Consider the following 144,179-nt stretch of genomic DNA (forward strand, 5'->3'; position numbering starts at 1 on the left):
GTAGCAAGATCATGATGAACATAAAGAAAACACTGTCAGGTTCAATTCTGCTCTATATTTGGGGTTTGGGAAAAAAAGCCAACAAAACAGGGCACCAAAACCAATGGAAAGATTTATGGCTGGTTTGTTTTTCAGCTTCAACAAAAATGGTTAAGGAAAATGAGAATGCAAACACTCCTGGAGGGGTGACCAGGACTCACACTACAGCTCTGTGTTGGTGCAGAGGTTCCCCAGCCATGGGATGAGATCCTCCTGGAATGCAGACCACTGCAAAGTCTACGTGACCCAGGACAGGTTCAGCAGCTATGGCTTCCTCTGGCATTACCTCTCTTTCCCTCCCCAAAAATTAGGTCTATAGGCACCTGTCTGAAAAAAATGTCTTAAAAAAGCTGCTTGGCTAGCAGCCACCTTCTCCTCTGGGAGAAACAAGGGAGAAGGGAGGGGAAGCTTTTACAGTGAAATTTAAGCATGAGATTTGAGTGCTTGTTAATAACAACCAACCCAGCTGTAGCCCTGCAGCTGTGAGCCCACTGTGCAGGCAGCACCACCCATAATATGTGACCTCCAAGCAAGCCCCCAGAAAGCAGCATGGTCTGCTGGGGACAGCCACTGGTGACAACAGCCCAGGGTTTGCAGCAGCAAAATGTTTCTCTCATCAGCAGATACTGGTATGTTAAACCTGACAGTCACAGTGTTTATGAGAGGCAAAGTGGTGAGGAGAACAACACTCCAGTGCTTTGGAGATCACACTCAGCCTCCTTAAGCGTTTTTCTCTGTAAAAATAGTGACTGATCACTGGGGTTGCATAAGTGGGTCAAGCTATATTATTCAAGTCCAATTTTAATGAGCTGAGCCCTTGCAGTCAGTCAGTCAGTCCATGGCCATCCTGTAATCAGGCATGGTTATTTTAAAAGCCGACTGCTCTGGTGGCGCAGAGGCGGACATCAATTCAGCCACTGTACCTTTCCCAGTCCCTGCCAAGCATCCCAAGGTGGGCCAGGGATGCACTAATTAAAAGAAAATACAGCAGCCTCCAAACCCAGGATGCTACAAAAAAGACATTAAGGAATCCACTCCATAACCGTAAGTGAGCAATTTAAAAGATAAATTCAGAGTCCTAGGGCGGAGAGAGCCAAATGTTCCTTTTCCTGTCATCAAATGTTATTTACTCTAATGTGTAAACAATGAACAGAAGCCTTTTTTCCCCTCCCGAACTGTGTAAATTACTGTTTAAAAGACTTTTCCAGTGCTGCTGATCAAGTCCATGCACAGAGCTAAAATACAGCCCACCACACTGCGGCCTTTATTCCTCTTAATACCTGACGCCCTTCTTCAGTGAAATCCACAAACTAGACTTCTTGTTATTTGTCAAAGAGAGCCTTTTGTCCTCTCAGCACGCACCATCAATCTGATCCTTTAAAGATTGCATGCACTAGTCAATTCACCACCCTGAAAGTGTATTCAGAAGAGCTTAGCAAGAGCAGTAAATAAGGTGTTTTGCTCAAGCTGTTAATTATATCCAGGACAGGCTGGGAAATTCTTCACGATAATCGTCAATATTGAGTGCTTGAAAAATAGCTGCTCGGGATACTCTCCTGCAATTATCACCAATGTATGTGAATGAGAATCATGTATGCCAACAATCACCCCATTACTTGACAAATCAAGACATTAAAAATCAGCTCAGTGAGATGCAATTTTGCTTGTCTGGCTCATCCTTCACATATTATGGTGAGCAGCCTGGAAATAATAACAATGAAGAATATGATCTGTTGTGTTACCACTCTGAAGGTCACTTGAAAGCGGTTATTTCATGCAACACTGCCAATAGAATGTGTTTATATTCTGTTGCAGACTCAACAATATCAAGGCTATCATATTTTGGATGGTGTTTTAATGCCAGCGAAGAGGGCTTCATTTTATAGTAGAAGCACCTTAAAAACGTGACAAAAACTCAGTGACCTCTGATTTTCTTCTTGAACATTCTGCATTTTTTAAGGTTATACATGCTGATCTCTTTTAAGCCAACAGAAAAACTCTCTGACTTTCACAGGTGACCTCTTTCCACTTTTTTAGGATACCCTGAGGTACCCTAGGTATTTGTACTACATAGTGCTTCTCTGAAATATTAATTGTTTTGTTATATCTAGTCTTACATCTGATTCTGTGCATTAACTTGTGAATAAACTAGTGCCTGTCGCAGGATGGAGTTTTCGGGAAGATCACAAAATAATGTGAAACTAGCATGACAATCCTGGTATTTTCTATATACTGCAGTTCAGGACAATTTATTTGGCTGCAGTTCAGAGCATTCAGAAAATGTTTTTATGATTGCTCTGATTACAACAATTCACACTATATCATTTAATCATCCACCAGGTCCTACAACTTGGCTCCAAGCCTGCTGTAACTTTTCTGTAAGTTTGCTCAACCCAAGTAGTGCTCAAAACTGTCACTGCAGCAGAGTTAAACTCCCATGGCAGATTTCTTGGCCTGGCTGCAGACAGGCTGCTTTAGAGGCACAAAGGACAAGGGCTGGGAAGGTAGAAAAGGGGCTCAACAGGAGCAGGTGATGGCTGTGACAGGACTATAGGAAAGGTTGAGGCTGACCAAGGTAACTGAGGGAGCTGCACAACCCCTCCAGAGACAAATATGCTGGATGTTCCCAGCAAGGAAAGCCACATACCAAAGAGAAGAAAATAGGCTGTTGTGGTTGGGTTGAGGGCCTCCTGTGGAAAACCCAAGGGGGGATTTAGTCTGCCTGTCAAGGATACAAAATTTTGACACTATTGCCAGTGGTTTAGGCAAGTCTAGGTTGCAGTGGAAAGGGGCCACTATGATATCTATGATAACCACCTGAAGGGTGTAGTAAGTAGCCTGTTTAAAGCCTTATGTCAGTTAATTTTGTGTCTATTCAATATTCCTTTTGTAGTAGACCTAATTGGCCATTATTAAGGACTTGCCAACGAGAGCAATCTGGGGAGCAGGCCACCCCAAGCAGAGCTACTGCCAGACGTCTGAGTCAAAGACAGGACTTGTCTAAGCTCTCATCTCCATTGGTACTAAATGCCCACAGGAACTTTCCACAGAGCTGGAGGAAGTTCAGGCATCTTGTAACCCAGCTCCTTTCCTGGTGCATCTTAAAATGAAGGTCATGAATCCTAAATCCTTTACTTGAGCCCTTAATCGGTAATGCCATTATAATGACAAAACAGGCTTAGGAAGGTGAGAAAGCAAACTATGGAAAAAAGATTTCCCTACAGGCTTAATTTCAGCTTGATCTCCTTCATTACAAAATTTTTGCTTGGTAATCTCTCTTATTTGGAGCATTATCTTCCATATAGTTCTTAAGTTAATTCATTATGTCTGAGATTTGCTGAATAATCTACTCCACTTAATAGTTTTTAAGATTTACAAACAGAATACCCTACTGAATTTCATTTGGCAGAACAGTTAATGCATGTGGGATGAATTTCCCTTTCTTTAAACTATATCTGAAGCAAGATAGTAGTTGAGGAACTGTAGGAAAACAATATTTAGGTCTAATCTACATGGTGAAATGACCAACAGATTGCACGATTCCATGATAGCTCCCTAGGTACACATTGTGTTCTGAAATAGAAGGGAATTTATGCTGGAATAATTACTCCACTTTGAGTCTAAAATTTAGTAGAAGAGGTCAAATATTCAGGGCTAGATACTCCTCATTGTTCTTGTATTTCTTATGGTCTCTAAGGATTTGGATAGGGGGAATTTCTTCCTATAACAATTATATGGAATTACCTTGTATAAATAGCAGTTAATCGGTTAGGGCTTTGCAAGCCAAAGAAAGGTTAAGCTCTCTTTCATAAAAACTTCAGCAAGATGCAAAAGGAATGAATATGCATCCCCTGGTGACTGCCTGCTGCTGTCTGCTTGCTTCCTAAATGTAGTCACATGGTTGCCTGCAAGATCCTCTCAGAATGTTTAGAAATATTTTGGTCAGGGGAATGGAAGGACAGAAGATTTTTTAGTAACTCCCACAGGAAACAGTGGGGTGGGCTGTGTGTGGCTACAGCTTTCTGCTCCAGAATAAATCGGCCCAAAGTGCACAAGACATTCTTATCTGATGAAGAATTGGAAGCAGGATTGTACGTTACGATGTTGGAAGGACCGTTGGATTTCAGTTTTGTTCTTCACGGGATAGTCAAAGGGCTTTTATCTCTAGTTGCATTGGTTCCTCCAAATTAGAAGACCCTCTTGCCCTATTTTAGCAACTCTCTTCAAGCTGGAAGGTGCATGGGGGGGTGGGGCTGGTCTCTATGGTGTGACTTGGTGTGTTCCTATGGAACAGCAGGCTTTGTGTGAAGTAGCCTGGTCCTATCCTGACACCAAGGGTGGGATCATCTCGGCGGACAGAAGATACAAGCAGATATGTCTGTATTTGGTCCCCTGAATCTTATTCCAGGGCCTACAACATGGGCTATTGGCATAATGATGATGTTCTGCTCTCCTCCCACTGTCTCATGTTCCTCATGATGTCTGTCCCTGAGAGTAACATGTGTTGCAAAATAGAGCTGCAACAAAAGGCAGGGTAAAGCCTCCAGGTAGATACTTCCCCTTATTGGACAAACAATGCAGTTTGAAAAAGCAGACAAGCTTTCAGGTAGGCAAGACATTTTGCAGGCTTGATAGAGAAGCAGCGAATTTCAAAGCTAAATAGGGATTGTGAACAAATGCGCTGAGTGTAATCAGATATTTTTCAGAGGATTGGAAAGGAGACTGTTGGAACCTGTGAAGTAGCCTTAATTTTAGCAGGAAAAGAGAGACAGTCTCCTCATTTATGCCTATGGGACAGGGAGACTTCAGTGAGGAGAGGAAGGTTATGAAATGTTGTAAAAGCAGTATCTTCACCAAATCCATGGTGTTCGATACCCAGTGAAGTTATAAATCTCTATTCCCAGGCTTAGCAGGAAGTGGGACTTGAGGTCAGAACGAGTCTGCAACGAATGAAGAGCAGAGATCTAGAAACAATTGTGAGCACCAGCAGAAGCTTGTGCAAAAAAGGAAATTTAAATTAAATGACTTTTAAATCAGTTTTGTCTGGAAGCTCTTTATGGTAGGAACGCTCGCTGAAATACATTCCTTCTGTTAGAAAGGGCTCTGTGGGAACCAACTTTTTACATTTCAAAGGACAGTTGATGATTCAAAAATTATTTCTTTTTAGGAATGGAACATGAAAAGATGACAAAAAGAATAAACTATTTAGAAGACAATTTGAAAAGAGAAAAATAATGCTTCTGGTCAGATTCCTTTTTGGGAAAAAATGAAAATACCATGTTTTTCTAGGACTTAGAACATTTGCAAAATTCTTAATACAAAATAGAAAAGTTGCTTTGAAACAGAAAATCAAATTTCATCTCAAAAAGGCTGAATAGGGATGCTTTTGACTGATGGCTTCTGATCAATTTTTTTGAAAATAACTTCCATGGAAAAAACCAAAGTTTTCCAAAAAAAAATTTTGTCTTAATGGAACCAGCATTTTCCAGCTGGGAGACATTTCACTGTGGAACCAGATTAGCTCATGAAATTTAAATCTCAGCATCGTGATTGACAGTGGCTGGTCGGAGAGCAGGCGTGAGGGTCCTGGGCACAGCCTCACTGACTGCCGCTGTCAGCTGCCTCTGGTCGCAGAGCACGGAGCAGTTATAAATACACACAGAGATGCCTGAAGCCCACCCCACCACCTGCCTGCCACGGGCTCTGCCCCTGTGCCAGGCAGCACAGTTGCCAGAGCTCAGAAGCGCAGACAAGTGTGACCAAAACTCCATGGATGAATTAAATTATCTCCACAGCTGGCGCAGGGAAAAGCCGCATGCCGCGCACGGGTGCGTTACATCCCAGCCACGGCCCTGGGCTGCTCCCGGCACTCACCGTGGCTCCGAGGAACATGCAGCCCTGAGACAAGCAGCGCTTGTGCCCGGAGCAGGCAGAGGCAAAACGGCAGCAGAGGCTCCAGACGAGTGCGTTGGAGCGACGGCGATAACCGGCCAGAGAGCTTTACTCCAGCTGTCATGGTGAAACACAGCGCTCGGCTTGCCGCTGTCATTTTTTGTAAGGCCCCTTTTTATATTTAGCCTTTTTAAACGCATCAGTTAATTAATGGCCAATAAAAACAAGCGACAACTACCGCTGGGCCAAGCAATTCAGCAGCTGAGTGGTTTTCAAGTTTCTCTCCATGTATTTTTGCTGATTAGCGTAAGTGAATCATCTGTTCTGGCTTAATTATTCAATCAGTATAGCCTTCCAATCATTCCCTAATTTCTGGGAATTTGTTGATTATTTTTAAGGATTACAGGAATGCGCTCTTCTGTAGGTTGCTCCTGCCCTGGATTTTTAGATATACAATAGTTGCTCTTAATGAAGTGTAATCAGTCACTCAAGTCATGCAGTATTTGTCCTACCCCTACTTTAGAGAGATGGCACTCAGCTATGAAATACATAGATATATGTTTGATGGAAATAATATTTCTCTGAAACAACATTTGAAAACACAATCTTTGAATCTCTTGAAATTTGCAGGAAGGAGCTGAATCTGACATTACTATACCATAAAAATATCGTGATGTTGCACAATCAACTACTTTGGTTTCCTTTCTCTTTCACCCTTCTCCCAGCATTTCTGCTGCCATTTGAGACCACATCCAAGAGCCTCTCATTCTGTCTTGATCTTTGTGTTTTGTACTTTAGTTTGAGATACAAGAAAAAGGAGAGGGGAGCATTCAGTAAACCAATTTTCACCACTTCATACACGAAGAGCTCATGGAGGACATGAATAAGGACAGCTTCTGTTCCCTGAGCCATAGACAGCAGGAATTTGGGACAGTACATGTGAGAAACTGCCTTCATAGTTTCCACTTTCACTGAGGAACTGTGGATTGCACTAGCAGGGACAGGGTGGTGAGGTACAGGGAGCCTTGGTCAGGGCATGTATGGGTCAAGCCTGCTGTATGTCTTACAATTGCCAGTTGAGTTACAGAATGAAAACATCACCAAACCTTCTGCTGTTGATTTAGCACCCTTCTCACCATCATCACAACTGAGTAAAACCTTCTGGAGCTGGCTGGCTGGTCCCCTTTTCCCTCTGATAAATCAAGGCAAACAAGTGCCAAAATGAAACACTAAACCAGACCTTGAAATATTGGAAAATCCCCCTGATAAGTCTACCTCACTGCTGTTTTTCAGTGAATGGAGGGCCTTGCCTGCTCTTATTTTTCCATAATGTACATTGTGGGGGAGGCAGGGAGGGGATGTAAAACAAAATTGCAGCAAATGCAGCTTTTCCCTGGTGACAGCTGGAGCAGTACTGGGCCCGCACAAGAGGGGACCAGCACTGGGAAAATATCTCTGAGCTACCAATAATCCATTTCTTAGCCTTAGTGCTGCCTGGAATCTGCTGCTACTTATTGAGAACTGGAGAGGTGCTTAAGTAAACAGAACAATAACAGTCAGGCTTTAGGGGGCATGATTGCTATGAGTGTCCTCCTGCATTCAGAGATCAGAGAAGTTACTGCCTTGAAAAGTCCTAGAAACCCTTTGTTGCTGCCTGTCCCAAGGAGAAGATTCCCAGCCTATATCCATCACAGCCTTCTCAGTCCCAGACTGCCTTTATGGTCAGTCAGACATGCTGCAGCCTGGTCGGCATTCTGGCACACACTCAGTGCATTGGTATTTTACACAGCTGATAAAAAATATTTATACTCCAAAGACTTTTGGCCATATCCAGTCTCCTTGCTGGTCATGGTGAATCTTTCACAACTTACTGTCTGGCAGCAACTTGTAAAATTATGTTTTCATTGCCAAGCTCCTTGACATCAGAGTAGTGCATTTAACCTTTTTAGACCTTTTTATAGGACCATTATGGTGAAATAAGTGACAGGGTAACATTCTGATTAAAAAAAGATGAAACATCTAGGTGATGCTGCAACTGATTAGCAGAATTTTGCAAATATCTCACTAAAGTGTTCAAATTGAGCGTATAAAAGATAAAACCCAGCATCATGGTATCAAAGTATGTTTGAAAGCATCATGGAACTCACTAATGTGGTATCTGCTTTCCCACTGCACAGCTCTCAGTGTTAGCCTCGGCTTTGGACTCACGTTATCCATCTAATGTAGCATCTGACTCTGTGTGGTCCTGAACTCTTGTAACCCCGGAGGCTCAGGCCCGCAGAGATTGGAGTGATAAGACGAGGCTGAGCTCACATGCCTTCGGAGAGCAAGGCAGGAAGAAATGCGAGCTCCCTTCCAGGCGGGCCTGCTTGTCCTCCTCTGCTAGGGGGAAAAGTGAGAGGCAGTATTCAGTCACTCACTTGGACAGAGTTCAAGTATTTCTGCTGGGAAATAAACCCACAGCATTGTTGAAAGGTGCAAGACTGCCTGTTACCTCAACAGCTGGGCCAGGCCAGCTGAACTGGAGCTCTTGCAGTACAGTGTAGTTAGTGATCTGTCTAGCTAAACAAAATTTCACTGCTAATCTTCTTGACCTCAGATGTCTTGCCTTTCTTAATCCCAGCTTAAAACACACCTTTCTACCCAGCCCTGGAAGAAAGCACAATGGAAGCCAAGACACAAGGGAAGCCTCCTAAGCTGTGACTGCCCATGGAGAAAACAAGTTAAGTTTACTTCTTGCAGGAAAATTGTCAGTACAATTTAGGAGAAAGTTCTTGTTTCCAAATCTTTGAGATGCATCTCTATTGCCATCATATTGTCTCTGGCTGTTGCACAGTGGAATGGACTGTTTTTCTCAGCAACTTTGGCCATAACCTACCTGCACTGCAAGGGCCAAATATGTAGAAGGATCCCCCTGCTTTCTGGGTGTGGTACAAGTGAAGTCTCTAAGGATCTGAGTCTTTGTTACAGAAGTCTCCAAGGTTGTTTTAGCATCCTGCAGGGCTTTTATGGCTTCTGGTATCAGGAGGCTGGAGCAGATGTCCTTATGCTTGCTTCAGGTCCAAGTAGCTTACCACAGCTGCTGGCAGTAGCATGAAGTGGCCACAGCTTCCCTCCAAGCTCTCCATTTCTCATTGATTTCTAGAAATGGAAAGAATGAATGGTCAAGTCATTTTCAGAAAACAGACATTTGCTTAGGACTTGATGAGTGATGAAAGACGGGGAGGAGGGGCTGCGGGGGAGGCTGAGTGGCTCTGGTTTTGCCACACTGACCCCATTGCATCCCGGGTTTGGTGTAGCTGTTCTTCAGGGGTAAACCCCAATGTGAGGGTAGGGGTAGAGGGAGGGCAGTGCCAGACTGGGAGCCAGGTTGTATCCAGGAGAGGTAAGGAATGAGAAATGAGGGTCTCACTTGCCTTCAGCCTACTGCCATCCAGCTGACTTTCACAACATCTGCTTCACCCTGCTCTGCAATGGGGAACTGTCTGGCCCAGGTTGTGCAAACCCTGGTCGCACAGCCCCAGCACAAACAGGTCACGAACATCCCTGGGGCTGTCCCAAACCCAGATTGCTCAAGTGGTGGTGGCTCTACTTCCAGATGCTTCAACCAGCCTGAGAAAGACACAAGATGTCTAAATATAGTAAAACAGCTGGATGCTTTTTCCTTCCTTGATTTCTTTCACACATCACAGCAGGAGTTTAGGCCAGAGGTAGAAAGCAACATGTCCATTCCCCCCACCTGGACACCCCTCAGCACTTGGCTGTGATGGAAAAATCTAGCTTGGCAGAGGGTGCCATCATTTAGCTTGTTTGTATATGACATTTGTGAAGGTGATTTTCACATCCATAGGTGATGCAAGAATTCTCCCTTCCTATGGCTCCAGGAATTCATACCTAAGGTCAAAGAGAATGAAAAGAAAAAAAAAAAAAAAAGTCAAACCACACACACACAGGCAAAATAAACACCAGTGTTAAAGTCTTACAAAGGCACATACAGACAGACTTGATACTCAGAACCAAGCTCAGAAGATGGACACAGGTAGATTTCCCAAGTTGACAGAGTACTAAAAGATCAAATTATTAGGTGTCAACACACGTGGTGCAGAGGATGGTACCAATTCTTCTGGAGATGGACAAGCTGGTGCAACAGGCCCATCTTTGGGTTTGTGATGCTGGTCTCCTCAGCAGACTCTATGCACAGGGCTACTCAGTATCCCTGCATGGACTTCACCCTTTCTCTAGGACAACCTGTACAGAATTCGTCTTTGAATGCTGGAATTTCTGGGCGAGTTGGTTAAGGAGGGAAGGTAATGTGAAAACTGTAGTTTGTGTGCTGAATTGCCTCCATCATATGGAGCCAGCTCCTTTGGGTGTAAGTCACATCAGAAATATTGCAAGGGTGGACTCCAAATATTGCAGTGCTGGAAAAAAAGAAAGCAGGGATGGAAATGAAGACAAAACAAGCACATGAACATAACAAAAAACCAAACCAAACCAAACCAAAAAAACCCAAACAAAAACCCCGACGATGACAACAACAGCAAATTAAAGTTTAAGCAAATAAACAAACAAACCTCCCCATATCTATTTGGGGTGTACATGTCATCAGAAAGACTATGTAAATGTTAAGTGATTCAGGGAAATTGAAATTTCCCTAAATTTGCTAATATTTATTGGTTGTGGTCGTTGCTGGAACACTTCAAACCTGGATACTCAGTGCTGCAGACCTCATAGCACCCATGTTTTTTGCTGTTGGACAACAAGCTTGTAACTCTGACCCTCAGTGCCTGTGGAGGCACCCTCTTCCCCTGAATGGCACTGCAGGTCCTCTTGTATTTTTTGCCCTTCCATCACTCATAGGGGGTCAAGGAGTTGGATGACTCCATAGGCTTCTCTGAGAAGAGACAAATTCCCAACAGGATGGAGGGCAGAGTGGGGGTAAGACTTAACATAGCACTGCATCTTTACCATGAGGAGAAGTGTGATACAAGGCCAAGGAGGCAGGGATGCAATTTTCCCCATATACAGCCCAAATAGCTTCAGGGATCTGAACTGTATGAAGTCAGCATTTCAGGGCACTAAAGAGGCTTCTCAGGTGGTGAGGCTGTGCTCTATGGGATTCATATGGGACCTGAGGTGTCCTCGTGTTAAAAAATTAATTAGCTGATAACAGTTTGGGTCCTGATGCATCTGGCAGGTGCCTAGTTTGGGCTGGCTCATGCACGCTGTCACTGATGTACATGGCAGCCAAGAGCATTAGCCCACAGAGCAATATCTGTGAGGTCTGGCTTGATAGCATAAGAGGGTTTTGCAGGATGATACAAGTTTAGTGGTGGATCAGGAGGTCTGAACTTGCAGGCTGAAGAGGCTGTGCTGTCTGTCATGAGAGTGGGCATGGGTGGGGAGGTAGCGCCTAACCCAAAAACATGCTCCCTCCTGGTGCGTGTCTGTCATCAGCAGTAAGAAGGCTGTGGGGGTGCCACCGCCCTATCATCCCAGCAGCTCTGTCACTCTGTTACTTTGGGCCACATTTGCATGGAGGCTGGGGTGGGGAGGTGATGGGGAGAGAAGGGAGGGAGCCCAGCCTGCATCCCCAGCGCCGCAGTGCAGTTGGAGCCCAGCACTACTTGTGCTCCCTGTCCCTGCTCAGCCACAGCGGGAGCTCGTCCCCAGGGCACCGTCTGCAGTGTGTGCTGGAATACGGTCACTGCTGCTGGTCTCTGAGATGTGTCTTACTCTTCCAGTTAGCATTTGCTGCTGGCACACTCATATTTGAACCAGAACAGCCCCACAAACAGATCATAAAACTTTTTTCCCAGCCCAGAAGCTGATCTGTCTTTGCTAAATGAACTGCTGTAACCTCAGTGTTACCCTGGAGAGAATTCCTCTGTATTTTGCCTTGCAAATAATTCACATGGGTTGACACAAAGTTCTAATACGAGTACAGTATGCAGCATTCAGTACAGTATGTGGTTCCTTGCAAAGCACTATTGCATGTACAAATCTGGGATCAATTATTTTCATTGAAATAAGAGAAGCCACATGATGAGTAAATCCCGAAGTATCACATTTTATTCCCACACTTGGTGGATATATGCAATGAAATACACTGCAAAAGAACATTTTAAAAGCATCCTTTAATGTCAAACCTACTAACCTCTTATTTTGTCTCAGGAAAAAGAATTATGGTAGATAATAATGCCCCTCCCGCAGCTCACAATGCCTAAACTTTAGAGGTAAAAAGAGATCTCCCTGCAGAACAAACCTCAGTCCCAAAGAGTTACTTTGTTGCTGCCATTTTTCTTGCTTCATATTCCAGTCAAAGCTACAGGCTCCAGCCAAAGTGATGTCTCTGTCATGCCAAGCACAGTGAGCACCCAGACTGGAAAATAAACCCTACCCCTCCAAATCGTTATCCTAAAATGATGGTGACATGGATTTCTGGCACTGTGCCTGTTCCAAGAAAAGGGGTGTCAGCACCAGGGGGACACTCATCCTTGCAAACAGCCCACTGCCATGCAGAGGCTTTCATTTACAGTACCATGAACCCACCTCCATCTCGTCTCTCCCAGAAAGGAATGTGTTCCCATGCCCATGACGCTCGGCACCATCCCACTTCCTAGAGACAGGGGTCAGGGAGCCCCCTCCTGCCCCTGGTCCAGGGGGATCCTGCCCGGCCACACAGGATTTTCTGAGGACCCCCTCTGCCCTGAGCTAGACGTGCAAGGCACAGGCCACAGGTGCCATCAAAAGTCCCAACCTTTCCTCTCTTTACAGGTTGTCAGGCTGAGTGATCCAGGGTGTATTTTTGAAGCATTAAAGCCATAAGAGGGTTAAAGTGATAAAGGATTTGGATAGGATTTAAGTATGTTTAAGACTTTGAATAGGATCAAGCTGTGTGCAAGGCACCAGCAGCCTGTGCAGGCACATGATCTTATCTCTGCTGCCCTCATTATTATAACCCTCTTCATGCTGATAGTGTTATAATAAGTGTAATATGAATAAACAGAAAGTAATATCACTCCATCAGGAAACAAGTCCTCTGTTTTATCGTATCCATGGCACCTATTAACACCTCTATCCCAGGAACTCACTGAGATGTGTGTTCATACACCAAAGCACAGTTTTCACTTCTGACTTCACACTCCTCACAAGAAATGTCATTCTTTCCCAAACAGTTCCAAAACCTGGGAACTATCCTGTTTTTTACAGCTGGGACTCTGAGATCCTATGGACCAGCACTTGAAAAAATATGACTAATCCGCTAATCTGCTCCCATGAAAAAATTTAAGATGTAAAATCCCACTTAGCAGCTGGCTCTCTGACTCTGGGTAGCTCTAGAGCTGGCCACATTTTGAGTGTTAAGCAACGAGTCAGACAAAGCCAAGATGGGATCTAGAAACTCCACTTCTACCACAACTTGGTGGTGAGAAGTTGGCAAGCGGCCTTGGACTGATTTTACAGACCAAAGGATGGGCAGACATCTTCTATTCCCTGCCTGCTCTGAGCTGAAAGCATCTTCTCCTGCAGTGCTGCAACCACCTTGACTACCTTTTGGGCAGGGTTGTGCTCTTCTCAGTTGAAACTGTCCCACTTTCCAGACACTGAAGGGGCATAGGACAGGTGAGGGTGGCTCCAAGCACATGGCTGAGGCACAGTTCAAAGGAAAAGTATCCTGGATACTTGTGCTCAAGTACTAAAAATAATATACCTTAGGGAGACAATTTACCTGCAGTCTTACTGCTCCTGACAAGATCTGCTCATGAGAACCATTTTTCTTCTGTCTCCCCCTTAGCTAGATCTCCACCTGAGATGCATATATGAGATGTCTTGCTCTTTCATCTTCTTGTTGTGTTCCACAGGACCATGAGATGCTCAGCTGTCTCCAGAGATGTGATCCTGTGCACCTTTCAGCATGTTTACAAATACAGATACAGTAAAATGCTTGTAGTCAGGGCTACTGTGTTTTGAAACAGAGACCCAAATAAATACAAATCCTAGCACGGTGGAAAAGCTAATGCTTACGGTGGCAAGGAGAGGCCAAGAAAGCTCCATAATCAGCTAGAGGAAAGAGGACATGGATCCTCTTAATTTCATGCCTAGGGAGAGGACAGAAAAGCCACTGGTGTTGTCATAGCATCGTAGAATCATTTAGAATCGAAAAGATCTTCAAGATCGTTCAGTCCATTAACCCAGCACTGCCAAGTCCACCACTAAACCATGTCCCTCAGTGTCCCATTTACACATTTTTAAAATATGTCCAGGGACAGTGACTCCACCACTTCCCTGGGCAGCCTGTGCCAGTGCTTGACAACCCTAATATCCAATCTAAAACTCCTCTGGAACAACTTGAGGCTGTGTCCTCTTGCCAGGGAACAGCCGCAGTAAGGCATGGCAGGCAGGATGCTCTCATTTACAGATAGGGTCTCTGTCCTTCTAGGAATTTGTATTTGACTGCCTTGGCTGGGTCCAGGGACATTGCCTAAGAAATGAACAAACAAATACCCTCAAAGGGGTTGGCTATCTACAGGGCTATAGTCTTGTTCTTCAGTTCTGGAGTTCTGTGGCTGTTCATCCAAAGGATAAGAGACACAGGTCATATCCTCACTGTGATTTACATTTGGCTTCAAATCAGCTCCTCTCCTTTTAATTCTCCTCAGCCATCTCTTTTGCAAGAGCCCTCAGAAGCATACTTCTCTCACTTAAATATTTATCAATAAAGAATAACTATTCAACATTTAAACATTAACTGAGATGAGGACAGAAAATCCATAGGATGTGTAAACTGGCAGCTGGGGACCAGGGTCTGCTTCAGTGATAACTGAAATATTATATATTCAGTAAATTACTCCAGAAATAGACACCAGGATCAGTAACTGAAAGTATTTCCCAGTTGGTGGTTGCCACATTGCTCAAGGAAACAGCCAAGGCAGGTTCAAATTTTTCCAGGCAGACAGAAGTAGTAAACCTGGAGAAGCCCAAAGTTCTCTGGAGTATGAATAGAAAAGGAAGTATCAGCTTCTTGTAACTATTAGAAATGCACTAATTTCTTCATTTTGCTAAATGGTACCAAACACGGGACTGCTGAAACACTCTCATGAACTGATGGAGTTTAATGGTTTGATCTGACTTTAGTTTGCTTTACTGGGTCAGACCCAGTGGCCTGAATCTGTGAAGAGCACTGGCTTTTTCAGTGACTACCAGTCCACAAAAATCTGTCTGTTCTGCTATAATCACCTCACAGGTGTATCTACAAGGAGCTAACAAGTGCATTTCTGGCTGCTGGCCTATGGACTGGTGTGTGATGAGCTCTGTGAGTGAGAGCTTCAGAGACAGCAGGCAGCACCATCACACTGCAGCTGTAATTCCCACATGTGCAGGGCTTGCTCCAAAACCTCTTACAATAAATGGAAAAGATTGCACCCTATTTACTTGGCACAGAAGGGAGGTTTGAGGCAGAGCAGTGAAGTGACTGCATACCAAAGTGAGCTGATGTGAAAATTGCAGGAAACTAGCCAATTACTTGCTGTCCTGTCAATATGAGGGATGATTATACTTTACATCTAGTTCACTAGTTGCACTGAGCCTCACTTCATTTAAGGTAATTAGTTTCTTATTATAAAGCAGAATTCAGGTATTACGGAGAAAATCCCCATCACCCGGCTTGCAGCAAGGGAATGAATTCCTGATTCTCCCAGCATACCTCAAGCCTGACCTCAGCCATGCATGGAGCCTTCACGAAGCAGAATTGCAGGCTTTCAAGCACACTTTCCTGACAGAGCATTAGACTTTCCCAGACCCAAGGATGGCTCCAGTAGTGCCCAGCTGGCAGGAGGAGTGCCCCAGGATGCTTTGGTCCATCTGCATCCCTGTCCCTGCGCAGCACACTGCAGCCATCCCCTGGGGATGGTGAATTTCAGTAGACCCATGCAAAATCATGGCTAAAGTTCCTGAGTGATGGTGATGAAATCAGCTTTCATAGACTCTGGGCACCTTATAGCCCAGTGGATTTCTTGTCCCAGCCACATTGCTGGAGAAATGTCCCTGGTGTTTGCTGAGACAAATTTTCACTGGGTCAATGGCACAAAAGCCAGGTGTCTGGTGAAGAGAGTGGAAAATTTAAAGCATGGTGCTGCGTGCCCAGCCCTCCAGTGTAGTGTTAGCACAGCAGGGCAATGTGATGCCTTGCAATGATGGTGACCATGCCATGGGCAAACAAATGGGGTTCTCCAGGAGGTGGCTATCCTGCACCCATGCTGCATGAAATGCACAGAGGGTTTAGGCAATGGGAGTGTGTGTGGATTTTACCTACATTTGTTCACCATGCTGATGACCTCATTCTCTTACACTGCACGGCTGGGCAGGATCTCAGTATGCATTTGACTGATCCACTGAAGTGCAGGGAGATTTTGTCTTTGATCTCAATGGTATCACAAAGTGTGAGCTGTGCAAGTGTTTGTGCTCATCAGGGAGATGAGCAGGTGAATCCTTGGTTGTTTGTATGGCTGAAGATATACGGCAAAGATTCCTCTTAGCTAATGGATACACGCTGCTGGGTTTTTCAGTAAGCACTTCTGATTTTAGGAACAGCTGCTGTACCACCTTCTGCTCTAGCAGATAAATAACTCTTGTTTCCTAAGGTTAATACATAATCTTAGAAAATTTACAGGCATATGTGTGTGTCTCCTATCCCCATAATGTGTGAATCCAGTGGTTTAATTCTTCCTTTTTGATGAGAATTATCATGAAGGAAGCTGATGGCTGATAAACTCATTCTTGTCTGGACATTAGAGAATCCACACAGGCAAGCAGTGCTGGCAGAAATGTTCCATACACATCTGCTCAGAGAGGTCTGGTTTAGCTTCTGCTCTGCCTGGTTAGTGCCGTAGATATGTGAGATGGTCCAGGCTATTTCCTCCCTCTCTCTGGGCAGCCATTTTCAATTTGAGAAGATAATTTAAAAGTAATGAATCTCAAAGTGATCTCAAGCCCTGACTGTTTGTTGGGGTGAGTTTTTTGTCTTTTGCTCTGTGTAAGAGCTTTCTCTGTAACGCTACGTTACTGATGAAAACACTGCTGAAGACTTAGCAATTTAGACATCCCATTTAGCAAGAGAGATGTGTGTACTCAAACAGGGCCAGCTCCCAAATGTTTTAGCTTTCCCCCCCTTCAGTTGTGAAATGAGAGCCTCAGTCTTTTCTGAAGGTTGGCAAACAGCCCATGTCCAAAGAGCACCACATCAGCTATTTACCTGCATCGCCCAGCGCACGTGACAGTGAGCAGGGCCCAAGGGCCAGCCCCCAAGGGACCCTGTGACGTGCCAATGGCCCTGGGGGAGCAAGGCCGGGCTGCTTGCTTACCTTGGGCTCATAGAACAGGGAAAGCTCATGGCAGTGGAGGTTCCCACTTTATGGCAATTCAGCTGGGCTCCCTGTGAGCCATAAAAGAGACAGACAAACTGCCTTTCGCCAACTTGGTGCCTGAAAAATGACAAAGCAAGTCTACTCCAGAAGCTCTGTAGGACAAATTATGTGTGTTAGACCCTGGTACTGGCTTGGAGAGAAAGGGCAGGATGGAGCTGTGGACCAGGCTCACCAGTGGTGTGAGAACCAGTTCAATCAGCTTCTGCTGCTTGGCTAATGGTGTGCTTTCCACATGGCAGCTCTTAAAAATAAACAAGGGCACATGAAGGTATGATAAACTGGCTGGACTTCAACCAGTTCAAGATACTGTCTGTTTACATCACTTGGTGGGGGCGACTGGCCATGAAAATGTTGCTAATACCAGAAATCCAGAATACAGAAACTCTACCCATCTATCTTCTGTGGTCTGAAGGACAAAATGAAATTGGGTTGGTTTTCTTCCTTGATCTCTGAACCAGTGTGTTTGCTCCATGTTATTCTTCTGGTCTCTTAAATGATCAGAATAGGCACTCTTAAAACTATATAAAGCAAGTCCCCACTTTGCCATGATGTTGTCATCTCTAGCATTCGTTGCTATCTATTCATTAAGGTACATCCTCTTAATAAAAACATCCAAGAAACCAGCCTTTGTTTGCTGATTATACATTCAGGGATTCCAGATTTATAGTGTTCATTTACCTTAATTGAAGCTTATGACGAGTACAAATTTTCTGCTGAAAGAAAAAGACAAAAGAGCAGAATGGTATAGGACAGCATTCATGTAGAGATAAAGCGATGATTGTGTCATTTGTTTTGGAGGGTATGTTTGCTATTAAGCTGAAGTCAAAAGTAAGGTACATTGATTTACAGGAAATAGCTCACTTACACACATATTAGACATTTACAAACCCTACTTCAGAAGCCCCTGAATACTGATAAGCCTTTGTGATTTCAGCCAGGTATGTCATCAATAACATCAGTGTCTGTTTATAAACATTTTTTTTCCCTGATTCAGGTAGTCAAAGTTCAGGAAAATATTTGTCTTTGGTCTCTGCAAATGAATGGCTTGAAATTCAGTGACATTGTCCTCTTCAAAGGGAACCAAAGGAACCCAGTCCTGTTTCCTAGAAGAGCCTCAGAGGAGCAGGGGAGCCAATGTGATTTCCATAGAAGTGGCACCCTTCTTTCTGTTTTTGTCATTTAATGGAAAAAATAATTGTTTCCTCTTATTGTGCCTTGGCATCTTGGAAGCTTTGCAAAATGTTTTTTTGACCTCCTGGATTACTTGTGGAAGAGTTATATGTATGACTTGAAAGAATGCACTAGTAGATAAAATACCTTCCTATAATTAAGGCAAAAAATTTGGACCTGGCTAGTCCCTGTCTAATTGCTGGCACTGGGACCTTTTTCCCGAAATGGATTTGGCTCCGTTTGAAGGCCCTGATTTAGCAAATAATTTAAACACATGCTGCTGTAAAGCGGATGTGCTTAAGAGTTGCTGCAGTGCAACCCTCCATGGATGGGGGTTTGCTCATCTTCCTGTGTGTAACACTGCAGAAAAAAATCTGGCTCTTTTTCTGTCTTGTGCACTGGGAGAAAAAACTTCAGCAAGCAGGTGGTGTCCCCTGTTACATTTCAACACAGAGAATACAGGGTAGTAGTACTTGGCACCAAGGCAAAATGCAAGTAAATATCATGTGGTGCATCTATCTGTTACTCTAAAGCAAACATTAGGAAGTGAATAGTCTAAATAATTATGCCCAAGAGGGCAGAGCATGGGCCACATCGATAGGGGCTTCGTCCGCTCAGAGGCAGCCGCTGGTGCTGCGGGGTTTCCTTCAGAGCTGGCTACCCTCCATCCATCCCTGCACGGGGTGGTGGCCCAGAAATACCCATTTTCTCCATTTTTACCATTGGCTTTGTAAGCAGCATGGGAACACTTCTCACACTGGGGACAGGATGCTAACTTACTTGCTCTGCTGAGCTTCCACACCTGATTCCCACCCTGCTGTACTGTGCTCTCCTTCCAGCCTCTGGTGAAGCAAAGTTATTCCCCTCTGCACCCATCCCCCTTGCGCCATCCTGAAGAGATTTGGCTGACACCAGCACGAAAACCAGCAGAACCAGTGGTAACCAGTAGCTCTTCTGCTTTGCCTTGGGACGGCTTTTGTGCCAGCTAATGCTCTAGAGATGTGACTCCTCTTCAGTGCTGTGGTTATGCTGGAGCTTCTCCTGACAGTGGGATCTCATCCTGACATGGAGGAAAATGTCAGACTAGGGTCAACACGGGGCTTCAAGAGCACCTGAACCACTAACTGAAAAAACCCGAGTTGCTCTGTGTGCCCAGCAGCTCTAGCATTGTTGGGGGGTATTTCTCTGAAGTCGTCATCCTGCTGTTTTTGTCACTACAAACTCTGAGATGGACACAGGCATCGATGCATGATAGTTTCTCCAGATAGCCCTCCTCACGATGGGCATGAAAGGAGCAGAGGGCTGCCAGGGGGTCTGGCAGCAATGCACAGGGCACAGACCCCCTTGGGTCACCTGCTCACAGCCACGCTGCTCTGGCACCAGTCTGTCTCCTGCCAGAGCAACACTTGCAAGTGAATGAAACCAGACAGCATCAACTGCAGCAGCTGAGGATCTCTTCTGAATGCCCATGAGCTGTGAGCTGGGCTTTCCCCCTAAGCCTGAGTGCTTCTGTGCCTAAGCTTTTCATCTTACATCACTGAATCGTGTGTATTTTCGTTACCCATATTGGTGCCTTATTCTCCTTGAGTGGCACAAGCTATTTCCCTCTTACTGCCCAAAAGAAGGGGTGGCGGAAGGAGGGGAGGAAGAGAAAGCAGGGGAGAATTTGTTGTCTCTTAGTTTGCCCTCCTGGCAATCAATCAGCAGCAATTCCTTTTAGATAATAACACACAAATATGTTTGTGCAGCTCAGCTACTGCTCTGCCTCTGAGAGAATCTGCTGGGACCAAGCTTGAAATCAGTGAGTTAATGAGCTGAAAGCACAAAGGAGAAGGGGGAGAGGAGAGAGGGAGGGAGGGGGGAGAGGGACAGAGGGAAATAAATCTGAAGATCTAGTTCCTGCTCGAGCTCCGCTGGGAGTTAGGAGCTCACCTAAGCTGTACTTACAGCATCCCAGCTCTAGAGCCGCAAACGGGAGGATCCGCGGTAGCAGCACAGCTGCTTTGTGAGAGCAGGCAAGGCTGAGAAAGCAGGGAAATCATTCGCAGTACCTGCTGTAGCCACATCCTGCCGAGGTCTGCCTCAGGTCTGCCTTTCCCCACAGCCTTTCCCTGCCTCTTCAGACCATCGTTTTGGGTTTAAGTGCCTCACTGAAGTGCCGTGCTAAACAGATGTGACTGTGCATATATACATATATATATATATACACACATACACCCTCCAGGATGCAATGCAGCCTTTGACATGCAGTTTTGTGCCCAGTCACATCTCTGTCGTGAACAGACCAGTTTTGTGACATTAAAGGTTTGCAAAATGTTAGCACAGGGTCCCAGCCATGATGGTCCCTTGTAAAATGAGGACAGCTCCCCGGGAGGCACGGAGGCATCACCTGGGTGCAAGCCCTGCTGTCCGTGTCTCGCTTTTGTGTAAGGTGTACCCACCCGGTTTTGGAGATCATCTCCCCCATTTTGCAGGCAGCACAAAAGGAACACAGAGTTTGTTGCTTTCTCAGCTTCATAACAGAGCCATCCAGTTCTAAAATTATCAAAGTGAAATGGAGGCTTGCTTAATGTGTGTGTGGGTGTTAATGGAGACAGAACCGCTCTTATAACTGCCTTAAAAGCTATTTTATAAAATAGTTTCATTGTCAGGGGCTTTAAACATACAGGATTAATATCTTAACTGACTGTGCCTCATTTTGTATTATCTCAAGGACAAATTTATAAGATGATACACACTATTTAGTCTTTATAATGCTTGCATCTGTAGCTGCCATGCTTTGGGAGAATTTTACCATCATTGCTACTTATAGAAACATATTAACTTGCCATAAACAACTAAAAATAAATTAATCACATTCACAAATGTGTTAAGGAGTTAGCTACTATATATAAACTGACAAAAGCAACCTGAAATCTATATGAAATGAGGCAAATATTGCTTAGAGATATTAAGTAACACGTATAAATCAGATTAATTTAAAGCATCATTGAAACTACTAATGATATTTTGACTTGTAACATAAGGTTGTGTATTATATCAAAATTCTTCTACTGAAAATGTTTAGATTTTAAAAAATGTTACAATTATTTTATGGATTTTCTATTTCTTGAAATTTCATTTTAAGAATTTGAATTGTATTATTAGGACAGCTGTCCATTTTAATAGATAACCTCGATGTGTTAAGAAGGAAAAGTAAAAAATGCTGATTATAGAATGCCTTAAACCACAGTATTTTTCAGAAATGTTTCATGCCCGGTAATTTTCTATGCATATCATAGGAATTCCTTGGCTTCTCTAAGCAGAGTTCTCACTGGGATGCTTGAGGGAAAAGAGACCTTTTCTATGAACGGACAGAGAAAGCTGTCAGCTTGTTTAGTCTTACAAATCAAAGACAGACAGTAGATATGTTTTTTGCCTGTGAATATATTAGAGTAAAATTCTGAAAAGCTCTTTCATCGAGTGGGAAATATTGGCATAGAAATAAATATGAGCATGTTAAGAAGATAAGAATTGACAGACCTGTGCAGCCCAGAGATCCTGTTTCTGATGCAGTGACACTTACCTAAGGAAGAGTACAAAAATGTATCCATTCCAAGCTATCCCCAAAACCCCTCAAACATTTTGAAATAGTATGGAAATCAAGAAGGATACCACAAAGCTCTGGGATTAAAGAGGGAATGTGATGCCCCAATTTTCTCAGAAAGGAGAGGTAAGCTATCCTTGTCTTCATAGCTCACTGCAGCACCAGACACATCTCTCCTCTACTTTTTCTTGGCAGCAGTTCTCCAGAGCCTCGAAGGGAAGAGCAGGCTCTTTTCTGGTCTGAAAGAGCTGGATGGTTGTACAGAAAATGCATCAACATTCCTGACAGTAGGAGGTGAGCAAAGAGGGAGGAAGAGGCACTCTGCAGCAGGACTGATGCACACCCTGTGTTTTATTAGCTGGGGTCACTGGATTACCCTCTGAAGGCTCTCTCTGATCCATAGTGCTGGACCTAGGCACTGGCTCCATCTCTAAGGAGAAAAGGCACGAATTTACTCATCATTGCAATGCATATGCTGGGCACTTGAAATAAACTGCCTTTGAGGTTATGGGTGAAACTGAAAGAGCCTGTTGTGGCAGACGGCATTCCTGTCACCAGTGTCCTCTGGAAGACACTTGGATAACGTGGCTGGGGAGGACTGTATAAACCTTGAAGACACTGGAGAGGAGATCTGCTGGGAAATACGGTGTCAGTAGAAGGCATGCCTTTGCTGCAGACACAGCTCCTCATTTCAATGCCTTGGTCACCTTTCTTGCACACTCATGCCTCTGTGACACAGACCCTGCTCCATCACTGCTGCCTTCTGACTTCTTGGAGAATGGCCTCCAAAACAATTTTCGCTACTTAAGTTTGGACACCAAAAAGGGGTAGCTGAATCATGAGTGTAGATGAACACTCCATGAGAAAGAGACACACCTCCAGGAACTGGGGTTAATTTGGGAGATTTGTTCTTCTCTTTCTTGACTATTGGGATGTTAAGGCAATTACACCCCTAATTTACAAGCTGCTGTGTTAATTGTAATGAGGATAATGTAAGATAAAAGATGTTATCAGCTATTTGTCAGCATTTGCCATCTTTTATAGCTGAAATGGCTTCAGCCACACAATGACTAATGTTCCAGGCTGCTCTAAAGACTGGCTTGCCGCGGGCCTGCTTAGACCTCCTGTTGCCACACTGCCCCCTCCCTTCCCTTCACTTTGGGTAAGGGCTTAGCCCCACTGAGCAAGCTGTTTAGTCTGTTAGTTCTCTTTTGGACCCCAGTCCCATCCCTATAAATGAGCATCATTACATTGCTGGAAATTACTTCCAAATGCAGAATTTTTGTATTGAAGTTGTCTCAGATTTGAATTCCTTTTTTTCTTTTTATTACCATGATGGTTTTGTTGTACCAAGAGTGCTTTGCAAAGTAGCTTTTAGGTGACCACAACCCTTCATGGCTGAAGCTCTCAACCATTTGAAGATAGTGATAGACTTAACTTCACAACTTATAGCTAAAACATCTCATTGGAAAAATCCACATTGTCTGAATGATACAAAAAGAGCAAAGAAGAAGAAGAAGAAGAAGAGGAAGAAGAAGGGGAAGAGGAAGAGAATTGTACACCTTTTTATAGTTATGCCTTCTAAATGGTCTTCAAACTTCTGTCTTTCACCTCTTCGTTTATATGTATTGATGTTGTCTAAGCCTTGCTTTGAGCTCACGGACTTACTTTACAGACTGCACCAATCCTCCACTCCTCTAGTTGGGGGAAATCTGCTCATACACAGAAGACACAGAAATCTGAGCTTTTATTGAAGGACAAGGCAAGAGATTTAAAAGGTAAGCAAGGAATTGGCAGACTAAGGATAGTTGAGGTTAGACACTGATAGCAGCAATAGCCACCCTCGTCTAAAAATACCTTGTAAGATTACGTTGAGCCTGAGGCCTCTGTGTGAGAGTTATTGTCATATGAAAACAATGTCTGTGACTTTCAAGGCAAGTGTACTTGTTGTTTTGCAAAAACCTTCATCTGAAGAACTTTTCTATCTTCTCCTGTTGCCTCACACTCTTAACTCCCATCATGTTTTTGTTCTTCCCACTGTTTAATGTTTATCTTCCTTTGCAAAAATAGAAGTCAGATGGGAAACCATCTTTTCTGGGCATTCCCACAGTGCATATTTGCATTTTTGAGCAGTATCTCAACAGCACAGTGCTCTTCAGATAATCTGAAATCACAGGGGTTACACAGGTAGCAATCACAATGCTATGCACAACTGTGGCTGACTATCCCAGCAAGAATCAACAGTGCAGATACAAAAGAGACTGACTGAAAGTGCTAAGGCTAGCTAGCAACTTTACCCCAACAAATATGTGCAGTCCTGGCTCCCACAAACTGCAGGTTAAAGGTCAGTCACAGAGTCACAGAATCATAGAATGGACTGAGTTGGAAGTGACCTTAAAGATCATTTAGTTCCAAGCCCCCTGCCATAGGTTCCATCCAAACCTGGTCTTGAACACCTCCAGGGATGGGACACCCAAAATTTCACGGAGCAAACTGTTCCAATGCTCACCGCCCTCACAGTAAAGAATTTTTTCCTAATACCTAAACCTACTCTCTTTCAGTTTGAAACCATTCCCCCTTGTTCTGTCACTAAATGCTCTTCCTTTCTTGTAAGGTCCCTCCACGTACTGAAAGGTCACAATTAGGTCCCCCCAAAATCTTCTTTTTCCCAGGCTAATCAACCCCAATTCTCTCAGCCCTCTCCATAGGAGAGGTGCTCCATTCTTCTAATCATCATGGCCCTCCTCTGGACTTGCTCCAACAGGTCCATGTCCTCCCTGTGCTGGGGACCCCACAGCTGGATGCAGCACTGCAGGTGGGGTCTCAGAGTGGAGCGGAGGAGCAGAATCCCCTCCCTCACCCTGCTGCCCACGCTGCTTGGGATGCAGCCCAGGACACGTTTGGCTTTCTGGGCTGTGAGTGCCCATGGCTGGGTCATGTCCAGCCTCTCACCCACCAGCACCCCCAAGTCCTTCTGGGCAGGGCTGCTCTCCATCTGTTCATCCCCCAGCCTGTGTAGATGCTGGAGGTTGCCCCAACCCACGTGCAGCACCTTGCACTTGGCCTTGTTGAACCTCATGAGGTTCCCATGGGGCCTCTTCTTGAGCTTGTCCAAATCCCTCTGGATGGCATCCTGTCCTTCAGTGTGTCAGCTTTACCGGTCAGCTTGGTGTCACCTGCAAATGTGTGAGGGTGCACTCAATAGTGACATCCTGGGGTGGGGATCTCTTTCTCTGTTGTCCAACCACAGTGCATTTCAGGCCATATTTTACAATCTTGGGTAAAATGAGAGGGTGTCATCAGTTTCCAAGAAAATCTTTAATCTGAAAATGTTTCGAAAGTTTCAGAAGACTATCATAATCTGACACTTCTTTTCATTTTTCATTTTTTTAAATTTATCCTCAGACATTACGTGAAAAGGTGATAAAAGTGCCTCCCCTCCCCTTGCTGAAATGAAAGGTATCCAGTTTCTCCAGTGCTGAAGTTCTGACAGGTCAAATAGTAAGAAAAAAGGATTTGAGGAGGTTTTGTTTGTTTGTTTGTCTGATTTTTTTTCCTGCCCGCATGAGGGCTGGGACTGCATTTAAAAAGACACCATCCACTTTAGACAATAGAAATGCTCCAGAAGGAGCCACTGGTGAAGGGACTTGTTGCTGGGACCAGTCTGGCTCTTAAGTATGTGGGTCTTAAGTAACACAGGCAGATGGAAGATTTCTGTAGGAGAGAAAGATGCTGGCACAAGCATCTGCCACAAAACAGGAGTCAAGTGTCCTGTTTGTACAACCTCTGGCTTGTGTCCAGCCTTTAACCTCCCAAATTCCCGCAGATTCGGTGTGCAGAGATCAGCAGTGCCTGGCTCTGGCTGAGCCTTGGACAGCTTTTTGGACAACTTTGCTCAGCACCACTGATGCCAGCAAAAATCCCTGCCTCAAGGTTTTAAAATGGAACCACTCTTTCCCGGTGTCTCATTTTTGATAAATTAGAGCTAAGCAAGCAGCCGCCAAAACAGATTTAAAGGAGTCCCAATATAAACAGGAACATTTTGCTGCTGTTTTCACTTGGCTGGACCAAACACAGCTGCCTGTTGCACTGGGTAAATAGGGACCAGGGCAGTATTACACTTCAGCTCTTTATCAGGGTTCAAGGCAAACCTTTCCCTCCTTTTTTTCCTATGTTGTGCATATTTTGGAGTTCTTTTTATAAGTCAATTTTATTTTAAGCTTCAGTTTGGGTTTCTGGAAGATGGACGAGCTGAAGCTGATTGTGAAATTACTCCCCAGCAAAAGGTAAACAGGAATCATGCAGAAATGCTGACAATGGGAAGAGGTTTACACACAAAATCTGTTATTTAAAAGATTATCCATTGGTTACTAATTATATACTTATATGTTTTAACGTCTGTGTGTTGCAAATAAACTGGAGTTGCAAATTTGCCATCCTGAACCAGATCTAAAGTTGAGATGACTCCCCTCCTGCTTACAGTTGTCTGGGAGGAGGGCCAAGCAGGGTGGTCAGGATTTCACAAAGGGGAGTGGTAAGAGGTCCACCTTCACACAAGGCCCCCAGCCCCACTATGGGTTGGAGATTTTCTAAACATGGAGTGTGTTATGTCTTGCACAATGTTTATTCACCATGATGAACTTCTGATATTCACCTTGCATGTGCTCAGTGGTGTTTTAAATCTTGTTGAGATGCTGGGTGAGGCCACCTCTGTGCTTCCCACAGCTTGATTATACATAACAGGAAAACGCTTCTCTCGCTCACTTATGATTTTCCCACCTTATAATATCAGTGGATGTATTTACTGGATTTCCATACTCTGACATTACAGCACATCCTTTCAAAGGAAAAAGTGCTTATAGAATAGCATTAAATGCTCAGTTAAATCAATTTTCTCAGGCACTAGATACAAAGGGATGGTCTCTGGCTGTAACTGCTCCCAGTTTGGGTAGACAAGGTTAAAGACCATGGGCAACAAATATTATTTTTAAAAATTACAGATTGAGCCTCTCCATGCATGTCAGCTGCTCGAGTCCCATTATCCTCTCTCTGTTCCTTCCCAGGATTCAAGCCAGTATGTCTGTGTCTCTCTAGTACCAGAGAGCCCCCACCTGAACCCAGCACTTCAGGTATGGTGTCACCAGTGCTGAGGAGAGAAAGGTCACCTGCCTCATCCTGCTGGGAATACTTTGTTCTAATACAGCATGGGATAGCATTGGCCTTTTTGCCCCAAGGACACACTGTTGACTCGTGCTCAGCTTGGTGTCCATCAGGATCCCCAGGTCCTTTTCTGTCATGCTTCTTTCCAGTTGGTCAGCTTCAAGCTCGTACTGGTGCAGGACTTTGCATTTCCTTTTTGAACTGGATGTTCCTGCCAGCCCATTTCTACAGTCCTCTGGACAGCAGCACAGTCCTCTGTGTATCAGCCACTCCTCCCTGCTTTGTATTTTCTGCACTCCAGGGGCAGAAATTCAACATCAAAGGAGGTGAGCAGCCCTTACCAGCTTGTACAGGAAGGCTGGGTAAAACCAGAAACTGGCTTTAATCACAAAGTATCCTTTTGGTGCAACAAACTTTCTCTTTAACACACCGCAAATCTATTTCTTAACAGTTTGCAGGAGCACCACATATTTCCTTTCTGGATTATTTTCATTATCACTGCAACCCACAATGAGTTGCAGCAGGGCAAAACTACAAATCAGTTTTTCCTCTCTTGCAATTTTTATCTCACAAGGTAGCTTGGTGTAGAAGAAGACCCGTTTGCCCCTGGCATTTGCTGGAGTGAGGCTGCAGTCTCTGACCATCACATCTTCCCTCTGCCTCCTCCTGCTGAGCATCCCAGTGTCTCAGTCTCACCTGAGCCCTCTGAAATTTTCCTAACTCCTATTAACTCTGCCAGCCTCTGAACATTCATCCACCCCAAAAGGCCATGCTCCTGCTCTTCTTTCTTCCCTCTACGTGGTGCTATTCTAGTTAATGATCTCTAGCAATAAACAGGAAAGGCAGCAGAGTGCAGGAAATTCCCTCCCAGATCAGATCAGTGTCTGTATGTCCTGGCTCTCTGGGGACAGCACACAAGTCTTGGTGCCAACCAAGACCCACTGTCCTTGTAGTGCCCTACACAGCAATTGTAGGATTATGGAGGTTAGAGGGTACATCCTGGGTTCTTTTCTTTAGGATCTGTTTATCAACCTGTTGTTCATGATGTTTTTCTCCGGTCCCTTTGCATCTGGTGGTCCAGATGCAAACAACCTCCAGTGGAAACAAGTCCCCAAATTTCTCTAATTGCCATGTAAAATTTTTTCTTGCTACTCTCTGTTATAAATTCATTCATATTTCACTGAGTGCCCACGCTTCTGCTATTGATGGATCAGGTGAACAATAGCTTTTTATTCCCCTTACTATCATCTTTGTGTTTTGTAAGCTTCTGTCATATCTTTCCTCAGCCTTCTCTTCTCCAAATTGAGGCGATCTGGCCTTTTCAGTTTCTCTTTATAAGCAGTTTGCTCCATTCTCCTCATCCTTTTAATTGCCATTCCCTGTATCTTTTTTCATTCTACTGTATCCTCCTTCAGATGTGGAGAACACACACATTCAGCTGCATGAGATCCAAGGGTGCACCAAGGTTTTACAGCATGGCAGTTTCCACCAGTGTGAGACGTAGGCTCTACCTATTAAAAACAAAACAACCAACCAAAAGAAAATAAAGATCCCCACCAAAACAAGTACAGAAAGCCTGAGAAGGTCATTAATTTTCTAAAATATCTGTAAGTAAAAGCAATACTGAAGAAGAAATAGAAGAGCCACTGAAAAGTGAATTTACAGCCTAGTGAGCACAGGAAGAACATGGTGCTTAGAGCAATTAGAGATTTGATATTGAGGCCTTAGGGAATGCACTACCTGCTACAGTGCCATGTGGTAAAGAAATCCCAGGCAGCTCCGGGGGCAAGGAGCCAAGAGATAGGTAACAGGAGAAAGGGCTTGAGCAACTGCAGGATGCAGGAAGAGAGGGAAATTAACTCAAAACCTTCTCTTCTAGGTTTCATGGCTGTTAAAAGAAGCAAACAAACAAATCAAACAAACAAACAACAAAAAAAAAAAAAAACCAAAAAAACCCCAGAAACAAAAACAAACCAAGGGAAAGGCTAAAAAATTAATCCCCTTTTTTAGAGAATACTCCTTAATGGTCTTCAAAATAACGAACTTAGAGGAAAACCCACCCTGAACCTGATTTTTCACAGTGAAAAGTAACTGATTGGAAGTAGTAAAAACAGACTCAGATTTTGTAACAACAAATTCAGATTACCACAGGGTAAATTCCTAGTGCAAATGCCTATGATTTTATGAAAGCAATCCAATTAGTCACTAGTGACTAGGACTAAGGATTAAAATCAACCACTATGGGAGAAGGCTAAAAGATACAATCTGCAGTTTGTGACAGAAGATGATGCTCCTGGAAAAAAAGCACAAAGGCAATGAGACTTTACAAGGGAAGTGAGGTAAAAGAGGGAAACTGCATTAGCAACAAAAGAAGGGAGTCAAAGTGACAAGATAAAGAGAGTCAGGTAATTCTGATATAGAAAAGATAAGGGCAGAAGAATAGAAGAAAATAGGAAAAGGGTGTATAATATAAAACAAATCTTCAGTTATTAGGTAGAAGATCTTAAGGATTTATAGGACAACCTAGGCAAGAGTAAATATCTGTGCCATCTCTACTCCCATTTCCCGTTTCTGCTCCCCATGACTAGCTTCACAACGTCTTTGTAGGATGAACCAGCAGTATCAGGAGCTGGAAAAAGCCAGTTCTGCCTCTACTGTACAAGAAATAGTTATTTAGCCATCAGATACAGCTCTCAGTGAAAACTTTAATCTTGCTAGGTAGAAAATGAAGAAGTAATTTCTTTCAATAAACATGAACAGCAGCAAAAATGTAAGCAAGGCCTTAAAGCTGCAATTACTTTGGGTCACGTCCTAGGCAGGGCTAGAACTGTGATCCTGTAGGTGTTTATAACCCTGGGATTGTCCTCCACAGGCACATATACGTGTTTTAGTCCCAAGCTACCATCTGAAGAACTTGATGCTAGGCTGTTTTTTCTGGCTTTAAGACCACTCTTAGTATTTAAGTATACAACTATTCTTACCACTTTACTACCTCGTAATCTTTGCTAAACGGTGTTTCAGATGAGGGCAGAGATCTGGCATCCATCTACAACACTGCTGGAGAGGCAGAGTAAGAAGGGGAGGTAAGCATATTTAATCTCCTGCTGCAAGAAGATGCAAGGGGATACCCAAGGGGGGGGCAAGCAGAGCCTCCTCCTTGCCATCCTTCTGCAGCTTATAGCCGGATAACAGGGCACAAAGAGAGTGGAAAGATTCAGATTGGACTGCCAGCATGAGGGTAATAAAATATCTGCTTATTCAGAGCTGTGGTTTTGGATGTGAATATGCAGCAGAGAACACACACAAGTGTGTTCAGGCTCCTCCCACCCCGCCGGGGCCGGTGCCTATTCCTGACTCCAGTCGGGTGTCCACACCCAGAACGGGGGAACGGAAGCACAGAGATTAAGTGGGTTCCCCACCAGTGGTGACAACCACGAAAGAAACCCAGATTTCCTGCTTTGCTCTGCAAACCTCTCCTCTGCTTGTCCCCCTGCTCCAAGCAAACAGCTCCACACCACAAGCAAACAGTGGCATCAGGACTGCTGGGGCTCAGGCAGGGCAATTTCCATCTGTTCTTCTCACTTCCCTTTCTCTTCCCACGGAGCTCGCTGACTTCTAGTGCCGGTGCCAAAAGCAGAAAGGGTCCCACTGGCAGAGTTCCAGAGTCCCTCCACCTTCTGCACAGGGACAAGGGACAGGCACAGGCCCACCTGTCTCCATCACCTGCAGGCTGTATCATACAGCCTATGGCACTGCAGACGGGAACAAGGATCGTGCCAGCTGTGTAGCTTGGAGGCTTACGGAAAGGTGACTCTGGTGTTTTCTAAATGAAGGGGGATTTGTTTGTTTGTGCCTGGCATGTGAACATCTGTAACACACTGTATTGATGTTTCTGACACAGATGGGCCTGTCTGAACTGTTATTACCTGAAACCTGAAAAGCCTTTATTCTTGCCTGTCATTTCTAACTCGTGGCAGGATCCTTCACTCCGGAATGATGATTAGCTCCCCATTAATTCCTCCTCTCTGTTTCATTGCTCAGTGAGTACCCTCTGATCTTGCTGCTCACTCCCCCTCCCCACCTCTCTGAAACCGTGGAAGAAGAAGTGCCCCCCTATCTGCAGAAATACCTTTCCCTCCTTCCCTGTGTCCCTGCAGCCTCTGCACAGTCCCAGTCCCCATTGCCCAGGCCACAACCACCTCCTTTATCTGAGCTTGCCAGACTTTCCTCTGACTTTTCACTCTGCCATGAAGGTCTAGAGCAGCTTCCTGTCTTATTTTCTGGGCCACTTGTATCTTAATTTCTGCCTCAAGTAATCTCTGCCTCTGGTGAGCATTTTCCATGTCATGTCTTTCTGCAAACCCTATCTTTCCTTGCTCCTGTCCCTCACACTTCCTCTGATCCTACTGAATGTCTTCTTTACTGACTTGTGATTTTAGGGTTTCCTGTTCTCAGGAGCTGGGATCTACAGGCAACATGATACAATCTGCCAAACCAACTTGCTTTTGACCTTCTGATTAAAATATTTAAGTCAACCCTTGCTCTGTTGCACTCAAAGTGTACACTGCACATGTTGTTTTCTCCTACTTTCTTTCTCTGTCGCACTTTTTGGACCAAAACCTGCTTGTGATCATTGCTGCAGTTAAGACTTTTCACAAGGAATCAGTCACAGGCAACGTATTTAGCAGCTTGACTCTAAAATAACAATGTGTATATAGGAGAGTCATAAAGAAGTTGCAAATGTTCTCTATTATGTCTTGAAACTAGAAAGAATGGGCTTCGTATAAAAATGTGGATCTAAATTCACAGCACTGAATGTATTTCCATTTTGCATAGCAGAAACCAGGACAAAAAGTGAAGATTAAGCTTTATATATATGGACTATTAAAAAGTATGTTTTATAAAACAGATAAATGGAAAATAACTGTACCTGAGGATTTCCATGTTCTGTGCTCTTATAACACCAAGCAGCATCAATATCCAAGTTACACAATTTATTATTTAATTAGTCTCTTTTTCCTTTTAGGAGGGGATCAAAAATGCAGTGAACAGATTAGTTTTAACTGAGGTTAATGGGAGATTCTCTGAAAGTGTAAACACTGGCCAGTATACATATATAAAATTTTGCTTGTATTTTTAACACACCAAAATGCAGAAAGAAAGATTTTTTTTCCCACTGTTTTGTTAAAAACTCAATCTGCCAGCAGCTTTCTCTATGGAGAGAGCTGGATTGGGAGTTTTCTTCTAAGCACATTTGTTGGATTCAGCAATTGACCAGAACAATGTTATTTCTCTGTCTCCAGTTGCACCCAGAAAAAACTCAGATGTGATGGTACACTCTTAGAGGTTATTCCAAGATTGTGCCTCTGCTGAGAGACCAAACCTCAAACGAGCTGCAGCCTTTCACACGCCTGTGGGATGGAAGTCACAAGAACATAACGTATGCACATGTCCCCTTCCTTTGAATTCACCTGCTGAATTTGAAATATATACATGCAATAGGATTACTTGTATGCTGAACTGTGTGCATAAGTTTCTACAGCTTTGGGAACTCAATGGAAAAATAAACTATGAAAAAATCAGGTAGTCCCATGCTTCCCCTTCTGCCACTCCACCCACTTCAGTCACTTGCAACAGAGCTCTGAGCCAATTCTGGTTTCCACTTAGATAACACTTGTAGCAACATTTCTAGACCAAGAACATCATGACTACAGAAAATACACCCAGGGTAAGTGTACTTGGGAAGCGAAAAACTTTCTGCTTCTGTAAATCTCAGTACCCAAACAGCACATTTTAAATCCACTGCATTTCTGCAACCATAAAATCAGCAAAATCAATCTCAGAAATGCTGGTGCTCGTCCATTCTCTTTTCTCAGAAGCGTGCACTTACCTGGTAAGAAAATATGACTTCAGGGGATGGGAGAAATGATGCCTACTAAATCATGTAAAGTCATCTCTATTCAGGAATTTGGGGTTTGCACTGGCTGTTGAGCTTTTCAGATGGAGGAGACAGATGTATTTAGAGGGTCTCAGCCTCATTTTTGCTGTACAAAGTCACGTTGCTGTGGCTGCAGTCACTGTAAGCACCTGTTGAATGAGGAGCATGGAGCAGCAGGCTGCTCATGAGCTGGGCTCCAGGCTGGCACTTGCAGAGCTTAGGTCTCATGACATCCCAGACATGCTGAGAATGATATTGCTCAAAAACATCTGGGAAAGGTTGCAGCCTACACATTCTGTCCAGACAAACACAGACAGGAGTGTGTCTATGTACCTGGCTGGTTAAGTGCCCATCAAATTATTTTGCTTCTGCTGCGACTGTGGCATTTAAGAGTATTTCAGGCCATACTGGGATCTCTAGTTACTTAAAGCTATGCCAACCCAAACAAACCCAGTTTCCAGTTTGCAGATAGCTGTCTCCAAACTGGTGACCACTGTGGTGTCTGTGGGGGGAGATAAGCAATTCCACAGCACAGTTAATCTCTTCTGAAGCAATTTTCTTGACCTGATCAGAAGAGCGTTGCTCTGAGCACCAAGTCCTGTGCTCAGGCCTTTGGGCCTCAGGCACCTATTGGACTTCAGGTTAAGTACATGGTTACATTCCCATGAAGTCACTTGGTCTTAATCATATGCTGAAGAGCTTTGCAGAGTTGATCCAAAGTTTAATCATGTAGCAGGTGTTTGGAGGTAACTGCAAAGGCTTGCAATAGAGAGGTAGGAAAAAAATCAATTGCTCTCCACATAACACCCTTACATTATTTATCCCCCTAATTAATTTACAAATCTACCTGACAGGTGCAATTTTTATTTTCAGCTGTTTCACTTGTGATCTCTTTAGCTGTTTTCTTTCCTAAAGTTAGCCTGAGTAAATATTTGACTTTGTCCCCTAAGTCACTGCATACCGTTGTGTAACCTAATAAAACCTTTTATTTCATTAGCACCAGTTTATCTAATGTTCCGGACTAATTGAGAGTGGATTTCCAAGAAGAAAAAGGAAGAACATGTTCACAACCGCAGGCACCTCCTCACCTGTTTATGAAAGACAAGACAGACTCTGCAGGACAGAAAAAATACCAGTAAAAAATACCACCTCTCACCTTTCTGCAATTTTCTCAGCCCATATCAATTCCCTGAAGGAAAAGTAAAAAAACACATCAGTCAGTGTTTACATAAAAATGTAAGCTTTAAAGTAAGGTCACTATTTTCCCCTGCCCAGTAGGGATTACTGGAACAGATTCTGCACTTCCCTGTGTGGAGATTGCCTCCCTCCCTGGGCTCTGCTTTTGCAATCATGGGGGTGGGAAGTATCACAAAGGTGGATGTCCTCCTTATGCTGGGGGCCCCAGGGCTGGACACAGTGCTCCAGGTGGGATTTCACAAGAGCAGATTAGAGGGGCAGAATCAACTCCCTCACCCTCCTGGCCATGCTGCTTTTGATGCAGCTCTGGGTGTGGTTGGCAGTTTTCAGTCCTTTTGTCATTCTGGATGTAGAAACATAAAACTCAAAGGACTTTCTAAACTGATCCCATTTAATTAGAAAGCTGACAGTTTTTTATCACTACTGTGATATTCCTGAGGGCTGCCACGAAGGCCTGGGGAAGGGGATCCATAGAAATTCGTGTATTTTATACAATAACCGAATGGTGCATGAGCGTGTTCAAGTAGAAATTATTACTGAAACCAAAGAGAGCACAGCAAGGATACAACTTCCTCAGATTCAGAGCCCTTTCCCCATCAAAGTGCTGGCAAGCCGATCTTGGCAGTTGCTTGGGTCACTGTCCTGGAAGCCCATGGGGTACATCAGCTCTGCCTTGCAGTGTTAGCAGGGCTGCTGTAAGAAGACACCCAGTGTGTTCTGCTGATGTGGACTGGAGCACCAGAGCTAAGGCACAGGTTTCTCTCTGAGCTACAGGTGGGAATGGATCTTCACAGGGATAAAAGTTTGTTGTCCCCACAGTATTTAGGTATGAGGCAGCAAGGCCACCTGATCCAAAGGTAGAAGTGTTGGACTTGCCACTCAGATTTCTGACTGAATGGCTGTTGAGGGAGGTTTTATTTCGCCTACATGAATCAAGTAGCTTGTCTGGTAATTTGCCCGTTATTTCTTTTCAGCTGAGAAGGAGATGGACAGCCCTATCCCAAGCTATGAGTTGTACTCCAGACAGTGGTAACAGAGGCAGCAGAGGACTGTCCTTTGTATAGAGGGACAAGTCTCTCCTGCTGAAGTAGGCAGGTGCCCTCAGAGCAAGGTGGGGAAGGGTTGGAGAGGGCAGATCTGCTCTACAGTCTCTCCAGTGGAGGCCTGGGAGCTGGAAGTGTGACCAAGGCTTCTTCTCACCTCTGTGTCCAGAAGATTTGAGGTCCTTTGAAACCACTGGATGCAGTAATTCTTGATCAAAAATGTTGCACTTGGACAGTTTCTACAACGGAGGGTACAAGGATAATCAAGAAACTGGGATGATCATGCAAAATTGCTACAGACAAGGACAAGACCACTAAGGATTTCCCCATAACTTGGTCCTTCTGAGGAGCATTTTCTGAGACATTTCTAAGGGAGAAGACCTCCAAGAGTTTAGCCAGTCTTTTAAGTGTTATCCTCAGAAAATCATTCATAAATTCCTATTAAAAGTTCATGAGGCTGCCAGGCTACAAACAAGGACATCAAAAACACTAAGGAAAAAAAGAAAAAATTATGATAATAAAATATATGCCCTCTTCTGACTCTTACCCACTTCTGACTTTCTGATCTTTCAAGGTCAACTGCAGATCCAAAGAATGATCTCATGTCCTGCCTCTACAGCCTAGCACTGCTGCCAGGACCCCTCTCAGAGCCAAGACTCAACTGAGCTTCAGCCCCGTGCTCTGCCCCAGTAGAACTTGCCCTCACCCAGTGAAAGGCATGTGGCTGGCCAGGGACCAGCACAGGACGCACCCAGACAGCTCTATTTTCTTCCCTTTTCACTTTCTCTGTGACTCCTGGAATGTGTTTGCACATGGTGGAAAAAATGCAGAGAGCAGGGAGAAGCAGCCAGGAATGTCACCCTCCCTGCCGGCGCTCAGCTCTGGGGTTGGTAGCTTGTGCCAGCATTGGTAGCCAAAAAAGCTGGAGGAGACCCGGATGCCTGGAGCAGGTGAAACACCCAGAAATGAGATGAATTTTTGGGGTAATCCTCTATTTTTTTTAATTAAAAAAGGGAAATGTATCATCTGCACAAACTCAGTTAACACAGGCTTGCAGTGAGAGGCAAAATCCATTTTGATCAGAAAACTGGCTTGCAATGAGTACCAAGTATTTCACAAACTTTCAAACCTACCTTTTCCTCCCCTTTTTCATTAATGGGCATCTTTTATCCTGTCCTAAGCAACAGCAACAAGACTAATTAGTTTAACAAGTATAACAAATGGTTTTATTGACAAAAAAAGAACCCTTTGAAATATACATTACATTCACAGAGGATTAAATTACACCCTATTATCCATTTTCCATAAAATAAAGATTACTTTGATAAATCACAACTAATGTTATCTTTGGCTGATAAGAACTCTGTACTTATTTGTGTGGCTTCTATAAATAGTGTGTTCTGATTCTTTTTCCTCCCTAAAATAGTCAATGATACAGTCTGCCAGGCATTTTCCTGTAATTTGACAATACCACATCTGTGAACGAGGCAGCAAGTGAAAGCTTCATTATCTGAATATGAAACATGCAACAGTCTCTTTCTTTTCCGTCAGCTCCTCTGCAGTAATCTATCAAACACCTTTCAGCCATATCTTGCTCCATCAAGGTTTCCTTGCTGCTAAAGCAAGGTAGTCAAAACAAACTTCTCTTGTAAGGAGCAAAGCCTTTGTGGTTCACCTTTCCATTGTATGCAAAGTCTGTGTGATGACTGTAGCATGAGGGAGTCGGACCCTCATTTAGGCCATAAGATATGTACAGTTATGTACAAAAGTGTGTATTTTCAGGCGTAAAGGGTTCCTTTGTACTTTGTCTTTCCTCAGCTTTGCACCAGAGGATTCTGCAGATTGCTGGAGATCTACCGGCACCATCTCCGGGCAGATGAACAGTTGGTTGAGGACCAAGCCAGAACCAATGTCTTGTGTTTACTTCACACCTGCACTACCTCTGCACAAAGTGGCTCTTGACTAAAGGATAGAGATAGTTAGGATATTGGAAAAAGATCTTTGTGTGCCAAGAGGTTCACCCACCTTTTGAGCATTCGGTAATGACGTACACCAGGCATGGACGTCCCCACTGGATCACAGCTCGGCCGCCCCGCTGGACAGCCAACACCCAGCTCAGCACAGCAGCACAGGAGCACCTTTAAAAAACCTCCAAGGAGTTTGATTCTGAAAAACTGAAGTTGGTTTCCTACTGTGTAGTGCGCCACCAAAGAGACCTACCCCCATACCCCTCAGGACAAATATCCAAGTTCAAATTAAATTCATTTCCCATTTTTTGAAATTCTTTCAAGACACACATTTGCTCTGAGTTCAACCACTGCTTTGTGTTCATTGGGTGACTCAACGCATCTCATTTTACTCTAAATATTCAAGGATTAGAATTTGCGTAGCAGTTGCTGGATTGGCCAGAAATTAAGTTTGCGAAGTTCTTGAGACTGGTGGGCAAAAGATGTAGCAGTTCTGGAAATCTTTAACAAGTAAATTCAATATGTTGAGTTATATGATTTTTGAGAATTCTCTGAACTACTCACACATAACATCAACGCACCATCCATTTGCAGCATCTAACCCTACCCAGGCCGTTTTGGATGGGTGCCCTCATCATAAGCAAATGTTTCTTTTCCTGCATTTTCCCTCAGAAGCAGGTGGCAGTGGATTTCAAATAAAACCACACCCATGTCTGTGTTCCTTTCTGGAGGGTGTGTTTTGCTCATGGAAATATGTCTGACCTCTTTGTTTAATTTTCAAAATTTTATAAGCGTCCCACCCCCTGGGTTGCCCGCAAAGTGACTCAGCAAGCCAAGCAAAGGGATCAAAGAACAGATAGTTTTTTATACAAATGGAAAAGTTTAGCAGTTCTGAAAGTATTTTCCCTCAACACTTATTTCAAAACATTAATAAAAATAATTACAGCAGAGTCTAACAGACAAAATGCAGGGCTAGAGCCATAAATCTTAGAGAACAGGGAGGAGCACTCTGAAATGCTGCAAAACAAATAGATTATCACCTTTCCAAATCTCTGCAAGCTTCTCTTTTCCTGTAATACAAAACAAAAAATTACCAAGGCTGGGTTGCTGCTTGCTTGCTGTAATTAAAACAACTTTTATATTGTATTTCCTCAGTGGTGTGCACATTTATAAAGCAGGAAGGAGAAAATTGTACATGTAGGAGTGAACACATAGGAATTGCCACCAGCGCAGATGAACCACTTTGGGTCCAACCCAAGCCCAACTCTGTATCTTGCTGCTCACTGGATATTCTGTGGGTCAAAAAGTCCTGGGAACCTGATTCTGTTTCAGGGACTCGTATTGGAACCAAAGATAAGGTTCTGATGTAACAAATGGAGGAAGATCCAGACCTTGGAGGCCTCAGAGACCCCTTATGTACATGCCACAGGGCTAAACTCCTCCTTGCTTATTCCATCTCCTGCCTCCCATATTTTGCACTGATTTATGCACAGCTGCTAAATTCAAAAGAGAAGAAACAGACCTGCCCCATCTCATACTACACAACAGTCAGAAGGCTGGGTGCTCGCCAGGAAGATGGGGTATGTCGATTCCAAACTCCTTTGGCCCAGAACCCAGCTCTCCCACTTCCCAGGAAAGTGCTCTTTGTACCAGACAACACATCTGTTCTCAGAACAGGGCTGTCAGGGTGTCACACACAGGGAGTGCTGCCTACTACGGGCAGTGTGCAAACCCCTCTCTTTTCCCACCTGCCCCAGTCGCTGCCCAGCACAAGAGGGGGGAGTTGCTCTCTCCAGGAAAAGCCACGTCCCTCCAGGAAAAGTGGTAACGAGCAACACCAGAATAGCTGACTGACTCAGCCCAGCCATGGGAGCATCTCTTCAGGCATGGGATGCTCAAGACAAACATGCAGTAACTGGTGGTCTGAAAATGGGCCAGGTACTGACACCCGGAGAGATTTCATTTACTGCAATGCTTATGGATCCTCCAGCTAATCAGAGGACTGCAGCTTCAAGGTTCCTAGAGTGGAAATAATGGGAATTCATAAAATAAAAGGGTCAGAAATGCCAAGATGGAAAAGGCAGGTCATAATCTAATCATGCTTTCCTTTCTACTCCTAGGAAGACAATCAAGAGGAAATAACAACATGGAAGACAGAGTCAGTAAATCAAATGGTTTTATTGATGTCCTTTCTTATTGTGACCATTGGTCATCAACTTTAATTCACAGACCAAAATTAGCAATTGACTTTAATTTTCCTAAATTACAACTTCTATTGCTTTTGCATTTTTACCAAGAGAAGACAAAATCATGAGTAAGTCTCTACGTGGAATCAAAGATAGGAAGTAACTTCTGACTAGTCCTCATGCAAACTACTGAATTTGGAGACTGAGGTTGAGTGTTATTTCAGGAAAAAGTTCACTCTTATGAGTAGTCTCATCTCAAGCTAACTTATAGTCCTTTCACAACTGATGTAATTTTCATATATTAGATAATAATTACAGGCATATTAAGCAATATTAACATTATTAAACAAGGAACAGCCGCCTGAATGTATACTATGGCAGTGCAAAATCTGAGTAATATTAAGAGCCTTACCTGGTAATTTTCCATTAGAGCTTTTTTCAGCTTCTAGAATTTTTTGTCTTACAGGTCTAGGGATTTTAAACAGAATAAATCTAACATTCATATTTACAGAAAGATTTATGCCTGGACCTAGAACTCCAGGGACACTTACACTTTCTATACCAACAAATTACTCCCATTTGGAAAAGGAGCTATTGCTTTATTGTGGCATTACCACAGAAGCTGCTTTCTGAGCGCACTGAATGCATTTTGTGCAATGAGTTTTCCAAGAGGCTAAAACGTATTGCTGCTGCTCTTTATGTCTTGCTCTTCTGCAAGCATACACTAAACTGCAGACTTGGCTGCCACCAAGTATATGTGCACTGTTACTACTAATAAAAGTAAAATGAGTTATTCAATATGAATGACTGCTCATCTCCCCCTTGATGTACATAAAATAAGCCACATATAATGTGAGAGTAAACTCAGGTGACTGTAATAACTCCGTGGCACTCCTACAGTAACAAAGAGAAGAAAAAAAGTGAAATGCTTCCAACAAAACAGTTCGCTTAAATTATCCTTTCAAAACAAACAAACAAAACCCTAGTCACAAATCCATTTTACTAACTTTTTGTTTCCTAAGGTTTCTCTTGAACAACACTTTCCTAAAAAATAACTATGTTTAAGGAATTTGCAGAAAATTATCACAAGGCCCAACAGAGAACAAGTGTCATAGTAAGCCATGAGTGAAGCCCCCTTTATTTTCCTCTTTTCCTGGAAGCAGAAGTCTCCCAAATCATAACTCTATATTATCAGGGCTTCTACACAGGGAACCTTCAGCTTGCACCAACGGAGGAGAGAAATGAAAGCTTCACTTATGGCTTTCTATGCATCAGACTGGGACATTGATGCACTCCAGCTCTCCCACATAAATCCCAAGTCATGCAAACCATGGAAATCTCTTGGTGGATTATGAACTGAATGAATACTTGTACTGAAGCAGATGGACCTTTTCTGTACATAAAACCAAGCAAAACAAAAATCAGGTACATGTGAGGGAGGAATGGCCATACTGCTGTGCAAACCACTTTGCTAACCTACATTGTTACTGGTCCCAGCCTTAGGAGATCAGCAAATTTCAAGTGATACAAAGATTCCTACTGGAAACAACTGCACTAAACCAAAATCCTTCCAGTAAAACAGAATTATAAAAATAACTTAAAGCATTAAGTTCCAGGTTATGTACAAGCATGTAGTTCAAACAATTATTTTTCTGACAGAAAACACCAGATAATAGATTGCAAAAAAACCACACAAATTTTGCCTCAAAGATTTAATCAACAGGCTTTGCAAGAGCATCAAGTATTCTGAAATGATTTATGAGCTGCAAAAGTGATGCATGAGTCATTCAAAGTGTATCAGTTGTATTAAAATTTCAGTTATCAGTGTTTACTGATGGCAGGCTGAGAAAAAGAGTGAGAGAACAGACTATAGAGCAAATAAAAATATTGGTGAGGTCGTAAGAGACACTGGTTAAGCCTGCAGCTGAAAGGATTATGTACAGCAAGGAAAAAAGCTTTTCTCCTTTTTCAAAGAGATTGCACATTGTCAAGGTCCATTTCCATCAGAGAAAAACATTAAAATAATTTTCAATCTATATTCTATTTTCTGACCTATTGAAAGTATTCAAAGACACGGGAAAGACTAGACTTCTGCCAAGCAGATTAAAGAAAACTGCATTCCTACATATTTTAACTATGCAATTACACATCCAAATTCAAAGCAGAAAAATAATTCAATGCAAATACTCAAGAAATACAGAATTATGGATTCTGATAAATCTGGGGGATGCAGGACTATGAAAGGAGTGCCTGAACTTGATGAGGAGATCTGTGTAGGATGGTTTCTGGATCCTTGTATTCATTTGAAGGATCCATCACAGCTGCATATAACTCGCTGTAAGCTCTGCAGACCAGTTCTGTTGACTGTTTTATTATCTGCTCTCTAAAAACCAAACCAAAACAACACAATTTGAAAATTTTAGGGAATATAACTGTACTACATACAAGGAATTAAAGATATACATTAAAAATACACATTAAAAATCAGTCTTAGTTACACTAAAAAGCCTTATACTTCAACTGTGAAAACAGATCAAAGTTTAAAAAAAAAAAGGCTTCTTTCTCTCGCTGTATCACACACAGACAAACTCACATATATGACCTGATACCCAAGACAGGAGCTTCTTTATTTCTACAATCAAGCAAAAAATAATAGAAGGATTTAATTTGTGTACATTAGTTTCCCACCTGCGCTCCCCTGTATCTTTTAAAAGACTGATAAACTTAGTGATCTACCTTCTACCTCCAGTGGATTCTCACTGTCCTTTGTAAATACACACTTTTTTTTTTCCGACTAGCAAATATATTCTATTTGCTATATCTTGACAGCACCTGATTCCATAATCAGACAAAAACTAGTGATAGTGGTCAGAGATTTAAAACACCACAATGCTATGAAGTCTGTGTCCTGTTTTTTTCTGGAGATAAATGAGTAACAATGCACACAGACCGAACGCTAAATTTAACTGGAAAGTTTAAAAATTTTTTAAGACAATCTAGTAATTTTATTTTACATTACTCATTGAATCAGTTTAATCATCATGGTGATGGTGTTTACAGTTGCAGATGCGTTTTTATCTATTAGAAACAGCAGTTACAACTATTTTACAGCCAAATCCATGCAAGAGGAACTCCAGCAGAAGCTGAGGAAACCAAGGTAACCACAAACCCAGATTCAGCCCTGCTGTAATATGCAGCAGAGAAACAAAGAAAACAAAACTGCATCCACTAAAATCACGGCTGAATTCACAGACTGTTGGGAATTGACAAGTTAATGAAATTTCAAAGATCAAATACAAAAATCTTTGTCTTTACAGGAAACATTAAGGAACAGAAGATATGAGAAAGCAGATTAGAAGACCAAATCTGCATTTTATTCTGACACACAGTACCCAGTTTTTTCATATACAGCATCAACTGCCAGTATTACTAGGTTATTAGAATACCTGAAAAAAAGACTGCCCTTATAATGGCAAATCCAAACCCTCTATTATAAGGGAAATATATTCAGAGTGTTCAGGTAAGAAAACTGTCTCTGACCTCAGCCTGGGATCACTAAGCTAGTGCAACATGATGATTTTTAATGAAAGCATTACACACTGAATTTGTGTAAAACTACTGAACCAAATGCATAAATAAAAAAGTTTGTTAAAATATTCAGAGGACTGAACAGCATCACATGTGTTGTTCAATCAAATAATGTCAGTGTCATTAATCAGTACATTAGGATTTCAGTTGCCATAACAACATGATACATTTATCACTAACACAAATGGCAGCACTTGCTAAAAATAGTAATTCCAGCATTCAGTTTCTGTGATCCAACACGAATGAAAAGAGCTTTTCAAGACCAACAACCATATGAATACATAGCTTAAGACTTTTTAAATGAGTGAAGGAATTTGAAAGACAAAAGCATGCACTGGTAACGTTGGAAGGAATGTTCTTCACAATTGCAGAGGTTAAATGATATTGCCAATGAGTATGTAATACACTGGTCCTTTATCAAAAGCATGTGGTCTGATTCTGAGAACCAAAGACCTAATTTCAAGGAATATATCTTCAAAATTGAAAATTCCAACTACTACAGCCAGAGACTAAAATTATAGCACTGGTTAAATGTTTTGCTTCAATTTTGAGAAAATTTTGAATTTTCAAGGCTTATTTACCATTGAAAATATTGACTATCAAGACAGTGATTCTACAAGCATCTCTGTAAATGGGTATTTTAACTTTAGAAGGATTTCTTGGGTTTAAAGCTATGTGTTTGAAGGCTAATGGGTTAACTTATTTGTTTATTTTTGTTTTAACTGAGCAGAATCTGACCTATAGCACTGATTATAGCAGGTTAATAAACTTCTGCATGTTAACTGAGCTGTAGCAGCTATAGCCATCACCTTCACACAACGCTTCCCTCTTACCTCTCAACTGTCCACTGCTGCAAGGTAATATGAATTTGGTTTAAAATGTGCTGAGAGGTTTAAAAAGCTTATCAATGGGATAAAGCTAAGACTGCCTACATCACCTTGGGTCACCTGACAGAAGGAATGATTTAGTTCAAGTAATTTCACAGTGACAGAGTCTTTATGGTAGCACGGCGTCTACCTCTTAAAATTGCCTCTGTGCTAGCAATGAAAAGTTGAGGCTTTCAAAATACCTTTACTGTTATTATGGTTTTAAAATAGACCTACATTCAAAAAATATATCAAGAGCTAAAATACAGATTTAATGCCTTGACACTGAGAAGCAGAAGCTGTGATGTTTCACTGACATTACTGGTCAAGCTACCCTGTTTGATCTGCACAGAGAGTAGAGCTCCACCACAACAGGGTCAGCTCTGCCAGCTGAGCTGTGGGAATGGTAAATCTGGCAGACACCCCCAAAGCCAGCTGAAAAGCACCAGCATTCCCAGCCATGCTCCACCTGTATGGTGTAACACTAGAAGTCTTTGGATAAGGAGAACCTGAGAAATGAAGGATGAGAACCCGGCAGCTGGACTAGCTGATCACTGTAGGTCCCTTCCAACTGAACTGTTCTATTTGATTCCCAACAGTAATTATTTTTCCCTTGACATATGTCATTTTGTAAATGCAAGATGCTGTAGTACAATCCCACCGAGGAGAAGTGCTAGTAATGAATATACTATTGCATTATGTAAAATGTGATGTGCTTGTCTTAGTTTCTGGTATATTCTGTAACCTGCATTCTTTGCAAAAGTGTGAAAAATAATGTCAAGGAAAGTTTTTGATCAGCCCAACATATAATTGTCTAAGTACTACAGAAAATCTTCATGTGGTTCACACTTAATTGGAAAGAAATTCGTGGCACTTTCCCTAGCTTTAGGGTTCAGTTATATCCAAAAAACAAGGTAAGAGATAAATAATAAAGTTCTGACTTTCATACTTCAAAGAAGAAATCTCTTAAAAAAAATATATTAGGTGAAAAGTAAAATAATCTCAGCACAATATTCAATGAGAAAGAATGCCAATATTCTACAGTAGAAGACAACAAAGGTGAAAATTCTAGAACTGACGAAGCAGTGGGGATAAAAGAAATCTTGAGAATTATGTATTTCACCTGTCTTTGACAAGCTTACAAAATAGTTCTAAAACAATATACAACTAAGTTGACAAAAAATGCTGACACAGCAGAACATGTTCAAAATAGATTAATGTAATTCATTTTGATGGTGCCTCATAAATCAAGAGTAACTACTTCAGAAAGTTACAGAATTACATACTCCTCACTGCTTGTTCAAAAGAGGAGAGTCAGAACAAAACTGAACTGTGACCTAAAGGACAACGCAAATATCATCACAGCTGATAACTTGAATTCTCATAATGATTCACTAAAACTTATCATATTCATCTTTGTGAGCATTATTCAGGTATAATAGAAATTCAGAGGTAAGGTACTTACTTCACAGTGGCACTCAGAAGGAAATTCAGCTGGGACATTAACAGACTATCTGGAGCAGACAGATAGCGATCAAACTGAGCCTACGAGAATATGAGATCAACATATTAACACCTTGCTGTTCTGCAAAAATAGGTAAAATCACAAATTTCTGAAAACACTTCTGATTACATTAAAAGACAGAACTTAATAATCCAAAACAAATGTCTGATTTCAGCACCTCTGCCTCCAAAATTTTGTTCCTGACTCTGAGGAATATGAGTGGAGGGCAAATAATGAGAATCCAGCTTTTATAATTATCCATCTAAGCTTCCTATCCAGCTGGTGCAGGTACTTATACATCACTGAAGATCACACTGAGTCTGTTCAATGCAGAGGGAATATAAGACAGCTCTGGAGAGATATCTACTCTGTCCAAGTTAGACATGTTGCCTGATTCTTTTTGCATGTTTCTTTTTACTTTTTGGCAGGGAGTCATTGCTTATGTTAAGAAAAACAAAGAGCAAATCACCCACTTCAGGCTTCTTGAACTGCTTCTAAGAGTACTTCTCCTCTCCCACAGAATATAGTGATAAAACGAGTAGTGCTTTGATTCTAAGAAGAAACATTACTCCTGTCTTCAACAATTGATCAGAAATATTGTGGCTGCCCCATCCCTGGCAGTGTTCAAGGCCAGGCTGGATAGGAGTTTGAGCAACCTGGTCTAGAGGAAAGTGTCCCTGCTCATGGCGGGAAGGCTGGAAGAAGATGGTCCTTAAGGTCCATTCCAACTCAAACCATTCTGTGACTCTGTGGTCAAATGGGTGACTACTGAGAAGATGAAACCAGGTCTTCTCACAGGTGAAAACACAAGGAATATTGAACACATATTACACTAAGGACCATTTTGATTAGATAATGAGAAGAAAAATTCTCATCAGGAATGTCATCAAACATTGAACAGATTATCCAAAAAAACGGTATAATCTCCATCCTTGGAATTATTCACTAAGACAAGGCCCTAAGTAAGTTTATCCAATGATGGCAACCTTCCTATTCATTCATTCACTAAATGAATATATTCTCAAGCTGGTAAATCCTAAAATCCACATCCCTCCACCATATAAAACATAGGCAAAAATGAATAGTGAAGTCACAGCTCTCACAAATTAACTTTTTTTGGTTTTCTGCCCTTGTTTGGAAAGCAAGGGAGCTTTTGCTGCGAGGGGTATGGACCTAGTAAGCATCGCATTTGCAAGCGCATATGAACAGCTTAAAAGGCTGGGACCTGGAAAACTTTCAAGCATAAATGGGAGGCAGTGAATTTGCCTGCAAGTACTCCCCCTGGTTTAAATCCTGAGAAGCCAATAGATTAGGCTGATAGATTGGATTTATGTGGGTTTGATTTCAGCATACTTGGTTCCATTCTGGTTAAAGTGTGTTCACAGAAGCAGACGTTAAGTAAAGTAATGAACAAAATAAAACAGTTGGATTCTTCTCTTAACTATTCAAGGGAAATTATTATGTACTACTATAGATAACAGACTTGCATACATGTAATTCAAGGAGAAGGTCCCCAAGCTGCAGCCTTTAAATTCATTGTTAATCTACAAGACTATGATAAACAGAAGATATTTTAAATGCAAAATTCCTAAGTTTTAATAAGAACACATGCTGATCTCAGTAAACCACTGAGTGCTCTGTGCCAGAGCTCTGTTCATCCAACCAGCCTGGGAACTGCTGGTTTAAAACGTGAACAGAAAAAAATATGCTACACTACCATAATTGGGATGCATTCTACATACAAGTTTTTTAAAAACCCTTTTAAAATCCCCTTTTTCTCCATGGGTGTGTACATATACTGCTGTATGAGCAGGCCTTTACAGTTAAACTTTTAGAATAAAGCTAAACTCAGCTAAGCAAGAAGAATGACAGATTATATATTATTGCCTACTGAACTGTGATATTGCTATCTCTATGCAAAATAGCCTTCACACACTCTAAGAAAAAATACCAGCTGATAATTTGCTTTAAAATATATTGTAGCTTTCAACTTAAAAAAACGTAACTGTGACATACACCCAGAATTGAACTTCTGAGTAAAACTGAACCATTTGCATAAAATCAAAGCCTTAGGACAAAGATTATAAATGATGGCAGAACCTATATTTCAAAGCATAGAGGCAAAAAAAGAAACTTTGGTGACTAAAACTAATTAGAGCTAAGTATTTGCTTTTAGCAATTTAAGATGACTCATGGGACAGCATTCTTGTAAGTAAAGTTCTGCTTCTCAAGGCTTAGAAACTAATATTCTATTAGTACCCCTTCAGAAATAATTTATGTATTTATTACTTCAAGTGGTCAAATTACTACAAATGAAGAAAATATTCCCAGACATGTAATTCAGCTATTCTTAAAGAGTAGGACAGATTAGATTAATATCTTCTACTACAGATGAGTATCTTCTAATCACATAATTAACAGTATTCTTTACCATGTCACAGCATCACCACCATAATATGAAAGTTAAAAATGCTTACCATTGCAACCTTCAGGGACACGGAATCCATACTTGACAAATTTGAAAGAGGACCCTAAGAATCAGTAATCAAACAGAGGGATAAAAAAAGGTCATACTAGCATATAGAAAAAGATAAATAATAAAGTCTGTAATCAGTTCAGTAGTTACTTTTTTTTCGGTCCTGCTACAGGATCTTAAGTGTTTGTAAACTGTATAACCATTTCAGTACTAAAGTGCTGTTAACAGTTCATTTGTATTCTACCACTCCCTCAAATGAAAAGCTGAGAATATGGAATTCTTAATATGTCCTTTCAAATCCTTTTTTTCCTTCTTCACTATTAAATAAAGCCAAAACTAGCCTTCTACAAGGTCTAGAATAAAAACTGAACTGCAAACTGGCTACATCCCCTTGGCATTCCAGACTTAAGAGACAACAATGTTGCTCTATCTGTTCTTGGACTGTGAAGAATTCAGACCTGTTTCCCAGTAAGCCTTCTGTGCTGGTATGGCAATACCATGCACAAATGCTGCTTAGACCCATAGAAAATTCTGCGACATCACCTCTGCAGCCAGGCAGCTGCACAGACAGAAATGAAAATTGCTACATTCCATTAACAACCTGCCCTAGACACTTGAAATTGATTTTAAAACAGGAGATAGGCTCATGAATAGAAAACTAAGTTGAGTTATTAACCAGATTATTTATACATTTATTTATTCATCTTTACACTTAAAAGTCTGTTGCGTTTGGGCACTTTATGCAAAATTATTAGCTGAAGAAACAACATAAAGCTCTCCAATAGAGTTCGCTTCCTCCAGAAAACACTGTTTTTCACTTCTACAAAAGATCACAAAAGGACACAGGCACAGCTGAAGGGAAGAAGGGCTGTATTAACACCTACCACATTGCAACTGTGCTTCACAAGAAAGGGAGAGCGTGAGCTCTGAATTCCAGTTTTCAGCTCCTCTAAGAAATCTCAAGTTTTCACTTTGAGAATCTCACTGTCTTGGTACTAGAATAGCTACAGCAACAAGTAAGGACGAAAGAAGAAACTCTCTCAAACTACTACTAAACTCATCTGCCAGTTTTCCACTAAAGAAAAAAGCAGCAATTACCAAATGCATGCAGCTATCTATGGACTCCATGCGGGTGCTACCGGAAGCAATGAAGAAGATGAATGCTGTGTACATACACAGCAGGTCTAGTATGTTCTAGGCACCATGGAAGTGCTGGTATGCACCAGACAAGCAGTACAGGACTGCTGCACACCAACCCTGCTAGGCCTGCTGAACACACAGTGCAGGGGGAATCTGTAGTTGCAAGCTGCCTTTGTCTAATAGTCCTGGTCCCATGTGAAAAACCAACAGACATTACTGAATCTTTGCTTTCAGAGGGAGCCTAATTTGCAAAAACATTAGTGCCAAAATTCTACTAGTTGGCAAGTGTGTGGTACCCCCTCAACACTTAAATTCTGTAAGCTCACCTGCTCTGGCTTGTGCTGCTGCAGAGCGTTATAAATGTAACTCAGACCAGCTCTCGTTAGCACGTAGGAAGCTTGCTCATTTATGAGTGTATCTAAATGAGCTTCAATCTGAAATGTTAAGCATAAGGTATTTATAAAGAGTGTGTGAGAATATTAAATGTAACGAGTTCTGGGGTTAAAAGGTCTAGAAACACAAGAAGAAAAAAACACAAATAAGGAGAGTGATCAACAAACAAGGAAATATTACAAATATGTACAGCATAATTATTTTATCCATTCACATTTTTCATATTACAAGGAACCAATAATAAAAATGCAGAGAGTTCTTTCAGGTCTGACTAATAAAAGAACCTATTTTTTTTGTATTTGTAAATACAACACCACCAAAAATGAAGATTATAGCCTTGATCTTAAAAATTCCTACATAATTTTATTTTGCTATAATTCTTTGAAAATGTGTGATAAAAATCATTCACCACTTACTGAAAATACTGACAATAACATGGCAGTTTTACAATAAACAGGAGACAGTCTTTTGTAAGGAAAATAAACTAAATCATACTCAGAATTGATTTTAAATTCAATACTGATAAACATGCATTTGAAAAAAGTTAACTGAAAGAACAATAGACAATGAAATTACAGTTATCCATTTTGTTTTAATTATCTTCATACAAAAAAAGTTGTAAGAGTATTTTACATTCTTAATATAATCTTCACTTTGCAGGAAAACCTAATCCCTTAATCCAGTCACAGCAGCAGCAACCAGTTTTCAGTTTGAGCAGTCTCAGAAAGGCATTTGGGTATATATGCACTATTACTTCATTTTTACAGATAACTACCTAACTTTTTTTTTCTTCCAATCCTAAAGAAAAGAAAAAAAATTGCAACACATAAAAGTCTCCTAAAATGTAAGACTTTTTCTGATACATAAAGAGTTCATCTTTTTGCTTCCTATAACTGTTTAGAAGAACACACTTTCCTTTTTAAATCAGGAGGGAAATCTTAATATTTCAATTTGGAGTTTTTAACTCTCTTAGTGAATTCTTTTTCTATGAAAAATGTTTCTCGCAATAAATATGCCATTCTAACTCCACTTGAATAACCTACTTATGTATAATCTTAAAGGGTTTTTTTTCAGTCTGTTCCTGCATTTGTAAAATGTTTGAAGAAAGTAAATGGTATTAAATGTGTAAGCTTCAGCTCTACTGCTTTTCTGAAGAGTAAATCAATTGCAGCATTTCCTATGAAAGGAACTCTGATAATAGAAATTAGAAATACCTCAGACAGTTTGGTGAGGTTGTCTGTTTGTTTCAGAGCTAAAAGGTGCTAGAAATTCTGATTAGGAGCAGAAAGTGAAAAATGGCTCACAGACAATCCTTGCTGATCCCTTAAAATAAGAAGCTGTGACCTTTTTCAAGTCCCCCAGCTCCAAAAGCTCTCCTGAGATACATTGCAGGCATATTCATGAAGTAAAATATAAATGGGAAGTGCCCAAGTTTTTGTAAGTCAACCGTTTCTGAATTTTCACTTCCATTTCAAAATTGTACCACATATGAATTACTAGCCTGGGATGTGAGGGGAAACCAAACAAATGAGAAAAGACAGGCAGAAAGCAGGACTGAAGCTGTAACTTCAACTACACTATATTCTAGTACAAAATAGATGATGATCTAGTGCTAATTATATGATGGAATACAGTCAGCCATTTGACTGAGCTTTCAATTTCCATTTGCTTCTTCTCATAGTTTGCAGATAAATATTAGAATGATTAGGATGATGAAAATGTTCACTGATCTGGGTTTATCTGCAACTGAACGAAACAAACCCAAGTATTTTAATCATTTTTTGTCTGTTTAAAATGAAAGATGCTATCTGCTTATGGTCTCCAACAAGAAGCCCTCTTATCCCATCTTCCCGATTTTGATAATGTTGGCTTTGGGTTGATTTTAAGATAAATATGTGCACATCACAACTTACAGTGTGCAAAAATCAGTAAAAAGTTCATTTTCTTTCGGGGCTGCTAAAGCTTACCTGAAACTGCAACATTTCTAGACGTTTGTCAGTGAATTCAAAGAGCGCCAAAGTAGTCCTCATCGTGTAAAGTGAATTTACCATGAAGGTTGCCATATCAGCTGTGCCCAAATTACTAGCAGACACAGTACACATCTGCAACAACGGATCTAGCACACAAGACAGAACCTAAAATAGCAAACAGAGAAGAGGGAGGAGAGGAAGGAAATCATGTCACACGAGGCTTCTAACCTCATTCTGTCTCTATCACGTATTTATTCCCCAAAGCACAATAAAGAGGAATGAGAGTTTCCAACTGTGAAAGCAGTTTTCTACTGGATTTGTCAGCAGGTGATCACCTACCACAGTGATGGGTAAAGTATAAAAACCTGAGAAGAACAGATTCCAGCCTAGCAGGAGGAAGAATAACCCAGATTAGATAATTGGTAATTGTGCAATCTTGAGGGTGTGTTTACTTAATGGAGTAGTAATTGGATAACAGAATTTAGATACTGTGTTAAGAGTAGCACTCCATACTCAACTGTAATTATCCATTTTGTTAGTCACCCTCTTGTTCACATTACAAACTCGGGTTTGATAGAGAGCTCCAAAATGGGAGACAAAAAGATTAATGTTCCATCTATCTTTTGTGCACTGAAACTAACTTACACATTCTTTTTTTGCCCCTCTCCCTCCTCTTCACACACATAAAGCAGACAAACATTCTTGTACCTGCACAAAGTCAGCCTGACGGGCATCCAGTGGAATAACAGATGAGTCATGAGATGCCAGAACCTCCCGTAGCAAGTTAAGTGTCTGATTTAGAGCAGAGCTTGGGCCAAGATCAGGAGGTGGGAGCTCAACCTGAAGAACAAGATTATCTGTTTGTGGGGTTTTTTATTAATTTCATTTACAGCAAACACCATACAGTCTGTTAGCACAAATGCAACCAGCTAATAACAAAATTACATGCAGGCATGCAGAGAACAACTTTAATCTGACACTGGAGAAATCTAGCACATTTCAGACAATAACTGCCTGCAACTTTCAGCATAACCATCTCATTCAGTGCAAAATAAGCAACTGAACATTGAATTTCTCCTTTCATTCAGACTATGCCTATTTTACCATCTGGAGAGTCCCAAACATTACCGGTTTTGGTACTGGAAAAAAGTACATTTACTAGATTAGGTGCCAAAGAATAGCCACCTTGTTGGCACCACTGAGTTCACTTTGAGCAGGACCTCCTGTAAACACTTCAGAATCTAGTGCATGCAGAGCTCTGGGAAATGAGAGCCTTACTGCAGCAGTTCATGACAAGGCTGCACAGCCCACAATGCTAAGTCTGAGAGCTGTAGTCACAAATGCAACAGTTTTAATCTCCAGCAATCTTGTACTTCAATTGCCAGTACACAAATGAACTGGACACAAGCTAACTCAAGTAAACCTACATGAACTGCAATGAGACTGCACAAACTGAAATGCAGGCTTATGCCAAAGGTAAGAAGCTGGTAATGTAGATGTTTAAAAAACAAAGGAGGAAATTTTGTGTATATTAGAGAAAAAAAATGTAGTTTCCACATCAAATTATGAAAACTGGATCCTCTGAAATGGACTGAAATTCTGTGCTATTTTTAACCCAGGCTCACATACTCTATTTAGCCCTTTCTTTGTAACAGGCAAATACTCATTAAACACTTTATAAAATGTTTATAGAAAAATCTAGCACTTCTTTTTCCCAACACACATTTCTTAGGTTCCACTCCACGCACAGCTTCATCTTTTTGTCTCCAATGCTGCCTCAAACTGTCTTCCTGTTGCCTCCAAACCCTTACTACAACCTCATTTCCTTCTGCCAAAAATCTACTTCCCACCTTCCTCTCTTCTGCCCATCCAAGGGCAAAGACAGATGTGGCTGGATCGTGTGGGAGTCAGGAGACCCTCAGCAATACACAGTAAGTTAAGACTTAAAGGCATAATGTCTCCAGAAGGAGGTAGGGAGCAGTAAGTTTGGATGGGACCGGCCCATGTGTCTCAGTCAGGGTACCTGGCCACAGCAGAGCAATGCAGCATGCACTTCTGCAGTGCCCTTAAGACTCCAGCTCAAAAGAAAAGGCAGCAGCTTTGGGTGGCTCCAAGTCATGGGCAACATGTTCCATAGCTTCCCAAATGAGAAATACTGATAAATAGCATAGTAATAAGGATGTCTGAATCTTTAAGATAAAAAAAAATAAAAATCCAAGGGGCACAGGCTGATGGCCAAAGAAACCAAGGAGAGCACAACAAACATATCCAGAGCATAACATTACAGAGCTTTCTGGAAATGAATCTATACCTGATGAACATGCCAGCAAAGAAAGAAAAAAACCCATCTCTCCCTCTTTGAAACCAGGCCGAACTTTCATACTTCGTGTTTCGAAACATTTGAGATACCATACATGGCCCCGCACTGTTACCAAGACAGATTTAATGAAAACCTTTTTCATCCTTCTGAATATAAAGTGTTCCTCTATTCTCACTTTCCAAGAGAGAGTATACTGAACTCAAGCAACTAAGGGAAAACTAAATCTAATAGGTTCAGAGAAAAGTTGTTCAGCCCACGTGGTCTTGAAAGCATGAAACAAACATTCTAGCGATGAAGTAACAGAAATTCGAAAAGAGGCACTGAGTGCTGATCAGTAGTAAAGTTTACTGGTGTTTACAGCACTGAATGACTTTCTTCTTGTTTCTTGTTATTATTAGGCGTATTGATTGTGTCCTGAACACACTGTTCTCAGACTTGAACTGAACCATGTTCAGGGATATTTTGGGGTTACTTTGAGACTAGAGTTTGATGGAGTTTTTACTTCCAGCACACACACAGATCATGGCAATGACAACTTCAGGCTGCTTTGCACAGAATTTTTGTCTCCTGAAGTAGCTAGTGCTCAGAAGCTCTTAAATTAGCTTCATCTTGCACTTAGTCTGTTCCTTTACAGTCCACTGTCTCCTAGTAAGAGCAACGGAAGAAGAAAATATGGCAAGGAAAAAAGATTTAGATCACTAGATTTTATTTGGGTTATTCTGAAATTCCTGACTATTGCAATAGAGACAAAATTATCAGTAAGTGGAACGAGAATCAAAGTAGTGCTATATTAATTTGGAAAATTCAAACTTTTGACACATGAATACAAAGTGAGGGCTTTTTTTTTCAGAATTGGAAAAGAAAATTTAAAAACACACACTTGAAATTTATAGAGGAACCTAGAGACTCCAACTCATGAACAATAATCACTATTCTAATAAAAAAATAATTGATTCCCTGAATGTTTTACATGCACTAAGAGATCATTATAATTGATCCTATTTCCAGAAAAATAGGTTTCAAATACATGCTGAGCTCTACTTTTGAAGTACCTCTTTCAGATGCAAGCTAGACAGCAGCTAACTAAAACATCATTAGGGAAGTTCTGCAGCAGTGAGTTCAACTGCATTAAAACATACTCTATCACAGTATTAAGTATCTAACTGGTTTTAACTACCAGTTCAGTCATACAGAAATGATGTCAAACAGTTCTTCAGCCCTTCAAAAAAACCCAAGAAACTACCCATTTTTAAAATCCAATATATAAAATTGAAATGAATTATGAAATGGATACTGAAAGCTGTACATAAGCTTTAGTACAAAAAGTTTTTTCTTCTTTTCTGCGTAATTATCAGTGGGGAACAGATACTAAGCCAGCAATCTCCCTCCAAACATATAATCTAGAGCAAGTTTCTCTGTCTACGACAGCAAGTAGCTCAAAGGATGTTTTATAGAATTTTACAAACAGCAAAGGAAAACACAGAAAAAACAAAAGGCAGTATCAACAATCAAGAAGCATGTACATGTATGCTGTTTCCCTTTCTCATTTACAAAAAAGGTTACATTTTAAAAAAGGGCAGATTTTCTTCTGAAAATACTGTACAGTCGATCAGAACTTTATATACTATGCTACTTGAACATTAGACAGTTAACAGTTACAATGTTCATGAAGGGAATGGAATACCTCCTACACAAGGAGAGGCTGTGTTCTTCCTGGAGAAGGCTCAGGGGGGCTGTTATAAATATGTGAAGTGAGGGATGAAGACAGAGACAGACTCTTCTCAGTGGTGTCCAGTAACAGGTCAAGAGGCAATGGGCACAGATTAAGGCACAAGAAAACAATTTTAACTGTGAGGTTAGTCAAGCACTGGAGACAGTTGCACAGTGAGGTTTTGGAGTCTCTGTCCTTGGTGGCATTGAAACCCCAGCTGGAGCAAGTCCTGGGCAACCTACTCTAGCTGACACTGTATCATGAGCAAGATGGTTGGACTAGATGGTTTCTAGAGTTTCCTGCTGAACTCATCCATTCTTTAATTCCGTGATACTACTACCAAATAAAACAAGATGGTAATTTAAAACACAGAATTCCACAGAGAAAGCCCTACTTATGAGTAACAAATGGAAGGCTAGTGGCTTTTATAAGAACCTAATCAGCTTTAAATATAGCCTCTTAAAAACCCCCACCGGCAGGGGCCAGATCCAAAGTACTACAGAGTGGAACCTTGTAAAAATGTTACGAATTTTTTATGCTGTCAATTAACACTGAGCAGCATCAACTGAAGAAGCCCATTCTCCTCAGATGAGACAATATTCACCAGCACTCCAAGGAACCTGAGTGCATGTCTACCAGAGAAGCTGTTTCAAGATTTTCTGGTCCTATTAGGATCCTACAGCGGTCAACAAAGTAGAATGCCTAACGGCATGCTTATCTTTTCAGCTATCAAGTTCGTCTTGGAAGAAAAGATAACTAGTTTTGCTTTGTTCCCATGGATCCATCTAAAAGCACAACAGCATTCAGATCACGACAACAATAATCAGTCTTATTCAATCTGCCCCACATCTGATTTCCCAGAAACCTAATAGGTTTCATTCTGGCAGGAATCAAATTATGCAGGACAAGTTTACAATTATTCCCATGCAACATTTTAATATCTCTCTTACAGACAAACTTAAAATAAAATGCAATCACAGCATTTAATTTGCATACATCTACTCTAAAAAGAACAGCATTAAGGAATAATAATCCCAAAACTTAATTTGGGATACTCTACTAATAGTCTTCTAACAGCTCAGACAGCAGATGACTGGAGTTTGGCGCAATCTTTCTCTAGTGCCCTTATGATAACTCTCATACCATTTTATTAAATGTTCACAATTATTCTTTCCTTTAATAATTGTTCTGGAACACTAGTGAAGCCAGAGGAAGGACATGTGGGTTTGAAAATTCCCACTCTCCTAATTTAACAGCTGGTCCAATAAAACATGCTGACATCTAACACACTTGTTAAATGCCTCACCAATGCACTCATGATATTAAACAACTTCCATATTGAGATGGCTGAAAGAGCAGTCCATCCACTCTGGTCCATTAAGTACTTTGAACTTTACTCCCAGTTTCATTGGAACCGTTTCTGCTGTTCTGACAATTATTTTCATTCACTATTTTCTCCTGGATTTATAATCACCTGTAAAATGGTCATCTGTAACGGGCAGACAATGAGTGACACAAGCAGAATCCTGAATTCCTAAATATTTGATTTTTAAGCACACAGTGAAAAGAAACATGTAAAAGGATGCATAAGGATTGTAACAATAATTCTGATCCACTTTACTAGCACGATTGGTAGACCCATGGCTGGGTCCAAAAAAGCTAAAAAGCAACAAATACAAACACATTTTTTTCAGCATAAGGACACCAATCCTGGTCAACAAGCATTGGTTCAACCAAGAACCAGAACACATCAATTCCTACCAGAGCTAGAAAGTGCTGGCAAGACTGCCCAACACTGCCTCTGAAGGGTAAGAGCCAACAAGGCAAAGGAGAGACAGTGTCTGCAGTAAGAACTGATGCACCAAACCTTCAGTGACACAGGAGGTGGCTGGTGATGCACAGCTTCTGTAGGATGACAACATTGAGCCCTACAGCAGCCCAAGAATCTCAAAGTCATGAATGGCATTTTAAACCCTAAAAACAAACTGGCTTTGCAACAACTCTGCTACCAAGCTTCTTGACAGGTTTCAAGAAGTGTCAGAGCCAAAGAGACTCCCTGGTGTACTGCATTTCTTTGATAACAATGGACTTGCTTTCCAGCAGTCTGCTGAACATTTCTGTCACTTGGATTTCAGCTCAAACAGAGCTACCTGAGAAGTCTAAGTGAGAACACCATAAAAAAAGCTTTCTCAGAACAAACAGCTTGAAGTTGAGAGCTGCTGACTATTTTACAACCAGGATGCTTGAGGTTTTCTTATGTAATGAAAAAAAAGTTCAGAGCAAAGTGCTTCTGGGCAAAGCAGTAAGTATTCTGAAGTAACCAGGGATTTCCCTCTATCATTTACACCGATGGCTTGACAACCAAGAGGGAAAATCCTGATCTAAGACTGCCTAAAAGCTTCCATACACCTCCACACTTGTGACACTCCTTATGTAATGTGGGACTCTTCTCAAAAATAGATATGAAGAGGAAGCTATTTTCTTGTCCTAGAAAGAACAGCCTGAAGTCTCAGTTTCCCATTGTGCCTTCAAAATTAAATCCCAGGCAGAGTGAAGACAATGCTCAACTCAGGATAATCAATAATCTAGGGAATGAAATTGTCTATGGTGATGAGGACATCAAATTACCATCCTGTCATTTGTCTACATCCCAAGGATGGGATCTTGAGGAGTTAGCGTATTTAATGAAACCTGCTTTGTCTAAAATATGTTCCCAACTAGCTATATTTAAGTGAAAGATTTGCTTAAATCATATTCTGGTCTATCAACTACTACATAGAATGTAGATATTAAAAAAGCAAATTATCAGCAACAAGAGATGATACTGAGGAAGTGACGATCATTAAAACTGTCGACCTGACAGGCCATTCACCACTTTCCAATAATCTAAACAGAAGAGGCATTTAAATCTATAGAAATAAAAGTATTTTTACTTAAGAACATCCATTTGCATTTTAATCGATTTCCAAAGTTATTCAAATTGCCTTAAGAATCATATTTTAATCAAAGTATTGGACAGTTGATATTCTTTGAAACAGGCTTATCAATGCCTTAAGATGCATAATCTAAACTGAAATAAGAAACCACTATTTCCAGATTGTTCAAGTGAAAAGTAATTTACTAAATTTCCCAGTGAATATTCTCTATCTGCACAACAGGAACAGCGATGAAGCCTTTGCAATTGCCTATGTAAGCACAAAGGGTCCATCTTCCAGGGGTTTAATCTTCTCTGAAAATAAAAAAAAAATCTGGAAGCAGTTGCAGTGCATACATAGCTGGCAAAAAGCTGGTAAAAAGGCTGGGATGTGAAGAAAATCCTACTATTACATATACACAGTTTTGGTCTGAACGCACATTAAAAAAAAGGATGGTAAAAAGCAACCTTCAGTTTCTTCAAAATGTAAATGCATTGTGGCATTCACTACTAAATTTACAAAGACAAATGAAAAGGCATAAAACCTGCTTATCTGTATACTAACACGCAAAAAACTAAGTAACAAGAGAATTAAATTTATGATTAAAAAAAGGTCTTTATCGGATGGAAACTAATGTCTCTCTGAGGGTAATCAGCCTATAAATTTTGTAGTTTTTTATGAAGCAAAACTAATTTCAGTCATGAAGAGATAAGACATCATTCTATCAATTCAGTAATCCACTCACAAAGGGTAATAATATAAGGTGCTACAGAGGACTACCTAAAACTCAGTTACAAAAACTACACATTAGAACAGTAAGATTTCTTCTCAGATATAGAGTTATCTCACTGTTAACTCCTGAAGCAGATTAATAAATAATTGTGGGAGCCTTTGTTACCCATACATCTAACAGTCCTCTAAATCTCTTAAAGCTTTTGACCTCAATTATATTCTGAGGAAAGAGCTTCATAGGGCACATAGACAATGTAATATTGTCAACGTTTCAGACTTAATTTATAAATGTGTTTATGAGAAAGAGCAATATTATGATCTTTTCCCATTACATAGTAGGCTCGGTATGCCATTCATTACTTGTAATAAAACACCACTGAAGGTGGCAGCGCAATCACTGCCTTCATTTAAGGCCAGTAAAAGAAAATTTGACTACTTTATAAAACAATGACAGCATCAAGAACTGGTTACATCCAGACTGGGGGCTGAGGGAAGGGGAACTAAGGGGGCAAAGAGAACTACACAACCTTCCCATAATGACAATAGAAAGAACACACACTATGAACTAGGGGACCATAATTCCTTTATCATTCTTCTTCTGAATTCTACACATTTCCAAACTGAAAACAGTGTATCACCCAAAACAAAACTGCAAAGACAGTGAGTTACAACTGATTTTCCTGTGAGTAGGGAAATCATGATGGATCCTGTTTGAGTACAGATGTAATACCCAACAGGATAAATAAACAGAAAAGAAATGAATACAGAGATGTTTTCAAGCCAAGAAAATGTCTTTCCTTGAGCACTTTGTAAGCAAAGAGCAGTCATACATTTTTGCTAAGGTACATCACTGATTTCTTTTCACGTTAGGAAAACGTACACAGATATTTCATTTTAGCTTACATACTAGTAAATAAAACGTTTTTTTGGCAAAATTAACGTTGTCCTTGCCCGTTGCATGTTTGAGGAACTCAGCTTTAGCTGATCCTTGAAGAAGCATTAATAGCAAAGGAACTATTATTGATACGACACCGCATTCAAATGGAAGTACCCCACAGGAACAATGCATTAAGTGAACTTCAGAAGTATAGACTGTGTGTGGTAGCAGCTAAGGAGCAACCCAGTGAACAAACGAAACCACTGAAATGAATCACTGGGATATCTGGGAGAGAACAGGAGGAACACCTGCTTCTTTGAGAAAGGCATTCCCCAGCCCCTGCAGAAAGACAGGAAATTAGGTCCAGACAGGCTGTGCTGAATGAGACAACTCATTCAGGACCACAGAACAATACTGACAAAACTCAGAAAACCTGACTGAGTGGCCAGCAAATTATAAGTCTTTGCACAAAGAATAGTTTCTGGAAAATAACATATTTTTTCAGGGAGGCTTTTTTTTTTTGGTGAAGGTTAAATAATTTAGAAATGCATTTACAAATGTTACAGCAATGTTCATGCGGTAAAACTATTTTTATAATAGACAGAAAAGCCCGAATTTTGTTTTTACTTAGCTTACCATTTTGGGATATACATTGCAACTTCAAAAAAGGAACGATGCACAATTAACTACTGATCTGATGATGCATTAATACAAACTATACAGCTCAATTGCCTGACTTTGCTCTATTACACTTAAGAAAATTTCCTATTTTGTTGCTTCTTGTAGATTTTAAAAATATGTAAACTGCTCTGCAGAAAAATACTGCTAACAGCAGGATTTTAGCCATGTATCCACAAACCTCCCACTATGAATAGAATAAAAATATAAACAGCAAGTTTGTAATGTAGGTCCATAACTAAAATACAGAAAACACAAGACTTCAGCTTCAGGAAAAGCTGACATATAAAACAGCTATTTACCTGGTAGTCTTACTAGACAAAGGGAAAAAGAAACATGTCTTGAAACATGAAAGCTGTACAATTTTGAAACAAACCTTGTCCATTAGTTTACTTGCGTGAAGACTCAGGCTATTAAAGAATATTTTCTTGCTCAACAAATGCATTTCTTCTATTGTTGTCAACAGTGTGGCTGCACTGTTTCCTACAATACCACTGAAAGCAAAATTAAGATTATTTAACAAATCTAAAGGGGGAACAACATGCTAGTCAGATATTTAAATATCATTTCAAATAAGATTATTTTCAAAGTTGAAAATTTATAGCAAACAATTACAGGGAACAGTTCTCCATAATGGCTGAGCGATAAGTTGACTGTAAGAACAAGCACCATCAAGTATTTCATTAAGCAGATATTAAATACAGGCTATCAAACTTGCACCAACTTTTTTGTAGAGTACTGGGTTTTTGCTTTATTATGCTATAAATCTACTTCTGTTATAGAAAAGAAATTATGTAACAAAAAGAGTTAACAATATTCTATCATACTGCCTGCTAGGGATAGCATTACCTCTCTCCTTTCTTCACTGGGATACTAGGCATCTCCAAAAATGTAAGAATTCATGCCTTGCTGTTCCAAGGGTTAAACTATCACTCAGCACAGACACCACATGCCCCTTAAATGGCACTACAGGACCATGCTCCTCTCACAGATACATCCTCCCTCTGTCTATAGGAATTGCACTTTTAAGCTACAAACTGGCAGTGAAAATTCATTGTGTCATAACAGGACTAAACCTGTATCTCGATTTTCAGATTGTAATCTTGCATTTAAGAGATCATTTCTCAAACTGCTTTTTCCCTTCATTAGTGAGGTGCACCTTCTCTATACAAAGGAAACTACTCAGCTGGTAGAAGGTACTTCAGTGGTCTTTAAACATTGTGTTGTTAACAGGACAGAGACCAACAGATAAGACTGACTAAGACTTTCCATTTTAACATCACATTTTCAATTGCATCAAGCTTTATAACCACAGGGAAAATCTAACTTTGGAGACAGAAAAATGACACCAAAATCTTTTAGGATTTTTGGACAATAAAATTAGGAATAGCTCTTATATGTGTTCTACTATAGACCTGCCATCACAATTGAGGATTTTAAATAAGGTGGGAGGTGCCCAAGAACCACTTATCCCAGTCTGCCTGACATCTAAAATATTTTAGACGGAGAAGCTCAAGTAGTAATATTAATGTTTCCAATTCTCAGCAGTTCAGTCCAGGGCTGTGGAGGAAGATTTTTCTGCTGCTGCTCTTTCTAACCAACATGAACTACAACATATGCCACAATATATAAATTATATATAAATTAGCAGCTCTGGCTTCTCTTCAGTTCCTTTATTCCTGGTGGCATCTGGAAGCTTGGAAGGTGATCAGTGCATCTTCAACACTGAGATATGGAAGTGCATAATTAGGAAAAAAAAGTTATCAAAAAGTTATCAAAACACAATTGTTCAAACAAAACAAAAACAAACAAACAAACAAAAAAAACCCAGAAGTAATTTCCTTTAATAACATTTCCTCAAAGGGAACTTGACTTTGTTATCTTAAATGCTTTGTAGAGTTTTTCTGTATACTATTTGAATGTACACAGAACAATAAAGAAATAGTTATTGTGGCAAATTGATGCTATACTCCAAAGCAGTTTTGATATGAACTGAGGAATGGCAATGGGTAAATGGTTTCTGCTTGTTATCACATGTGTTTCTTCCTGATGTTATAGTGCAGAGCAACAACTAAGCAACAGAAGTACTCTTCTTAGCAGATTGTTACATATACAACTAGGGAAAAAAGGCATTTTTAACATACCTTGTCATTTTGCATACCTGATTGTATGGTGGTAGAACTTGAGCAAATTAGAAATCTTGTACAGTAAAACTGCTCCTGGCTCAGCAACAATCACCTGCTCAATTCTAACCTGCACCATGAACAAATACAAACATCCTTCAGGTCATAAATTTCGAAAGCCAGCCTCCTATGACTTTATATGCAATGTATCTCTGATTTTTAAAAAATAAATTCAACCAGAAATAAATTTTAAAAAGAGAACGTCCAGTTAACTACAACGTTCCAATTGAACCAAAGTGCTTCTGGGCTGCCAAGCATCTGGGCAGAAAACATGAAGGTATATGTATTCTTAAAAAAAGAAAAACTACAAACCCAAAAAGCTTTCCAAAAATCCTACAGTCCCTACAGACTTCTGCTGTTATTGGAAACTTAAAAATAATGAGATCATTTGATGGATTAATACTGGTACATACCAGAATCCTCCCCAGCACTGAATAGCAAGAACAGCTGCAATGCTGCAGAATCACACATCTACAGCAGTAGATTTCTAGCATCATGCAGCAATTCAGAACGTCAAAGTATTAGGTATTTTGCCCAACAAACAAATTTCACCTGGACAAATATATTCCTCACTTAAATGAGAGCATATATATCTCCTACCAGTATCTAGTTAGATATATTTATAACTAATAACCAGCTATGTTGACTGTTTATCTCAATCAGGAGATACTGGCTACACAACAAAATGGTGCTGACTGTCTTTACAGTTGGACAGCTGATGTCTTGTCTCCATGGTATACACAAGTCTCCACTCAAAAAAGCTACCCCAGGGTCGATCTTTATGTACTTATGAAGCAGAATAGACAGTGACTTATCATTGCACCATTACTGCACGTGCCTATGTGTGAAAGGGCTACACACAAATCAGCAGCCACTACCCACTCTCCCAAGTTATTTGCTGTTCAAAGGAACACAATGTGCTGCAGTGCCTTCAGCTCAGAGCCAGCTGCAGGGAGAACCAACTAAGATTAGGCTTCCTCAATCCTTTCAGTTTGCATCTAATTCACAGACCAAAACCAAATAATACTTTTTAACTCTTATTCACAATACTTAATGTATAAAGTTTATTTCAACACAAAGGTGAACTTTGCTCTTCAGTGTGTTTGTATATTCAAAGGTCTATATACCAATATCTGTCTCCAGTGTTACCTAGGTCATGCAGGCATGAATACTGAGCATATTCTAGTTGTACAGCAAAAGAGAATAGGGCAGGCAGGGGAAAAAGAGGGAAAAAAAATACTGACCAAAAAAAATGGGAATAACTAAAAGAAAATAATTAAGAAACTGAAAAAGACAGAACAGGCAGAAGGAGAGGGGAAAAAAGAGATTTTTAGGGTCATGAAAGAAAAATAAGAATTAAAAAACAAAGCAGGAAAAGAAGAAGTGCTGCTTCCCATACAGAAGTCTTCACTGCACTGGAGAACCAAAATTTGCAAGCGACTCAACCTAACCTGTTCAGGGAAGCTCTGGACTTAGAACTCTTCACTATTTTTGAGTCCTGTAGCCCTGTTGTTAGCTGACCATAAAAGACTACCTGGAGTCCACATAGGGCATCAAGGACATTTTGTTTTGAACTCATCTTAAATGCTACGGAGAATAGGAATAGTTTAATTTAAACGTTTTTTAGGATTCTCCTGTCTCCATCTGAAATGAGAGGCCTGTGGTAATATCTACTACTAGGGAGTATTCAAGAGTCACTTGAATGCCTAAAACACAAACCACCTATGAGTAAGAAATGTGGGCAATTTAGACTGCATGTAAGCATAACTCTTCTACAATGTATTCCTCCAAACTGAGTCTATTTCTGTTGTTCCTCTGAACATGGTGGCTTGCAACTATCTAATTACCTATTCTGCATTGTATGAAGGCTCTTCTGCTTGGGGGTTTCTCAGGGGGATTCTTTCTACCTTTTTTTTCCTTCCCCAGGGGAAACAATAAAAGTTCCATACTTTTTACTGTAAAGTCTAGACTGGCAGTGAATTACCATAAGCTGCATTCTATTAAAATACAGAATACAACAGGATTGTATTAATTGTTCTTTTAAGATTTTTTTTTTTCATTTTTACTTGCACAGTAACTAACTAACAACAATATTTCAGGGGTATTTCTAAAGAGACTAGCAGCATGCAAGTATAAAGATTTTGGCAATCAAAATGAAGGGTGCTCTGTACTTAACTATAAAAATCTCAAGTACTAATATCTCTAAGACCAAAACTCCCTCTGACTAACAGAGGAGTTTGATTTTATTCCAAATTATTTTGTTGGGATGCACAGAAATACTGAACTCAAACATCAGCATTCAGTATTAACAGAACTGATTCAAGAACACAAAAAGTTTGGAAAATATCTTCCAAAAAACAATGCTGTGGTATCTGTCTGTTAGGGTAGCATCATGGTGTTTTCCAAAAGATGAAAAACTAAAAGGTTGTGAAGGTTGAGCATAATTCTGTGGCAACAGGCACAAAACTGAAATACAAGAGATTCTGTCTGAACATCAGGGAACACTTTTTTCTTTACTGTGCAGGTGGCTGAGCACTGGCATACGTTGTCCAGAGAAGCTGTGGAGCTTCCACCCTTGGAAGTATTTAAAAGTCATCTGGACACAGTCCTGGGCAAGCAACTCTAGGTGCCCCAGCCTGAGCTGGAAGTTCGGACCAAGTGATATCCAGACGTCCTTGCCAACATCAACCCTTCTGTAATTCTGTGACATTATAAATGGCACCTTTTTGAACTTTACCTCTCTCGAGACCTTATGCTTTTCTTATCAGTAACTTATGTATAGTATCCAGAAAGTAGCTGTTCACATTTGAGACTGAGTATTTGTCAACTGGATATGGTTGTTATAGTTACAGCATCCTAAGAGAAATTTATTATAATAGTATTTAGCACAGTAGATTTTACTTTAAAAACACTTGGATTTATACACTGCACAGTTGGGCAATAATGGGTATCAGCTTCATCACCTTGATTACTTCAGTGCTTATGTGAAGCACATTCAATAGACCAGTCACTCAATCATTTGATGGATCGTCATTAATTATTTCTATCAAATGCGTCCCCTAAACTTACTAAGGCTGTAGCTTGAAAAAAAGACAAGTATGGAAGGATGTGACAGAAATACAAAAAACTGGGGTAGCAGAAAGATGGTAATTAGGAAACAAATTTTCATGGTGTCTTTCAAATACTAGAGCTAGAGTTATTAAACAAAACAAACCAAAAAAACCCAAAACACCAAAACCAATAAAACCCCACAAACCACAAAAGGAACCGGCTTTTCACACAACAGAGTTGAAATGTTCACTTCCCTCCTGAAGGATATGTTGTGAATACCAACATTTTATATAAATTATAACAATTTGACATATTCATGCAAGAAAACATCCATTGAGATCTATTATATACAAAGAAGTTATGGCTCAGTAAGTCCTTAGTATATTCACAAACAGGCAAGGAAACTATCCTACAGAAATATGACACAGCTGCATAACCTGTATACTCTTCCCTAAGCATAATGATCACTATGAAAAACAGGTTAGTAAATTACATTGATTTTTCATTTGATTCACTACAGCTATTCCCATATACTTATCACAAAGCTGTATTTTTGTACATCAGCACTCAACCTAGGAAAAGTAAAACAAAATCAAGACTCAAATTTAGCATCCTAGTTCCTCTCACTATATGACTATTATAAACTACATATCTACAAAGGAATCTTTAATTTGAGAAAAACCCTTCAGAAGTTGACAATCTAATTCTTAACGAAGGGCAATGAAAATACATTGAAAAGATGGGAGCACAAGTTCTAAAAAAACATGACAGAGCAGTTTTTGTATTTAGAGTGCTAAGGAAAACAAAATACTTCACCTTCAGAGGCCTGCAGACACCTTCTGTGATGTGCCCAACTACTTCTTGGATATTTTCTTCCACACCTATAGTTAAAGCAAACACATTCTAAGATTATGGAAATGTAATTCTCTTTTCTTCAAGACTATAAAACAAATAAGCAAATGTAGGAGGTACTCCTCCCATAAAAAGCATTATGAACTGTATGTTCTTTTCTCCACATGACTAGTTCACACCTCCACTGTACTTCCAATCTAGCCATTAAGAAATAGCTGCATGGCAAAACAGTCCCGGAGTCATTACCTTTTGCTATGCAATTGCTTCCTAGTGCAACACAGTGCGTGGGGATTTGAAGCAGAATCAGCAAGGGGAAGAATAAATCACCTAGCAAGAAGCTGTCACAGTAAGGCTCAATATTAGCACTTCATGAAATTAAACTAGAAAAACACCAAAAAAACAACCAGGCCAGTGAGACGCTCAAGGAGCAGCAGTACACACCCTTTTGAAAGGCCTGACTGGCAAAGACACGTGTCTGTCAGTGCTGGATACTGACGAGCTCACGGCATTGTTACAAATGAAGCGACATGTGTACCTCCACACTACTGCGTGCTGCAGCACTGGCAAACGCTTCCTCCCCAGCAGCAATTGAAACTCATCTTTCACAGAACGATGTACAAAAGAGAATATTGCCCTATCTTACCACGAAACACAAATGAATTGTTGCATGGCAACCAGTGCTGTCATAAATCAATCAAACTGAAAGCAACAGATCCTCAAGCTCTCACTTCAGTAACAACTCAGAACAGATTTATGGAGAAAGCAATACTTTAATTCTAATTTAAAACTTGTCAACAGGAGTTCATCTTCAGATGGGACCCATGCAATTAAAGTAAATAAACTGACTGTGACATGTGACAGAAATCAGGTGACCTGAAGCTATATTTTGCTTAGTTCAGACTAAGAGAGATTACCTCAGAGAGTAAAAATAATGAAAGATCAGAGGTCTGTGCCAATGCCTCTTTACACCAAGTTACATGAAAAGCCACATAAGCAGTAACAACTGAATTCAGTGCGGTGGCTGTAGGAATTTCAACATACTGAATTAGTAAGGTAATAAAAATATGCTTATATACTTAAGTACTGATATCAAGGCAGAAAGCAAGATTACAAACCACACCGTGCATGCTCTTTTACGTAATGGCTAGCTCCCAGACAGACCTTAGCAATTTACACATTTTTTAGTAGGAACAGTCACACTTGTACCGTTCATCAATGTAACAAGCACCTAGCACATATTTGCAATAGTGTATCTAGACCAGATTGACTTAAAAACAAGTTGTTTGGTATGAAAATTTTAGCTCAAAAAATATACAAGTTTGAATACCAAAGGACATGGAATAAAAATTTTGATATACCACATGCTTGTGCCTTCGCATGTATTTTCATGTCCAATTAGAATATCTGGATTCCAAAAGCAGTGAAATCTTCCAGCAGAATGGGTTATATAAGTGTGCAAGTTTGACATAAAAGAATTACAGAATAAACAATTCTTAGAGGTCCAAAATAACTTTTAGAATACAGCTCATAACTGAAGATACGCTTCCAACTCCTTTGTAAACCATATATAATTTTTCTCTGTGTATCCTTCTATAAAAGGAGAGAGCTTTTTTTTGGACTTAGTTTAGCTTCTGTTCTCCATCTGGGCTCCTGTAACTCCATGAAAAATTGGTTTCTACTGCGTCTCTTAAAATGCCTGCAATTCTCCATTCCTTTCAAGTAGAAGATCTCTGTATGACTGCAAGGCTCCTGCTAGCAGAATACCTAAACTCTGAAGAGGAAAACCAGATGCTTTAGCTTGTCCAGCAAAAGAGTTAAAACTTTTCTGACTGTGTTTTCAGTGCTTAAAATTTTAATAGCATTTTTGATCAGGTTAATTTTAAACAGCTAATTTTTTCAAGCTTAACACTTTAAAACTTTTAAAAAACCATTTTTGCATACTCTGCTTATGGGCTACATAGTTAAAAGTAAAAACTGGGATGGAAATGTTTCTCAAAAAAAGTGTCATTCATACAACTTTTCATCCAGTGGGACCAAATCCACCTGTATCGTACCAACAGGTATGGCTTTTCTTGTTGTTGTTTTTGAGAAGGGAAATTTTTGTATAGCTGTGATTTGCCACACTCTTCACAGCCCTGAAATTACACAGGGCTTATAGGAGAATTTAAACAGAAATCTGAACTCAGAACAGATACACCTGAATGAAAATAATAGAAGCAGTTCCATCTGCAAAAAACTACTCAAGTTGAAGTGAAAACATCTGACTGACCTAGCTTCAGACTGCCAGATAGGTGTTTTATCTATGACAGTTGCTTGGGCTCCCTCTATAGGGGAATGGAAAAAAATCCCAGTTTGTGATGAAAGTCTCCAGAAATGCTTACATTAGATCTCAAATTTTGTTGGGAAGATCTGCACTCTGAAGATGCAAATCTCTGTCCTTATCTTTAACTGCAAATAAACAAGATGTCCACTTGTTAAACGGCTACATTAAATTAACTCAATTTTTATTGTAGCCTGCACAGCCAGACACCTAAGACTGCACAAAAGCACAGAAAATTCAACTTGAGTTTCTCAGTACCACAGATGCTTTCCTCATTACCAATTCAGGATCTAAATTTATAAAGAACATATAATGTCAAGCTACTTCAGGGCTTCACTGCCCATAAATGTTTCTTGCTAAATCCAGTGGTATCCTGTTAAGTACTGTTTTGTCTTACAGACCTTATCACATCACCACCCTTGCCATCAAAAAAATTACCCCGAAGACACAGAGGAATAGCTACAGACAGCATGTCCCAAGCTTTGTTGCTCCCAGTATGAGAGTAAGAATTCCTCTTTACATTTCTTAAAAACTACAACAGTGATAGCAGATCCACTCCTGGAGAGCTTAGGAAAACATATTTTTCCTTCAGACTGAAACACTGAATCTCTTGTTTATACCAGTCTCTCCACAAAAAGGTTTTGGCCTGATGATTTTTTGTTGGAAACTTCTCCCCCAAATATTTATATTCTCTGTATTATCAAGTATCTTTCTCTGTGGCTGAAAAGCTCTAAATATATCTCATTTCATGGTCATATCATCTCAGCCCGACGTCCTGTCAGAAGGCCAAAGAACTTCATAGTTAAGCAAAGCACTAGACAAATAAGTGGGAGAATTTCAGAACAAAGTGCAGTAGCAGAAGTCCAGCCCACAGCAGAACCAGACACATTTACATGCTCCATGGGGCCAGCTTTCCAGCAGAAGCAACAGTCAGTCATCTACAAAGAACTGCCATGTCTTTTTCTCTACACTAAAACCATCATGAGGCCTGCTTTCCTGTCTCCCTGAAATAGTGTCAGCAAACAATATTAAATTCACTACTATAGTACACTGTAATTGTAGTTAAAAAACAACAGCATTCCTCCAGTTTGATTTACAACAGGTCCTAAACAGCCTCCTTTCCCATATACCATTAATAAGGAAAGCCAATTAATACTTACAGCATTAAGGAAAATCAGAATACATATTCACTTTAAAACCCAGAGTAGGACTGAGACATACAATCTGAAGAGCTCACCAGATACAGATCAAATGTAAGTTCTTACAATGAGTTTGTTACAATTGAGTACACATGCTTAATTTCTAAAAAATACCTTTCTCTGAAGCTATGGTGGCAAACCATTCTAAAGCTTTTACAGGATAAAAGTCTTTAAAGTATAGGTTCAATCTACTGAAAACAAAGCAAAGGGGCTAAAGACCAAGCATGAGAATCTGCAGTTCTGAAATGAAGGAGAGCTTTGATATTAAAAAGCTTCATCTATCTGTGAGCAGCCTACTTCAACCTCTATAAACCTGGAATAATGTTAAATGACAGATGAAAATTCCATTTTCCTTGTAGCATAGAATGAAGAGACTTACAGGAACAAGGAATGATATTTTTAAAAAATTACTAAACAAAAGAGCAAAGGCATAATGGAAATTATCAACGTAATAAGCAATAACAATGTTTTCAAGGAAATTACAATATTTGTAATACATTACAAACAATTTTTGAACTCTCAGCTACACTCTAAAGTGCCACTTTGTAAATTTAGTGTAAATCTATTATAAGTACAGTAAAATAAACAAGTACATTTTTAAATTCTGTTTTGTTATGGGCCTTCTTTTGGCAGAATAGAACCACCAGCTATTCCTAGATTATTTCGAGGATAAATTTAAACTCAGACTTTTAACTGAAGCCCAGCCTAAGAAACCAATCGCACTTGCTTACTTATCACAGACTTACTATCACTTCATAATTTAAGTTTTAAAACCAGTACTACCTTGAATAGTTACAAGCTTTAACATAGCTTCTAAGTGTTCTTTCTCAGAAGCTGTAGCTTGATGCAACCAGGCCAGCATGTCTCCTACATACCTACACAAAGACAGAAATTTCAGTGTAAATCAATGGTTTATGGAGTCAGGAATTCAAAATGCCAACCAAAAAAAAGATTATTTCATATACATTCTTGTTAGTACTGTACCTCAGAGGATCATGAGAGTGCATTTCAATAGGGCGGGGAGTACCTCCCAGGCCTCCTCTAGTAAGAGCATCTATAAAGCCACGGACTACAGCACTCCTTCTAGCTGTCCCAAACTCATCCAGTGTGTATCTGTTATTGAAACATGAAAACAGGTTAAAAAAAACAGTTTCCCTCACCACAGTTGATTAGTTCAACTTCACAGTTAATACAACTACCTATTTTTATGGTTCTAGAAATCTTGCATCAATGCTTCTACTATAAAGCATTCAAAATCATCTGATGATGTCAGAATTTCCATCATCCTGCCCTGCCTACAGTACATCTGACAAACAGGAGATAAGAAGAGAAATTTCATGTTGTCACCTGTCTGTTCTAGAGCAAATGTGTAAGATGAGACAAGACTTCTGATATGGCAGACAGGCGCTGGAATATATAGTCTTATATATATATATATATATATATATATATACACACACACACACACATAGACACAGTCCTTTTCTCCTTTCTTCATTGGACAGCTCTTAAGTTTCCAGGCGAAATTAATTACCTGTCACATTTGTGGGGTTTTTCTACTGGATTTGAACAGTTTTTCTAGTGTTCCTCCTCTGACACCATTGCAAAATAGACTGAAGTAAGTACTTGGCACTGTGTTTCCTACACAGGAGCACTGGCAGAAGCTGTAGTCTTTCCAGGATCAGGTTACTACTATTGAAAAAAAAGAAGGGTGGGGGTGAGGGTAGAAAATCAAGTGACTGCTTCTGCAGAGTGTCCTGGGGTGCATCAGGCACAGCACTGTCAGCTGGACAAGGGAGGGGATTGTCCCGCTCTGCTCTGCACTGGGGAGGCCTCACCTTAAGCCATGTGTGAGTTTTGGGTGATACAATATAAACAAGACATTGAGCTACTAGTGATTGTCCAAAGGAGGACCACGAGGATGGTGAAAGGCCTCGAGGGGAAGCCATATGAGGAGCAGCTGAGGTCACTTGGTCTGTTCAGCCTGGAGGAGACTGAGGGGAGACCTCATTGCAGTTACAACTTCCTTGTGAGGGGAAAAGGAGGGGCAGGCACTGATCTCTTCTCTGTGGTGACCAGTGACAGGAACTGAGGGAACAGCCTGCAGCTGCGTCAGGGGAGGTTTGGTTGGGATACTAAAAAAAAAATTCTTCACCCAGAAGGTGGCTGGGCACTGGAAGAGGCTCCCCAGGGAAGTGGTCACAGCACCATCCTGACAGAGTTCAGGAAGTGTTTGGACAATGCTCTCAGACACAGGGTGTGACTCTTGGGAATGGTCCTGTGCAGGGCCAGGAGATGGACTCAGTGATCCTTGTGGGTTTCTTCCAACTCAGCACATTCTGTGATTTTCTTGACCCCTCTAAACATATACTAAAGAGAACTTTTCCTTGACCCTCCCATTCCCTTACCCCACAGAAATAAATAAACGAAAACTCAGCTTTTCAATTTTTGTACACATAAGCATCTTTGACAGGTTTGGGACTCTTGTTTGCATATGGTCCAGCTGATTGACAGAAGCAGCAATTTATTGTACTGCAACAAAAGGCTTCTTCCTTCTTCTAGGCTACCACATGACTAGTAGGAACAAGCTTACATTCGTTTGATAGTTGTTCACTGATTTTAATCAAAGAAGTCTGAGCTAGATATTTAATGGATGAACAATTACAGCCCAGAGTGCTGCATCTTAAGTGGCTTGCTGGTGGTAGAGGAGGTGCCAATAACTTACACATGGCTCATTTCTTGAGCAGGCTACCTTTCTGTTTGCATTGAAGCATGAAAGCAAGTGAAGGATGGGAAATGAACACTGGTAACATCCCTGTTATACTTGCAAGCCACAGAACATTTCTATTTTTTTTAAACTGATTTAAGCATTTTGAACAATGCACAAACTACAAAGGGAAAAAGAAAATACACATTACAGTTTATTTTTACAATATAACTGAAAAAATGTCAAAGAGTAAGCATGGTGTCACCTACCCATGACACCCAGCAGAGGAATAAGTATAAAATAATAAAAAGAATATTATTCACTGACTTAAGTCTGCATTTAGTAAGTACTGCACTCATTTAATAGAGGTGGAGAACAAAACTTAAAAGAAAATAATATATGGTTTCAAAAATGTTTGACATTAATTTCAATTAGATTTCTACTCTACCATAAAAAGTCTGAGGGAACCTTCAGTTTTGCACCTTTGAATTATTATTTGAAAGGGGTGGGGAAAGAGCACACTGAAGAATCTGGAAATTTCTGTTTAAGCCTTTTTCTTTATACACTGTACTTGTTAACTCAGAGAGTAAATATCTGCAATTAAAAAAAGTCTAACAAAATAATTCTAACAAATTACTATTTACAAAAATGATGCAATTAAAAGTGGAAGAGATCTAGGATCTGACAACTGCCCACTGTCTAGAATGAGCAATATTGGAATGAAAAATTTCAAGTGTCTATAGAAACCAGTTAGCTTTTTTTCCTCTCCAATAAGCAGCTATACAATAGATCGTTAAATATACAGCAGTGAAAGGGATCTTAACATTATTAGATTGGAAAATAGCATTTAATAATGATAACTTTGCTTTAAAAAGAAAACTACTAATTTTCTTTTTGCTCTCAGTAGAACAGGGTATATAGCATTACAAAATCCTGCATCTTAAAAAATTCAGCAATAACTGTTATTTACACTAGAACACAGTATTTACTGCTATGTTATTACACATACTCATGATCAGAGAAGAAAACAACATTTGGATTCTTTTCAACCCAGTCTTAATGTTTAAAATATACAGTAATGATCACTGGGGAAAGAGGAAGGAGGTAGAAAAAAAACTTTGGAAACCTGAGTGGATGTTGGAAGAGGTACACTGCTTTGAGCTATGTCTCCATGCATTTTCTAGGAAACAGTTTTCAATTCTTCTGTTAGAGCCAGGAAGTGAAAACCAACCTGAAATGTTTATTTTACATCCCTACTGACTGCAGTTCCCCAAAGTCTATCCATGGTGCAATCCTTCTGACACTTTTAACAAAATATAAGTCAATATAAGGAAACAAGAATTTGTAGATTTGTTTCTAAACTCTTGTCCTTCTCCATCTTATTCACTTTCAGTCAATCAAATCACAATCTTTATCAGATGCAAGAGCACTGATTTGGAGGGAAAGTGTTTAGCTCGCACGGCAGTGCTTATACACATAAAGCAAAAAACAAAATTATTTTCTTTTGCGACTTAACTTCTACATTATGAACTCAGCACTTTGTTACTTAAAGGTATACAAATTTTTTTTGAAGGAAATAAACTAAATCTTGAGATTTAAAATGTAAAGCATCAGTACTGCAATTTTGATAATACTGCTGTAGCAAGTAATTAAGCCTGATAATCTGTATGAGAGACACGTGCCTGCATCTTCTACAGTCATGTTTATTTTTTGCCCTTTTGGTAGAGGAAAGGTCTTACCTATCAATCTCTTTGCTAATACTATTACTATTGTTTGTGAGAGAAGTGTCAGAAAAAAAAAATTTCTCTTTTGCAGATTCATTTTAGACTGGCCAGCAGTGGATTTATACACAAGATGGGCTTTTTTCCCTGAACTAAGAAAGCCAAACAATGATTTTATGAAGTTTTATAGTATCATATTTCAACAAAGTATTCATTGCAGAAAATAAAACTGTATCTAAAAAGAACCCCATAAAATGTTGTAAACAGAGTAGTGCCCAATCTTTTGCAGTTTTAAAAGAGGGTGTAGAAGACAGAATGCAAGAAAGGACTGCAATCCCCAGCTATGGCCCGAACTACTGCAACGCACCACATCCAACAGCTGGGGAGGTCAAGTGACACCACTTCTCCCTCACATTAACCAGCAGAGCTGACTGATCATGTCAAGATCTCTGAGCGTTCTCTCACACTGACAGCATTTTTAAGGTGAATGTGCACTATTCATTTTTCCTGTGAAGGGCTGCATGGAGCTTTACAGGGTCATGTACCTACAATTTTGCACACCTGACACTCTTAAAGACAAGGGTAGCCTTTGAAAGGCTGCCTGTTACTCTGCTGTCCTGGATACCTGTAGCTGAAAGTAATTTGCAATGGTTGCAAATTAAAAAAAAAAAAAAAAACCCAACGAAAACAAAAATCCCAAAAACCAAAGAAGGGTAAATACCACCTCTTTGGGTATGGTCACCCCAATAAACAGTTCTTAGAGTGCCACCTCGTGGCTGGCTCTCCTAAGTACCATTTAATTTACTTCAACAACCCTTCAGCAAATTCTGAGTAAGAACAGTAGTATTTTACACATAGATATAGATATATAAATATCTCTAAACTTTAGAGGTCTATATGTAGAAGTTTTTAATAGATTACTGTATAACTCATAATGGAAGACATTCTTACTACCACAGGCATTTCAGTAAAAGCTAATTAGCCTTTACCAATTTTTTACTTTGGGGATTTAAATGACAATCACATGTTTTGGACAGGATTTTTTACTTCAGAAAAATCCTAGAATGAGAGCGCAGAAATTAACAATTCATTTAAATTAAAACAGTCTGACATTTTAATTTAATTAGAAACTTGTGAGTTAGAAAAAGTCCAATGACATTTCCTGTACCATAATTACATCAAAAAGACTTCTGAAATTTAAAGTAGTTGAAATATGATTTTTTTTAACTTAAGTTTCTGTGTTGTTTTAAATTTGACAGAGGACCAAAGTACCACCAGACTTGGCACTGTAATTCATACCCATCTTTAAGTTTTATAAGCTCAAAATACTAGTTTCTGTTAGAGGTAATAGCAAACATTTACTTACTTGTACAGGACAGGTCTATCTTGTAAGGCTTCCATGGCTTGAGCGAGAACCGGAGAAATGTCACATGATTCTTGTGTCAATGTCCTGCATTCATCTATAAAATATCAACCCAAATAAAAGCACATTCTTTACACTGTAATACATTTTATACAGGTTGTCAAACAAGAAAATGAGTTAAAAATTCAAAGGCTTTTGATTTTGAAGACTTCAGAATATGCTACCTGGGCTAGTTAGTGTTAAAACAATTAAATTCCCCTGCAAGCAGTACTGTAAAATGCATGTCCATCACAAACTTCAACAATAAAAAAGATTAAAGGAAGCTTAGTATTTGTTTGCGCCCACATACAAATGTTGACTCATTCAACCTTCAGAATGTTGTTGGGCTCCTTTGTAACTGTTTACCACACTTAGGTAAACTGTTAAGAAAAAATGGAGCAAGTACTTAAGCAAGCTACTTGTTTTGCTATTTGGTTCTGTTATTTTTTTTCTTTCATCAAAATAACTACATAAACTTGTATAGTCCAAGCAAGAATGTGAAAATCATATAAACTAAATCAATCATTGGCAGAAAAATTATGACTTTTCATTAGGGTGAAACCACAGCTATTATCTGAGGTTTCAGCATCCACTGAAGAACAGCTAATGAATATAAAAATCACAATGCACCATTTTTTTCCCCCATGAATCTTACTGTCAGTGAGACAGTCTCTTGCTTGGGAGAAGAGGGAAGTAATAAAAAATGCATCTATATTATATTTTACATTATCAAGGTGTTACACTGAACCTGGATGGCTACATCAGGAGTACACATGGAAAAAAAAAACCCCAAACCCAAAAGCCTACTCTCATTCTAAAGAGCATCCTGACAAAAGGAGGTGGCTTTTTTTTTTTTTTATTTTCTAAAAGTAATCCACCACTAAACTGGATTTTACTATCAAATCATTAAAACCAACAACTTCCCTGTAACTCGCAAGGAGATGAAATTCAATATAATTAAAAATTTGTTTGGACTACCAAAATGTAGTAGTTGTCTTTGTGGAAAACCATCTACTAAAATCACAAATAAATAATCCACTTCTATAATGATGAAATTGGCCCAAAATATTAGAGAATCACCAATTAACTATTTGGTTCAGAACACATCTTTCTCTAAGAAGGAAAGCAAAATGTTAATATATCTTGGAAAGGGTTTTTGCTAAGTTCAATCCACATGAAAGAATTAAAAGAATCATTATAATAATATTCATAAACATAAAAACATTCTTAGTCCTACTTTGAGTCCATCTGTAAAGTCGTTCATAAGATGTCTCTTGCAGTAAAGCCATCTGTTCCATAATTTCCAAGCTACAAGACAAATACAAAGTTTATTTGCAAATACTATTTTAGGCAGTACTAGCAAAGGCATGTACAAGTAAAATAAAACATACCATTATTAAATTTTTGAGCATTTTAAATTGTTGTTTGGGTTTTTTTTGCAAAATATTCTGTATAGTCATATGAAGCAAAAAATGAGACCTTGCTTTAACTTCTGCTTTTAACTGTAAATGGTTCTCTTGCGCTCATTTAAGTAAGACTCACCCTGCCCTTTGCTGATTTGTTCGGAGGAGAATCTTGACATCATCATGAATCTGTTTTACTCGTCCCAAAGCCTTGAAAAAATCCTAAATCAATTTAAAAATAAAACACAAGCAGTGTGTAAAAGCAGTAATTTCTATTCAAATCTCTAGCACTCTATACTCCCTCTTTCAATTCCATTCTTAAGTTTCCTGCAGGTCTGTGTTCCAAATGCTGCTTTTAAAATTCACACTCCGCCTCTGCCACTTCTTATCTTTCATTCCACCCTAAGAGCCTTAGGATTTTTTAAGTTTCCCATTGCATCAAACTCTTCTTCCACCAAAAAAAAAAAAAAAAAAAAAGTAAAGATGTGTTTTTAATCTGTCTTGGTAGTATGTGTGTTTAACATTCATTAGGTAACACTCTAGGGAGATTTTTGAGGACACTGCTATGCATGACATCACTGTCTCCCATTACTGTTAGCCACTAAAGAGCAAAATAAAACTTTGTAAAGTACAAGGATTTCAGGTTGATATTTTTATATTCATAAAATGGGGTAACTATTTCTAAAAATATATATATATTAAAAAACTCCATTTGCAATAGATTAGACTAAGGTTTTCCAAAACAACCTTTCTCTGGGGAGTAACTCAACAGCAGCAGTGAAGAAAAAAACCCAAATGCTAGAAGACAAGGACAAATGACTAAAAAGGTTACTTTGTTACTGTTTCAGAGTGCAAACGGAAACCAGTAACAGTTTCAAACATGCCTTCTTATGAAGACACATTTCAAATGCCTAGGAGGAGACCAGCTAATTCGGATGCAACTGTTTGTTACATCCTTTGTCATTTGAATACAGTTCGCTCAGGAAAGCAGTTTCATTCTGGTTCAAGTCACATAAAAATAGACATATTCCAAGTAAAACAGGCCAGCAATTTAATCTACTGCCTTGCATCAATTGTGTTGAAGACCATGTTTATAAAAAACCCAAAATACTCTTCCTTCAGGAAAAAAGAATTTCCAAACCAGAAGTCTGGCTAAAGGTGTTTTAAGCACACTGGTTGACTCTATCAGAGTGGAAATGCACACACATGATGTTATTGAAGTCTGCCAACTCAAGCAGCACAGCTGTTTCATCTCAGTCACTTCTGCACATTTTTCAGACAAAGTATCAAACAGACCAATCACGAAGTAACTGGCACAGCCCTGCTGTCATTGTTCCCTGCAATACGTGCTTTCTAGAAACCTGAATGTTATTTCATGGCAATAGTGGTACAAAAGCATACAGCAATTACTCAAGTGCACAATCATTTAGCACAATCCATTTATGCTTTCATTAGCACTGTTTATGGTTATCAGTTCCATGTTTTGAATAGTGCTTTAACTGCGAACAGGATGCCTGTGAAAATGAGATAAATCTGGACTACCTGCTGAGACATAGTATGGGAAGCTTTCCATGCAACTACAATAATAAAAAAGTCTATTAAGTATACTCAATTCTTTCATTATTCAGTTTGCTTTTACTGTAGAGCAAGTTTCCTTTTACTGTGTCTTCTTATTCAAACCATAAACATATTCCAAAACTTGTTTTGGAAGGTAGCTAAAGCAAATCAGTATCTAGTATCTTCAGCAACCAAATAACATTGAGGGAAAGCCCCAGCTTATACTGTTTCAAGTCACTGAATACCTATAGACATGAATACGCAAAATGTACACACATATGCACAAAGGCAGTAGTAGAGAGCTTCAAGCTTCTCATTTGCTTTGAGTGTCATGAAGTTTTAAAATGTCTTCACTGAAAATTCACACTTCATAAAGGTCTTTTTGAAGTGTAGAACCCCATGAGAGCTCATTTGCCTCAAACTCATTACATCACTACACAAACTAGAATTTAATGTTGATTTTCTTTCTCTTTACCTGAATCTTTCATCACACATTTCAAACTCATCAGAAATTCACCATTCTGTTAAAAGGTACATTCCTCCATAAAAAATTCAATTGCAAACTGAAAATAAGATCTCGTGTACAATTCAGCGAAGGCATTTCTACATTTTAGTTCAGGGCAAAGATTTTAATGTTCATTGAGCTACCTCAGTAATTGGCTCATCTTTCGTGCCTCGAAGCAGATTCATTTCATCTGGTGTCAGCTGGAATTTTGCTATGAATGCATCTGCAACTTGTGCTTTCATTTCTAATCTCTGACTGTAATAAAACAAAGTGAAGAGATTATTAGCTTTTTATGCTTATCCCAAAGACTTCTTTTTCACATTCGTACTTTTGGAAATACAACCAGCAGCAGAAATTGGTATTATTAAATTACAATAGCACATTCTTGCCATCAAACACTTGAGTTGCTTTTTCACATACAATTTTCTATTAAGCTTACACAGATTATTCAGTAAAGACAATATAAAGGTATGTTAACACATTCGAAAATTACTAAGTTCTTTAAAATAATATTCCTTTAGCATTTGTATCATAAGTTATCTAATCCAGATACTTTGTGCTTGTACACTTGTAATGCTTGCAGTTATTTCCTTTCAAATTCACCAAGGAAAGGAAAAGCCTATAGTACCCAAAATGACAAAATTAACCTTAGATTAATCTACTTTTCTGCAGAGCAGATCCATTTCTTTGTAACATCATACAGTTGGGATACCAATTTACTAATCTCACAAGCAATCAAAATGCAATGGCTAATTCTCTTGTTGACTACCCCTCCTGAAACAAACAGAGCTGGGATGCAATAAGCAAACACCATCTCCATGGGCAGCATCTTCCTGCACGTTTTGTCACACACTTCACAGCCACAGAAGGACCCAAATGGAATGGACTGGGACTCCTATAACAACAGAAAATTTCCTCAAACTGTGGTTTGAGCACACAGTATTCCAGGAAATAAAGACTACTTTTTCAGGACATTGAGATGGCATTAATTAGTTATTTGCAGAAGAATAAGGCTCAATTCCTTTAAGATCATTTCAGCGTCCAATGTGATATAATTACTGCAAGATAAATACACAGTTACTACAGGGTGGTAAGACAGGCAAGTGCACTTCTATGTACTGTATAATTAAATTTCCTTGCAAGATCAAAGCCTGGAAAGTAAGCTTTCATTTATTTACCCCTTCTTTACTATCCAGCTAGTATGTGAACTTCATTCAGCTAAGAAGTGTGGAAAACTGGCTTCCCTTCTGTAGACATGGATGACTTTCCTACCCTGCAGTTCCACAAACTCTTTTAGAGATCAGATTAAATGTTCTGCAATTGTCAATGCTCTAGCATACTGAACAGCAGGAGGGAGAGTAATATAAAATCCAACAGTGCTTTAACAGTAAAATTTATGAAAATCAAAGGGGAAAACAAGCCAGTACTTCTAAGTTACACAGAAGAGACCTAATCAAAAAAGAAAACCAAAAACTCGTATGCTTTAATACCACATCTTGAATTGATAATTCAGGTTTCACTGGGGTCCTAGGCAAATATAATGATTTTGTCTTTACACTGACAGTTTTGCAATGCTTAAAATCAATCTATCTATTTAATTTTCTCTAAGTAAACTCTACAATTTCAAATTTTGGGTCTCCATGAAGCCAAATGTTTCTCAGAAAAGGAACAAGAGTGATGGAGGATGATTTTGACCAACTATACAGGCAGATGCATCCATGAAAAATCATGGCACTTTCCAACACAGTGGAAGGGGAATGGAACAACACCATTTTGAACACATTCACGGAAGATTTATGTGGTAAAACCTGAAAAGAGCAAGTCACGGTATAAGAAGCAAAAATACCAAGACAAGTGATCTACAAAACATACAAGACATAGACAAGAAGATATTAATGAAAGAGTATTTTTAAATCAATATTAGGCCTATAAGAGATGTTCTGAGATTAACTATGCAATTGCCCAACATGGATGAAAGATGGGTCAGGTCTGCTCTGCAGTAACATAATGCAGCTTAGGCTGCCTCAGCCAATCCTGCTCATCCCTGCCCTGTATGGACCTTCCCACCGTGCCAGGCACACTGTTTATAGCATCATGTAGTGAATCAGATCAGGGAACAAATCTGGCAGGAAAAAATCCAGAAGTTTTTACTTCTCAGGGGTGGAGATTACATGTATTTTCTAATTCAGTTTACCACAGCCTGCACTAAGGGACTGGGGTGTGCCAGCACCAGAAGCTGTCAGAGGCAAGAGGGCATTGACTTCACTGCTGCTATGAAACTCTGATGAAAACTACACTTCAGAACTCCTCTGGGGTATAAGAAGAGGTCATTTCAATTATAAGTTACAACTACTACCACTAATAATCAAAATTTTAAATATTAGGACTCAAAAAAACCCTAGAGGCATCATGATCGCTAGTCAAGCTGAAAATCAGCCAAGGATACTTAAAATCTAACACAGTGATGCTGCTTTCAACAAAGCACTCCTGTTTCACACAGTTTGCTGAACAAGTCTAATGCCTCAACATCATCATCACTGTATTTGGTTGAAACAACAGAAAATGTAATTTAGTGGATTAACTTTAATAGTTGCTTCAAGTCTCTCCTCTTGTGATGAAAGGTCTCAATCCACAAAGCTGAAAATAGACTGGATTATCCCTCCCTTTAAGTAAGAGAAGGAAGATAGCAAAGAGATGAGAGAAGGCAAATGCAAGGCCTTCTTTGGTTTCAACTGAAACAAAGCTTCCATAAACAGAGAAGCAGATGGGATGCTGAGAAACTTCTGCTCTTCGAGCCTGTGTACCTCCTGAGTGCATAAACTTTTAGGTGCTCTTACAGAAGATCTCCACTTATTATCTTGTGTTCTTCAGATTTTTTGAATGTATACTTCCACCAAACTGGGGGTAGGAGGAAGTCCGATTTTAAGAAATGCGGTATACTGGGTATAGCAGTTTTCAGCTGGAATTAGGGTTGTGGCAGAACAAGGAACAGAGTCAGGAACTGTACAAACAGCATGATAGTGAGTCTGTCCTGGAACTCTGTGCCCCATTTTACTCCTCTTTTATAAAAAAAGAACAATCTTGCTAATGAATCTCTCTCCTTCTGCAAGTCCTCACTCTTCATCGTCCTCCCTCCATATGGAGAACCAGGTTTGATCAAACACCATACTTTAAAGTCATTCCCATCCCTGGCTGTGTCTTGGGCTAACACCTGCCATGACTGCACACTGATGGACTCTGTGCACTCCCAATAATTAACTTTTATAAAATAGAGTCAACGCATTAAACTCAAGCACACTGGGCAAGCTAAGTTTCACAAGGTACTCACAAGACAACAGCCTCAAGGTGGCAGCAATGTTTCACTCAGCTTTCTCAAGATAGGGATTGGGAATTGGTGACAAGCATCTCTCCTAAACAAAAGCATGTCTCTGAATTGTGATAAACCTGTTTCTTTTGAGCTCTTAACAAAGCACACAGGATTTCAAGAAGCTACTCAGTTTCAGAATCCAGGTTAGCCAGTTCTCCTTGAGATGGCTGTGAAAGTTGCCTTGGTTATCAATCTACACAAGAAAGAGACCCTATATCCCAGATGACAATGTAAATTATACATGCCTTTGATTTTTGCCTGGCAGTGTACAGGATTACTGAGATCAATACACTCACATCTGTTTTCAACTTTTTTATCTCTATATATTTATTTTTGTATTTATTTCCTCACACACAAGCTAACAGATATTTAAGTAGAATTTAATCTATTTTATTAAGGCAGGGCAATGGATTAAAATGCCACTCAAGGTTGCTATAATCATTTCACTGCAGTAAGTGCCATACAAAACACAATGCAGGTAACAACAAAAGCCATTGTAAGGCTGTCTTACATATAACCCACAGCAGTCAGTACCTGTGTGCAGACACCTTCAAGATCCACTGGCCTTTCTGTAGATAAAATAATTTCTAAATTCAAAGCAGTGCAGTACAGCTGAGGAAAGGCCATACCATGTTGTTATCCCAAATTTTATGCTTTTCCTTTTAACAAAGTTACTCCTGTATAAAGGAACAAAACTAACAGCTTATGGGAATCCTGCATTAATGCAAAGAGGGAAGTGCCAAGTGTTGGTAGAATTTAGAGCTTGGGCAAAGGACAGGATTCCAACAAAGAGCAATTTCCCCAGTTTTAATCGTTACCAGGGAGACAGAATTCTTTTGCAAGAGAACTCAAGAGGCTGGGAAAACTATGCACTTCATGCACTTTTCCCTTGAACGAAATACAAATGTGCACTGTTTGTTAGGATTATCACCTAGACAGCTCAAAAGTGAGGTGGAGGAGAAGTAGACTTTTCCAAAGCTTAATTTTATCTTGCCATCACATACATCTTCAACCTAGGATGAATCAAAGCAGAGCATTCTGAAATTACTTTTGATTTGTGGTACTGAGGATTCAATATATTTTTAAAGCCTCAGGACACTGGAGTATTTCTAACTCGTAAATAAATAACAACCATCTTTAACAGACTTGTATAAAGCTGCAAGAATTGTTTTCCTGTCATGTGAAAGGCAAATATACAAGACCATGTAACAAAACATTTACACACAGGCATTACACAAAATTTACACAAAACCATTCTTAAGAGTAAGTACAAGTGCAAAAATGCATTTGTAAATGCTGAGAACAAATTTTTTATACTGCATTTTATCTGTCAAACATATCTTACTGAAGTAGAACTGAAATACTGTGAGGAGGTATTCAGTGACTCATTTCATCACAGAATATAATTATGTGATTTTCTCCTTAATTAAAAAATAGGAAGACATAAAAACCCCAGTGGATTGTCTAATGTTTCCAGGATACAAGAAAAAAGCAGTAATAGTTAAGAAGGCTTTAGTGAGACCTCATCTGGAAAATAGATCACAATCCTGATCATCTGTGTGCAAGAACAATGCATTACTAGAGCAAAGCTAGCAGAATGATCATGGGAATGGAAAAACTAATTTATCACAGGAGATGAAGGAAGCTCTTAAGACAAAGGAGAAGATGAGAAAACAGACAATTTATATCCAATAATTAGGTTGGAAATCAGGGAAAGGCTTTTACTGGAAAGAACAAGCTTTTGGGTAAGTGTTCCACGAATAGCAACACACACAAAATGCAAAAATAACGCACTAGTTATGTGTTGAACAATTGATGAGTTTACCAAAGGCATCATGCAAATAATAGGTGGCAGCAGGGGAGTGGACTTAAACTTAGAAGGTTTCTCCTGTAATCCCTATCTGAAGACAGCCTGCAATGCTGCAGCCCTGCCATCTCACACATTCTGTGAAAATAATAAATGGGGAAAATTTGAAAAGGCTAAATCAAAAGTCAAGCAACACATCTGCACTGAAATGATTAAAATCTTACCAAACAGATTGCCAAACACTAGAATAAAAAATCTTACATGTTGTAAAAAAATTAAAGAAATTCAGTAATTTTCTACTTTCATACTGATTAGGCTTCCTCTAAATATGATGGGTATATATTCTTGACAAAATTTTCACATGTGAAACTTTGCAGCAATCATGCGATATATATAGATATGCATACACTAGGTAAATCAGTGTTTAGCAATGTTTAAGATCCATGATCCATGGTTTCTAAGTTGTGCACAGAGATTAAATTTAAAAGTGTGTTTCCAATGAACGTGTTCTTTTCCATCTTGTAAAGATGAGCTATTTGGTATTTCCAAACCAAACAGACTGGTATATTCAGTTTATCTTTTATAAAATCTGATATAAAGCCACTTGAAAGGGGCCTGCTCAGTCTAGCTTCAAATTTGCCATCAAATTCAAAAATGTTGCCAAAGGCATGAAAATTACACACTGTTCTCTACATCCACCTGGAATAAGATCAAAACAAATGAGCTTAAGCTGCAGCAAAAGGAGAACTAAATCAGATAGTAAGAAAACAATAAAGAACCAAAATCAATTTCCAGTGAAGACCACAGGCTCTCTGTTCCTGGGTTTTTCTTCTCAAAGCAGATTAGACAAACATCAGTCAGAAATGGTACCATATAACTGATTCTGCACTTCTGGTGAATGTTTCTCAAGCTCTAAAACCATACCTCATTTCATACTGACCAAGAGTACTTCATGTCTCAACAAAGTACATGATTGCCAGGCAGAAATGCTGGCAAGAAATAAGGCCTTGCATGTTCTCTGCTGGTTATGGCTAGAATGTGACAAAATAGTTTTTTCTTTCTTTCAGATCCATTTTAGCTGGTTTTATTCCTGTACTGCACCTTGTTACCTATGCTGTACTTTGGTACAAGTCAGGATAGAAAATGAGTCTCAGAATTTCAAGCCTTCACCCTCCCCCACATGGAATTGTAATTAAGTGTAGGCAAACACTGCTTTTTCTCATGAAGCACATTCATGGGAATAAATGTAAATACAAATTTCAAAGGTCAACGCATGAAATACATCTCATCAATGCAAACCACCAGATCACCACTTTTCTTAGCACAGGCTGATAAAAGCAAACCTGCTACAAATAGTGCTGAACTTCCTGCATAATTTCTAAAATGACTACAACAAAAAAGTTGTTTGTTAGAAAAGGAAAAAGGCACCACCAAGAGACAAGGATGAGAGATCAGTAGTATAGCACTACTGAAGCAGATGCTCACTTTGAAACACTTTTCCTAAGACTTCTGAGCTTGTATTGAACACAGACATGACAGTCAAATCATTGACTTAATTCCAAGAATGGTGTTTGTTATTCTTTATTTAAAGAACAAGTCTGAATGTAACTCAATTAAAACAAATTGAAGTACACACTGTTACATTCCTGTCTGGGAATCATATTTAACTGTATTTTAAAAAGTGAAACAATCCCAGGGCTATGTGAACCGTTTTTTGTGGAATTGATATAACTAACAATGATTCTGACATCAAACCACAAATTTCGCTCTGTTTAAGAACACAACAGAGAGTACCAAAATAAGATAGTTTCCAAAGGTGTTCAAGTGCATAATCTCCACAAAAGCTCTGAACCATTAGCCTGACTCAAAAAGTACCTGAGCCGTTTCCATTCCCATTCTTTCCTAGTTTTCAGAATATTGTGGTTTTTAGTTCTAAAACACTAGTTCTAGCTCTCAACAGCTTTTGTATTTCTGCAGACTTATTTTCAGTGAAGCCCGTGAGCATATACATACACTCACATAACTGCTCTTACTTAATTTTATAAAAATTAATATTGTAACTATTACCTTCTAGTTTCTCTTCTCAATTGTTACATTGACAACTGTAACTTGTGGCTAACCTCAAAAACAACATCTTGCACAACATCTTACTATTAAGTGCCTGGTAGAATTACTATGAAACCAGGTTTCTGGCATTCTGCACACAGTATTTGGAACTAAACAAGTTATTTCTCTGGTGTGGGAATTACTGAACTCTGGGATGCTTGTTCCCGATGCAAGGCGAAGTAGTTTAGTATTCCAATTAAGTTTTTAGTTTCTCACAAAAAAACCCCAACAAAAAACCAAAAAAAATGGAGTCAGGTATAACAAGAGAAACAACAAGTCAGAGAAAGCTATTATTAAAATCTCACTTCAAAGAGCAAGATTCTTTTTCTGTCAGCCTACTAGCAATAGCAATTAAACAAACCCACAACTTTTAAAGCACAACAGATGTTCATTGTTTGAAAACAAAGTAATCTCCTTGTTACTATTCATAAAAAACCTAATGCAACCTGAAAACAATATTAGTGTGCTCAAGTAAAAGCATACAAATCTACTGAAGATAACTGAAATGAAAGCAAATTTTTAACAATTACCAGAAATTGTCTAAATTAACTACCTCAGTTTTTCTTCATTACAGAAGTTTGTTATGAAATACATTAAAATGAACACCCTATTCAAGAGTGTGTTACTGAGAAGCAGTATCTTAACCTTATGTTATGAAGGGATGGGTTGGATGGCTTGGACTACTTTATTTCACACTACACGGTTCTATTAAGTTATGGTAAGTCTCAGTTTTAAGGAAAAAAAGAAAAAAAAAAACCATCCTAGTTCCTATGTTAAGCAGATACCATAATTTAAATAGTGTGAAGGAAAACTGTTCTAATGTACAGTAGTTTTAACTGGACTTCACACAGGAAATAAATTCAGAATAAGCAACCTAATTGACCAAAGAAACGCACCAACTCTGACATAGTCACAAATACGAAAATGCAATTGTATTAATTACTTTTTAAATTTGTTATCTAAGTAACACCCTATATCTGGCATTTATGCCAAAGCAGGTCTAAAGCTCACAACCTAAATAACAAGAAAAAAAATGCTGCAAAGCAAAAACCCAAGAATGCAGAAGTATTAACCTAAATCTGAGACAAACATGTAATTTTCTACCCCAAATACCCCAGGTGTCTTAAAATCACACATTTCACCAATATAGGAAGTCCCAAAGTGCTCATCAGGATTACCTACAGGAAACTCCAGGTGGGCAGCTCTGCCTTCAAACCACAAATCTGAGGATAACCAACAGAGAGTTGAGACTAGGATAACCAACAAGAGCTCAGGTAAGAAGCTTTGGAAACTGAAAATCATCTTGAACTACAACTAATTATATAGATGATAATACAATGCCAAAACTACTTAGTATAAAAAACCTAGTACCCACACAGAGCCACTCAGCCACCCATTCCTTTTCAAGTACAGAAAAAGAAAAAAAATCTAAATCCCTAGTAAACATAAATGCAGGAAATGGATCTGGAAGTTTATAGTCCCCCTTCAGTTTTAGATCACTGAATGAAATCGTAACATTTTTTCAGCTACATAAACATGGTCAGCTAAAGTAAATCACACAAATGCTAAGCCTAACAGAAGAACACACTAGAACAGGTCCGGTTTTCATCTCTGCATTTTAAACAGACAGCATTTTAGGACAACCCTCAGAGGAGAGAGAAGCCATGTCCTTCCAGTTTCACCATTTACTCATTTGTTGGCTAAAAAAAAGTCACATTAAGTTGAAGGCATCAGCAATTTAAGGCCTGTATATTTTCAGAGGCAAGACTTCAGGTCTTCAAAAACCCTCTAATATCTGGCAGCAGATGCCTCTTCCTGTGCTTGATGTAAACCAAAGGAATGCATCAGAACAGTAATTTAATGAGTTAAAAGAACAAATGACTAAAATGTCCCAAATAGAACCAAACAATCTTCACAATTTTTCGTAGGTTTAGGCAGGGAAAAAATTAATTTCGCTAATAAATGGTAATACGAACCTGCCATAACTATCAGACTTACTGTAAAAGTCACAGGTACTTTTTGGCTTCTGCTCATGGGTACTTCATGGTATACTTCAAAAATAAACTTCCAAACTTCTTCCTACATGTGCACTCTGAGGTCACACAGACCCTGAGAAGGACAGACTACTTCCTAAACTTTTTCCTCTTCACACTAGGGGGATGTTCTGTCTTTTAAAGGAATTAGCAGAAGGTCTTTGAAGTAAACAACAGTGCAAAGACTATCTTGTGGAAGTACTGATGTACAGTCTCCATAATCTCTTTTAATGGAATTTAAGGCCAATTAGAGATAAACCACTTGGGACTGGTCTTGGTATCTCCCATTCTGCTTCAGAACAAGGAATTAAAGCAGCTTTCCTTTTCTTGAGACTACGAAATCTATGACCACTTCTTTGTCCTACTACTTCACAGACTCATATTTAAAATGACGTATTTTCTAAGACTTCTGCTCACTTACTGAAAGAGTGTCTTTACCAAATCCTTCACTTTATATGAACCAGCACTGCATTTTATGCAGTTATTCTACATTTAACTTTTAAAATATGTACAGATTAAACTCCAGCTTCATACTCGGACATAATCCACTTCCTACTGAAGTTCGTATCATAAACCTACTGATTTTGAAAGCTGAGAGCTATCCAAAATCATAATTTCTACTAGAAACTTACTACTGCAAAATAACTGTTTCTAACCTCCAGTGAACTGTATATAATTTTCCGAAGAAAGCTCATAAAGCAAGCAGATTCATTCTTCTACATGGAGAAAACCTGAAGCTATAAAACCATACATCCTAACCATAAAAACAATAAAGACTGCTTGAATCTGTCATTAGCTATTATCCCCTTCTCAGGAATAAAAATACTGAAAAGAGAAAACTACAAATCTTTTCTTCCACAGGAGGCTGGAGAACCAAGGGAAAAAGTGGTCTGTGTTAGGCTCATTAAACAGCACTCCTGTATTTTACAGTTAGCTCTAAATAAGGCAGAGCAAGTTAGAATCCAACTTTGCACTCCCTCATCCAGTCCCTGAAAAAGAGAGAGATTTCACCTGGATACAAGGCATTAATAACAAGAAGCCTGTCAAACTGATGAGAAACTGAGTTGGTCCATAACTGTTATGACACAATATAACTTACATTTTCAACAGACTTTAGGTAAAGTGTGTCCATATTTGGCATGCTGTACCACTGTAACTGATTCTCTTCCCTATAAAGCAAATTTTTATTGAAACAAATACTAACACATATTCTCACCTTTTTGGATGATTTAGCAATAAGCTAAGAGTGCAATTAAGCTACAAACACATATAGTATTGAAAAAAACACTAAAGTCATAAATCAAAGTGGCAGAGTCACATCTAGAAGAAAATTCCATCAAATAAATAAGGTGGTATACGTACTTTTCTGCCTGCAGTTTCGTGGTTTTTACAATCAAGTCCTGGGTTTGTTCCTTTGCTGCCTAGAATACAATTAGAATTGTTAAGCATGTGAAAACCACAAACATATCAAATGTATTAAACAATCTTTAAAATAGCTAATACTTTTGAAGCTTTCTGAGTACAAGCAATTTGAAGAATGTACTCTTTGAAACAAAAGGCCTTCTTGAAACAAGTATTCATTAACTCTCCCTATGTCCGGGCATTAAAAAAAATACTTTTTTAAATCCTTATTCATTTCTGTTTCCATATTTATATACATTTATAATCACACTGTTTATTTTTAGTTTATATTTAATACAGAAACACTATAAATATTAGAAATAGTTCTGATTATTTTGTTTGCCCATCAACTGTAAATTGTTTGCTGTCACAAAACAAAAAATGAAACAAATTCCTTTGGATGCTAAACTGCTCAGTACCAGTGTCCACCCAAACTTTTTAGAGAAGATGATGAACACAGCTCTGCTAGTCTAAGCAAGCCTAGCTCTACAGTCCAACAGCTTACAGAGCTGTATGGACCAAGGACAATTATTAGGAAAAATTTCTTCACTGAAAGGGTGGTCAGGCATTGGAACAAGCTGCCCAGGGAAGTGGTTGAGTCACCATCCCTGGAGGTATTTAAAAGATGTGCAGGTACAGCACTGAGGGACATGGATTAGTGGTGGATTTGGCAGTGCTGGGTTGGACTCGATGATCTCAGAAGTCTTTCCCAACCTTAATGACTCTACCATTCTAAGGGCAATGCACTTAGGAAGTTCATTACAGTTCATCACTATTGAGTGATGGCAGTGCAAGAGAATCCATGCAGAAACAATTCCGCATCAGACAGCAACTGCATGATTAAAAGGATTGCTGCAACTGAAGTTAAAGTGTTCTGAAACTTACTGCTCAGTGAAAAGCTGAAAGACATCTGGAATTTTTGGCTTCACACTGGATGCCACCAGTGATCCCTTACACAGAAAAATGAGATGGTCTAACAAAAAAAATCCTGAAATCAAAATGCATTCAGTATAGAATAATACTGCAAAAGAAGTGCTGGAAATGGCAATAAAGATATTCTATGTGAATGATTTCAATACTGTTTAAGGGCCAAATTACAGCATTTGCCAAACTGAAGATGCCAGTCTTGAGATTCCCGAGAGGTCTAACAAAAGTATGTACACACCCTGACTCATTTCAGCCTGACACTACATTCGTTACAACAGAAAAGCAGTCAAAGTACAGAAATGCTTTGAAAGGTGAAAGTAGGACTATAACCATTCATGCCCAACTTAATTCCAAATTTTAATAAACAAAAAAGAAGAAATTTGCTTCCTTTCCAGTACTTTCTGGGCAGAAGTACTGATTACCATGAAAAATGCTAACAATAAGACAGCAGAAAGGAAGTAAAAGCATTTTTTCTGACTCCAGCTAGGTATACCAGGAAGCCAGTTTTTCTGTATATGCACTCAAATATGTGCCAGATATTGTCATCATTTTATGTACGAAATGAAAGAGAAAATCTAACCAAACGAGGTAACTGTCACAAATGAGCCAGACATGCCAGGAAAATCAGAAAGCTGGTATTTGATGTTTCTTGTATATCCCAAACAGAAACATTTTTCTCTTCCTCTCCACCTCAGTATATTAGTTAAAGCTTTCATTATACTTCAACCCCACTTAATTCCATTTCAGCACTTGCTCCTTCTCTCCCTTTCAGCCACTGCATTTATCAAGTCACTGTCCTAAAATCAAATGTGACAGTATATGGTTATTTGGATCAGATGGTATTAGAAACTTACAAAATAACAAAGCTCTGCTTTCTTAATATACTGCTCTCTTTGCACAGTTTTCTGCATTATATGCCCCAAATCCTCCTCTTTGTATCTTCTATTTGCTCTACCTAGTGCATTTTTGTCTTCTCACTCAGCTTGAGCACATGCCTGCAAGTCTTCATGTCCTACTACAGATAAAGTACCAAAGTCTCTCACAATTGAGTGCTAGTTCAGGAGCTTATTAACTTTACATTCATACACAGAAAATATGGATTGAATTGAACAAGTTACGAGTTCTACAGGGCTCTAGAGGAAACTTTCTGTGGGGCACAGAACAAAACTACCTACTGACTTCAATAGAAAAAGAAATCTCTGCAGGGTGGCTCTACTCTGGGAAAAGAAAAAAAAAAAATCACAGACAGTAGTTATATTTCATGATCTAAAGACAGAAAAGAGCAAAAATCTGCATGGACACTTGACTCATTTCCACATCTAAGAGCTTAGTCTAACAGTTCCTGAACTGCACTACGGAATATATCCACATTAACAGTGTTCAAAGAGATCTGAGACCTCTGAGGTGCATTACCCAGCTCCTTCCAAAACTGAAAATTAAGTACTGCAGTTGGCTACGCTGTACTCTCATTTTTTTTTGGTACAAGTTCATCAAGCTACAAGCACTTGTACAATGACTGTGAAACCTATTTATTTAAGCAGGAGGACATCTAATATCCACACACACATATGGAGAGTAAAACAACTGTTTTCACAGGATTTTTTAGTGAAGGATTCTTATTCACATACTATAACTTATGTGCTGTATTCAGAACAGGTTTGGTTTGGCCAAACATCTACACTTGAGCATCCATAAGCTGTTTATACTCATCACTGCATTGAATATCGAACTTTTACCCTAAAACCAAGCCAGATTTGGTAACACACCATAAAACGCAAATTTCCTATGCTTCCCAGCCCCGCCAAGAATATTATGGATTCAGAATTAAGGTGAAACAGAATTGGTTTTGTTGCATATCAGCATTCTGAGACCATGTTATGAAACAAAACCAATAAACTGAAGATGCATACCAGATTTGTCTCCCTCTCTGAATCTCTCTGAATTACAAGATACTTTCCTATGGACATACTTGAGGTATTTATATGAACACATAACAGACACAGTCAATGCAAAAGCCATTTTAAACAGAAATACACAAATTAGCCCTCAAATCTCACATTCAATCTAATAAAATATTTTCTCTCCACTTATATACACCTGGATATCACATTGCTATTCTCAAAATAAGTATATTGCTGCTTTTTGAACTACAATTTGTAAGAAATTAAAATTACTTTCTTGATACGCTTTCTAAACGAGTTAAAAGAAGCATATTAATATCCTAAAGTAACATTGTGTGCATACTACGGAAACATCTTGGTGTTGCTGTTAATCCTCAAAAATAACTGTCTGTCCTTTTAAAAGAAAGTAGTCACACCTCAAAAGGGAAAATATTCAAAGCATTTCCATTTATGTATTACCTTCAAGCGACTGGACATGTCTTCACAGCAGCTGCTCATTGCTTGCACATCTTCATTTATACTCTCAAGTTCCTGCATAAATTCAAGTAACAGTAACTGTGCTTTTAATCAGAAATGCTGTGTCCAAGACCAGCTTCCCACTGCAATTAGATGCCCCAGTTACAAGGAACATTGTTGCTCTAGGCTCTCTCTGTTAGTCAGAACAGAGTAATGCACCTCTAAAGATCAACATTCACTCAGGACTCTTATCTGTTTGAAACATCCAATGCAACATTTTCAACAAATGAAACAGTTTTACTGTAAAGTAAAACTGGAAAGTTAAAAATCTTTCTTAGCCCTTTTTTAAACTTTCAATTACATAGCAGTACTCTTGTAAGATAGCTAGTCATGCTGCAAAAATGCCACCTCTTTAACTTGCTTGAATATGTGCACAAATTCTTCGTTTATGGCCAAGCTTCGTCGTTCAATGTCTCCACGCAGGTTTCTTCGGGTGCGCAAACTGTTTTCCACAAAAAAGGTCGAGAGAGCCTTGAGTGCTTCCAGCATTTCCTAGAGAAAAACAAAAGACCTTCAGTTTGCATGCAGTTACAAAGAAGCAGGTTAAATAGCCTGTACTCACCCCAAGTTCACGGTCTTATTAAAAATAAACCAAACCTAATAAACTGTTTTAGAGGAAAAACTACCTTAACACACTCCACATCAGGTGGCAAACAACTAAAATAATTGCTGAGCTTTTCTTCTTCTCTTATAACAGAAGACTTTGTCTACAATTTTACAGTAGCTTTAATCAGTAAGACTACTTTCTGTAAATGAATGACCTATCCGCAGCCAGAAAACATTTAAATTACAAAAAGCTTGAGAAGCGCCTTCTCAAGAGGCAAGCGATACAAACCTCTCTACGACCTGAAGGGATAAAACAGGAGCGTGGCATGCTGCTGGAGAAGAGAAAACTAATTTTATTTGTAATTAAGGCTGCAAAGGGCCGCCCGCAGCTCCGCAGCGGAACTGAGGGTACGGCAGGACTCGCCCCCCCGCCGCGAAGCCTGTCGGGGCCCGCGGCCCCTGACGGCTCATCCGGCCCCCGCCCCGGCCCTCAGCCGCCGCCCGACCCACCTTGTCATTGTCCAGGCGCGTCTCCAGGATCTTGTTGAGCTTGCGGGACAGCGGGTTGGTGCCGGGGGCAGCCGGGAGCCCCGGGGCGGGGGCGGCAGCGGGCGGCGGCGGCGCAGCGGTGTCGGCCATGGCTGCGGCCCGGCCCGGCCCCAGCGCCGCGACACGGAGCGGCTCCGGCGGAAACGCGCTCCGAGGATTTGGTTCCGGCCTAGCGCAGGCCGGCTGCAGAGCCAGGCCTCACCTGGTGCCAGGTGGCACTCGGGGTTTTTCTGTTTATTTCTTTGTTTGTTTTTACTAATAAAATAAAAATACATTAAATTTAAAATATTAATAAATAAAAATAATTTACTTACTAAATAAAGGATTTTGAGTCGATGATAGAAAGAGGGTTCACTTCACGAGGCCAGATAGCGATATTTATTTCACAAAGTAAGTGCTTTAATTTTGAGCATACCTAGCAAGAAAAAATAAACGAGATCTCTATTGTATAAGCCAACAGCAGTGGCTGTAATGTGTGTCAAAATGAGGAGGGGATCTTGTTTCTGCTGTGCATTTACTGACACAGAGGTGAACTCTCAAGGTCTCATAGCTCCAGAGCACAAAATCACAGAATCAATTAAGTTGAAAAAGACATCTGAGATCGTCGAGTCCAACCTATGTCCTAACAGCACCATGTCAGCCAGACCACGGCACTGAGTGCCACATGGTGATTCCACCACCTCCCTGGGCAGCCCATTCCAATGCCCAATCACTCTTTCTGTGAGATTGATTTCTGTGTGGAGAAATTCCTCTTGGTGTTCTACCTCAACCTCCCCTGGTGCAGCTTAAGACTGTGACCTCTCGTGTTGTCACTTGTCCTGTCTGAAGTGCTGAGGGGAGATGGAGGAATTTCTGTAGGCTTTTCCAAAGGACAGAAAGCAGGTATGCAGATAAAGGTAAGACACCATGGAAAGAAGATGACTAATAGTGCACAGCTGTTATATAAGCAGACACGGATCCCACTGTGGTATTAGCTGTGAAAACAACATCACCTTTCCATTTGTCTGATGGTGTGAGGTCAAAAACCAAAGACTCAAGCAGTAGCTTAACTCTTCAGGAGTTTGGGGGTTTCACATTGCTCTTTCAAAGACTCTTCCTGAAAATAACTGCAAACAAGTCAAGTAGACATTGCCTTTATGCCCAAGGTGGAGCACTGAGCTTCTGAATGCTTTTATTCATTAATTATTTGTTCTTTTAGTTTGAGTCATTTACCTCAAGAAAAAACTGTGGGACCAGAGCCCCACTCTTGAAATCTTAGCATGATGGAGACAGCGATAGGCTATTTTTTTATTTAATTTTTGTTTGTTTGCTTCCTCACATGGATCCTCTACATAAAAGGCCAGCTTTTCTGAACGGTCTGTGTAGTGCCTTGTTTCTATTCTTGGCTAGTCAGCAAGAAGGTTTTCAAGCATTTTTAGACATCTTGTTTTCCTTAGTTTCTGTTTCTCATCCACCCTATTACACTGATGTTATCTCCTTCTAGATGTCCCTTACTTCTGACTAAGCTTCCAGGAGCCAGGATCTTGCTTCTCCATGTCAGAAGAGATAAAATAGCCTGCAGTCATCACAGGTGTAAGCAATTGATATTTAAGCATGTCAAGAAAATCCTATTATTAGAAAGATCCCCTCCCACCTATAAGCTGGATGTTGTTAGTTGTTTGAACAACACTTCAGATGTTGTTAACCTGATGGATGAGTTGACAGAGTGAAGGCACACCTTGAAGTCAGAAAGGCTCCAACATCTGAAGCACAAGTGTCAGATAAGTCACGACCATTGCCAAGTCTTGTCCAACAAGTTATACCACAAACATACAAGGAGCCAGAAAGAATTCCCTCTATTAGTCAGTACATGCATTTTCTTTTGAAGCAACCAGTTCTGTTTTCAGGTGCTTCTTCATGGGTGTGCATTTCTTCAAGAATGTGTTTTGTGAGCCAGAATACTTCTAGCTAATGAAAACATTAGGCTGACAGGAACCAATGGAGTTTTGAAACAGCATGTGTTTATCTATGCATGTGTTCTTTTGAAAAAATGAGGATAAATAATCAAGGGAGCACTTCTTTACCTCTCACAAGTCTAAAACGTGTTTGTATGAGGACACCGGTGCTTATCTCTTGTTCATCTTTTAGGAATATTATATGCAGCTATAAAAAGAAATCCTCTCTTTTTCTGATACAAATAATATTTTCAGGGTAGATTTTTCCTCAGAACAGACCTTTTTAAACAAAAATGCAAATGTGACTGTGATGAAGTCACCATCTAGAACTCAGCTGGTGTGCCATGGCTTGTATGCATCACAAAGGTGGGTTTGGCATGATATTCTTACCAGTCTGCTTGCTCACCGGCAAACATCCTGTTAAATCAATTTGATGTACACTGTGGGATAAAATGCTTGGGATTTTGTGATCTGTAACTGCCAGAAGGTACTTTGATTTCAGTTATCAGTTTCTGTGTATCAATGGTAGGCAGTTTGTATAGTGTGTGTAATTTACTCCACTGCAAGTTCTCTTACCAAAACTTGACACGGCAGCAGAACTACAGGTGTCAGTAAAGAAATGTCTGGCACAGGGTGTTTTCTGTTAATTTGGTTATCTTAGCTCCTTACTGTGTTGGTTTCTGGTTTTGTGGGCTTTCCCCATCAGACAGCAAAACTGTTTGACAACTGTTACCACTATGGTGAAAGTGTTCACAAACCACTCGTTTGGTGCACTACAGACAGCAGCGCAGTTCAGCCTGCAGAACAAGGTGTGGTCAGGAATGACACCTGCTGTCTACGTAGCCAAAGCTAGTAAGTGCTGTTGTACTTTCAAGTGCTTGGAAGTACATGTACTTTCTGAAGACAAAGACAAAAAAAAGGTTTGTAGTAGTAACCTGAATTTGTTCCACAAAAGGCTAAGTAGTAATAAAACTTCAGTGGATGAATAGGTTGACTGGGATCAAAGAAATGGCTGGATGTATTTCCCTACCCTGTGGCAAAAGAGAAGTGACAGAGCTGGACATAAAGAAAATATTTTCTGAAACACAAAGCAGAAGGAATAGCCCTTGCTATGAGTGTTGTCATAGGCAAATGAGTGTGATAAAGGAGGATTTCTGTGATGAAGGAAAAAGAAAATGTACAAATACATTAAAAGAAGAGTAATAGGAAGGAAGGGAGGGAGGAAGGAAGGATAGACTAATGCAGGGCTTGCCTCAATATGACACACAGAGCACATAGGAACAGGAAGCATTATGAAGTGAAGTCAGGGAGGTGAAAGGTCATGTAAAAATGCCCATAATTAGTTGTATTTTTCTTAGAGTAGAATAGATAAAAGGAATTTGACAATGCTATTTTACATACAATTTACAGGTCCTGATGCCTTCAGATGCAGCGAAGAAGAGTATCTGCAGGAAGCTGTCTATGATATATTACTGCTCAACTATGCCTCCCTGTGAAAATGTTTATGCTGTCATCCCTACAGATGGTCAGGTGAGTGGAACTTGGCTCTGCCAGGCTCTCCACTGCACACAGCATACCCCAAAAGAAATCCACCACTACCTTATAATCTTCACTAGTTCTCTGCCATGAAATTATTCCTTGGCTTTCTCCAGTATTTTGATGCCTTTTTGTGCTATGGTTGGACTAGAAAATCCAAGTGATAGGCAGGAGCACAGGAAAATGTTCTGTGTCTTTAAGTCAGAGCTGGCTTTTTTAATGATTTATTTTCTTAGAGGTTAATATTGTAGATACTTTTCACCAGATCAAATCAATTCCCTGAGCTAACAATTTTTTTTAAAAACTCAGACAATGTAGACCTCATTTTGGAAATTGAGGTATGACTGTGGTGATTTGGCCAAAGGTCACCCTGACAGCAACATGCAGTCATGTAGTGAAACCTGTCTGTGTCCCTTGATGGTCCAGGAAAATGTACAGTTTTAGGTTAGCTCATGCTATCTCACTTGGGGATTTATTGTCATGCCTCACAGTCAGCAGTAGTGGCTCTAATATATGTGATGCTGAATCAGCCACCTGGTTGAGGAGCTATAAAACTTCTGTTTGTTATAACTCACTGAAAAGATAACACTAGCAGTACAGTGTGCACTTTAATACATACCAAGCCCATGAAATCTTCCTATTTGGCTCCTGCTAAAAAATCCCAACCATTGATTTCAAGGGAAGTACTGTGTCAGCAAAACTAATAGGGTTTAGTCTAAATTTATTTAATACTAGAACACTACAGAATAGAGGACTTTTCTAAGGAAGTGGTTGTCTAAACTATGTGGCCACATTCCTGGCAAGGTCAATTACATTGGTCATGGCACTGCCACTCACTTCAGTGAGGGCCGAAATTTCATCTAAATAAAAGGACACAATGGTTTAGGCTGTGGAGCCATGAGAACAAATATCTGCTTGTGGCTGACGAACTGCATCACCTTAGTGACACTATGTCTCTGTGGCTGAAGTATAAAGCTTATCTTCCTTTGCATATTCTCACTAGTATGCTGATAAGATCTCTAATATAGAAGATTACTCTTATCATTATAATAACAATATAGCAACGAAGAGGAATATTTTGACCCAAAAAAAAAAAAAAAATAGAAGCAGGACACATAACACATGATAATGATGTGTGCCAGACCTGCTGCCTTATTTCTTCAAGCAATGACTTTCCATGTCCTGCTCGCAAAAAGTCTCTGGAATGTGTTCTGTTTTATAGGTGGAATAAAAATAACCCAAACAACTGAACAAAAATTGCAACTATTCCCCATCAGACAAAGAAATGGTATCCTTCAGTATGTGCTGATCTCAGCTGAAGTCAATCTCTAGCAAAGAAAATCTAGAGAGCAATGCCTAAATTACTGGGCAGTACCCTCACATCAGCTGATCAACAAAAGGCCCTCTACGAGATCATGACAGGGTCATGACGTGGATCATAACAAGCCAAAGGTAGATCTAATAAATTTTAAGAATGATGGCATTAGAAGAATTCCTTTTGAGTCAGTACATCAGCAACACACGTTTTAACAAAGACCATAATGCTGCAAACTTTGACTCCAACTTCTGTATTTTAATCCAGAACTGTGGGTCATATGTCCATGTCTTATGGATGTTTGTCACATCTCTTGGTTTTTTTCCTCCCTTGACTTTTCTGGTATGTTTCTTGTGAACAGGCTCTTATTTTGATCCCTTAGTGGAAACTCAGGCACTGCCTTAAGCCCCCCCCAGCTAGTGATCAACTATGATTATTCTCCACTGAAGCATTCGTGTTATTCCCAGAACCCAGCCACTATGGTCATTTTGTATTTACAGTTCAAGTCACCGAAGATGTGTGATAAATGTAGCATCTATTGCTGCCTTTCAGGATTCATACAGTACCGCGGTATCCCGCAGTGGTAGGGAGGAGAAGAGAGATCCAGCAGGCAGGCACTGTGCAGCAAGATTCATCTATTTAATTATTTTACAACTCTTTTATAGACTTTTTTCTTCATAGTCTAATTGGTCAAAGGATCAGCCACCCCTTGGGGGTGATTGGCTAAAATCCTAAAACATCCATTGCCAAAATATTTTCCTACTGTACTATAAACAAAGCTCTGCAAGGTCGCAGGTGTTCATAGTTTATAGAACTCTACAAATATCTTCCATGAGCAAGAAAATATCTCACGGGACTGGAAAGAAGCAAGAAAAATTCTTGCTAGCTGCATATTTGTATCCACAATACAGAACTCCAAGATAGTATAACTCCACTTGGCAGGACAAGAAATGCAAGAATGTAGAATGAAGTGCATTTTTGCAGCCCTTTTTGTTTTTCACTTTTTAATTACATTGACTGGCTGGTCTCTGTTTTGAAGACTATTTGAATTTTCCAAAGCTCCTTTTAAACTCCTGTTATATAGCTTCTGCCCTCTTGCCCTTTTTGCATCTATACACACACACTTCTGCCACACAGGCAGGGTAGTATGACAGGCTTGTCTCAGCTCCAGGCGACTCCTTTACCATAGTCAATATCCAAAGTACAGTCCTTAGTGTTAATAACTGCTCTACTGGATCTGGTAGCTGTTGGTTGGGATGTAGTTGCATAAGATGATAGAATTCTCACCTTGCTAACCCAGCAAATCCTGCACAAATGTTTGTAGTGGCACAGAACAGACAAGAGTATATGGTCAGGGACATCTGGCATGTAGAAACTCCCTTTTAAATGGCAGCTAACAATTTTGTCAGGCAAAAGTGTATCTGGAGCCATGAGTGTACAAGGAGATCTTGAGGGAAAAAGCAGTAGTGTGGCATGAGGCAAAAATTGTACAGCTTCATGACAAAAGCCATTGTCTTGTGAAGGAGCACTTTAGGGATATTGCTAGTAAAAGTTGCAGAAAACATGCTGATGATCATGGCAATTTTCATAGCAGTAATATGGCATCAACCTAATTTTACAGGAATGGGTGTCATAAATAGCTTCTCCTAGTGCTTATAACAATTCTGTTTGGGTGAATTTAATGGAATTTTATTGCTACTTCGGGAGAAATAAAAGTTTCTAAAGTGCCAGAAGTTACACTCTCAGACATCTGTCAGGAGGGTAGCCAAACAGCTTCTCAGCAACTCCAGTGTGGAGCTACCTGGTATATTTGGATTTGATTCTTTCTGTAAAGTTGACTCAGAAATGTCATCTGGGCTTGCTTCAACCATTCATCTTTGTATGTCAGCTCATACAGCCCTTCCAAAGCCTTGGCGAGATGCCATCACCCTCAGAGATGCTGGAGAGCTGCTGTGGATAGAAATAACTTATTACTTAATGGCTGACACTGGTTGCAGTCAACACAGTTGAGTTGCAAACAATTTCTATGCAAAGATCTGCTTACCTCCAGAAGAAATAAATTTAAACCTGCAGTTTCTTGCTAAAATTACCTGGCACCCCTTTCTGGTGGTCATTTCTGCCTTTATGGCATTATTACAGAACTAGCATCCCCATGACTGATGAAGTGGAAGCAAATAATTGTGTCCCCAAGGGCAGGCAAGTGTTGTTTCTGAACTTTGGTATATGTGGCTCATATTTATCCATTTGCAATCTGAAACAGTGGAGATGGAATGAGTCTCTGCCAAGAACTGGCAAACTGGTGGTGACCTAGTGTGTCCTGGGATCACCAGTGGGCTGCAGGACAGCAGGAGGGAGCATGGTGATGGGCTGGGTCGTACTGGTGTCGCTCTGCGGTTACACTGGAAGGAAAAAGCATTGTGTGTTTTCTGCTTAGATGAGAGTTCTGTGTTGGCATCTACTGCAGCTGACTCTGTTGGTGAGGCTGGGTGTACAGAACGGTGTCAACAGCTTTGTGAAGCACTCACATTCCCTGGCAGAAGCTCAAGGAGCATTTCCAGCAACCTCTAATTACAGTACTAATTACAAGAGATTATCAAGTTCCCCAGAATAGACCCCAAGCTTCCTTTTGCATGCAAACTAGCAAGGACTTTCTTGTCCATGCAGGTAAAGCTCTCTTCAGAGTATCATTAGTCTGAATATACATCACCCATCACTGTCAACTTTCTTTAAACAATGCCATCTTAAAATATTGTTGTGCATGCAGAGCACATGCCTGTCAAAAAGCAAATGTCATGTTGAGTGAACTGCCAGTTTAGAGGTTTTGAAAGGATATTTTTATGTTAATTTTGATGATTAGAGGCTTCTTCCTGCTTCTGTCCCATACATGTCCTTTTATGTGATATAGTCTAGAGTACTAATAATACAGGCACAGTAACATCTCAAAGAAAAGCATCAGGTGCTTTAACCAGATGCAGATTGCAGCGCTAACTGGCAAAATTAACATATTTGTGCCTCACTGCAGAAAGCTTATGACAAGAAAAGCCCATGCTGGCCTGGAGCTTGACTTTCCTTTTACTGGTCAAAAAGCAGATTATTTTGCTGTGGTGTAATTGCTGGTCCATTGCATATATAGGGAGCTCTTAATATTAAGAGGCCTGAATCTATTCTTGCTCTCTTCAACTTGAATATCTGAACACTTGAAGACAAAATTAAGAACTTTTAGAGGAATACTTCTCACCAATCTTCTAACACCTAAAAGTCAGAGGTAAAATCAACAGCTAACCATCCTATCAGAGAATGGAAAGAAAGGCACTTGCAGAATGCAAGTCATCCTCAGATTCCTACCCAGTCCTCTCCACTGCCTGCATAGAAAACTTGTGAGCTGGACAGTTGAGTAGAAATTTTTTTTTACCCCTATTTGTCTGACTGTGACTTTTGACTTCCCTGCAAATACTCCTAAGAATATGCCCCAGCTTCAGTGCTGTGGAAATGAAATACTGTGTTTGAACCCTGGTGTAACCCCAGGTTCTCCTTATACTCATGGGGAAGGGGGTAAAAAACCCAGGAGGTTTGATTTTGCAATTAAAAAATAAAATGTATTATTTTCACAGCAAAATGATCTAGTTGGTGCCTGTAGGCATGTGACATATCATGCAGATGTATATCATTTTGGATGACAAAACATGGACTTGCTAGTTGAAAAGGTAGAACTGCCCAAGGGCTAGTTTAATTTTTGCACCTGAATCAGAAAAAATGTTTACATTTTCCTTCATAAATCAATGCTGCAGTCTAGTTCATACCTGCTTCTTCTCTTCCCTCTTCTCCTGTGCCTCTTCCCTTCATTTATTTTGTCACCTTCTTTCCATCTTCCTATGCAAATCCCTCTCTCAGAAATGTGTTTCACTCTATCACAAATATGCCCACTTGGAATGCATTACTCACCTTCTCAGATACCAATATTTATCTAAATTTCTTTCAGTATGAAGGGGGTTGGACACAGTTTCTCTTATCAGTAGTGGAGATATGCCAACATACTACCACAGAGTCACTGTCTTATGTCTGATTCATTGAAGAGTTATTTTACAAGAGACTTGGGTGTGAGCAGGAATTCATATGTTGAGCTCCGTTCTCCAAAGTGTCAGGCACTGTCTTGAGGATATACTTAAGTGCTGGGTGATTCACGGGCAGAGTTTCTGTGTTTTACGAGGTTGAACCAAAGTTCCTTTATTTTTTTCAGGCACTGAAGTTAACAGAAGCCCTCATGGATGGGTATTGCAGCATAAATTAACTTCAGTTGAAGAAACAAAATGGTTGCAAAGAAAGAAGAAAGTCAGTTCTTACTGCATCAATAAGAGAGGAAGGATTCATTGCTTTCCAGAATTTGAAGGAAGAGGATAAGAATTAATTCCCTTTTTGTCACTGTCTCAGCCCCATTCTGCCTCATTTTTTCCAAATGTCTAAAGACTCAAGCAATGGGCAGTTATTTAATATGCAGAGCTAGCACAGAGTTCTCTCTACTCAAACATGAAAGTGGCTTAGCAAATATCTAGTTTCTCTAAGGTCAGTTTATGGTGTATATTTGAGTGAATAATTTTTTCCTTAAAAAAAAAAAGTCCTTGTTTTAATGGGTAATTTCCCTTGAAAATGGTAAACTGCAAATTAAATGGCAAAAAGCAATTAATTATTGAAATTATAATATCCTTGTAAAGGTTAAGAGGTAATATAAATGAAGTTCCTGTGAGCACATTAATGGAATTACTATCTTCCCCCATATAAGTGGTAACTGTAACGACCTTGCTAATTAGCTTTTTCATCGGGAAAAGGATATTGAAATATGTAGTTATATTGCAAAAGCACAATCTGTGAGTAGGTTATTTTGTTACAATATAATATAGAGAGAACACTCTAGGTGCTGAACCTTCCCAGAGAGGGTTAAGAGGTCTTTCCAGAGCATGTATGGGAGATGAGTGAAGCCCCCATAAACCAAGAGGAGATGATTAGTGACCTCCTTTGCCAAATAGACATGCACAAGTCTATGGGACCTGATGATCCAGCCCAGAATACTGAGGGAACTGGTGAAAGAACTTGTGAAACCACTCTCAATCATCTACCAGCTGTCCTGGTTAACTGCAGAAGTTCCAGATGACTGAAAATTAGCAAATGTAACACCCAGCTACAAGAAGGGTTGAAAAGACGATCTGGGGAGCTACAGGCCTGTCAGCCTGACCTTGGCAACAGGCCAGGTTATGGAAGAGATATCCTGACTGCAATTGCACAGCCCATGCAGGACAACCAGGGGATCAAACCCCACCTACATGGATTACGAAAGGCAGGTCCTGCTTGACCAACCTGATCTCCTATACCTATACCAATATATGTATTATAAATACACATATATCTAATAAATGCATATCCATGTAGGTATACGAATGTTATATACATACTGGATATGCTAATGACAAGCCTTTTGGACAGCTGCAAAAAAAAGGAGATTGGTTCTTCCCCCACTGAGGACATTTGGGACATGGATACACCTGAAAGCAAGTTCTGTTTGGGTTTCAGCTGACAAGAGTTGGCATTACAATTTTTCCCTGAATTAATCTCTGTGAGATTTCAGAAGTTCCAGCTTCACAGAGTCCCTGAGTTCTGTAAAACCCTCAGGGTGTGATGGGGAGGGGAGGAAATGAGCTTCCACTTGGAAAATGAATTGGCCATTGTCCCCAACTAGAGGATTTTCAGCTTTCCTTTCTAAAAACCCCAGAAATCATTAGCCATATGCTTGGGAATGTGATCTAATAGGGTGACCTAGATGCAAGTGATTGCTGGAGCTCATGGGGAGAGGCACCTCTGCTACAGTTCTGTGGAAAAAGGCCAGGGGAGGAACAGGACGCTGCCTTGAACCCCGTTTTCAGATACACCCAGTTTAACCAAACCGTGCCGCTAAAAGTCACCTTTGGGTTCTGCAAAGGCTCCTCAGGAGCCTCAGGACAGTGGCCCAGGGCGGTTAAAAATCCCAGAGGTTTTATGGAGAACAGAAGCAAGCCCTTCTCTCTGCCCCCGCTTTTCACACGCACGCCCTTCCTCATCTGCAGCCGCATCAAACGCTCCGGAGGGGCCAGGGCACAACCCGCGCCAGCCCCGCGGGGCTCGGAGGTGTGAGGCTCCCGTGCCCCCGGCTCGCCCGTCCCGGCCTCCCCGAGCCCTGCTCCGGCCCCGCCGCCCACCGAGTGTCACTGTCGAGCAGCGCAGAGCCCGCGCCCGCCGCCCCGGGCACCCCATCGCCGGGGCACCGGCATGGTCCGGGCCCTGTGAGGAAACTGGGACCTCCTGCTGAAAGCTGATCCCAGGCTGAGGCTTTAAAGTGAAAAGAAAAATCTCCTTGCTGTTGCACGTGTCGTTAAACAAACTCATGTCTCCAAACGCGCCCGCCACTCAGTGTGAGAAAGCACCGCGGCAAGACCTGCTCTTTGTACGTTCCCCACATCTTTCTTTAACAACATCTGGGGAAGATAGACAGATGTCCCACTCATAAGTAAGATGACACTATTAAATTATTTGTATTGAGTCTACATGCACGGAAAGCTGGCTGCCAGTAGATGAGCATTTCTTACTGGGAAAGCAATCATCCAGATGTTCCTAATTTTAAAAAGTCCAATTAAGAATAGTGGAAATGCAGGATTGAAACCAGCCACATGTTTTTCCTGGGTTTGTGCAGGGCTAAGACAATTCCCTGGTAAAGGAGGACGGGTCTGGGACCTGTAATCTCAGAGCTCAGTCACTTTGGCAGTGTTTGTGAGGCCAGAGCAGGCATTCCTCCCTTCAGCCGTGTGGCTGGTGCAGAATAAACCTCCTTGACCTCTCTCACAGCCACCAGGCTTGTCATCAGCAGGACACAAAAGAGAAAATCAATAGCTGTAGCTACTCTTTTAGAGCCTTGCAAAATGCAGACCACCTGGTGGCTTTTATATAATAGATGATAAGTAGTAACTTAAAAGATGAAACAACATACGGAGGGTTTATGGCAAATAATAAAGATTGTTTTCCTCTTTTGTTTTACATTGACATGTTATTTTTATGTGCACCCAGAGATTAAAAGACTGATGTTAGCACCAACAGCACTGTATCCAGTAAGACAACTCTCTTTCAGAAATATGGCAAGTTTTGTTCATGAACTGTTAGTAAGAGAATTCACAAAATTTACCACGAGAACCACCAGAAAAATAAGTATTAATGATAGGATCCTATTAGAATAGAAGTGGAGAGAGGATCTTTTGGTTAGAGCTAAGTTTATAGGCCAAGATTCAGGTCTGGATACAACAGCTCAAAATCTACCCAGGTGTCTAGTTCCACCCACAGTAGAAAACATGCAATTTGTTTGACTTGGAAGAACACCATACGGATGGACAGGATATGGCCACCTGAATTTGTTTTCTTACCTTCCTCTGAGAAATTTGCAGGTGTTGGAGTTCTCTTTTTCTGTCTGTTGAGTTGATTTTTTTTTTTCCCCAGCTGCTGCAAGATTGGACATAATTTCAGGCAAATACACTAATTATCAGGTTATTTCTCTAACAGTACTTGTCTGTTTGGTTTCTGGAGACTGTATTTGAATAATTGGATTGACTTTCTGCTGCTCCTGGTACATACTCTCAAGTCTATTGTAGTACATATACCTTCCTTTTTCATTTAGAATCGAGTAGAGACACGACCTGAAGATCCAGTTTTGTGAGATGCTCGGAACCATTTTGGTGTGATCATTGTCCTGCAGATCACACAACCGAAAACGGATGCTGGCCTGAAAGATAAAACCCTCTTGGTTCTTTTTCTGATCAAAGACTGAAGAACGAGATAGAGGTTTGGTAGCTGCTTCATTTTCCTTGGGGTTCAGGAACATGCACACTCCCCTCTGGCATTTTATGTTGTCTTACAGGATATACCGTAATGAAAGAGCCTGTGGTTGAGCCTGTGATGTGTATATTAGCCAGGATTGATTTAGGTACAGTGACAGGATTTTCTGTCTTTATTCTGCTGTGCTGATTAGCTCCATCAAGTCTGTAGTGCCCCAGCTGTAACAGCAGCATAGTCAATGGATCGAGGAGAAGCAAAATGGTAAAATCTATAAGCATATTTTCCCATCTCCCTGCTAGAGTAGTTTTCTGACTGTATTCATGGGTGTTTGATTCAGTCTGACTTCAGTGGTTGCAACAGAAAGTAATCCGTGGCTCAGGTTCCCTCAACCAACTATGAAGATTTCTCACAAGCAGATTCTCTTAAAATCCAAACACCAGGAACAATTTTAAAACCAGCTGTTATTTCAGTATAGACAAGACCCTGAGGACCATGTGTTTTTTATTGCTTTATTCTGAGGAGGTGTCTACTTTTGTGGTTACAAGAAAGATTGTGAATCCTAAAGCACAATGTAATAACTCCCCTTTTCTTTCAAACAGGTTAGATGGGGATAGAAATATTTCAGCTAACTTTCAAGTAAAATACGTCCAAGCACAATGATCCTGAAAGGGGAATGAAATGTTGATACAGTTGAAGCATGTTGAGTTTTAAACATTAGGAAAGAAATGGAATGAGAATTTGGATGTTACCTTATATACACAATGTGTTTAATTTGTTCCTAATCAAAACACAACTCATGGGACAGAAGATGGATTGTGAAATAAAGCTTATTTCCCTGAAAGTGACTAAGTCATGTAGCCAGCTTGTGGGGGCATTCAGAGACAGCTGGCAAGATGAGATGCTTCAGGAGAGATGCAGAATTCAATGTACAGTTTCCATGAGGGAAAGCAGAATGGCGGCAGCTCAGAGAGTGAATGTACAAGCCATATAAGGCAAGTAAATGAACTGCTGTAGAGATGCCATTAGCAAAGCAAACACTGACTTGGGGACCTTGGCATATACCATGCAAGAGATAAATTGCATGAATAAATGTATGCTTGTTTGCTTCTCCCTAGGCTTCCAATGCCAGTTTTAACTGAGAAACAGTTTCCATGTGTGAAACAGAAGTTTTTCCACAGTCATTTCAATGCCAGGCAATTTCTACCCGTGTCTGATCCCAGCACACGCCTAATTTAGACATATTTATCACAGTTTCATTATAACCCAGGCCTTTGGCTAAGGAAAGAATGACAGACCTTAGTCTTCAAACAATTGAGGATTTAATAACAGTACTCAAGTCTTCTCTTTCTTTACACCAAGAACAGAGTTCCAATGACACAATACTAGCTTAGTATCCCTGTCATTTCAGGCGTTGGTAAAATGAATAGCAGGGGGTAAAATACTGCACTGAGCCAAGTGAAGGCATGCGAGAGGTAAACAAGGAGTGTCTACACTCACCAAAAAGTGCACAGCTCCTTGTAGAAGTGGAGACCTGAGAGCTCGTGCATGCTTGGGGGTGGAGGCACAGCACCAGGCAGAAAGGTGATTTGAGGGGAGGATGGTATGCTGTGGAGCAGGCTCCAGCTCTCAGCTTTGGGAAAGTCATACCAGCTCCCTTTCTGTCAGACACCCTGTGGGCACATCCACTTTCATGTTTTGGTGTGAATCAAGGGCGTGCTTTTGAAGTGAATCTCCAGATCATCCTCACTTACCATGTTTTATTTTACCCAGCAGAGGTGAGTACACAGAGTGGATTCAGATAGCAATATAGCAGAAGACAGGTGCCAGAAGTCTATCAGATGTGTTCTAAGTTCTCATGGGGCCCTCAGTCCACAGACCCAGCCTGGAGTGAATCTGAAGAAAAAACTGTTGAAAAGTGTGAACATCATTTAGGTCCTCAACATGAGATCCAACACCAGATTGATCCACATTACTATAGATGTATACTAGGTGGATGTAGCCTAGGGGTAGTCAGCTGTGGGTACGGCTGCTTTGGGGTTATGCCTTCATTGTCTTCCTTGTGAAGCACTTTATTGCATATATTCTAGCATTCAGCCTATATTTAACTGACTTCTTGATTCTTTGAAGCACATTTCCTTAAATACACTTGAAATGTTAGGGTGGAAAACTCGATCATGCTAGATACTTTCCAATTCATTTCTTATCCCTTGGGAAAATATGCATTTTCAGTAATGTTCTGATTTTAAGACTTTGCATTATAGGGGGAAAAAATGGAAGTCTAATTTTAAAAAGACAATAAAGCAGCTTTGTAATTTAATCCTGAAAATAGCTGCTGTTACTATTAAATGGTGTAAATGCAGACTGAGTGCAATAAACCTTACTTCCATTTAGCATTAATAATATTAATGAATGGTGTTTAAATCACACGCCAGAACTGTAAAAGAAACATTACCGAAGAGATTTTGCATGTCTGGTGCTGACATAATTTAAACTTGTCATAAAATTGTCTTATATCTGAGAAATATATTCATGTTTTTGGGCGTAGAGGAAAAGCCAGAATAGGAAATGTCTTTTTCTCCCAGAGGCTCTGTGTGCAGAAGGCAACCCCTCCTCAAAACTTTCCCTCTTAAGTCACTCTGGGAAAGGGCTGAAGCTCCTGTCTCTCCGCTTGACCTAACCCATCCGGGATGAGCTGCTTGGTACTGTGATCCCATTTACTCTCGCTGTAGACCAACTCGGGAACTGTTGCGATCAAAATGCTGGATCAGCAGCTCGCATGCAGAGACAGACACAGTTCTTATCACACGCACACCATCAGATTAGTCCATATTTTCCCATGTAAGGACTGCAGCCTTCCCCCTTTCCTTCAAACACTCCTTCTTCGCCGGCTTTCCCCCCCTCTCCTCTCCTGCTCTTTCCTCCTCTCCGTCCCCGTCTTCACCGCCCCGCGCACTCCGCACTAAGCCGCCGAGCCCGGCGACGCCGCAGCGCTCCCCGCCACCCCCGCACCAACCCGGCCCCGCATCAGTCCGCCCCGGCACCCACCGCTCCGGCCCCGGGACCCGAACCCCCCCGTCCCAGTCCAGGGCGGCCTCGGGAAGCCGGGACCCACCCCCACTGCGACCCCGCGGGGCCGGGACCACCGCCCCGCCCCGTGAGGGCTCGGGGACGCGCCCCCGTTCTCCCGTTCGCCGCTCCCCCGCCGCCGCCCGGCCCCTCGCCCCCGGCCCCGTCCGCGGCCCCGCAACTGCGCCGACCGCGGCGGGTCCCGCCCGGGGAGGCGGTGGCGGGGAAGGGGGAGGAGAGGCGGCGGAGTGCGCTGCCTCCCGAGGAATCAAACGGGGGGAGACAGGAACGTGCGGAGGAAAGGACGGGCCGGGCTGGGGAGGGTCCCGGTCCCGGTCCCGCCCGCCTCGGAGCTCCCGCGTCGCCTCCGCGCCGGGACCGCGGGTAGAGTCGCTTGGGGCGGCCGCCGCCCGCCGGCCCCGCGCCCATGTGCTCCCGGCAGCCGCGGCGGGCAGCCTACACGCCCGGCGTGTCCGTAAGTAGCCCTTCGCTCCCCGGCACCGCGCCTGCCCCCATCCTGGCACTCCTAGACCCCTCGCCACTCCTGCTCCTTCCAGACACCGCCTCTCCCGCACTCCCTGCGCGGCTGAATCCGCTGCCCCTTACGGATCCCCTGTACCCCCTTCCCTTCTCGAACCCCTGCCCTCCCTCGCTCCCGGTACGTTGCATCCCCTGCATGACTCCGGATCCACGAGCCTTCAGAACGTCTCTTCCCTCCCCGACCCCTCCCCACCCCGCACGGCCACATCCCCTGCATCCCCGGACCCTCTTTCCCTCCTGCGTTCCTTTTCCCCGCTCCGACACCCAGCCTGGCCGCATCCCTTGCCCGTTGCACCGGACTCTGTAGACTCCTTTCCCTGCTCGGATTCCCAGCCCTTTCATTTTCTTGTCTTCCTGAATCCTTCCTCTCCCGGGCCCCCGTCCTTCCCGTATCTCCCTGTCACCCCGGACCGCTCTCCCTTCCCGTCCCCGCTGTTTCCCGGCTCTCAATCCTCTTGGCCACCCGGATTCCCCGCACTCTCGGCACCTCTGCCTTTCCAGCCCGTCCCCGCCCGCATTCTCCTTTCCCTCCCACTCTGCTCCTCTCGGACCCCTTGTCCTCACCACCCCTTCGCCTCCCGCGTCTCCTGCCCGTCCCGGATCCCCTGCCCCTCCCGGCTCTCCTGCCCCCCAGCCTGCCCCGCCCGGCACCCCCCCACCCTGCCGGCTCTGTGGGCACTGCGCCCGCTCGCCCGCAGTTTTTTCCTGGCATCACCCCGGCGAGTTTTGGTTCCCGGCCGCCGCCTTCCCTCGGGGGAACCCGTATCTCTCCGCCGCCCCCTCCTACCCCTGGAGGGCGGGGAGCGGGGTTTCGGGGCCGGAGGGGCGAGTCCGCCTCCCGGGAGAGCGCCCAGGCTGTGAGCTGGCAGGCTCCGGGGAGCCAAAGCTGCTGCCTCGCTGGAGCCGGAGGATTTGCAGGGTCTTACCCCTGCGACCCTCCATGTTGTCCCCTATTTGCAGCCGTACCTCCTCCCGGGATTCAGGGAATGAACTCCCCTACGTGCCGTGACCCACTTTGGCTTGGACTTTTGTTGCCACGCCAAGACACAGACAGATCCTTCTCTAGATGATGCTTCTGGAGGAATGGTGGTCCCCCTATGCCTCTCTGGCAAGTTTTTATCCCCAGGGGTTTGGCGTTTTGCAGGTTGAAAGGCATTTCTGTGGATAGGCTATGGGTGGATAGGTGTACTCTTCTTCAGTAGCAGCAGAGGCCTTTTTGATATTACAGAGGAGATTTCTTCTTCTTAGTGTTTTAAAAGTAAACAAACTTTTGTGTAGTGCACATGGCTAATTTCACTGACAACTTTCTCTACATTCCCTCCTTGTGCTGAAGTAATATTCGTTTTATTGCCTTTTCATGAATTGGATTCACTGACTGGCGTCTAATCATGCTTAGAAGAAAAAGCCCTTGTAAATAGCTATCAGAATTAATTTGGCAGCAACTGTGAGAAAAGATCATAAATTTACAAATGCAGTTAGAATAATGATCCAGCATGAATTTAACAAGAAATACACCCCCAGCCTCTGGGAACGGCATGTAGGTTTCTGTGACAGTCAAATGCACTTGGCCGCACTGATACTGAGCTTAAAGGCTGGGAGTTGTCTGAGAAGGATGCAAAAGGGTTATGGCTCCTGGGTTTGAGCTGGGAAGAGGCAAAGAAGAGCTGGGCTGAATGCAAGCAGGAATATGAAGAGAGACCTCTGTGTTTTAATTGTGTGCTTCTTGGAGTTGTGTAGGGGTGAATCCAAAAGATGTGGCAATGTCTTCACTTACCAGAAGCCCACCTGGAGTTCAGGTTTCTGGCACTTTGGGACATCAAGTGATAAAAGGCTACTTTTGCACAGAGATGCCAAACAACTTGGAGTGCTGGAAAAAATGTCGTCTTGTAACACTTCTTTTGGGGTTGTGCTAATAAATTTTACTTCTGTCACAAGAGTCTGATCTTGAAATACCTTAGGCATTGTGAGTGGTCTTGCACTGAAGCGGCAGGACCATCTATAAAGTGAAGTACATTATCCAGGTATTGCAGGAGGAAGGTCTAGCTAACTAACGATAAGCAAGACCTCATCTATTTTTTCTATCGGTACTGGAAAGATCAGGATGTACAGTGGAGAAGAGTGAGGCAAGTACACAGGGAGCCCCTGAAGGTGGCTGCAGAGTGTTCCTGGATGTGCACAGCAGCCTGTGCCAGCTGGGCTGCCTGTCACCACCATCACACTGACCACAGAAGCTGGTGTCACTGAGAATGATTGTAGGGTCTTCTTGCAAGGGTGGGACAGAAAAGTGGCATGTCTACTTCAGAAGTCCCCTAGGAAGGAAAAACACTCTGGCAGACAAATATTTTTTTCTAATGTCAGTGTTACTGAACTTGTATTTTTCTCCTTTTTTGTGTTTTGTCATTTAATTAGGGACCTTTGACTTCATGATGGGAGGAAATATTCCCCTGGCTGTTAGGATCCAAGCTTCTCCGAGTGTGAGGATTTGTCAAGGCTGAAAGATTCCGGATTATCCATAAAACTGCTCTAAAATACACAGTTACTTTTGTGTCTTCCTATTGTGAGGGGTCTTGGAGCTGATACAAAGATGGCCTCCAGCCTCACCTGTGCCGGCGTCGTCTGGGCCTTCCTCTCCTTCCTCTGCGCTGCTGCCTCCTGTGTTGGCTTCTTCATGCCCTACTGGCTCTTGGGGTCTCAGCTGGAGAAGTCTGTTTCCTTCGGCACTTTCCGGAGGTGTTCCTACCCGATTCGGGATGAGAGCCGCCAGATGACGGTGATGGTGGAGCAGTGTGGCCGCTATGCCTCCTTCCAGGCCATCCCGAGCGCTGAGTGGAGGATCTGCACGGTGGTGACGGGCCTGGGCTGCGGGCTGCTTCTCTTGGTGGCCCTGACAGCGCTCATGGGCTGCTGTGTGTCCGAGCTCATCTCCAGGACCGTGGGCAGGGTGGCAGGAGGCATCCAGTTCCTGGGGGGTAAGTGCTCTTGCGATGAGGGGATGGGGGTGTCCAGGCTATTTGTTTGCACGTGTGGAGACTCCCCTGGTGCTTTGGGAAGAGGAAGGAGTGATTCAGACTTTCTCCTAGAGAGGGAGACCACTTGGCTCCCTCAATGACTGATCTGGTTGTGTGGCTGCCTGAAAGTGGCCCAAAGACACAGTGGCCTGTGCTCTCTTGTGCTCAAGGCCCTGTCTGGTCATTATGTGACCTTTGAGAGCAGCGTGGCAAGTCAACTTCTGTGGGCCAGCATCTTCACAGCAGTTTTGTGAGCTGAGTTGGACATACCTGGAGAAGCATGTGGGCTACAGATCCACATGGAGCATTGTGGTTTGGCAGAGGAGAGGCTGTGTTATATGGGAACAACCTCTCTTTCTCCTTCCTACCCCTAATACTGGCAAAGCTCCCTCCAGCTCTGCTGTCTGCCACTGCACGGATCTGGCAACAAGCTTTTGGCCCAGATTTGAAGTGTGAATTGTTTATCCCTGATGGAGGTGGCCTACCATCTCCTGGGAGGAGCCCTGCTGGGCTGGCTGACCCACGCTGCCCGCTGATGGTGCCACAGGTTTGTTGGCTCCATGGGCTAGACAGTGTGTGGGAGAATTACCTCTGTTCCTTTTTCTAACTTGTAATTGTGTGGCGTCTCTGTAACTGTAAGAGTATTTGAAGGGTATGAGACAATAAATAGGATCCACAAGCGTGCTTTTTGCAGGGCAGTTTTCCCAGTAAATCATCACCCTCTTGTTATCGGTGACATGCGGATCAGTGGCACTCACTTTTGCCTTATTCAAGCGCTCCACTGCTCGCACTCACTTGCCCCCATAAGGTAACATGTTTCTCTGAGCTTTGGATGCAGAGGCAGTGCAGGTGCCAGCTTTCTGGGTGCCCTGCAGTGTCTGATTCCAGCCAGGCACCCTGGCTCATGCCCCAGAGGAGTGGACTGTAGTGGAACCCTCACTTCTCTCCCCTCCAAACACATGCTTGCCCTGCAAGGGCAGTCTGGTTACATGCCATGTCTGCAGCTTCTAAGGAAGCACAAGACAAAAACTCCACTAACTGTCCAGCTTGGTGTGGACAGCTGAGGCAGGGAAAGGGCCCTGTGCCAAGCCTCCAGCCAGACGATACCAGTGTAACTCCCCCCTGGCCAGAGGGAGTCCTCTCTCCAAATTTTTGAGTAGTTTCTGCACTTTAGAGCAAGCTGACCCATCACTTCACCCTTCCCTCAGCTTTGTGGCCCACAGGCATTCCTGTGTTTAATCTGTCTGACAATTTGAAAGTGCAGCAGCTGCTGGAGAGTTAACTCTGCTGGGAGCTGCGGTTTCTTGAAACCTGCTCCATTATACAGTTCCAGCCAGGCAGTCGGGGGTGGAGGAGGTTTTCAGTTTGGTGACAATCTGCAAGCCCGCTTTGTCTGACTTTTTTCTCTTAGAGCCATCACAGGCTTTAACCACCCCCTCTTTCCAACTGCTGTCTCGGCTCATCTGGTTTTAATTTGTGTTTGGCCCCTTTCTCGTGACCATGCTCCCCCGTGTGCCTGTGGAACAGGGCCAGCAGGGGAGCTTCCAGCTGTTTGCTTACAGCCATCCCAGCAAACACGGCAGCCCCAGCAGCAGGCAGATGGCCGAGTGATGCAGGAGGAACCCCGCTCCCCCATGACACTGGTGTGGGCTGAAGGTGTGCTCCCTTCTCTGAGGCAGGATGGTGGCTCCTGGGCAAGGAGGTGAGAGGTTCCTTGAGAGCACACCATGGCAACCCCTGAAGCTTGTCCAAGCTGATCAGACAGCATCCCATCCTGCCTGAAAGGGCATGAGCAGGTAGTGCTTGTTCTCAGTAGGTGACAATTCAAAGAAATGTGAACCTGTGATATGAAATGAAAATTGCCCACAACTTTGCTTACAGTTCAGACATTAGTTACACAGCATGCCTAATTTTCCCCTCTACTGGCTTTTATGATTGTCTCGCATTTCATTCAGCACTGCTGGAAGTGTGTAAGAGAAGACCAAAGTGAGAACCATAATTTCTTAACCTGCTTAAAACCTAACTGGGGGGGCACAAGGGAGAGGCCAGGTGGTGAAAGCCAGTAATTTGGATAAACTGAAGGGACATATTAGGGTAAAGAGGAGTTTCTTACATCCCTCATCAGATCCTTAGCTGCTATAAATCAGTGTAGGTTAATTGTTCAAATGACATGACTACATTTACTTAGATGTCTAACTTAGGCACTATAATTACTATGTTGTTTTATGTCAAGATAGCCGTGAGCTGTTCACCTTATTTACAAACAGGGAATGCCAGCTCTTTGTTCCCTGTATTGCAGTTGTAGGTTTAGCAGTCTATCATGATGTGGGCTTTGAATATGGTTTGGTGGCAGTGCACTCATTGTCATTTAGTTGGTCTCCACTTAGAGATCTTATCAAATAAAACGCTTATAATTTTTTTTTTTAACTGGGGAGAAGAACTCCCAGCTAGCTTTGTATGAAGGAAAAGCCTAGGAAAATAAGCAGCCACTGAGTGATGCTATTAATTCATCCTCTTCGTTAGGACAGGGAGGTGGCTAAACGGTTTCACTTTCTTTTTGTCTGAGGCATCTACACCCATACCCTTCTGGGGCTCTTGCTCCAGTGACAGAGGATAAGTGTTGGAATAAACCACATTTCTCTTGAAGTTAGAAACCAGCATAAAGACAGGTTCAGTGTAGCTAGTTTATGTCTTTACTTGTGTTCCTTTTGTTTAGGATCCAAGTAAGTTTCTCCACATGATTTAAAAAACACAGACTTGAGGAGGAAGTGAGCCAATGGAGAATGGATTATTACAGGAGGCCCAAGAGCAGGGTAGATGTACAAGCCACTGAAGCTATGGTGAGCCAAAGCACTAAGGTTGCTAAAACTTACTCCAACACTAGAAGCATTTTTACTGCTATGAAGAGGGGGCAGAGAGGTTTGCTTACCAGAGCTGGTAAGCAAACAGCCTGATCCTTTTCTTCTAGCATTGTGAAGGAGGAATAACTCCAAGTAGGTCAGTGGAATAACACCTGTAAAAAAGTAGTGCAGCTTGTGCTAGCTAAATGGTGCCAAGGTTTTATAGTTGGGATTTCCCCAAGTTGCATGTGGCAGCTCAAGGGAGTGAATTATTCATGAGTGCTTATACCATAAATCTGCTCTTCTGATGAAAATGGAATGGCAGAACCTGCAAGAAATTGCAGATCTAGGCAGAGTCAGAAGGGCTCTTTGGATATTGCTTGATCCTATGTACTTAGTCTGTATTTGCGATTTCAGATGATCCTGGCTACAGAGCATACATGTATTTTAAGATGACTCTGGGATGAAACGTGGAGTTTTTGTTCCTACTAGAAAGATTGCATCATAGACTTTTCCTCATTTTCACAACTGTGGGAGCCGCTTCCTTTCCCATACATGATCACGTGGCAGCTCTGTAACCATTACAGCAATTGCATGCATGAAAAACAAATGCTTTTAGCTTTTTCTAAGGCAATTTGGTGGTGGGTGACAAGAAGTATCCAACCTCCCAAGGCCAGGCTTTTCTGCAGTGGACATCAGTGGTCTGCAGTCCACAGCTGGCAAACTGATGCTATGGTCTCTCAGAACATGCCTCGTGGACATCTCTCTTGGACTGCTTCGAAGAAATGACAATGGAGGTGAAAGTTATGCTATCTGTAACCTCTTGAGGGCACAGTCATGTAGATGGATACAGTCTTCGACCATAATTATAGAGGATATGACAGCAAGGAGTGAAGTTTAACAAATCTTTGGCAAATTGGAGTCTGTAATTATTGATCTCCTTTTCATTGTGCCGTGGCAAGTCAATTCCACTTAAATGGAGAAACAAGAAATTTGCAGGTAGATAGCTCAGATATGACATACGAATTTGGTGAATAGTTTCACTCTCTAAATGCAGAGCAATGATTTTAAGAACATAGCAATATTTTTAAGAACATAATGAACTTAAAGGTTAGCCAGTTTTATGAGAGGCAGTGGATCAAAAGGCACAAGTACTGCAAGGATGGCCAATTTAAAGAGCATTACGCTGGCAAGGTGAAGCTTTTCATTAAAATGGTCAGCATGCAGGAATGAAATCTTCACTAGCTCAGAACTCCCTTTTGCTGCGTAGAACAGCTAAACGAAGCTCAGAGTACGGATCCGAGGGAACAGAGCATGAACCAGTCTGCTGGCTGAGACACCTCTCTGAACCTGTCACTATGGCCCTGATTCTGAGTGCCATGTGAGAAGTGAACCCTTTCCATGACTGTGGTAGCCATGTGGCTGTCAGTAACTGGCACATTTACTGTCATCTTTAGCATTCATTGATTGCACTCTAACGAAGCACGAGTTTTGCTACTCCCTTTGTTAAATGAGCAAAGTTTTCAGTGGCGTCTACTCTTCCTCTCCTTATTTCTCTGTCTTGTTTCCCTTATGTGGAAGAGCTGAAACTCCCAAAACTATGGTCCTTGAATTGCTGGTTAGAAAATCTGGAGAGCTCTTGAAACAGGGGGTGATGAAAGGAGCATTTGGTTATTCGAGAAAAAGGGGACACAGTTCCTAACAACTTCTGATTTTGTCTCAGAAAGTAAAATGTGGCCTTATGAAAAATGCTCTCAGTACTATATGAAATTGCTGGAGAATCCTTCTCCAAGTGTTCTGTGCCAGTAGAGGCCATAATAGTTTCCATCACTCATAAGGTGCTCAGGGCAAACATTTGCTGGGTGCAGAGGGCAGAAAAATAAGGACTGATCCCTCAAGATGAGGAGAATGTCGAGTGTGGGGTGATGTTCTGGTCCTGCATTGTCTGTGATGAAATCTCAGAGAAAGCCTTTGCAATTTTGGGATAAAGATTTTAAAGAGACAGATCTAAACATAATCTGCAAGTTGTTTGCATATTAATGGACAAATATGACTTTGCAGGTGAGATGATACTAAAATGTAAGGGACAGAGGAGGAAGGAATGCTAAGCTGTGGCCTTGTGGGGTCATGTAGAGAAGCTCTCCCTCAAAGGATTTGCTTGGGGAGACAGTTAAAATGTAAGAAGAGGCTCTTTGGAGAGATGGAGTCACTGAAATGAAGTTGTGCTTCAAGAAACACGGCTGGCAGTTAAAGACAGCTGTGGGGTTCAAGGGGAGCAAAACAGTCTTGATTCTGAGGCTGGCTAAGAAAGGGGCTTTGCGAAGAGTAGTTCCAGTTGACTACAGGAACTAGAAACTTCTGGGAAAGGTTTTTGTGCAGCTGGAGGAAAAGGCGCTGACCAGTAACCATTATTTCATCTGACAGCTGAAGCGAGGCTTTCTGCTTTCTGCCTGGAAGACTAAGATCAGCATAATTTTCTGCCTATAGGGAGAAAATGTAACTGAGAAAAGCCTTGCGGGAACAGCGAAGATCTGAGATGGTCAAGAGACTTCTGTCAAGAAAACAGTGATCCCAGACTCTTTTGTGGTTCTCCCAAGCAATTTCATCCTTTCCCCCATCTGTACATATTCTTGCCATCTCTGCCTGTAATTTGTACCTGAAAAAAACCAGACATTAAAAAAAATGCAAAAATGACATTTTAGTTCTTCCATCCTCTTCAGCCTAAAAATATTTTTTGAAAGGCTAACTTCTGGGGAGAGGCAAGGGAGGGGCTTGATGTTGCTTCTGTCCAACATCAAGGCCTCTTCTTCACCTGCAAGTTAGGTGTTCAGGGCTGTTTAGTCACACCTTCCTCTTGTCGAATGCAAAACTTCAGGGACTTTGCTGTGGTCCTGTAAACATGTGACAGGGCAATCCTCATCCTAGACAAAGACAAGCTGCAGGCTGGGTACCAATCCAGCATCTGTGTGCACATTTAGACATTGCAGGAGAGGCAAAAGAAAGGACCAGAAGCCTCCCCAAGGTAAGAGAACAAGAGCAAACAAGAAAAGCAACACTTAAATTTTGCTAGTGAGTGACTGTGTGTCATGTCATAGGCTCATTGATTCAGCAATAATAAAGTCAGCAGAGAACACTGTGACTACTTAGTCTGAGGTCTGCTTTAGGATGGGTCATAGGACAGCCTTCATGTAATTTCAGTTTGAACTAGAGTGTATTTCTGAGAAAAAAAAACCTTCTAGATGGTATTTAATTAAGTTTGAGAAAAGCCTGATCTCCACAAGTTGTTCCAGTGGTGAATTACTCTGACTGCTTTTCTTCCAGATCATTAATGCAAATGTTAAAAATGTAGCACCAAGAATACATCATTGCAAAATTATGTTTTCTCAAGGAATATTTTGTCTTTTTTTTTCTTTTAAGATCCAACACTTAGGTGGCTTTTAATCCATGTAAGCTGCGCTTTGTTGTGGTTTCTTTACCAGAACAACCTGTATAGAAGCTGCTTCTTAGCTGGTGTGTTTCACACTAGTTCTTTCTCCAGTTTTTTCTAGCCACCCACCAAAGGATTAAATGCACTGTATAGTTTTGCAGCTTCATCCCTTTCAGCTAGACTTCGACTTGCTAAACTGAATCCTCTGACTGCTTGTGCCTATGCTAAGTCTTTGCTTCCCAGCACTACAAGGTATCTTCACATACTGTGGCACAGCCTAGAGTCAAATTCTTGGATTTAGATTTGGAGTCCAGAATAAGTAAGGCAGGGAAGTGTTACTGTTTGGGAAGATGTTCAGGACAAGGGAATTCAGACAGTGAAATTATCTTAAAGATTCTGTAGCATATGTTTTATTGAAGATAAGCCAGCTCTCTCTCTCTCCTGTATTCAGATAGGAGTTAAAATATAAGACAAATTCAGGATTGAAGCCTGAATGCAATATAAGAACCAATGCAATATACGTCCTCTATCGGTTAATAAAAGGACATTACTTAGATTCCTGCTCTCTTAATTAGACACAGACTGTATTACTTGAATCTTTCCTCGATGCGTGGGCCATCAGGTCTGACTGATAGGGAATCCAAGACAGCAGGTACTTACCTGTAAGAGGTAAAGAAAGGTGCGGACTTACATTCTGTATATTTTCAAGATGTGATACTGTTTTGTATGGTTGCCTTCACCTTGGTCACAGAAGTTCCCACTGCAGCCTTGCTAAAGGCTGCTGCCCTGACAGATCTAACAGCACAGCTTTTTGTGGGAGTTTGCTTAGAGTCCCACTGAAGGAGACTTGGTTAGCAAAATTTGCTATTTAAGCTGGCAGCAACCATTTTCACGAAACAGGTTAGCAAGGAAGGATCAGTGATAAACATTACTGCTCCTAAGGTGCAGAATCAGTCGCTCTGAGGAGGCCGTCCCTGCCAGCAAGGTCACAACAGTGCAGAGCAAGCCAGGGGTTGTAATGCTGCTGAAACAGAGGAGATGTAACTTGAAGAAGACAAATGATGTGGAGAGTAGCCCTCATACTTAGCTGTCTTAGCTTTTTAATTCTGTTCTCAACCACTTCTGATAACTCTTCTGGTGTTTCAAAATCTTCCTAAAAAAAGCATCAGGGTGCTTACAGGCTGCAAATTTTTGTGCGTCCTTTGAAGTCAGTGACACTTAGTACAAATTACATCACTATTTCTATTCTAGGATTATTGGATTTGACATTAGTCTAAATGGGTGTGGTTCTGATGATGACTTTATTCTTGAAGAGTTACCCCAGTGAATTAAATTGTTTATACTGAATTGTTTTGAATACATATTCATTTTTTAAAAAAATTATATTTAATCCTAATATAAATTTTGACTAAATACAGTGGAAAAAAAAGCCCCATGCAGAGTTTCAGCCTGGAGCAAATTCTGCAAGTAAGATTTTAGGTGCTTTGGAAGCACATTTAAAATGGAAATGCTGATGTATTATATAAAAAAAAGATGTTGCTAAAATATTGGGAAGAATCTCTTTGCTTCTCTTGTCATCCTATTGATGTTGAATATAAAAGCAATGTTTTGAATATTGCTGCAGCTGTGCTGCATTTAAGCAGAATTTTGCATTAAGAACAGAATTTTTGATCTAAAGAAGTCCCGGAGTGCTGTTTTATTTATCTGTAGAATGAAGTTCAGTCTTCCTGCTTTTTTATCCCTTCTTTTATCAGAAAGAAACAATGCTGCTCAGCACTTCTGTGACACTTTTAATTTCAAAAGGTTTTGCTTGCATAACCTAATGAAACTTTAGAAAACGTGAGGCAGGGGACCAAATAATCTATTTTGCTGGTGTGGAGTCAGAGGAAATTCAGAGTTACTTCATTTCAGATCCTTTGCATTTGTGTTGATTAGAGCAGAACCTGGGTTGGAGTTAGTAATTTTGTTTCTGCATTGAAAGATCTGGCTTGTTTTGCTTCCTGAGATATTTCAATAGATATTTGAATATTGCTGGGAACTTCATTCAGGCATCAAAATGTTTCAATATTTTCCAGCGTGAGTGAAGTCATATGCCCTACTGACAGGACAGAAATGTTCCCAGTGGTGTATTTTCCAGGATTTCGTCCAGTCTGGTGTTAAATGTCAATGTAATTTCTATTTTTTCCTCATTTCTCTTAGGAAACTCAGCTTACTATGCATTCCACATGGAATTTTTCTTTCACAGTATTCAACCTACATTTTTCTTTCCTTGCTCACATCCTTTTACTTCTCCAATATACATTTCTACTATCTTAGGACTTTAACTTTGGCTTCACAAAGTAAAATAAGGCAGTTTTCAAATTCCATCATTTCAAAGAAGTGAGGCATAGAACTTGAGAGCAGCCAGTGTATGGACTCCATGCAGTGAGCAGTTCGGAAGGAGTGTGGTGTAACTAACAAACACAGGATGTATTCGTACGCCCAAAACTCCAACCACGGCCACTTGCCTTGCGGTGGCCATCATGTGGGCTGGCTTCCCACTCAAGGATTTCCTTTGGTTCTGTGGAACACCTTTGTTGACTTCAGTGATGTTAAGCTTTTTATATTGCACAAGTGCGAGGTCCTAAGTGGCATTCAGACCATATGAAGATGGCCTTAAGTCACAGAGAACCAAGAAAGGATCCTGTCCTTGGTTTTGGGATGACTGCCACCACAAGACATCACAGGTCAGAGGGGCAATATTGCGTTTGACAGATCCCTTCTAGTAGCTGTCCTATATCTTCTCAGGCATGAAAAATTGGGCATGGTCACTGCACCCTGACAATGCTGGTGATAAGGCTGATTCACCAGGCTTGATTAGATCTCCTTTACATTGTTTGTTCCACTGTCAGTCCCCTGATGTCACAGGTACATCTGAGAACAGAGGCAGACTTTTTTCCCCCCTCCAGAATGGCTCTTCCTTAGAGCCCGACCTGTTGAAATCAACAGCAGTATTCCTTAATGGAACCCAGGGGAAGGGAGGATCTGGAGCTCAGCACTGTTGCTACTTATTGTGACTAGAGGGATTTGGAGGAGTTTGCTGCTCTGTGGCAGGGCAGAGACCTTAATGGGATGCCAGATTCTACCTAATTCCCCAGGTATGGAATATTAACTGCATGAGGACTAACACCTTAGAACAAAAGTCTTTGTTGAGAGGACTGCTGCACCCTCAGCTGAGTCCACATTTTCTTGCATAAGCCTGATAAGCCCCAATCTTTCATGAGGACTGACCACTTTGAATTGATTTGCAGGTACAGTTCTTTACTAGGCTAACAGACTTTTATGTAAGCTTGGCAGTAGTTTGTAGGAATATGAAGAAAAATTATAATGAAGAAACACCTAAACAATTACTTATTAGAATTCATTGTTATTTTATCTTGTAGCAGAATCTAAAGAGCTTCAGAGAGTATTAAGCAGAAAATACAGAATTCTGATAAACACTACATGAATTCTATAGTAACGTAAAGATTTGACCCTTTCTTTTCCAATCTGACAGTCCAGTTGTCTTGCATTTTTTCCCAATAAAGATGCCTTTGTAATATAAATTGGTATTGTTATTTTGAGAAGAATAGTTTTCTAATAAATGCAAAGGGATGTGGAGTTGGAGAAAGTATTGAGATAAAGGCATGAATGGTCAATCTGGAATAAGAGAAGCTGCTTCTGAAATACAGCACCCTGTGAAAGGATATGAAACCTGCTAACACAGTGGTGTATAAGAAATGGCCTTACAACTTCTGCGGAGTGCACTCCCTGACTTCTTCACAAGTTCAGGTTTTTGTCTAAGCCTGCAGCTAAATTAAAGCCTATTTATGAATACTTTTTTTTTTTTAAATTGAGGACAAACTTGATATTCGGAGCATTACAAGTCATTCAGGTCAGGCACAGTACAGCTGAATGCCAGTTACTGGGAAGGGTTACTAGGATGTACTATAAAGTGCTTTGTTTGGGGAATTTATAGAAACCAGGGTGGACTGATGTTGAGGGACCTTCGGGAGCGTATGTGTGAGAGAAAATTTGCTTCAAATTTTGCTCTGACTCAGCCCAGGTGCTGCTACATGACTATGAGCTTTGAATGTCGTTTGGAGATTAGTACAATCTGTCTGGCAAATTTGTACAAACATTCCCAGGTGTACCGTGTTGCTTCTGTTATGGTTGTTGGTGTTATAATGCAGGAAACTCTTGAAATCCATTGTGATATGGAAAAAGGCAGAGGCAGTTGCTGCTCCAAAGAAGTCCTAACTGAAACAAAGTCAGATGGGGAAATTGAGGGAGATTTGGGTTTATTTCATTTCTAATATGATAAGAACTGATGCTGACTCATTTCTTGTGTGCTTTGTAAAGGAGTAAGTAAAAGGAGACCTCTAAATTTTGGCTTAGTAACAAATGACAAACGTATTACTTTCAGGGCTAAAGTTCAGATGACCTCTATTCCCCTAAAAGCTCCTTTACTTCAAATGCATCCTCAGAAAGGTATGAGCAGAGGAGAGAGTAGTCAGAGGCGGGAGGGAGGGAAGCAGGGGAAGTGGGAATGGAGAGGGCTGTGAGAGGAGAGGAACTTCACTTCCTTGTAAAGTCCATTTGCCATACCTGCAGACAGATGTATTCTTTGGTACTGCTGACTTGCAGAGGGTATTTCAGATGTGGTATGGGTTATGCACAGGAAAATAGGAAACATAAGGCTGCTGTGCTATAGAGTGTTTTAGATTTCAAGGAATTCTGTTAGTTTTCAAGTTCTTTTTCTGGCAGTAAAAACATGATGAATGGCACTAAATACTGGCATAAAACTCTTTACAGCCAACACAAGCCCCGAAACCATTACAGGCACATTCTGCAAAATCAAGAGGTCGTGATAAAAGTCAGGACATTTTTATGAGAAATCCTTTTATAAGAAACACAATGGCTGGTTTTGGAGAGCTTTGTTCAGTACTGGAAATCTCCTCTCTTGCTAGAAACTTTTTCTCCAGAAAGTATTCCAGCTTTCCTAGCAGACCATTAAAAGGAGAATCTGGCTATTTGGGCCAGGTTACAAGTTCAAGCAGGTTGCAGTGTTGAAACTCATCAGTGAGGCAAAGATGCAGACCCTGAGCCACGCTGGGTGGCCCAGAGCCAAGACTACTGATAACCCCCTAAACAGCTGAAGAAATTAATGTACTGAAGCTGTTTCCAACAAAAATGGGCTGCACAGCATTTTTGTCCCATGTCCTTAACCAGAGTTTGAGGGATTACTCCCCAAATGAATGCAAGCAGTTCTGTTTGGGAGAGCAGGCTTTTCTTAGCACAGTTTCAAAATATGCTGTTATAATAATTAAGGAGTAAAATGATTCCTTTACAGGCTGCAGTGGAGTGATGCTCTGGCAACTGTTCTCTCCATGTGAGCACTGTTGCTCTCCATGTGAGCACTGTTGAACAGGGTCCTTGTCCTATGCTGGCATTATCTTCTATTTCCTATTCTCCCCTATTGACTTCAGTTCATTGCCCAGGCTGTGGAAGGGGCCACCATGGCTGAAGATAGTTTATGCTGAGCCATTAACAACTCTGATTAGCTTGTTCCTCTTTTCCATAACAATTTGCAATAAAAACTGTCAGGAAAGAACTGTGCGAGGGTTGGGACAAGCCTTACACTGGAGACGGCAAATTCCATTTCATGCCACTAAGCCGGAGATCCGGTGCTGAGAACACAGGAAGCTGGGAAGATAAATACTGTAACTTTTCATCTCATGCATAAGAATTGCAGTCTGTTTTGATCTAGTGATAGAAAAAAGTAATTCTGCTTATCTCATCTAACATAGTGGCTAGTCTGATTACAAGCTTCTCTGCTTGGCACTTTTTTAAATTCAATTTGGCTGCCTATGCCCTTGGCACACAGTGGGTTTCATTAAATTTCACAGCAGTTAGTTTTCATTCCCTCTGTGACACCTTTTTATCAACATTTGACTCTAGTGTAATTTCAAGCAATTGTGCTTTTTTTTTCGAAGTGCTTGTACCATAAGAATTTGGCAGAGCAGGTGGGGGAAGACGATTCAGACACTGCTGCAAATCTCTGTAGAAAAGTAATATATGAGAAGCCAGGTCAGCCTGCAAGTGTTTTTCACATATAATGACAGCAAAAAGGAGCTCCTTCCCTTTCTGTATCATTGAAGATTGTCGAAAGTGCAGTTTAAGAGCTTGCTGTAAGACGCAAATTTTATTTCCCTCAAGCTAATCACAGCTTCATTTTTAAAGCAGACCTAGTGGACTGCTGCTGGATTGACAGCCCAAGGTTGTTAGACAAGCCTGCAACCCAGACTGCTTAGGAAGTCTGTGAGTTTTCTTTTCAAAAACAGATGAGGAGGTTGGTTTGGTAGGAAAGTGTTTGTGTGTATGAGCATGGGAACATAGAGAGCAAAAGCAGTTGTTTTCCTTTTAGTGTTGCATGCTCAGTCTTTGGTAGGTGGGGTGAGGCAAGATGAGCACCCCAGCACAGGCCTGGCATCTCTTGTTCTCATTACTGGTACCTTCTCCTCAGTGCAGAGAAACATATTCTCTAGATGGATACTGGGCAAATTTGTACAACTGTAAGTGGTTTTGCCAAAGTATAAGTGGTTTTCGGGTGCGCTCTAAAAGGTCTTTATTTGCAGAGTGCCAGCCCTTCTGCAATGATAGCCCTTTTTCATTCTGCCAAACTGAACTTCCAAAAATAATGTGTTATGGTTTCTCAGTAAAATTTTAAAAAGTACCTAATTAAAAATTAATTCAAAGTGAAGCTTAAAAGTTCTTAAAAGTGAGCTCCGCATTCTGAGGTAACTCAGAGACCGACAGATCTGTGCCTCACTGCCAAGACCACGGCAGCCAAGCTTGAGAGACCATAAATTATTTTCGGAATGAGACTTCCAATTGAAACTTTTCCTTATGCCCTTTAGAAGGTGTTAGTTCTTGTCCTTTCAGTTTTCCTAAAAGAATGTCTTTCTGTTCTCTACCCTAAGGTCTCCCTCGTGCCCTTGTAGGCAGAGTTTCCAAACGTATACAGTCTTGAGCATCCTGAAACAATTTAGGTTTTTCTTTAACACCTCAGGAAAGCTGGAGATTATGGACAGTTCCCCACCTTCTTTGCAGGAGAGACCTTTGTGCTCTGTTGTTCCTGGTGGGAGAAAATCCGCTGGGAATTTTCCTCAAGGCACCCCCCTTCCTTGGAAGTCCCCACGTGATGGGGACTGGTCAATCCCATGCATACACTGGCACAACCTCTTTTTGGTGGATAGGCTGGCTGTAGTTTACATCTCAGTGAGCATCTTAAGTTCCCTGAGGAGGAGGAGGCTTAGCTGCGCCAAGAAAGCAGAGGGGTCTTTCTAGCAGTGACTCCAAGCATCCACCGTGTCTCTGAAGGGCAGCGGCTGCAGCAAGAGCTGTGTGCTCCAGGTGCCACTTCCGAACGTGGAGCCGGGTACTCAGCCCGTGCAAATTGTCACAGTGCCACTGAAATCAGCCCTGACTTAGATCTGGCTGGAAAACATGGCCATACCCTTTCTTCTGGGAATGGTCTTTCCAGAGCACAATTTTCAGTGCATGAACCTCTGGCTATGGACTGAAAGCTCTTTTTGTTTTTTCCAGGTTGGCTGAGTACATTGATTGGCTGGTTTGTGGATGAAGGCATAGCTCATAGTTTCTGTGAGCTTTTTTTTCCTACTAAGCTGAATATAAGAATACAGGTTATTCTCTAGCTTAGCATGAGGGCTTGAAGTACAGGATCTTGGTGTTTCCAGCATGAAATGCTCCAGCGTAAGTAGCAGACCTAATACAGTGTAGCAGACTGTTCAGCAATAAAATTGCTCTGGGGGAAGTTTCTTCCTCTTTCACAAAATTAATGAGTATTTTATATCCTGAAGTCTGGAGATTCCTATAAATTTTATACCTAGCATAATGGTAGAGGTTTAAACCACAGAAATCACATTATGATTATGATCTAATTATGCAGAGATCCAAGACACAGGATTTTAGATCTCTGTACAGGCCATTCACTTAAGAGGTGGAGTCAATGATCCCTGTGGGTGCCTTCCAACTCAGAATATTCTGTGATTCTGGGAATTTTTTTTTTTTGGACATCAATATTTAGACAGAATTTTTTTACCAATGTGGCCAGTGGCAGCTCTGAAAAAGTAAATAATCAAAATATTATTTGAGAATGCAAGTTAATGTATATCTTAGAAGAGTTATGTCTTTATATTTTTTATCTTAGAAGACTCCAATAAAAGGCCACATCCTTTTGTTTCAAGATGATGTATTTCGTTATCAGTACTGATGAACACCTGACTGTGGGCCTGGAGAGAAACAAGACTGCTAATGCCATGTGGATCCTGACAGATGCCTCTGAGTATTTATAGGCCTTGATATATATGCAATCTATGGATATTTCAAAACTGATTAACATTTCTGAACCTGAGTTAAAGTCATACTTGGCATTTCAATAGTGTCAAGGCAAAATTAATCAGAGCTCAAAAGATATGCAGTCTTACTGACGTGCTAGTGACAGTGAAAATATAAACCACTGAGAAATATCCTGCTGAAAGACAGACTCTAACCTGGATTTTGGAAGAGGATCTGCAAAACTGGCTTACTGCCAGGGACAGACTGAGGTGGTGTGCAGTAGTGTAGCTGGCATTTAGTGACTAAGGTACCAGCTTAAATGACTCAGGGCTCTGCAAAGTTATATGTCCTGTAATAAGTCACTGCAAATCTTCTTACTTGGGAGATATTAACATAATAAATATACAAACTAATCTCTTAAAACAGTTCAGATAAGCAGCATTTTTAAATGTACCCAGTCAAGTGTTTTTCAGCCAATGAAGCTCAGCAAGCAAATGCTTTCATCTCAGTGGCTCTCTTGAGAATGGTCAAAATTTATACCTGGTTGTGATTTTAGGCTGTGTGACTGTCTCTCTTTGTAGTAAAAATAAGAGAGCAGAATGATTTTTTTTCCCATTAGTTTTGTTTATTTTTGTTTTAAATAGGTCAGCAATAATCTTTACAAATTTCAAAAGACCTTAATTCAGCCTCAGTGAAAGCTGTTAGGATCCAGTTTGAAAGGCATCAGATCAAATAGTATGCCTTTTCAGAAATCATGCTTTTTGTTTATTTTATTTTTTCCCTAAATGAGGGATTAGCAGTAGTTTTGCTTTAATAGCACCTGGTATTTGTAGGAAGATATGATGGACTCTGTGTCTGTAGATGGGTGTCTCTGTTTCCCAGCCAAAGGATGGTGTAGCCCATCAGTCTACAGTGAAGCTGGCCATCATTTTTAGGTGGAGAGGAAGCATGAGCTAATTGTTTAATCAGTTTTGAAACTGCAAATCTTTTGCCGTACTTTTGTTCTGGAAGAAAACACCCAGTGAACAGGGCAAAAGTAAATAATACAGAGGATCTACACAGAATCAGCTGCAACTGCAAACAATAAAGCCAAAGATAGAGAAGACCTAGGAGGAGGTGAAGTTTGGGGTGAAAAGGGGTTGGACTTTATTAGTTTCCCGCCCCCTAACTTTTTATATTTTTCTGCTTGCTTGTTGTGAATATTGTCTTAATTTAGATTTTGGCAAGAGTATAACAGCCTCCACTACTTCCACTTACCTCTGAATTCAGTACATGGTGACCTGTGTACTGATCCATTGACACAGTGACCTGCATTTGATCTTACATCTGGAAACCATTCATGTCTCTTGCATGAAATCTCTTTGATTCCTCTTCTCATTTCTCCCCTCTCCTCCCAGGACACTCTTTGAAGTACTTTATGCTGTATCCAGCAAGCATTCCTTAGTCATCATGCTAGTGGTTGTTCCCATTTAAATCCAGACCACTTATATTGTCTTTAAAATATCAGAGATTTTTCTTAACCTCCAAAGACACAAGGACAATGGAGAGTCTTCTGTCTTGCAAACAGATGGTGAGAGGGGCTGCTTCCAGACTGGGAATGTAAGTCCACTTTGAAAATAGGCTGGGGTTGCTGTAAACCAAAGGGAATGGTAGTGTGGTTTTCAGAGATCTTGAACAGTGGATAAATGGGAACGGGAAGCAACTGTTGCCACAGGACTCTGGTTTCAGCGGTTTTGAATGTGAATTCACAGGTTGACATCAGATTTTTCATTGCAGCCTGTCTTCAAGTACTCACAAGTTAAACTGAGAAGACAGGTGCATCTCTAATGAAGCTAATCAGTCTGTGAGATGGATGAGATGGGCTGAACAGGATGGCAAAATAGGAAAGATTTGAGGGAGATTAAGACTGCATAATTTTTTTTCCTTCATTATTTGAGTACACAGTTTGATGTCATCTCTGGCAAAGCTGATTGACAGAATTCTATACTGTAAGTTATAAAAGTATCTTTCTGGAAAATTTTTGTCTTCACAGTGCCTCAGCACAGATGCAAGTGATACTTTCCCTTTTACAGATAGGAGGCTAGAAACTTTTTGAAACTTGAATTTAAAGAAGTGTTGAATAGTGGCCTTCCAAGTCTGGGGTTCAAGTGTAGCCACTGACCCAGCTGTCATGTGCCTCTTCCTTACAGTAGGTTATGACTACAGGATTATCTGCCTGGCATTCTTGAGACAGATGGGAATACATACTGTGTGCAGCCCAAGCTGATGGGTGACTGTGCAGTGTTGGTCACAATCTAACACACACTGTTTCTCAAGGCAAGTTACCCTGCTGAGCTCTTTGCTGCCATAATTAAATGGCTTTGTGTAGTCCGGCTGTGCAGAAGGCATGTCCTAACTGAAAGACACAGCTAATTTTCTTCCCTTTGTGAAGCTTTTCTTGCAATAATGAATACTATCCCATGGTTCAAAAGAGGTCATAGCTTCTTTCATGGACAAAGATTATATATGCTTGTTTAGATGACTGGTTTTCAACCTTCTGGCTGGTTGACTTCCTAGATTGCTGAAAAGCACGGCTGAGCTTGCTGTGCTTAGTTACCTTTTGTGACTGATGAAACAAGAGTGTGTTTCTATGATCTTGGGTCACACCCACTGAAAGACCATTTTAGAAAATGTAATATTTTCCACTGATATATTTGTAGGTTAGAGCTTTTTTGTTATGTGTGACATTTGTTAAGGACATTTTATTTTCTCTGTGTACAAAGAACATAGTCCTGTAAACCTCTGGACAGAAAACCAGTAAGACATGCAAGCAAGGAATAGATCTGCCACACAGATCAGAAAGGAGATTGCGGATCAAGGATCTCATAGGGCCACTATGTGGTCATCTTATGTATCTGTAAAATATGCAATACCTGCACTTTTATTCTGTTACGCAGATACGTATTTAGAGGGTTAAGGCAATGTGGATTAGATATTCTTTCAAAAGTGTTGTTTGGATATTTTGTCCCACTTTCTAACTGGATCTTTCCCAGGAGCAGTTAATGGCACTGCAGACTACTTGGCACTGAACAAACAATACTTCGCAGCAGGCTACACAATGTCATATTTACAAAGAAACATTTAAGACCAGCGGTGGGCTGAACGGGGTTTTTAGGTTGGCACTGCACTTACTTCAAATCCTCATGTTCTTAACTGTTCTTTAGATATAGCTGTGTTAGGGGAACGCAGCTGCAAAACATTTCACAAAAGCTCCCCATGTACACACTGTCTTCCTGCATTTTAACCTTCAGGCTGCAGGAGTCTGACAAGTTTTTCTTTCTTTTCTATTTTCTGGTTCCAGAAGGGATGCTCAGCTGGGTACCTCAGCCGAGAGTGAACAGTCTTATTGATATATGCCCCCGTATCTCACTGTGAATGCAAAGAGAAAACAGATTTTCTCCCTTTCATCTTTTAGGGGGCAGTAGGAAAGCACAGGTGCCCAGAGCCAGGCTGGCAGCCCCTGCACCTTGCACGAGTTTATTGTGTGAAGAGCATGGCAGCGCAATCGATTGTCGTGGCTTGGTGTCTGCACCTGGGGCACCTGGTGGGGAACCAGAGCGCTTGGAAGTTGATGGAAAATTTACTGTTTGTAGGAGTGGGACCTTGATACACTGAGCAGCACAGTGACTTGGGGTCTATGTCTGATAGCTGAAGAAGGACCAAGGCATCGATACACCTCACTGCAAAAACTCCAGGAAATCCTGTATAGCTGGGCCTGCCAGGCAAGATCTAGCACAGCTAAAGTGACCCTTTGGCATGTCCCCGTGATTAGATCTCTATGGAGTTGTGGCTGTAAAGAACAGGGACAGCTCCTTTATGTTCTGTGAAATAAAAAAAAGTGCCAAACAACACGGTTTTGTGATAATGTGATTGCAAGATTAATCGGCACATGCGTTAGCAAAAGACACAGAGAATATTTGCATTTGCCTGTAGGAAGAGTGAGTCAGAATGACTTTGTACCTGTTTTCTATTATGTGTGTGTCACACATATTTAATATTTTTAGTTTAATACTTCACTTCATTGTTTTCTTGATTATTTTAATTTTCTGAACTACCTCAGTGTGAAAACATCACAGAAGATGCTGATACTTTTTATTTATCTAAGATGCTTAAATTATACTTCTGAAGTTACTTACCCAGCATTTTATTTATCTTGCAGTCATAATTATTTAGTGCCTCCTCCATCTGCTTTTATTTAATTATGTCTGTATAGACAGCAGCCACAAAGATAAGCCTCTTCAGGTTGATCTGTGGCACAGAGAGCTTTCTGTACACTGTAATGAGTCTGCTTGACACCTGGCAATTAAACAGAATAGACTTTTTTTTTGCTATTCAGGAGAGTTGGCATGATATCAGGCCTGCAGTGATGACTTGATTCTCACATGTGGGGCAGACTCTCCCTGGCAGTATGAAAAGGACAGGTGAAATAAATCAGAGAGTTGCCAGCTGCTTTAAACAACGCTGTTCAGCTTCATAACCCGGTCTTGTCGAATTTCTGGAATTTGATGCATTTTTGTGCGAATGTCTTCTTCAGCCTTTTCAACTGTTGCCAGAGAGAACCTCCTACTGAAGTTCTTGCTGCTTAAAATTCAAGAATGCTTTCAACTCCCCCTCTAAAGCAGGGTTTGCTACAGAATAAAGACATTCCTTATCATGCTACTTATTTAATATATCCTTTTTGATGCTGTAGAGAGTGGTGGAGAGACTGGAGTCTGTGTATGCCTGTTGGCTAAAATTACACTCTTACACACCTTTTTATTGCTAGGACAATGACACTGATTTCTGTGGGATTTCTCCAGGTTCACTCCTCATCTAACCAAACTCCAGATATGCACCTGCCTGTTTTCTGGGTGCACAGGCACAACCCCAGTTCCCTTTACAAATAAATGATTTTGACCAGAGTGGGCTATTTTTCTTTAGCCTTGAGTATATCTTAACTCTTCATGGATATGACTTGGATCTACACTTGCTAAGCTCAATGACAATAAAATGTTAAATTAAGAGTTTATTGACAATTTTATCACTGAAAATATCTGTAGTGTATGTTCACAAAGGTAATAGTTTGCATTTCCTTTTCATTATTATACCTATCTTTCTGTGAGCAGTGTCCTTTAAATTAGTATTGTGACTTTGAGCAACTAACCTTTTCCAAAAGTGTGTTTGTCATTTAAAGAAGCAGACATTGTCATTAATTTAACAGTAGGATAAAATCTGTTTATTTCGATCAAAACATTGGAAAAACTCCTTGAACTTAACCTTAAAGCAGTGATGAGCCAGCCTTATTTCTCAGTGGTTTCTAATACGACTTGGATCTGCTCTGCCTTAATCCTCATCATGCCACTCAGTTACCCACTGTGAAATAAAAAAGGCAGCTCTCAGAGGGAAAGATGGCAAAAATTGCTTTCAAAACTTGCTTTTTTAAAATAATTTGTAAGAAATTATAACTTTTTTTGAAATGTTTTTTTAAGGCTCCTTCCTTTTTGGTCACAATTTTCTGGTGTTTTTATTAGCAAACGAATGCTGCCTCACTCATCCCAGTAATAAGAGTATTTCAGCCCAGATTCATAGCTACAAATACACACTGCCCACTACTCATGGACCTTGTGCAACTACCTGGATGCATGAGCGGAGAGCAGTGGATGTTGTCTACCTCGATTTTAGCAAGGTTTTTGACAATGTCTCTCACAACATCCTCATAGGCAAACTCAGAATCTGTGGACTGGATGACTGGACAGTGAGGTGGATTCTAAATGGCAGATCCCTGAGGCTCATGATCTGGGGCACAGGATCTCGTTGGAGGCCTGTCACTTTTGATGTCCCCCCAGGTTCAATTCTGGGCCCAGTATTGTTTCACTTACTCGTCAATAACTTGGTGAATGCATAGATGCCTTCTCAGCAAGTCTGCTGACACAAAGCCTGGAGGAGTGGCCCTTCAGAAGGACCTTGACAGATTGGAGAGATGGGCAAAGAACTGTCTGGAGCCCAGCAAAGGCAAATAAAGGGTCCTACACCTGGGGAGGAATAACCCCATGCACCAGGGCAGGCTGGTGGCCGACCTGCTGGAAAGCAGCTCTGCAGAGAAGGACCTGGGGATCCTGGTGGACAGCAAGCTGTCCATGAGCAGCATGTCCTTGTGGCCAAGAAGGTCAATTGGATCTTGGGGGACATTAGGAAGAGCATTGGCAGCAGGTCGAAGGAGGTGATCCTGCCGCTCTGCTCAGCCCTGCTGAGGCCACATCTGGAGTGCTGTGTCCAGTTCTGGGCTCCTCAGCACAAGACAGACAGGGAGCTCCTGGAGCAGGTCCAGTTAAGGGTGACAGAGATGATTAAGGGCCCAAAGCATCTCTCCTATGAGGAAAGCCAGAGGCAGCAGGGCCTGTTCAGCCTTGAGAAGAGACAGCTGAGAGGGGACCTCATCAATGTATATAAGAATCTGAAGGAAAGATGTCAAGAGGATGGAGCCAGGATCTTCTCAGTGGTGCCAAGCAATGGGACAAGAGGCAACAGGCAGAAACTGATGCAAAGGAAGCTCCACCTGAACATGAAGAAGAACTTCTTTACTTTGCTGGTGCCTGAGCACTAGAACAGATTATCCAGAGGGGTTGTGGAGTCTCCCTCACTGGAGATATTCAAGAACTGCCTGGACACAATTCAGTACAATTTGCTCTAGAACAACCCTTCTTGAGCACGGAGGTTGGACCAGATGACCCACTGTGGTCCCTTCCAACCTCACCAATTCTGTGATTCTTTGAGACGAAGGGAGCTGTTGGAAAGCAGTTGAAGCCTGGGTACTCCAATAACACCATGTTGGCCAGCCTGGAACTTTGGGTTTTCTGCTGTTTCTTCTCAGTCTTTCCCAAAGTGGTTAAAGACTGGTTCTCTTTGACATAATTCCTATCCCTTTCCTTGCACTGATCAGCAGTGTCACTCACTGGTTTTGTACCTGTGTGCTTCAGATTATAATGTATGTTTTATTATTTTCTGTCTTCTTCAAGAGGTAAGCTCCTTGGGCCATGCCTGTGCTTCCTAGTACACTTTGGAAAAATATTATGGGCATCTGGTTCTCGTGTTCTTTTCTTTTTCAAGCCATTTATTGCTTGAAAGACCAGTGCAATAAATAGCAAGCTGAATAGTCAGATGGGAAATTATTGAAAACTTGTACCTTCTGTCCCGATCAGCTTGAGCCGACATAACCAGATGCCAGGGGGACATCCTGGTCTCCCAACCTCACATCCTGATCCTGCTGCCCACCAGTTTTCCACAACCGTGCCACATCAGGAACTGCTCTGCGTGAAAATTGACTTGGAAAAAAAAGAGTTATTTTTAGCTGGATCAATTCCCCTGTGTGATTCCCAGCATGGCCACATAAATGTTTGCGCTGGCACAGTTGAAAGGATGCAGTGGGAGTGGGAATGAGCAGTCACAGATCTGAGGAGGAGGAGGAAGCCAGGAACTGTATGCATCACCAAAAAAGTGGCTGTGCACTTGGAGTCTTAAGGCCTGACCCTCAGGTCAGGCCTTAAGTGGGAGTATCTGTGGAGTCCTAAAAGGGCTAGTATGTAACAATATATATAAGTGAAGGTGATGATGAATGTGGAAAGTGAACATTTTCAGCCGCAACACTTCAGAAGCAGTGGTTGGAGTTACAGAGCAAGAAGTTTTAACAGAACCTTGCTGAACCTGTGGGGGCGTTTTTTTCATGATCATCACAGAAACAGCAGGGCTGTCTCTCATAGCTAGATTTTCCTAAGTGCACACTGCAAGTGAAAAGTACCTGCGATAAACAAGGTTGGGTGCTTAATTGCTTAGAAAGGAAATAACTTCTATTACAATATATTTTTTCAATGGCAGCTTTTAGGTTCCCTACCCTGTAGCCTCTGTGACCAAATCCTTAGTCACAGCTCCAGGCTGCAGAACATTGTCATTATTCGGTGGTTAATGCAGAGATTTCAGTAATCCTCAGGGGGTAGGAAAAAAAAATGAAGAAAGGGAGAAGAAGCTTCCTGCTGATGAGATTTCCTAAGCCAGAGTTCATGCACTGTATATTTAATGAGCACAGGTGAAACAATTTTATTGTTTCTTTCCAGGGTTGTATGAACCTTGTATTCAGGAGTTCTTGTCAGTGGGATTCCTGTACCCAACATTTAAACAGTACTGTCTGGAGGGAAGAAGATAGATCTGAAATTTAAAGTCATGGATATTTCTAATGCAGTTTTTCAGGATTAATTTTGCATGTAATCACAATACAGTTTGTCTTTCCCAGCAAGACCTAATGCCATAATACATCACTGAGCTTTTCTCTGAGAGCTGATTGTTACTTAATGCCTGCAACCAGGTTGTGAAAATTTGAGGCTTTTTCTCTGCAAAGTATACTCTCATAAAAAAGGCATTTTTCAGAGCTGCTTCAGCTGAAGTGGTTTTGTTATTATGCTTGGGTGCTTTATGATGCTGTTAGCATCCTCCTTACATACTACACCAAAATGATGCATTATGTCATGTTAGTAGCTTCACTATTTTATCTGCTTTGCATTTATTGTCTTGTATTTTAAACTTAAGACATGGTCTTCTAAATGTAACCATCTTCTCTTTGTGGGCGTAAAACCCACAAAGAACATGTTCACTGTGGATTGCAATATCTAACATTTTTTGTTTACAAAAGGGAGAATGGCAGGGGTGTCTATGTTCCCAGGGACTTTGATCCTCTGGAATCTTTCTGTTTGCAAATAATGGAGCAGGAAGTGTCAGCAGCTCCAGAAATCTTACCAAGCTACAAAGAATTGCATTTGTTTCCCAGAGTGAGTGGAATCCATGCAGTATGTTATTAAGCACCACCAATTAAGATGACTGTTCTAAGTGTCTGCAAACATAAGACCTCCTTCCAGAGACCCAGTGGATTTCAAATCTCTCCCTTAAAATGCCCTGCAGTGTTATTTCTTTACATGTCTCTTATTTAGTCTGCTGTATATTTGCTTGCTTGAAGTCCAGTCTGATGTCTGACACTGGCAAGTAACTATGTAATTTTCAGAAGAATAAAAATATCAAAGCCACAATACCAAAATGACAGCTGAAGTTCAGTGTGCTCTATTTTAGCCTTCTCCTCCCATTTCTGATTTGCAATGGGCTGCTGGAGTTAGCTTCTACCGCATGGCAGCCCATTGTGAAGCTGGTGCCCACAATCACTTGCTTTTTCTATGGAACCAGTGGGGCACAAGGGGAATTTCATGATCTCAGTGACAGTGATAACAATGTGGAGTCAGATCCTGACATTCAGGAAAGCTGGTGTTGAAACTTGGCAGTCAAACAAAAGGAGCCCAGTTTTAAACATTTGTGATAAATTATCCTAACACTTAGAATTAAATGTGGAGTTGTTTTTGACACGTGCATGGTCTCTCACATTGGAGTGGGTCTTTCTGAAATATTCTATTTCAGAATAGTTATCTGATATTTATGTATCCCGTACTTCAACAAGGGTTGCACAAGCAGTTTTAAATGATTCATGGTAATGTCTTAAAGCATGCCATAAACATAGCAGAGCAGCTTCTTTACAGGCAATGATATTCCAAAAATAGTATCTCACTACTCTGAAAGGCTGTTCCAGACCCTTGGTCCTTTAGTGGCTAGAAGTCTTCTCCTAATCTTCAGAATGAGTTTATGTATTCTTAGTACGTACTTATTTGCTCTTGGGCCAGTGTTGAACCTTAGGTTAAATAACTGTTTTCCCCCTCTGCTCTGAGCTGCTCTGATGTATTTATATAAACAGCAATTTCAGCTCAGGCTTAACTTCCATTGTTTAGTGCTGTTCTTTTTTTTTTTTTAAATCATGGGTAGTTTTACCTCCTCTTTTAAGATACAGTTTGCAGTTGTTTGTCTCACTCTGTTAGTCCTTGACACAATCTTGCACAAGTTTGTTACTCCTGTTTTTAATTTTTGCCTCCCTCAGTTTTTCAGGTGAATGGTTTCAGTCATTGGTTGAGGTGCTCTATTTTCAGTGAAGGGAGATAGGCCTCGCCAGTAGGAGCTTGATCCCACCTGTCTTACATCCCATCTATATTAAGAGAGAATGTGTAGTTTGGAGGTGGCTCTGGTCAGTGTGGAGAGAGCCTGGACAATTAGCTCATATAAGATGCTTCAGTTTTAGCTGGTTAAAGTTCGATGAGATGAATCCTGCCGCCTCTGGACAGCCTTATTTGGTAACAGTCAGTCTCTTGTAAGACCAGGGGATGATCTATGAGTACACCCATGTCACATATGGATATGATTCTCCTCCTCCAAGCTGGCTTTGTAGGGCATGAAAACACCTTGCAGTCTTTTTAGGAATCAGTTCAATGACACCATGGCATAATGCTTTATCATCTGTTATGCTCCACTGCACTGAGTACATCCCATAGGACAGCTCTGGAAGGAGGTGGTTGCCTGCTATCCATGTGGAAGGTCTGTTCCTCTGATTGATTATCCTTCTGCATTTCACACTTCAGATCATCCCTGCATAAGAGAGCTCTGCCTGATGAATGCTAATATTGGCACTACAGGTTGTGCCTTACTTAACGTCAGGCTCACATTACTAATTTTCTTACTTTGGTTTCAAGATCTTCGCTGGATGACCCCATTTCTGTGTATTTAAACAATGCGAGACTGTGAATTTGCTCTCATGGATAGAAATATGTCCACTAATAAGGCCTGGCAATTAATTGTGAAACTTTGCACAACAAATCCTTCAGCACATGTGTGGCATGTAAACCCCATATTCTGTATTCAGTAGACCTTTTTCTGGGTCTCACTCCATAGACAGAAAATTATGCCATAAATGAAAGAACGTACTTGAAAAAAAGACTCAAGTGTGATGCCTTGCCAATGTAGTTTGTTAATGCCTGAACAAGTGTAGTTGAGTTTCAATTATTTATGATAATATCTTCTAGTCTGCCAATAAAATAGTGTAATAGGTTTCTTAAAAGTAATGAATTCCTAGAAATATGAGATTTTGTTACTAACATAAATTAAAACTCTGCTGAGAAGTGGGATGAGTTCCCTTGGGTGTAAAGAGGTTGTTGAGTTCTTTAAATGTGTGGATTAGCAAAATGAGAATTAATGAGCTGTTATTATTTATAGAAGCAACATCTGATCAGTCTTTCCTCATCATTCATACCTCCCAAAACCTGGATTTACTTTGCTTTTCCTCAGCTAAAGGCTTTAGACTCAGTAATATTTCTTCTACAGAACCAACATTTGGCAGTTTTTAAACAGGTTCTCCATTTTATGCTAGAATAATTATGCCTGATTTATGTTCTATCTGTTCTGCATACAATGGGTCAAGTCCCTACTTAAAATTCGTGTAGCCCCATTCATGTGAAAGAGTCTTTTAACAGTTCAGAGGTACAACAAGGCAGCTGAGGAGATGCCTGAGACTGTGACTCAGACCAGAGACTTCCTTTGTGATCCTGACCAAATCTCTCAGGGTGCATTTATCTGCCAGCACAAGACAGCTGCATACCTGGTCTGTCTCTACACTCAGAGGACAGAACAGTTCATCAATTGGAGGTTATTATTTTTACCCTAAATAGTTGTCCTATATGATGGAGGCTTTATTTTTTGTCTATGCTCCAGTATTTGGTGCTCCTGCTTCATGGTGCTCTTTCCTGACTTGCCTGAGAACCACCCTACTTTGGTGGGTATTCCCCACTGAGAGTTACTTCTCAAGTCTTAGAGCTGTTTTTAAATGCATTTTTTGTGTAAGTATATTTGATTCTATTTGGCTTATGGTAACTCCTAGCACAGCTGCAATTGTATCTCATCTGTATTTCTGTATCTGTAGTGCTTATCTGTACTGCTATTCCTACATAAAGGAGCAATGCCAGTGAGCTTGGCACCAGGAAGAAGTGGAAGGTGGTACACCATGACATACAATTTCATATGCTATGTCTGTCTGCCTGTCAGCAGCATCAGTGCTATCCCAGCACCTCTGGCTATGTTTTGTACTCTCTGAGACATTGAACTATCTGAATCACTAAGAACCACCACTTAAGAGTCCTCCTTTAGTACTGATTTGTAAGCTTTAGCTTCTGTGATTATTTCTGGTCCATAATCTCATTACCTAAACACTCCTATATTGAACAGTCTGAGTCACTTATCATGCTGTAAACTAATTTATTCCAGTCTCTTCTGAATGTGTTTGTTTTTGTCTTCTGATGGATGGAAATACCTCTGTGCTTTCTGCCTCTTGCTGCTGGCATCCCATCTTTTTCTGCCACTTCCCCAGACCGGCTGGTACTCTCATAGAGAGCTGCTGTTTCCTTTAGTGAAAGCTCCCCTGATTTCTCTGCTGCATTTTCTGGCTTGTTCCTAATTCTGCTTTTGCTGTCCTTTTAATTTTGTCTTTAGTGTTAAGTATATTTTTTTGCTGTATCCTCAAAATGGTATTTAGTGGTTTCCCTGATGGTTTTGTTCTCTGTTTGTATGCCATATTACAATAACCCTAACTCAGACATGTAGGTGTCTTTTCTTATTATTACCATTATTATGTCTGCCACATTCATTACCAACTGGCAGCCACAAGCTTTACATACTAAATGGTTTTCCCCTCGAATACCCTTTACTTCTCCTCTCAAGTTTATTTTCTTCTCAGTGTATGGGACAAATTACGTGTATAACTACAATAATGACAATGGGAACTAGGGGTGTAAATCTCCCTTGTGGTGAAAGGAGAATGGGCCTCCATGTTTCTTGTCATCTAAGATGCATCCTGGTGGGCTTTCTCAGTGCTTCTCCTTTGGGGTTTTGCCCCCCTCTCCCTCTGGCACAGAATATGCAGCTTGTGGGGAAAAATGTGGCACAAGTCATGGTAAATTAAACAGATATCAAAATCCCTAGTGAAGAATGGGCAAGGTGCAGTGGAGAAGTACAGAAAACAGACAGGCACTAAGGAGGATGAATGCAAGCTGTGCCTTGAATAATTAGATGAAACATAAATAAAACAGTGACACGATTTGTTTCCCCACTTACCTCATGAATAATGATGGCAGTCCTGACTCTTCCTTACCGGAAGGGAAACATCAAGTTCAGTGATGTTACTCCTGATTTGCAGTGATGAAAGTGAAAAAAAATTGGCTTTATTTTGAGAGATGATCTTGAGGGAGTTCTTGGAGAACAATGAAGCTACTGGACTGACTAAAGTCTCCTGTTACAGCCTTCTATATATTAGGGCAGAACCACACTTTGCCTTTATAATAAATTAGTATTTATCCTGGAAAAAATATATATATTATGGTACCAATGTGTCTTATGAGTGAGATGGGAGACTGAACCATGACAGAAAGGAAACTGCAAGAGAGTTAATTTATTTGGCATGGTAAAGGAGGCTATTCTGTGAGGTATAGCAGATTATAATATAAGAAATAGTGTCATGTGACAACTTTACTGGAGTGCTTTAACATATTCAACAAAGCAACCTAACTGGAACACAAAACCTTCCCACATTGAAGGATATCTTGAAGGGGTTTTGTATGTGTTTTTCTTCAGAGGTCACAAACAAAGCACTGAATGTTGCTTTTTGCACGTAATGGAAGGCACTAAATTGTCCCATTGGTTTCAGTAGAATGAGATGGCTTTTCGTGCAGACACCACTGTTATTATTCTTTATTAATTTGCTTGGCATCCAAACAGACACTTTGCAGACAGACACAGTAAGGTTTTTTACCCTGAGGAGCATAAGAGTGTAATTCATCCTAGCAGTGATTTTAACACGACATTTCAGGCACTGAAAATTACATCTTGTTTTTAGAATCAGATGTAGAGGAGAGGTATGGGCCAGTCCTGCAAAGTTGTGGCATCTGCCCCACAAAGCCCAAACTTTTTGCCTCCCCTGTCAGCATCTTTCTTACTCTTTGGTCTGTTGACCCTTTGCATTTGGGCTTTGACATGTAGGAAGGGAGAAGTCCTGGAGGTGTACAGCTGGGCACTCCAAATGTCCCTCTAGGAAGTAGACAGGAGTCACCAGCTCATGGTGGATCTGTTTCCTCCTGGTGCTTGGCTTGACTGAGGTGTAGCTGCTGTGTAGGTTGTGTACTCACAGATGATCTCCATGCTCAGCAGAAGATCGGAGAAAGCCCCTAATGCCACGTCTGGACAGCAGAACACTTAATTTCTTAAATCTTTTCAGTGTTTTTCATTGACACCTAGTGGACTATTACTGTCATGCATGAATTATTTTTAATAGTCCCATGGTTCTGATTTTTATTTATTCAAGACAAATTCAGTTGTGGAATAAGCAAGTGCACCTCCAAGGCAAACTTTAGGGTCCAATATGAAGTCAGGCTCTAAAGATAACGCATTTGGCAAGAGGATGGGTACTGGTATGTGAGAAGAGAGCATGACAGAGCTTTTAAACCCTTTTTTGGGTTTGTTATAATTCTCTTCGTGCCTGTGCTTGTAGTTATATGTCTATGCAAAGATTCATCCATTTAAGTGGATGGAGGCTTGAGCCTAGAAAGTACTGTTTATGAGTCAATGGCAGTAGTCCACAGGTGATGCACCATTAATATTTTACTTGATTGAAACAATTTTGAACACTGAACTAGAGAAATTAAGACTTTACTCAATCGGAAACTAGTTTACCTGGCTTTTTTTTTTTTAGTTGAAATTCTTCTAATTGAAAACGTAACATTACAATCGACATTAAAATTACAATAATCATAATAATGATACCCAGATTTTATGTAGCATTTGTATTTCTTATTAGTGGTAGTTAGCAGCTATGATGATAATGTGTGAAATAATTTCCATGGGCTCATGTGTTTGTTATGAAAATATAAGTTCAACCCATAGTCTTTAGTGAACACTTTGCTATGAAGAATCTTTATAAAAAAATGGCCACTTGGGAAGCAATTACTAATAATTACAGAATCCTTCATCACTGCTTTTGATCTTTTGCATGCATGGATCTAAACCCCTAATATTCACGTTGCTGACAGTACAGCACAGTTCAACAATAGCTTTGATGCCAGTAGGAACAAAAGGGCTTTTTAAAAATATTCAATTCAGCAATTACTGTCACAGCTCTACTCCTTAAGTGCAACTGTGTGTGTTCCTTGCAGTTAATGAATTCATATTACCTTCTAGAATTCACAGTCCTATTTCCAGCACTTTTAGTTTTTAGGTGAAATGTATCAATAGTGATATCCATCATCACTAGGTGTTTGCTCTGTGGGCGGACGGGACTCTGTGTGCAATGTGCACAATTACTTTTGAACCGTAGACAAGATAATAGTCAGGCCATTTCATGCCTTAGGCAAGGGACATCTGCCAAGCATATATTGTACTCTATCAATAGGTCTTCAATCTTTTGCATCCCATGAAATTAATTTTTCCTGGGGCTATAGATAATTTGTCTAATGAAAGTATGGCTATTTCACAAACAACTGACAGAATAATTCT

General features: G+C 40.8%; 2 protein-coding genes across 3 annotated transcripts in view; one reads left to right on the top strand and one right to left on the bottom strand.

Moving 5' to 3' along the window:
• Positions 1–39,574: 39,574 nt before the first annotated feature.
• On the bottom strand, positions 39,575–94,929 carry COG6 (component of oligomeric golgi complex 6). 2 transcript variants are annotated; one of them, XM_042014319.1, is made up of 19 exons: positions 94,786–94,929; positions 94,078–94,221; positions 93,673–93,744; positions 90,347–90,405; positions 79,815–79,926; positions 77,749–77,831; positions 77,444–77,514; positions 76,171–76,264; positions 71,361–71,489; positions 71,160–71,251; positions 66,822–66,886; positions 62,933–63,024; positions 61,148–61,265; positions 52,247–52,378; positions 51,536–51,703; positions 49,502–49,609; positions 48,037–48,090; positions 45,521–45,600; positions 39,575–41,984 (listed from the first exon to the last, which is right to left on the bottom strand). In XM_042014319.1, the coding sequence occupies exons 1-19, from the start codon at positions 94,912–94,914 to the stop codon at positions 41,837–41,839; spliced, it is 1,950 nt and encodes a 649-aa protein (XP_041870253.1). In that variant the 5' UTR covers positions 94,915–94,929; the 3' UTR covers positions 39,575–41,836. The 2 variants fall into 2 exon arrangements, with proteins under 2 accessions (XP_041870253.1, XP_041870254.1); XM_042014320.1 differs by lacking the exon at positions 94,786–94,929 and adding an exon at positions 94,565–94,691.
• A 15,776-nt stretch (positions 94,930–110,705) lies between these two features.
• LHFPL6 (LHFPL tetraspan subfamily member 6) overlaps positions 110,706–144,179 on the top strand; it is a 139,073-nt gene continuing 105,599 nt past the window's right edge. The window contains exons 1-2 of the mRNA XM_042014321.1: positions 110,706–110,995; positions 113,470–114,029. Of these exons, the coding sequence (XP_041870255.1) occupies positions 113,645–114,029 (385 nt within the window). The 5' untranslated portion in view covers positions 110,706–110,995; positions 113,470–113,644. The remainder of the gene's footprint in view (positions 110,996–113,469; positions 114,030–144,179) is intronic.

Source organism: Corvus kubaryi, unplaced genomic scaffold, assembly GCF_017639235.1.
Source record: "Corvus kubaryi isolate FWS band 111438036 unplaced genomic scaffold, C.kubaryi_AGA036_p1.0 split1-65, whole genome shotgun sequence".
NCBI classification, from domain to species: domain Eukaryota; kingdom Metazoa; phylum Chordata; class Aves; order Passeriformes; family Corvidae; genus Corvus; species Corvus kubaryi.

Excerpts from the sequence above, each read along its gene's own strand:
- COG6 (XM_042014319.1), bottom strand. The coding sequence starts at position 94,914 with ATGGCCGACACCGCTGCGCCGCCGCCGCCCGCTGCCGCCCCCGCCCCG. Across the intron at positions 71,490-76,170 it reads GATAGACCTGTCCTGTACAA|ATACACACTGGATGAGTTTG; the intron begins GTAAGTAAATGT and ends TTTCAATAACAG. Across the intron at positions 48,091-49,501 it reads AGCAGCACAAGCCAGAGCAG|GGTCCTCTTTCAAATTTGTC; the intron begins GTGAGCTTACAG and ends ACTGATTCTTAG.